Source organism: Argentina anserina, chromosome 6, assembly GCF_933775445.1.
Source record: "Argentina anserina chromosome 6, drPotAnse1.1, whole genome shotgun sequence".
NCBI lineage: Eukaryota > Viridiplantae > Streptophyta > Magnoliopsida > Rosales > Rosaceae > Argentina > Argentina anserina.
The window spans coordinates 35,941,817-36,070,311 of record NC_065877.1 but is presented as its reverse complement, the minus strand read 5'-3'; the positions used below and the strand labels follow the sequence as shown (position 1 = coordinate 36,070,311).

General features: G+C 39.1%; 18 protein-coding genes and 1 long non-coding RNA gene across 28 annotated transcripts; 6 read left to right on the top strand and 13 right to left on the bottom strand.

Annotated features, from left to right (window-relative positions):
- Positions 1–6,051: 6,051 nt before the first annotated feature.
- Positions 6,052–6,522, bottom strand: LOC126800400 (uncharacterized). The gene is made up of 2 exons (XR_007672710.1): positions 6,493–6,522; positions 6,052–6,405 (listed from the first exon to the last, which is right to left on the bottom strand). It is a non-coding gene; the product is annotated as an uncharacterized LOC126800400 (long non-coding RNA).
- Positions 6,523–7,956: 1,434 nt separating this feature from the next.
- LOC126797445 (NAC domain-containing protein 83-like) lies at positions 7,957–8,781 on the top strand. The gene has a single exon (XM_050524073.1). It carries the CDS (start codon positions 7,957–7,959, stop codon positions 8,779–8,781), a length of 825 nt encoding a protein of 274 aa, XP_050380030.1.
- Positions 8,782–12,377: 3,596 nt separating this feature from the next.
- On the bottom strand, positions 12,378–13,977 carry LOC126799365 (F-box/LRR-repeat protein 4). The gene has a single exon (XM_050526561.1). It carries the CDS (start codon positions 13,944–13,946, stop codon positions 12,543–12,545), a length of 1,404 nt encoding a protein of 467 aa, XP_050382518.1. The 5' UTR covers positions 13,947–13,977; the 3' UTR covers positions 12,378–12,542.
- A 1,511-nt stretch (positions 13,978–15,488) lies between these two features.
- On the bottom strand, positions 15,489–18,995 carry LOC126798085 (uncharacterized). Its single transcript, XM_050524917.1, has 6 exons — positions 18,843–18,995; positions 18,672–18,763; positions 18,477–18,576; positions 17,336–18,194; positions 17,051–17,184; positions 15,489–16,486 (listed from the first exon to the last, which is right to left on the bottom strand). Exons 1-6 carry the CDS (start codon positions 18,938–18,940, stop codon positions 15,541–15,543), a joined length of 2,229 nt encoding a protein of 742 aa, XP_050380874.1. The 5' UTR covers positions 18,941–18,995; the 3' UTR covers positions 15,489–15,540.
- Positions 18,996–20,561: 1,566 nt separating this feature from the next.
- Positions 20,562–21,185, bottom strand: LOC126799121 (60S ribosomal protein L27a-2-like). Its single transcript, XM_050526244.1, has one exon. It carries the CDS (start codon positions 21,144–21,146, stop codon positions 20,697–20,699), a length of 450 nt encoding a protein of 149 aa, XP_050382201.1. The 5' UTR covers positions 21,147–21,185; the 3' UTR covers positions 20,562–20,696.
- A 17,566-nt stretch (positions 21,186–38,751) lies between these two features.
- On the bottom strand, positions 38,752–41,038 carry LOC126799463 (high affinity nitrate transporter 2.7). Its single transcript, XM_050526667.1, has 2 exons — positions 39,700–41,038; positions 38,752–39,039 (listed from the first exon to the last, which is right to left on the bottom strand). The coding sequence occupies exons 1-2, from the start codon at positions 40,857–40,859 to the stop codon at positions 38,787–38,789; spliced, it is 1,413 nt and encodes a 470-aa protein (XP_050382624.1). The 5' UTR covers positions 40,860–41,038; the 3' UTR covers positions 38,752–38,786.
- Positions 41,039–43,722: 2,684 nt separating this feature from the next.
- Positions 43,723–46,013, top strand: LOC126800851 (pentatricopeptide repeat-containing protein At2g13600-like). Its single transcript, XM_050528270.1, has one exon. The coding sequence runs from the start codon at positions 43,747–43,749 to the stop codon at positions 45,946–45,948; it is 2,202 nt and encodes a 733-aa protein (XP_050384227.1). The 5' UTR covers positions 43,723–43,746; the 3' UTR covers positions 45,949–46,013.
- Positions 46,014–46,245: 232 nt separating this feature from the next.
- On the bottom strand, positions 46,246–52,231 carry LOC126800852 (protein MICRORCHIDIA 6-like). 2 transcript variants are annotated; one of them, XM_050528272.1, is made up of 20 exons: positions 52,118–52,231; positions 51,531–51,686; positions 51,105–51,179; positions 50,981–51,015; positions 50,661–50,739; positions 50,482–50,571; positions 50,332–50,398; positions 49,724–49,802; positions 49,471–49,605; positions 49,238–49,336; positions 49,065–49,154; positions 48,816–48,983; positions 48,498–48,590; positions 48,209–48,260; positions 47,989–48,100; positions 47,217–47,479; positions 47,016–47,098; positions 46,837–46,901; positions 46,579–46,621; positions 46,246–46,386 (listed from the first exon to the last, which is right to left on the bottom strand). In XM_050528272.1, the coding sequence occupies exons 2-20, from the start codon at positions 51,679–51,681 to the stop codon at positions 46,285–46,287; spliced, it is 1,881 nt and encodes a 626-aa protein (XP_050384229.1). In that variant the 5' UTR covers positions 51,682–51,686; positions 52,118–52,231; the 3' UTR covers positions 46,246–46,284. The 2 variants fall into 2 exon arrangements, with proteins under 2 accessions (XP_050384229.1, XP_050384228.1); XM_050528271.1 differs by having other exon boundaries at positions 48,843–48,983.
- Positions 52,232–54,704: 2,473 nt separating this feature from the next.
- Positions 54,705–64,011, top strand: LOC126800849 (DExH-box ATP-dependent RNA helicase DExH17). 4 transcript variants are annotated; one of them, XM_050528268.1, is made up of 28 exons: positions 54,705–54,854; positions 55,363–55,445; positions 55,783–55,966; positions 56,310–56,471; positions 56,886–57,123; positions 57,241–57,277; positions 57,378–57,424; positions 57,933–57,970; positions 58,104–58,125; positions 58,260–58,472; positions 58,571–58,727; positions 58,810–58,861; positions 59,091–59,162; positions 59,326–59,375; positions 59,458–59,575; positions 59,667–59,730; positions 59,804–59,887; positions 59,970–60,095; positions 60,188–60,384; positions 60,484–60,672; positions 60,789–61,040; positions 61,135–61,184; positions 61,358–61,375; positions 61,775–61,857; positions 61,968–62,196; positions 62,313–62,350; positions 62,464–62,847; positions 62,995–64,011. In XM_050528268.1, the coding sequence occupies exons 2-28, from the start codon at positions 55,378–55,380 to the stop codon at positions 63,525–63,527; spliced, it is 3,705 nt and encodes a 1,234-aa protein (XP_050384225.1). In that variant the 5' UTR covers positions 54,705–54,854; positions 55,363–55,377; the 3' UTR covers positions 63,528–64,011. The 4 variants fall into 4 exon arrangements, with proteins under 4 accessions (XP_050384225.1, XP_050384223.1, XP_050384222.1 ...); XM_050528266.1 differs by having other exon boundaries at positions 54,713–54,854; positions 62,473–62,847; XM_050528265.1 differs by having other exon boundaries at positions 54,713–54,854; positions 62,998–64,011.
- A 2,352-nt stretch (positions 64,012–66,363) lies between these two features.
- LOC126800853 (cysteine-rich receptor-like protein kinase 42) lies at positions 66,364–69,278 on the bottom strand. Its single transcript, XM_050528273.1, has 6 exons — positions 68,603–69,278; positions 68,168–68,284; positions 67,716–68,069; positions 67,368–67,602; positions 67,042–67,195; positions 66,364–66,956 (listed from the first exon to the last, which is right to left on the bottom strand). The coding sequence occupies exons 1-6, from the start codon at positions 69,177–69,179 to the stop codon at positions 66,561–66,563; spliced, it is 1,833 nt and encodes a 610-aa protein (XP_050384230.1). The 5' UTR covers positions 69,180–69,278; the 3' UTR covers positions 66,364–66,560.
- Positions 69,279–71,497: 2,219 nt separating this feature from the next.
- Positions 71,498–79,381, bottom strand: LOC126800850 (polyribonucleotide nucleotidyltransferase 2, mitochondrial). The gene is made up of 16 exons (XM_050528269.1): positions 79,009–79,381; positions 78,323–78,478; positions 78,058–78,228; positions 77,824–77,949; positions 77,576–77,737; positions 77,334–77,453; positions 77,074–77,211; positions 76,815–76,977; positions 76,047–76,172; positions 75,733–75,863; positions 75,253–75,472; positions 74,818–74,901; positions 74,309–74,388; positions 73,705–73,848; positions 72,644–73,567; positions 71,498–72,010 (listed from the first exon to the last, which is right to left on the bottom strand). Exons 1-16 carry the CDS (start codon positions 79,348–79,350, stop codon positions 71,867–71,869), a joined length of 3,231 nt encoding a protein of 1,076 aa, XP_050384226.1. The 5' UTR covers positions 79,351–79,381; the 3' UTR covers positions 71,498–71,866.
- Positions 79,382–84,872: 5,491 nt separating this feature from the next.
- Positions 84,873–88,982, bottom strand: LOC126796644 (isocitrate dehydrogenase [NADP]). Its single transcript, XM_050523371.1, has 15 exons — positions 88,717–88,982; positions 88,486–88,529; positions 88,274–88,383; positions 88,154–88,191; positions 87,889–87,966; positions 87,619–87,672; positions 87,440–87,541; positions 87,257–87,345; positions 87,052–87,155; positions 86,500–86,568; positions 86,296–86,411; positions 85,822–85,856; positions 85,608–85,750; positions 85,277–85,399; positions 84,873–85,066 (listed from the first exon to the last, which is right to left on the bottom strand). Exons 1-15 carry the CDS (start codon positions 88,952–88,954, stop codon positions 84,973–84,975), a joined length of 1,437 nt encoding a protein of 478 aa, XP_050379328.1. The 5' UTR covers positions 88,955–88,982; the 3' UTR covers positions 84,873–84,972.
- A 951-nt stretch (positions 88,983–89,933) lies between these two features.
- On the top strand, positions 89,934–91,689 carry LOC126798183 (glutaredoxin-C2-like). Its single transcript, XM_050525060.1, is given in 3 exon segments — positions 89,934–90,127; positions 90,218–90,306; positions 90,727–91,689. Coding segments are annotated over 3 exon segments (249 nt in total). The 5' UTR covers positions 89,934–90,071; the 3' UTR covers positions 90,831–91,689.
- LOC126798182 (uncharacterized) lies at positions 91,590–94,631 on the bottom strand. 3 transcript variants are annotated; one of them, XM_050525057.1, is made up of 9 exons: positions 94,522–94,631; positions 93,718–94,053; positions 93,357–93,390; positions 93,002–93,199; positions 92,730–92,819; positions 92,391–92,456; positions 92,206–92,297; positions 92,076–92,123; positions 91,590–91,727 (listed from the first exon to the last, which is right to left on the bottom strand). In XM_050525057.1, exons 2-9 carry the CDS (start codon positions 94,050–94,052, stop codon positions 91,616–91,618), a joined length of 975 nt encoding a protein of 324 aa, XP_050381014.1. In that variant the 5' UTR covers position 94,053; positions 94,522–94,631; the 3' UTR covers positions 91,590–91,615. The 3 variants fall into 3 exon arrangements, with proteins under 3 accessions (XP_050381014.1, XP_050381015.1, XP_050381016.1); XM_050525058.1 differs by having other exon boundaries at positions 93,718–94,056; positions 94,522–94,603; XM_050525059.1 differs by having other exon boundaries at positions 94,533–94,599.
- Positions 94,632–94,796: 165 nt separating this feature from the next.
- Positions 94,797–96,674, top strand: LOC126797876 (uncharacterized). Its single transcript, XM_050524619.1, has 5 exons — positions 94,797–94,844; positions 95,171–95,623; positions 95,844–96,088; positions 96,212–96,454; positions 96,539–96,674. The coding sequence occupies exons 2-4, from the start codon at positions 95,181–95,183 to the stop codon at positions 96,451–96,453; spliced, it is 930 nt and encodes a 309-aa protein (XP_050380576.1). The 5' UTR covers positions 94,797–94,844; positions 95,171–95,180; the 3' UTR covers position 96,454; positions 96,539–96,674.
- A 112-nt stretch (positions 96,675–96,786) lies between these two features.
- Positions 96,787–99,804, top strand: LOC126797874 (phosphoenolpyruvate/phosphate translocator 2, chloroplastic-like). Of its 2 annotated transcripts, none has more exons than XM_050524617.1 (9): positions 96,787–97,351; positions 97,754–97,876; positions 97,977–98,129; positions 98,342–98,427; positions 98,642–98,726; positions 98,914–99,033; positions 99,143–99,220; positions 99,307–99,436; positions 99,517–99,804. In XM_050524617.1, exons 1-9 carry the CDS (start codon positions 96,959–96,961, stop codon positions 99,591–99,593), a joined length of 1,245 nt encoding a protein of 414 aa, XP_050380574.1. In that variant the 5' UTR covers positions 96,787–96,958; the 3' UTR covers positions 99,594–99,804. The 2 variants fall into 2 exon arrangements, with proteins under 2 accessions (XP_050380574.1, XP_050380575.1); XM_050524618.1 differs by having other exon boundaries at positions 98,642–98,722; positions 98,913–99,033; positions 99,517–99,803.
- Positions 99,805–107,347: 7,543 nt separating this feature from the next.
- On the bottom strand, positions 107,348–113,360 carry LOC126797825 (DEAD-box ATP-dependent RNA helicase 46). Its single transcript, XM_050524554.1, has 9 exons — positions 113,211–113,360; positions 112,122–112,453; positions 111,844–111,996; positions 111,041–111,109; positions 110,229–110,498; positions 109,269–109,619; positions 108,754–109,031; positions 108,014–108,334; positions 107,348–107,879 (listed from the first exon to the last, which is right to left on the bottom strand). The coding sequence occupies exons 2-9, from the start codon at positions 112,434–112,436 to the stop codon at positions 107,672–107,674; spliced, it is 1,965 nt and encodes a 654-aa protein (XP_050380511.1). The 5' UTR covers positions 112,437–112,453; positions 113,211–113,360; the 3' UTR covers positions 107,348–107,671.
- Positions 113,361–117,694: 4,334 nt separating this feature from the next.
- LOC126797693 (DNA (cytosine-5)-methyltransferase DRM2) lies at positions 117,695–123,077 on the bottom strand. 3 transcript variants are annotated; one of them, XM_050524381.1, is made up of 10 exons: positions 122,787–123,077; positions 122,109–122,152; positions 121,540–121,653; positions 120,969–121,074; positions 120,829–120,875; positions 120,084–120,269; positions 119,734–119,827; positions 119,249–119,340; positions 118,408–119,139; positions 117,695–118,245 (listed from the first exon to the last, which is right to left on the bottom strand). In XM_050524381.1, exons 2-10 carry the CDS (start codon positions 122,109–122,111, stop codon positions 117,811–117,813), a joined length of 1,809 nt encoding a protein of 602 aa, XP_050380338.1. In that variant the 5' UTR covers positions 122,112–122,152; positions 122,787–123,077; the 3' UTR covers positions 117,695–117,810. The 3 variants fall into 3 exon arrangements, with proteins under 3 accessions (XP_050380338.1, XP_050380339.1, XP_050380337.1); XM_050524382.1 differs by having other exon boundaries at positions 120,969–121,068; XM_050524380.1 differs by having other exon boundaries at positions 120,829–121,068.
- Positions 123,078–124,393: 1,316 nt separating this feature from the next.
- On the bottom strand, positions 124,394–127,907 carry LOC126801065 (shaggy-related protein kinase epsilon). Its single transcript, XM_050528519.1, has 13 exons — positions 127,760–127,907; positions 127,477–127,659; positions 127,259–127,351; positions 126,661–126,720; positions 126,268–126,540; positions 126,077–126,151; positions 125,930–125,986; positions 125,612–125,752; positions 125,454–125,504; positions 125,261–125,356; positions 125,085–125,168; positions 124,819–124,921; positions 124,394–124,713 (listed from the first exon to the last, which is right to left on the bottom strand). Exons 2-13 carry the CDS (start codon positions 127,597–127,599, stop codon positions 124,631–124,633), a joined length of 1,239 nt encoding a protein of 412 aa, XP_050384476.1. The 5' UTR covers positions 127,600–127,659; positions 127,760–127,907; the 3' UTR covers positions 124,394–124,630.
- Positions 127,908–128,495: the final 588 nt, after the last annotated feature.

Below are 128,495 nucleotides of genomic sequence, written 5' to 3'. Positions count from 1 at the left end.
TTAAACAAAGGACTCTAGGGATTAGGATCCTTTTAGGGTCTTCGGTTTGCAAGAAGTGCAGGGCTAAACTCAGTAAAAATTTGAGGGCCGATGGTTCTGTCAGATTGAGGTTTTCTTTAGGATTTGGATAAGCAACACACAGTGTCTTAGTGGTGTAGTAGTTAAACTTTGGTGCCTCGTGATGTCATGAAGTGGATCATGTTTTGTGTTTTCTAAAGGGAGGACTTCTTTAGTATTTTACTTCCTGAGATTAACCACTCGTTTCTTTTCATTTATTTTAACTAGATTTCTCAAGGTACTTTGGATACTAATCTTGCGAAAGATTGGCATCCAGCAACTCCTTGTGTTCCAGTGTTTGTGCTTATATCCTTAGCTTGATGTGCTTTTTGTTAATGTAAGGATATATAATATGTTTGTTTAGGTACTTGAAATAGAGAACTCTACAAGGTAATGCGTTCGGATTGCTTCTAATAGGCAATGACAAAAATATAGATATCAAAACAAGTTATAGTATGAACATTGTATGAAGTTATGCTACTCAGCAACTCAATCCTAATAACACTAGTATTCTAGTAACGTCGAGTTTGCTAATCCCTAGCACTTCTTCGTAACATATTACATGAAAGAAGTGTGAGAGTTTCACATGAACCAATCGTCCGTTTTCTTACTCCATCAAACTAACACAGTAAGCCAACATTCATAGATTCATATCTTATGAATTACAGGATCTTGTTAAGATAGGATTAGTGTATGCTCCAACTCAATACAAAGGTGTCGGTTTCAAGATTCATTATCGATGTAACTACTGCATGCAATTGACATCGGTCTCAGTCTAAGTGTCTCATCACACATGAAACAATCCTTGTCGTTTCCTTTGGTATACCCTCTCAAACGACAATGGGTAGATCTGAGTATATATAACGTGTTCACAGACTGGAAGACATAAATTAGTAAATATACGCTAGCTGGTTTCATTTCAACCAAACATGCAAGAAAAAGAAAAACCCTAGCTTATATGAAAAGGGGCACTACCTGTTGTACTTCTCGTTCTCGTTGATGGAGTACTGTTTCTAAATCTCATTCAAATCCAGTGAATTAACATGTATAATAAGATTATTGATCCAGTTTAGGCAGAGAATTTCTTATAGTTATCATATAGTCAAAAACAAGTTCAGACACAGATAGGCTTTTGAGTTTTGAGATATGGGCGACATAATTAAGTGTTCCACTTGTATTGGTTTTGGTAATTAAGTGATTTGAGCCAATGCTTAGCTAAGTAGGATATCTGGGAAGATAGTCGACTAGCATAAAAAAGAGTGTTAATATATACCATGCAATAAATCATGTGATGACTACTGCTAATTACTAATTATGTAGTTAGGATATAGTAGGCGAAATGTTATACCAAAAAATTTCAGCATTAAGTCCTAAACTATAGTAGCAAGGTTAATGTACTAACTAGATTCATAAAACTACTAATACGGTACACAAACTCAGATTTCGCTATTAACGTGACGTCTGAGACCATTTTCCATCACGACGTCATCATGTTGGTCATGTGTCACCCGCGTGCCTTTAAAAAAAAGGTAAATACTAAAATTACTTTAATAAAATGTTTCAGCATCAGTCCTCAAACTTTCGTGGTAATGTCAAAGTAGTACCCAAACACACAATTCTCTATCAATGTGACGCTGGAGACCATTTTCTATTATAAATCCCTTTTTTTGGTCATGTGTCATTCTCATGCTCCTAAAAAAAATAATGACTGAAATGACCTTAATGTTAATGAAAGCGGAAGTTCCGTTGCAATTGAAATGAGGCATTTTCACATCTCAAAAATCTTTCTTCCTTTCTAATTTTGATATTCAAAGCCAAATTGTGGCTCCCAGTATTTGAGATAAAGATTTTATAAGCTTCGGTTTTGATTAGAAATCAGAACTAGAATCAATGGCAGTAGTGATTAATATCTCCGTTTGGAAAACGACCCCAACGCTTTACATTTTCATCTTCTTTGGTTGCCTCGATCCCTGTGTCATGGGACTTGTGGCTCGGTAGTCCACTGGGTGGGTTTGTTTATCCTTCCAATTTTCGAGTGTCTTTGTGGATAGTTATAGTGGCCCATAGGCGCAAGATGTACCTTGGGGAGGGGGGGGGGGAGGGGGAAGTGGCGGTCCCCTAGACATAGTCCTTTCAGGTAGTGGTCGTTTAGCCCATGGTACATTGGATGGTCGGTGCAAGGCAAGAAATTGGAACACATTGATTTCATCTTCATTCTCTTCTTCCGGTATGCCTCACTTATCGCCAACAACACCGCCTTTGCTACCAAACTCCGTTATTGTTTGATCTCATCGTTAGTGATGATCACGTACTACTTGAAGAGCAAGAGAGGTCGGTGTCAGACCGTCTCCCTTAGAAGAGCTCGAATTTAAGATTGACGCAGACTAGTTTTGACGGAAACTAGAAGATTTGAGGATGAGACAACACCCTGAGGAAAATGGTCTCCGATGACATATTGATAAAGAATTATGAGTTTTGGTACTACACTGGTAATTTTCGAAGTCTGGGTACTACTTTGATCGTGCCACAAAAGTTTGGAGACTGATGCTGAAACTTTTTATTAAATTAATTTCAGTATTTATCTTCTTTTTTTAAAGCTCGTGGGCGACATGTGACCAACATAACGGTGCCGTGACGGAAAATAGTCTCAGACGGCACGTTGATAGCGAAATCTGAGTTTGGGTACAACATTTAGTAGTTTTATGAGTTTGAATACTACATTGACCTTGTCACTATAGTTTAAGACATAATGCAAAAAAAAATTCTTTTGCTTTTATATTTTTCCAGACTTTAAAATTTGATTAGTGATTAGCAAGTTGGTAATCTTATTCAGGCTATGTCAGCTAGCCAATTATGTAGATCAAAACTGGGCGTGAAGGCCAGTGCAAAAATGCGACACATTCTAAAAATCATGCATTAGTAGTTAATTGTGAGATTAGAAACACTAAAATTTATATAAATTTAGGGACATTGTATAGTTTTTTTTATGCGAAAGGAAAAATTACAAGGAGCGAGCTCATCGAGTGCAACCAACACCGAAGAGGTCAAAATTCAGAGCAGAGGAAACTCTAGAAGGGAACACATCCTCCCAGTCTCTTGAACGAACTAGAGTGTAACCAACATCAGCAAGGGCATCGACAACACAATTGGCTTCTCTGAAAATATGAGTGAAGGAAATCTCTTCAAAGAAAGTCGCAATGGCTCTTATGTCATGGATAATGGATATAAGTCTCCAAGGAGTTCAAGCCTTTCTAAGAATGCAATTGATTATAATATGAGAGTCACCTTCAACTTGAACTCGATGGAGGCAGCGGTCTCAAGCTTTTAGAAGACCATCCCTTAGAGCAATGGCTTTGTCAATGAGAACACTGGTAACACCAATCCTGGCCGCTAAAGCAACAATGGGGCACCAATCGAATCATGAATGATGAAACTAGTTGTTGCCACTCCACAATTGGACAGAACCGACCCATCAAAGTTAAGCTTCACATAATTGTGTGTGTGTGTGGGGGGGGGGGGTTCACTTAATGACATCCGAAGTGTGGAGGCGAGTACCATGATGAGCACCTAAAACAAGAGAATTGGAAACATCAGTAGCAACTATGGCGTGAGAGAAGCTCTCGTTTTTTTAAAACAACATTGTTGACACCCTCCAAATTTGTCATAGAAGCATAAGAACCTTTGAAAAAAGATGGACATCATAAAGGGCATTAATAAAAGCATCATTCAACTTTGGAATTAGATAAGGAGCATTGGGAATAGTATTGTAGTTAGCGAGTCTCCAAATCTCAACAGGGAGAGGGCAAGAGCAAAACAGATGTGTCATACTTTCCTCATGAGCATTACAAAGAGAACCTAAATTTGTATCAATTATACCAAAGCGGTGTAATCAATCTCTCCTAGAGGTCAGAGGTGTTGTACATTTTGAAATGTTAAGAGAGGTGTCATTTAGAAATCCACCATACGCAATGGAATGTCGAAACAACTAAAAAAATCTTAAACTAATACCAAGATAATGTCATATACAGTATAGCATAAACATCAATACATATTAAAAACTTCAGACATAAGTCATCAAGTCTTCATACCATAAATATTAATAGGGTTTAGGGGATATAATTGGGGGACATCCATAGAGGCTTTAGGGCACGTTTGTTTCTCCGGACTGTCTAATTCCGGACTAAGTCTTTGCTTAGTCTCGGACTGTGCTGGCTCGGATTAGGGTATAGTAATTCCTAACCCATGTTTGGTGCAGTCTCGGACTAACGAACAAAATTAACATAATAGTCCAGTCTCACGTTTGACAAACCACCAGGCTAAATTAATTTTGTTACTTAATTATTTTTCAAATTATAACAAGTCTTATTTAATAATAACATAATATGTCATTAATAACACATATTCATATAAGCAATCTTACTTCTTGATTTGCATATTTCCTGTAACAATTGGCTTATAATGGAACAACCGTCTCACATTCTTAGGCTCAAAAGGGTAGTTGTTCTAGGGGTTCTCATCTCTTATCCTACTACTTACTACGAAACCAAGAACACCCCACCAGTGTGATCTAGAAGCAAGAATTTTCATCATTGTTTCTGAATTTTAGATGTTCAAGCTTTTCCCTTGCCTCCCCTGTTTACAGCACCAAAAGATTTACTTGCATTTTATAACATGCTAACAGCTTGTCACTAATAGTAACATATCATCATCACCAAACTTGTCGAAAGAAACAGTATACTTGAATTAAAACTTGCTTCAGTTTAATCACAAATTCATCAATTAGATTTTTCAAAGATCAAACTATAAACCCATCCACGGGCCATTCAAAATCGACAATTCTGTATGGAGGCTTATACGTAAGCCACAAATGTTAACATATATTTACATTATCAAGCTCTGAAACCTTAATACATCACTAACATAGCATATTTGTACTCCACATTCTAGATTTTACATAACCTCATATGAACTCATTACTTATTCACATGTATCACAAAATCCCCAGTAGTTTCAGTTCAGACCAGATCTGGATTGACAAAAACATTAAAGCTAAAGTATCAATTTTAAAAAAGTGCCTCATCTCAATTTTTACTAATCAAATCATCACATAATGTAGATACATGCTAAATGCAAATACAGAGCATGGAATGGATGGGGGAAAATAATAACCACATGGCACGTCAATGTCAATGACAGAAGAATACTAATATACAGCACCTACAAGAATATCATGAAAAGGCAAGAATTAAGAAGTCTCTGGTCTATCAATGTGAATGACAAAAACAGAATTGATAGATAACAAATTGGAGGGACTTTTTACAATCCAATGGTACTGTGAGAATCAGGTAATACTTTCAGAGCTATGCATTCAAATCGCAAGTTTTCCTTAACTAATATCATGGATTTCAATATACAGGTTAAAATTTAACTGATGTTTTGTAAAATATCTTATATATCTTATGCAATTGCAAACATGTCTCACATCAATCATCAAAGATGTTAGTTTCTAATACCATAATCATGGAATTTGCCTCCCATATATTCGTTCAATAAAAACAGACTGCCTAGACAAGACGAACCATTTAATAAGTCTTTGAACCTATTAAACTTTCATCCTACAACGAAGACATGACTACATGTTCCCATACAACAGAACCATGTTCTGCCTGCATCATTTGGTGTTAAAGAAGTGCAAATGGCCATCATCCTCACACAAACCTCCTTCTCCCTTTTGTCAGGGCTTAGAACAAACTGTCAAAGACAAGACAAAGGCACCTCAACCAAAACTATGATAGCCGCGGACTATCATCCTCTCTGATCTAGTTCTATACTAGAGAAACCTTAACTAGTACCGAGAATTGTAACAGCACGCTCAGTATTGTGAAACAAAAAAAATGCTCAGCCAGGGTTACCCCTCAAAATGACAAATGTGATTCTGGCAACCTTAAATTACATCAACACATTGTGGCTTTACTACTCTACTTAACTCCAGAATGATCATCAAAATAAGAACTCTTATTAAAGCATCAATAGTATAGTAACATACAATTAAATATGTATTCACCTAACACAGGTCACAAGTAATCAAAATCTAACCAGGATACTACATGATAGGCTTTAGCCTTACAAGTCAGAACCTTTATCAGAACCAAACCATGACAAATGAGCTAAGAATCAAATATTCTTGGTCCGCTTACAGTCATCAATGAAATGGGTGAGCTTTATGGTCTAAGAGAAAAGAGAACCCAAGATTATTGGCAGCTCAATTTCTTAAAGTTGTTCTTCAAAACCCTCATAAAACTCAGTTCTAAAGCATCCAACTTGCACCAAAATTTAACCAAGGGAACTCTACAGAGGACAAAATTCACAAATCCAAATGATGCAATATTAGAACAACGAAGAAAATGAGGACTATGATTTTACGTTTGAACATACCTCTGAGGATTGGAGCTAAAACCCAGAAGCGCAGAAGTTGAAGCAGATCCTAATAAGCATAGGAATATATCAAAAACAAGTACGTTCAACATTCAACTAAAGCTAGAATTGGCCCAATTTATGCAGAAAACCTAAGAACCATCAATAGGTATCAAGATTCCAGAAGATCAACAAAGTTCATAAACATTGAGAAAAGAAAACATTGCTGAGGGAGACAGAGAGAGAGGAAACACGAAACCTTTTGTTGCAAAACGTCAGGTGTGTCGAAATGTTCAGACATTCCGACGCTGCTGACATCTTCAATGTAGGAAGCTTCTCTGCATAACCCAAGGACATGGTTGAATTGGGTACTTTCTTCTCGGGAGAATCATCGTGCGTCTTTGGAGTAACAACTGATGAGTTTATGACTGCATCCTCTCCTCCTCCACCTCCGCCACAGTTATCAACTTCACCGTGCCGACATCCAGCGCCTTCTTATAAGAATCAAACACCGATTCCAGCAGGTGGTTTACCTTGCTGTTCTACCGCCGCACAACTCCAATCTCCTTCATCCAAGATCTGGAGGCGTCTTCTTCTTTGTGGCATCACCGCATCGGCGTCTAATCGGAAGAGTCAACTTCAGATTAATAGAGAGAGAGAGAACCTGGTGTAGAGGCGTTGATGAGAGGAGGCAAGAGTGAGTGAGGGAGCGAGAGGAGGCGAGGGATTCCGCAGTCCGCCCGAATTCGGCACCTCTCCACAGTCCTGAAAATCTTCAACGCGCGGATTAGCTAATCTCATTAAAGCTAATCCCGTGTTTTTCCAAACAAAGGTTTTAGACTAATTTCTTGGACTATAGAGTCCAATCCCAATTAATCCAGGCTAACAAACGTGCCCTTAGGGTTTAAGGTTACTCAAGGAATCCAATGGGACGAGTTAAAGGTTGTGGTAGACACGTACACATGGGCCACTCAAGGAATCCTAAGACCTAAAGATATTAAATTTAAATTAACATCAAAATCCAATTAAATCAATATTTAATAATTTCCGCCATCGGTTTCCGTTCCCCGTTGGCCTCTGTTTATTCGTACCCTTCAGAAGCTGACTTTTTTTTTGTTCCCTTAACGCGGTTTCAGCCTGCCCAAACTGCCCGTTATTTTTTGGCGGAAAACGCCCACCGCTTTCGTTTTTTGGCGCCAGAAATTTTGAAAAACACCCGCGAAAATTTTGGGTCGGTGGACACCTCTAACCTTATCCTACTTACCTGTTTACAGCTAATTACTTGCAGAGTTAGAGAGAGAGAGGCCTATAAATAAAAGGACAGCCCCTCTCGTATTAGGAATTTAGGATTGTATCTTCGAGTCTTCAACACAAGACGAAGCCTCTCAGAGTAATTAATCTGAGCGAAGCCAAAAACAAAGGCCTCGATCTGAGACTCTAAGGGTACGTAAAGGATCTTGTTCTCTGTTCTAGATTGAAACAACAATGTCGACTGTTACCAACATTGTGCCCAAGGGATTTAGGTTTCATCCCAAGGATCGTGAGTTGGTGAACGACTACCTCTGCAGCAAGGTGAATGGAGAAGAGTCGGTGGATTCAACGCTGATCTATAAGTTGCCGGAGGTCGACGTCAATGCGGAGGAGCCTTGGGAGATTTGGGAAAATTTTGGACCGGAAGACGACGATGAATCCTTGTATTTCTTTGCAGTCACCAAGAAGTTGAACCCTAATGGTAAAAGAATTGATCGCAGGACGAAATCTGGATTGGGGACATGGAGTGAGGGAGAAAGATCTAAACCGATAAATGATGTGAAGGGAAACCCAATTGGGACAAAGAGGAAATTCCGGTGGGAGAGTGATCGTTCTGTGCATCATGCTGCTTGGCAAATGGAGGAGTACAGCAGTAGTTTTTCTCCCCATTGGGTGATTTGTAATCTCAGAAAGAACAAGCGCTCATCTGAAGCAAACAAGAGAAATGAGACATCAAGATCGACAAGGGTGAAGTGCACTGAGCCGAAGAAAAGAAGAGTGGAGCATCAAGTAGTGGAAAACACTTCGGTGAATATGTCCGGTAATAACAATGATCATCTATCAGCAGAGATGGAGTACATTATGCCCAACAACAATTACGACTACTATGGGGAGGATTTGCAGCAATATTCAACTGATACTACGAGTTGTACCAATGTTGCCACAAACTTAGACTTCGTTGCGGGTCATGGTCATGATAATGTCATTCAGATCAATGATGCAGAAGGAGACGATACTAACTACTGGGACAATCTGTTGAGTTCCTTACTAGCAGACTAACACAGTGGTGGTTACTAGAATGGTTGTGCGGCGGCACAACACGACATGCATATGTTTTGCTACAACAACCTAGACTAAATTTTATCAAGAAATTAAGACTCGATTTTAATCAAGATCCGACAACTTCGACTAGATTTTACCTTGCTTCAAACAACTTTGGCTGTTATTTCCACGATGGATCCTAAATTGGGAGCTCAGATGTTGCTCGCTATCCTATTTTACAGCAACATAACCACTAGAAACTATATAAGTCGCTTTACCACGTTGGTGAGTTTACATTTGTAGTGGACTCTTTACTTCGTGATACCAAATTATTAATAAGCGATTCCGTTTAGTTACTCCTTTTCTTAATTAACTCTATTGAACTGTATCTGCTTCCAGCACTTGCCTCATAGTCTGTGTTGATTCCTCTTGTAGTTCAGATTATCTATTCTTAGCACAATGCTTCAGAAGGATGCAAAACCGTAAGTACTATGGACATAGTCTCTTTTTAGGTATTATTATGATCCGTTAGGGGTCTTGCTCTTGTATATCTGTTCTGGTCAGAAGGTGGCCTTATGTCAAATAGATGAAAGATGTATTGATATACTAATGGGTTTCTGTTACCAGAATGAGTATTACTAAAGTATACTGACTATACTCTTTCTAATACGTTTATATTTTCAAACAGTCCAAGGATAACTTGAACAATGGACCCTCAAGTCTTGTTCATTGGCGTTGATGAAGGTAGCATCCATGCTAAGCTCTTCAGCAATCTCGAAACAATTATTTGTGATCCACTTGTAAAGAGCCACACTCTTAAGATCTATATCTTTTTCTCCTGCATTTCTATCCATTGAACAGTAGCATATACATTTTTTTGTGTGCAAAATAGCAGTTTTCAATCACTAAGGTACTCTATTTTGGGCTCTTCTTAAAGTTGAGAGGAGTTTCATTATATGACTGGGTGGTTTTTTAGGAATTCTCGTACTTACACGTGACTGAAATTATGACAGCAACAAGTGATCACCATGGACACTAGCTCTCATCTTGCATTATATTGCTTTACTTGATCCATGAAACTAATAAACGTCAAATGAAATAGGTGATTATCAATTGTAAGTACTTCTCTGATAATTTTGATCCATAACGTGCATGCTTTGAATAATTCCATTTGTGTATGGAATCAATGTTTGATGTATCATATATATAATTAGAATCTATCTCCTGCGTTTGTTTTCAATCTTTATCTTTCTTTGCAGTACGATGAATTTTATCAGCCATTACCATTATGTATTATGTCGAACATTCTGATTTCTGAGAATGTGATCAAGTACCTTCCCATTGATGTTACCTTAATATGGTTCGGCAATGGTTATCAAAATTAAAATATCTAGTAAGGGAATGTCCTTCCCTAAACAAACAGATCCTCTATTGGTGGTATCAAAACAAGTTTGTTAAGATGTAACAACATAGTCGGATCTAGGATCCAAAAATTGTCTAGGCTAGTTGTTAAGAACACAATTTTTTTTTGAGGTTTGAAACCTAGTCGGAGACTCATCCTCACGCTTTTTTTTTATTTTCAATAAAAACATACAACGGGAGGGACATAAAACCAAACTCTGTGATTTGAAAGCAACAATCATAAATATATTGTAAGCAACACTAAATTATCTAAATTGTACCTTAGGAGACCCACTCAATTCAAACTCTTCAATTACAGAATCATTGTCAATGATATCGGCAAGATTCTTTTCAATGTTCAGTATCATCAGATAATGCAAGAAACTCATCTTCCATCTTGTTTCGAAGTATGTTATTTATGAAGTTCATAGATGAAAATGCTCTCTCTCTCTCTCTCTCTCTATTGTTGCTATAGAAACTGGCAAAGTAAGCACAAGACAAATCAATCTATAGATCATGGCTAGGAAAGAATTCTATTTTTCTTAATTCAACTAACTGCCGACACAAATCATGCACTGATGTTAGATTGGCAAATCTTGGATCCATCCGAATATTTGCTAGAAAATACCCACACTCCATATCTAGAGCTTGCAACTCATATGATGTAAAATCCTCAAGATAAAACTTTAAAGCAAGATTGCAAACATCTTCACATTTAAATGAAGCAAAGTTATCACGTGGATCTAATGTAGCACTAAGAACAAGAAGTTATCTGGAAATCTACTATCCAACTCCACCAACTGAAATTTTATCACAACATTAAGTATATTGACTCGGTAGTAATGCTCCTTTGTGATATTTTGTTCACAAGATCTTATCCTTTTTTGTAAGGAGCAGACATATCTGGCATAACAATATCATACTTGCAACAAAATGATGTAACCTTCATAATCAAAGCATCCCAACCATTTTCTCTCATATCTTGAAGTTTTGATTTTGTGAGTGAAAGAAAACGAAGAGCATTTAAGATGTCGATGGCCTTTTCTTGAAGTGCTTGGCAAAGAAAATAAGTAATCTTCATCATATCATGCATCAAATGCAAACAGAAAATAAAACGCTTCAATGCCATACCAACACTCTTTGCTTCTCATTGTACTTTACTTGGTCCACTTGTAATCAAATTTGCAAGAGTTTTCCGGGTAACTCCAAACAACTTGATCAAACTTGATATAAATTAAAGATGTGAACCCCAATGAGTAGCCTATGCTCGTTGCAAAGTGCAAGCTTGATTAGCCCTTGTACCTATCTCAAGTGATCTAATAGCAACTTTCAACAATTTCTTCTTCTCTAATAGTTCTTAACGTTGAATGCCTTTTTGCAGAAGATTCAACAAAGTTAACAATCAAACTTAGAGTACAAAAGAAAATATATACATCCAAGCCTTTAGCTGCAGCATTCAAACTCAATTGCAAAGATGATTTTTAAAGAACAAGTAAGAAACCAAGATTCTAGGGACGGAGCTGGTGATGAACTCTGGGAGAATCCAGCATGCTGTTTCTGTTTCGTGAGCGTTCGAGTGAGAGATATTGACCAGCTGTTTCTCAACGTCTTATATCGACGAGAGCAATACTCCATTTTCGACGATATTTTAGGGTTCTAGGGCTAAAAAAGACGGATTTGTAAAATGGAGAATGACCTTCCTGACCTTTTTACCCTTCCTGGTGCATGGTGACTTTCTCGTCTTTTTTTATTTTTATTTAATATTAACTGACGTCTGGTTTTAATTTCATATCCTAGAATATAGGCAATGCATGATTAGTAATGGCTTTATAAGAAACTATGGATAAGTGTTCCTGATTTAGGGTAATGATTTTAAGCGCGCTTCATGGAAATTTACTTGAGGTTCTCAGTGGTAGAAGTGGAATTGCAATAGTATAATGATGCTTTCCAGTTTTTGTTTATCAGTAGATGTTAAGCTACTGATGCCAGTTCATCAAGAAGAACTTGGAGTCAGTTTATAAGCTCGAGTAGTCTATCCATGTCCATCCTGCATTTCATGCCGAGGAGCACAAGTTATCTTAAAGATTTATTTGTTCACAATTAAAACTCTTGTAGTTTTAGAACAAACAGAACATTTTGTATGGAACAAACAAAAATGAAACAGAAAACTTTGAAGCATTGGAATAATTTATTAGCACGATCAACGTTTGATCATCCTGTACACATAAATACAATTACAGAATTCTCATTGCATAAGCTGAACTTATGATCCATAACTTATAACAAGAAAGCATTTACAATGGAAAACATACCAAGTGTTGAGACCTTTGATAAATACCTGTTTTATTAGGAACATTTACTAACATAAATCATGTGTCTCAAGCAACAGCTTCTATAAACTTATGGGACGCCCATGTCTTTGCAGCATCTGATATCTTGCTTTGCTCCACCTGTACCCATTTCAGCTGAGGAGAGTTCACAACAAAAGACTCAATCGCTTCAGCCTGAATCCCAGAACAGTGCATAATATCAACTCTCTCCAAACACTTACAACTCTTTATCATAGAAAAGATAGATGCATTAGTAAGCCCCTTACACCCTCTGACCCTCAAATCAACCAAATAGTTACACGAAACTAGCATTGACATGAATTCCTTGTCAAGCAACATTTCATTGTGCGACAAATCCAATTTCCTCAGTTTCCTCAAATTTTGTCCTAATGCGGACAACAACCCTGGTTCCCTTTCAACTACATCACAGTTTATTAGTGCCAATTCTTCAAGGCCACAATTCACAGCAGTCCCAAGGGCCTTTAGGCCTTCACCACTGACAAGACAACAACTCTGAAGCCTAAGAATCGAAAGGCTTCTGAAATTGGTAGAAACAGCCAAGAGATGATCATTCTTAAGGTCAAGAGGCAATCGAAAATCAAGTTTCTGCAAATTGCAGTGGCATTGGCTAAAGAACCTGAGAAGAGCCTCCCGGCTACCACCATCATAAACCAAAAGAGAAGTTAGAGAATCACAATTTTCGGCCAATTTCAACAGAACCCCATCGAGTATACTCCTACTAGTCCTGAGCTCCACTTCTTGAACACCCTGCAAGCAAGTAGTAAATGAGGAAAACGAACCTCCATCCCCAACTCCCTCACAGCTCTTCAGCTGCAATTTCTTCAGCTTTCTACAGCTCCTCCAAAGCCAACCCAATCCCCAATCACCAGCTCCAATCCCAGATAAACAAAGACTCTCTAAACCCAATTCAGCGCCAGAATCCTCATCTGCAAGAAACCCACAATCATCTTGTTGTTCAACCCCAATTTCCCCAGAGCAGACCCTGATTGACAAGTCTCTCAATTTTGGAAAATTGATGATCCACATGAGGAAGAAAGGCCTGGAGAGGTTGATACATAGAGAGGTGAGTTGGGTACATGCTGCAGAGAGAGAAGTGAGGGAGGACGCTGAAACTGGACCAGCCAAGAACCTCAGGCTGTGAAGCTTGGCACAGAAGGTACAGACCAACAGAAGGAACTGATCAGCTAAACTGGTCTTGCTTCTGGGATTAGATGACAAAATAGAGAGGCAAGAGAGGAAAGGGTAGTGAGAGAGGAGGGTGGATATAGAAGCGACTGTGGGATCGTCTCCGGTGAGACGGAGAGTGAGGGAGGTTCTGGAGGTGCGGTGGAGGTGAAGCCAGCGCTTGGAGACCAGAGAAACAGAGGAAGACGATGGTGGCAGTCGTTGGAAAACTTCTTGCACAAGCTCATCACAAAGCAACTTGTCCATCTTCTGGCCTAATATTTCATCATCTTCTTCAGATGAATTAGTCTTCTGCTTCTTTGTTTTCTTGTTTGGACATTTGGAGAGTCACCTAACAAAAGAGTGGCTTTCAAACTGACTACGGCTGTGGGTTTGTTTTGGTTTCTTGCTTTGCTTTGATTATAGTTTCAAGGTGTGCAAGTCGTACTCAAAGAGATTATGTGACTCACGCGCTACGACACTTGTCCGGCTTGGGCGTGGGACTACTAATTATTGGTGAATAAGCGTTAACCGTGGAGATAAAATCCAACCGCTACGGCCGCCTCAGTTTCTTTTTCTTAGCCGTCTCACATTTCTTGGCTTCAAGGACGATACCAAAGCTTAGGTTCACCAACCACCAACAATTTAACTATTTAACAGGATTTTTTACTTGCATCTACGTAATTAAGAAAATCTTACACTTACGAGGCAATAAGATGTCCTACATCCAAGTTCTGACTGGTAAATGTCTATCACAGTTATAGAGTACATGTCACATAAAAAGCATTATGAATTTCGTATGGGGCATCTCCATCACCATCATTTTCCTAATGAATGAGTATCTGAATACAGCTCGAGGAGAAAGACATTCTCCGTTTTGGTAGCACTAAATTCTATTCATCCTTTTCACTAGGGGACAATAAGGTTTCGGTAACTGTTTGGGATCAACAAGTTTTGTGAATGACATTTCTTTGGCTACCCAAGGATTCCAGTAACTAAAAACAAGGAGAGGATTTTAACCTTATATTACAATACAAACATAAAAATGGCAGTGCACAAGTTATATGTCACCCATCATGCAGATGCTGAGTGCTTTATCTTACAGAGCACCACAACCTTAGGTTTCTTGAAAGTGCATATATATCTAAAGCGATGCTATACCAACCAATACGAAAGGAAGAAACCACCATAATAATCATGTTCACTACGAATTTTAAATCAAAATCTTCTTTAGTTTCTGGCCCAAGATCCTTACCCTTTTAGGTGAGTGTCGAATATGAACCTTAATTATTCTTGTAGCATCTTCTTCCATAATCCAAGACAAAAGGAAATTATTCCGAGTCATGGGGTCATGTCCAAGTCGGCAAGCAATACATGGTATAATATGCTTATTCACATCCCAGCAAAATCATTCTATACTCAAATTTCATAGTAAACTATTGCTAAAATGTCACGAAAAGAGTTGAGAAAGATTCTGGGAGTGCAAATGACAGTGCCTTCAACAGAAGTCTCAAACGACTGGCCCTCACCTAACAAAATAACAGCATGCAAGTGTGTGCTACCTATAATACTGCAATGTTATGGTCTGCGTGCTAGACACTATTTCTTTTGCATCTGCCTGTATCTATTCTCTATCTGAATTTAGGTAAGGTTAAAGATGTACCTGATGAGCTGACCTGACACAAGCTTGTAAAGCCCAGTGATGTGATCTCTAAACACAGCCAAAAGTTATATTGCAGCCGCTATTCAGAATAGACATGAGATGGAGATAATGCAAGAATGCAACTCTTCATCGTGTGATTCTTCGCATGTCTAATCGTCTAACCGTTCTCTAATTCAAGGTAAAGTAGTTTACAACATGTTAACAGTGGTGAATCAATATATGAATACACAAAACCCAAGATGGCAGGTGCACCACTCCAATGTATAGGTAAGTGGCACTATTCCAAACCCAAAGAGATTCCACCCAAGACCAGAAGTCACCGACACTAATGCTGCTGAAACCCTCCAATGCTCCTTTCAGAAGTATGAAAGTAACTGGTGGAAATCCTACAATCCCCAGAATGAGATTACAAGCTGCTCTTGACATTGCTTTCATGCTCCTAGTTTCAATATCAAGCTTCAAAGGATGGGCCATCAAACACATAGGGACAATCAGTAACCCACCAATTTCTGCTGTAGCGAAGTTGATGATCGACATAAGACACAAACCAATAAATGCAGCTGACAAAGTCACTGATTTTAGGATAGCCCACTCTTTTCGAGATAGAGAGTCATTAACCTCAGAGAAGGAAGAAGCCAAAATCATGTACATGACTACGAGGCTGAGTACTGAAAGCAAAACCCAGATTATCAAGCTGGTTGATGGGGTGCAATTGGGTATCTGACAGATGAAATACGGGAGTACTGAAACAACAAAGCTCCACAAGTAGACAACAAAAGATTTCTTTGCCGCATTAATCCATTTCCATGAGTTGAGAGTGATGCAACCAGCAGGAGTGGTTGAAGAACCAGAATTAGCGTCACCGAGCAATGAAGAAGACTCACAAGCAGTGACCAAAGGAGCCGAATCAGCAGCAGACGCCAAAGAATCAGGTTTCTCAGTGTTCAGACTATCTTCAGACTCACTGGCATTTACGAAGAGAGAAGCAGCCACCATGGGGAGCGGCGCAACTAGTAGTGCAAACGCAATCATGTAGACTCCCACTGACACAAATTTACTGGGAGATGTTAACAGGTATAGAAAAAATGACTGATGAAACTTCTCTAGAAGATTGTTTACGGACTGCACAACTCCTTCAATTAATCTGCACAATAACCAAGAACAACCTCATCCATATTAACACAAAATAAGATATATTTTATTATGATTGCAATGGATATAGACCATATAATGATTATAACTGGTAAAATTGAAAACTATAAAGGGGTGAAAAAGAAAAAAGGAATCGTAACAGGTAGATTCTAGCAAGCAATGAAAATTACAGATTCAAAGAATACTAGAAATGTAGATGATTCTACCTCCTATTGACCATTAAAATATTATACGCTTCAGGAACAAAAAAAAATCTTAGAAGTCACAAAAAAAAAATAATTATAATGCAGATAATCAATGTACTTGATACAAGTTAGCACACAATATATTTACAACATGCCCTCTTTCAGAAAAAAGTGAAATATGTATGTCTTAGATTAAAAGAAAAGATAAACAGCTAGACACTTGAGATTCTAAATCAAAGATAATTTTCTATTTTGAGTACACATTCCTCATGCATAAGGTACCAATGACAAGGAATTACGGCTTGAATACATATTAAGAGATATGAGATGAATTGAGAAGGAAATTATGAAATGAATAATTGAGCACTAACCGGCCACTTCGCAGAAGGAAGTCATTTTGTCTCTTGTTACCCATATTATAATCTCTGGGAAAAAACTCCACAGTAATTGCATCAACTTGGTAATCACGAAAAGCACCATGGGGACCGGTGGGTACGCCCAAAGCCTAACACCATGAAGATAACATGATATAAGTAATGTACCTTTGCGGCAGAGAAGATTAACTGAACAAGTAATCATATATCTTTAATGAATAAGTTTGAGACGAAACACAGAAAGGCCATTATTTGAAATAACAAAGAGAAAAGTACACCAACCTGGTAGTACAATGAGCTGGCAAGTGTGGCACTACCCTCAATATACTCCGCAGCTGGGATACCAAATTTAAGCTGGGGATTTACGATTCTGGCATATTGTCCTAGTAACTCAAACATCTCCCCCAACCTCTGAAGCCATCTCATATTGAGTAAAGACAACAATTTCTCCACTTTTACCCGCAAACCTTGCCTATGTACTGCTAAATAATTCACAGTATTGATGAGGTCAAGATTTGGCATCTGCCCATTAGATGCCTCAGCATAGATACTTAGACTGTCCTCATATTGATAACCCCGATCTCCAACCTTCATAACAAGGGCCGCAGCCATGGTCCCAGCACGTTTAAATCCATCATAAGTCATCCCTTTTGTAAATTGGTCTTCGTCCAATCCATGCAGATTACTACTTTCAGGACACATTTCTGCATCTATTGTGCCCCGACCGCTGAATACAGGTGTATGATAGTCTCTTAGCCAAGCAGAAACTGCGGCATACTCTCCAAATTGGGAATCTGCAACGAGCCATATAACATCCTTGGCCAGCCAAGGGACTCTGGTAAGCAAGGAAAATACCGAGTACGCAATTCCCAAAGATACGGCCTCATTCTTGGTAACTTCCGCTGAATTGAAAGGAGTCACCAGCACAATAGCTTCCTTCCCATCACCACGCGGTGCTCTTATAATCCCAACAGTGTTGACACCGAGCAACGCACAACTGACATTCTGTTTGATTCTCCCCGAATCAGGGCTGGAAAAGAAGCGCAGTGGGTGAAACTGGTTTAACTGAGGGTGGAACTTGTGAAAACTAACTTCAGCACCCAAATTCAACATATACTGCGCTACCAGCCTTCGACTTCCTCTGCAACAGAACAAAACCGCAGTCACAAAACTCGTGACACAACCAAACAGTGCAGGGATCAAAATTTCCTCTCAGTTTGTTTCAAAAAGTATACTAGAAACAAATCAAAACGAGCCTGCGCTATTCAAACTCGATAATCTAAACAATAATCAGGTCACTCACCATTCTACTTATATCGGCGTAAACATCACAACACATTAATATACAGCACTTGAAACCTAAATTAGCATTCAAACTCTAATCTGTAAAAAGTAAAAACTACAATTACAGCGGAAAACTTACATGACCGAACCAACAGGATTGGAATTCAGAGCAGTCAAGTCGTCTATCAATCTATTCGCCTCCGCAATCTCCTGATTGGAAAGCATGGGCGCCACCGAGCCTAAATTTTCAGCCATTGAAAAAACCTCAGGTTAGTTCTAAACAGATCAAACAGCGAGAGAGAGAGAGAGAGAGAGAGAGAGAGAGAGAGATGACCTGGCATGAGCGAGTTCTCGGAGATGTAGGTGTTCTTGGCGAGAACCGGAAGCAGGAGAAGAGCCAAAACTCCGGCGGTGAAGAAAACGACACTGAGGAAGGAGCAAAACGACGGCGTTTAGTGCTTTGACATTTGAAATCTGAGGGGAGAGTGAGTGAGGGAGAGAGTACCTGAAGAAGAAGCTGTGAGAGATGAGGAAGATCCCGAGGCGTACGATGGGGCGTGGTTTGGACTTGGAGGCGTTGGTGTCGGTCTCAGCCTCGGCCATGGCTGCCGGAAAATGGATGGGAGGTTTTGGTTTAGCGGCGAATAATTGGGAGAGGTTTCGCTTTGGGAAGTGAGCAACGACTGAAGGGCAACTAGTACTAGTAGTAGAGCTCGGAGGCGAAACCCGAAGAGCACTGGGGCGGGTTTGGAGGCCCAAACCCGAAATTTCGTTGCTTAAGAACACTTAATTTTCTTTCTTTTATCATTTCTTTCATTTAATTTAATTTGTATTATAATTTGCTTGATCACGGCTGGAAATCATGTGCTATAGTCCCAGGGCTCTTTGGATCCAAAGAAATTTTTATTGTAGTTCGAAATGTTGAGATATGAACTCAATTTGCACTAGACTACTATAGTCATGCTGCTAATTAACGTTCTTGTAACCCCGATTTCTGCATCACACAAACATCCATAACAACAAAACGGAAATCATATATAAGTGCTTATTTCCCTTTCTCATTTGGCCAAGTGCAAATCACAATTCCTCACCAAAGGAAGAACCATTATAACTGCATTGTTTACTTTTGTTGGCAAGGAAGAACGCACATCAATTAAACCTGGCTCATGTTAACAAGCAACAACATACAAATCCAATCAAACACCACAGAAAAGACATTCATCTACCCACATCCAATCCAATCATCCATAATGCAGTAATCAAGCTGACAGGCACAAATGACTACTACACAGGTAAAGATGCCGCAAACTACCATCAGAAGGCAAACCACAAAAATGTAACCCACATATAAGGTAAAGGCCTATGATGAGGAAAGCAGAAATAAGCGGTTGAATCTGTATGATGAACCTTGAAAAGTAGTTTTCTGTTTGCACAAACCACTCTAATCAAAATTCATCTGATAAGGTCAAGGTGTACAATGACAGAATAAGTAACAGTCTAACACAGCAATCACAAAAGCCACATCCCAAGTGGCAAACCAAAATCCGTGAAGGAGGTAAAGGCATGCGTTGAGGAATGCAGAAATAAGTGGTCAAATCTGTATGATGAAGCTTAAAAAAAACTACTCCGTTGCATTGTAAGCCATTGCACCAACCACTGTTTTATCAGACTTCATACCCAGGTATCAGACTTTTAACTCAAGGTAAAACAAGAAGAGTGCTCCAAACTCCGCAAATTCAAGACGTGCATTATCAGGAATTAATGATGTGACAAGAGCTCCACACCTTGGAAAAACTATTACAAGCTCATTCATGATTCTAATCCTAAATCATGCTTCTTAAAAACTATACCAATCACTATTCTCAATTTCTATCTTCCTACAACGCATACAAGTATTCATCCTAAGATGTATAGCAGTGATCATGTTTCAACATCAAGCCCAAGACAAACACACTAGGAAAACAAAATGACCTTAACTACTTCTACATACAAAAACAATGCGACTTAAAACATCAATGCGACTCTAACTACTACGCAAGCATTCCATTCTGAATGCTTCCAAACCGGCTATACAACATCAAAATCTACCATGAAATCATAAGATCATATCATTTCCACTGTATTTTGACATAATTCAACAACAGAATCAAACGCACAATTGGGCACAAAACCACATTATAAAACTACACAAAAACAGATACCAAAACATCAAAATCGAACAACGAGTCGCAAATTTAAGCTCCAATTTTCATTCTAAAGCAGTCAGATGAAAATTTAAAAAATTCTCACTCAACTACGGTGTAGCAACAATATTATAATTCTGAAATTAAAAAACACAGAGAATTCAAAGAAAAAAACCCTAAGCGGTGAGCACGACGGCGCCACCAGCCTCCTTGATCTTCTTCTCAGCCACCTTAGAGATCAGCTTGGTCTTCACAACCAACGGCTGAGATCCGGGAAGCTTCCCCTTGCCCAAGACCTTGAAGTACCCAAACTGCGTCACATCGAGCAACGGAGCCTCGCCGCCGGTTCCCTTGGCCGCCTTGTCCTTGACCTCCTGGGGCACCATTGACCAGAGCTTCTCGAGGTTGACGACGGGGCAGTGGAACTTGTTGCGGAGCTTGTGGAAGTAGCGCATGCCGACTTTACCGAAATACCCCGGGTGGTACTTGTCGAAGAGGATGCGGTGGTGGTGCATGCCTCCGGCGTTTCCACGGCCTCCGGGATGCTTGCGGTGCTTGCCGATACGGCCGTGCCCGGCGCTGACGTGGCCTCTCTTCTTGCGGTTCTTCTTCAGACTGGTGGTCATGGCTGCTCTCTCTGTGAGAGGGTCTTAGGGTTTTGGAGGAGCGGCTTGTTTGATGCGAGCTAGGGTTGAAAAGGTTATATATAGAGAGGAAATGACCAAAACGGCGTCGTGGCGTTCAATGTTACTATTGGGCAAAATGTAATTCCCTTTCTTTCTATTGAAAATTTCACATATCTTATCATAAAAAAAATGTCACATATATTCAATGGAAAACCATGTGACACTATATATTACATAGAGTAAATGTAAGATTGGTCACTATATATTTCATGTTAAATGATTATAAATTTTATGTGTATTATTGAAGAACAAGTGAAGATTTTTGCATATTACTTGAAGGGGACTTCTAATTTGTATGGATAGATGATAGATGACTGTCACATGCCTGTGTTTGTTCAAATATTTTTTCATGTCTCATTAAGGGTTTTAATTAATTACAGTAACTCAGTCTACGATAATTCCCAACTAGATGGGTTTTTTTTTCTTCTCCTTGTTGATTTAGGATAACTAGTTAGTTAGACATTTGGATATCCTAATCCTGGTAGTTTTTCTCCTCGTTGATCAAGGCCTATAGCTAGATGTACATAACATATATATACCAAAGTTTCGTGACCATTATCCAACTTAAATAATATCGATCCCTATATCTTCAAGCATGTCCACCGACGAGCACTATTATTTCAGCAGAGTAGTGCGGGAAGAAACAATGTTCGGACCTGAACCAGGTGAAGAAGACGAACTTCCGATCAGTTTTCGTCTCGTCAAGCAAAGCCGATGTTGGTATGATGATCTAACCAATTTTTCATGTGAAAACTCCCCAGCTGCAAAAGCAAGTTGTTCTATCCGTTTCTCAAATAGACACCAAATACAAGATTGTACTGAATATATAGCTGGTCACCTCTCAAACATGGGTGTCCCAAGAGAGGAGCACCCAACTGTTGTTGAAAAACTACTTCCTGAGGTCCAGGCGGCCATCCCCAGCGACCACATTATAGTGTTGGTTGCCGACCTGACGGTACAGTTGTTGGGCAGTTTTGATGATCTTGGTAGCATTGGTAGTCTTATAAGGGAAGATCTAAACATCTACATTCAGGTAAATGAGTTGTTATACTTTCAAACATACGAGATTCGTTGCATTGAGGACTTTCATCCGACGACGACGGATAGGATTGCATTGGAATCCTTTGAAACTAACAAATTCGTCTTTATTCCTGCAGCTAGGTCATCAATCGAGGATTTACAGAAAGTGAGACTTGATAGTTTGGAAGATGATGCTATCAAACAGAACCTGTCATGCAGTATTTGTATGGATGCATTTGCACAAGGTGGTGTTGATCGACTGATTACTCATTTGCCTTGTACTCACCATTATCATGTAGATTGCATTACTCGATGGTTAGAGACGAGTCATGTTTGCCCTTTGTGTCGATACCCTCTGCCAAGTGTGAAAGATGGCGAGCCTTCAAATTCGTAACGAATGCCAGAATTAAGATACACACGTCTTCAGAAACAAGTATCAATTGATCAAAATCAGCTAAGTCGTTGTAAGTAGTCCCACAAATTTTGTAGCCTTTTGTATCATATATGTAATATGTTATGTTATTTGATAAATCTTTGTAGAACAACTCGAAGATCACACACTAGAAATCTAGCAGCAACAGCTCAGTAGCAATATACATGTATATATGTAGCAAGCATGAACAATCTTCATTCTTTGTGCCTTAAACTTTCTTATGCACCCTCACTAACTTCATTCTTTTCAATCTTCTGTGTTTTAACTTTTGACCACCCCTTTCAATATTTATCTGAATATTTACGCACTATTTCCGATCTTTCGATCTGGGCTTCGTAGGGTGAGCTCATGAGATCTCTCTGCAACGAGTGACAAGAGGTAGGGAAGTATGGGATTATCTTATTCTTCTTCTTCTGAGGGCCTTCTCATGTTTGTAATAAGGAGCACCACCCTACATTATGTCATTACTTCCGTATCCTACAAGTTGCAACTGTTAATCCTTGCTATCAAATCATCTGTGCTTGTGGTAATCAATTTGATGAATATAAGTGTGTCTGTACAATCTGTGGTCGAAATGAAGCAATGATTAAGTCCATGTATCCGAATTTCCCAAGGTAATTATGCGCACTGCTGCAAAGTATAAACTGGCTAGAGACAAGAGGCCGGCGTGAGCTAGCTAGATCAACCGTGAGGCAACCCAAGAAGCTCCACAATTGATGCAGCAGATCGAAGTCTTCTTTCTCTAACTAGGAGATGCGCTACCCTTTTCAATTCAAATAGGACGAAAATCCTCCTTATCTTTGACGGCCTTAGAGAGTAGCTTTGGACGTGAATTTTGAATTGAATACACTTTCGATATTACTCTTCAAAACAAAATCTCATAGAATTGGAGCTAAACTGTAAGATCCTCATTTGTTCCTCCCTCTCCCTTCACTCGCACCTTTAGAGGCGAAAATTTTCTTCTGACCAGACCCGACTTTTCCGGCCGACTCCGGCGGCTTCAAGCGACCTAGCCAGCCCAGATCGTTTCGCCTCCTCCTTGCGCGCCTCCCTGTGGTGGTGGATCGTGGAGTAGCACGCCGGTTTCCACGCATCGAAGCCCGGAAGTCGACCCGAAAACCCGACGGTGACCCGGTTGTGTTCTTCAATTTTCTGGCGAGCTCCGGCGAGTTTAGGCTTCACCACCGGTCTCAAACTCCTTGCCTCAACGTCATCAACAACCCCTGCAAAGTTTTTGAGCTAAATCGAAGGGTAAGAACTTGAACCAAGAAATTTCAATTCTAGGGTTCTTGATTTGAGATTTTTCGGAAATTCTGAAATTGAAGGTTTTAACCTTTGCTTTAGACTTTGTTGTGAACTAGAAAGTTGTTAGGAATGTCATTTAGATTGTGGTGGTGAAATTTGGTGGTCATTGGTGCTGGTCGGAAAATGGTGGCAACGCGTGAACAAGAACTATGAACAGTGTTATGTAAGCATAGAACATGAAGAGTGTTATGTGAACAGTGTTCTGTAAAACAGGGAAACTCGAACAATGTTTTGTGAATAGTGTTTTATGACCAACATTTAGCTGTAATAAAATCGTCACCTGATATTTTTCTTATCGTTTTTAAAGCATTTTATCATGCTATTAGGTGACCGACGAAACGAGTGAGAGAATCGCTTTCGGTGTCGTGGAAGTTACACGCAGGAAATAAGGTGAGTAAATCTCACAATGATCATCATGATCGAAGTAGTGTTGTAATTATTGAATTTAGTTTGAGTTGTTAACATAGTCGTTGCATCACTAATTTATAAAAATTATTTTAAAAATATGTTTTGGTTTAAATTACGTGAACTTGATCGTCTACGGTTCATGGGTAAGTGAAACTCTATTTTAATAAATGATTTTTAAAAAGGTTTTAGTGATTATGGACTATGGTGAAAGTGAGTAAATCTCACTATGACGAGTCTACCCTTAGCGGTGACTCATATTTACGTTTTATTAAAAAGATCAAACTATGACGTGTATATAATATAATGGGTTGTGTATGTGTATAAAATGGTAAATACGATACATATATATGGGTTGCTATATTATATACTGTCACGTTGTTCTTTCCAAATGAATTATACGGTGACAACTATATTTATTTTATTTGAGCAAGAGTCGCTTTGTTGTAGTACAATAACATGCGTGGATTGTTATTGTACATGGTTTTAACATTGAGTCTTGTTAAAACGTTTTCTGTTTTTGAACGTGTTTTATGTCTCGGACGTGTTTTTCTATCTCTGGACGTGTTGGCAGTATCGGAACCAAGCCTTGGTCGGGTGACAGTTACGATTCAGTTAGAGCTCTAGTATGTCTGCCGGTGTACTGTATTCAATAATTACAACACTACTTCGATCATGATGATCATTGTGAGATTTTACTCACCTTCTTTCCTGCGTGCAACTTCCACGACACTGAAAGTAATTTCCTCACTCGTTTCGTCAGTCACCTAATAGCATGATAAATGCTTAGAAAATGATACGTAAAATATCAGGTGACGATTTCAGTACAGCTAAATGTTGTTCATAAAACATTGTTTACAGAACATTGTTCATGTTTTACTAATCACTGTTCCAATGTACTGTCTTTACTAAAACAATGTTCACATTTACCGTTTTTACCAAAACATTGTTCATAGTTACTGTTTTACAGAATATTGTTCATACAACACTATTCGCAGTACTATTCATGCGTCATCACTGTTCACCGCCCGCCACCAATGATCACCAAATTTCACCAACACAATCTAAATGACATTCCTAACAACTTTCTAGTTCACCACAAAGTCTAATTCTGAGCATAAACACTTCAATTTAACAAGAACCGAAAAGCCTCAATTTAAAAAGTAAAAACCTAGAATTTCTTTTCTTCGATTCTCCTAGCACACAACGATTGAGGTTAAATCTTTTGGAGGGTTTGTAGTATGGAATGAGACCTTTTCTTTAACAAGAATCGTACCGATTGGTTGTCGGAGGAGGGAGATCCGACGAGTTGAAGTTCGGTGAAATATGCTTTTTCGGGAGAACTTCCAGGCTTCACCGCTGTAATAACCCTAGTGGAAACCCCTTTCCCTCACCCACCCCGCCGCACACCCTCACTCTCCCTCTAATCTCTCTCTTCTCTCTCTCTTTCTCCTTCCTTCCCGAGCTCCCTTCTCTCTTCTCTTCCCTTTCTCTCTTGGTTCTCTTCTCTCTCCCTCTCTCGAGGTCCCCTCTCTTCAGCTCAAACCCGAGTTCCTTCGTCGACGAGCTCGGGCGAGCTCGCCACCGCCCATCTCACCCTCGCACCCGCGCCAAAGGGATGAGCCACTAGCCTCCACTGCTGCTCGATCTCCTCCACCTTCATCGTCGATTCAAGAGCTCTACTGTGAGATTCAAGGTAAGGATTGATGATATTGATGTTGTGTGTGGATTTTGGATGATTTTGGGATGGATGTGTGGAGATCGGAGGGGGTTGGAGGAGGTTTGGAGGAGATTGGGTACCGCCGCCTAAAGGCGGCGCGTGGGAGGGTGTAGGGTAGCGTAGGAGGGATTTGAAGCCGTAGGAAGGTAGAGGAGGAGGAGGGGGAGAGTTTGGAGGCGACGGTGGCATCACACGCGCCTTGGTTGGCGTCGGCGCGTGGGCCCCACGCGCGGCCGGCCGGAGGTGGCGCGTGTGCCACACGCGCCGCCGGGTGAGGCGGTGTAGTTAGTTTTGACTGAAAGGGTATTTTGGTAATTTACTGTGTAACGGTAAATGTAAATGTAATTTTTATTTACTACGGTAAATGTAATTAAATTTTACCTTCGGTAAATGTAATTATAAATTACCTTCGGTGAATGTAAAAATGTAATTAGTAAATTTTATTTACTGAGGTTGTATTTACATTTAAAAATACGTATTTATATTTATACGTACAGAAATACGTATTTATATTTATACGTACAGAAATACGTATTAATATTTATACGTACAGAAATACGTATTAATATTTATACGTACAGCAATACGTATTAATATTTATACGTACAGCAATACGTATTAATATTTATACGTACAGAAATACGTATTAATATTTATACGTACAGAAATACGTATTAATACTTATACGTACAGAAATACGTACATAGTACTTATACGTACAGAAATACGTATTAATTGAGTATTGAACAGTAACCGTGAATAGTGAACAGTGAACAGTAACTTCGTATAAACCAAAATTGCTGAACAGTAACCGTTTATTACTGTTTTGGCATTTAAAGGTTTACGAAACGATTCTAAATTCCTTTCTGATCTTTTCAAGGTGATCTATAAAGCGAGGCAAGGAAATTATCTTCGGAATTGTGGGATTACGCTCAAGTTATTAAGGTGAGTAAAATCTCACTGAATTACGAATCTACCCTCGCGGTGATTCAACATTTTTGCAAGTGTGTTTATTTAATGAATTACAACATGTATATAACTTAGTGGATTACGTATATATATAGTATAATGGTAATAAATACATATATATATATAGTTCATTAAATTACATACTGTTATTAATTCATTAAAAATAGTCATTTCGGTGACAGAAAAATTGTGCATGTGTGATTTTAATGGTACGATATGATGTGAGATTATCGTACGTAATTTTTCAGGTGTTTATGAAATATGACATGTATATGATATAGTGGACTATGTATACATTGTATAAATGGTAAATAAATACAAATATATATAGTTTGCTATATAATATACTGTTATGATTTTTATATGATATATTGTGAAAGTTTTAAAACGTACAATATGATGAGTGATTATTGTACATGATTTTATCACGGAAAATGTGAAATATTGTGATTTGTCTTCGGACGTGATGTGTGGTACAATATGATGTGAGATTATTGTACATGTGAGGCAAGTCGGAACCTAGCCTTTGGCCGGGCGAAAGTTACGATACAGTTAGAGCTCTAGTCTGTCTGCCATAGTACTACATGTGAGGTAACGGGTGGTTATCTGCTCATGAGTACTCAGATTTTTTTGGATGTTGGGTAGCGGGTGGTTACCCAATATCAGCTTAGTACGGCATGTGAGATAACGGGTGGTTATCTGCTCATGAGTACTCAGATTGTTTTGGATGTTGGGTAGCGGGTGGTTACCCAATATCAGTTTAGTACTGCATGTGAGGTAACGGGTGGTTATCTGCTCATGGGTACTCAGATTGTTTTGGATGTTGGGTAGCGGGTGGCTATCCAACATCAGCGGTATACTAAGTGAGGGGTAACAGATGTGTACCAGCGCTCATTAGTTACCATTTTGTGAAAGTATTAAAGTAACCAGATGGGTTGCTCGTTTTCTCATGATTTTCATTATATTGTGTTGATGTGGAGTTGTGTCGTTTATGAGACGAGAGTTATTGTTATATTTTACTCATACGAGCTGTAAAGCTTACCGGGTTTGTGTTTACAATCCCGGTGCACCAATTCGATGGTGTAGTGGATAACTCCGCAGGTGTGGATTAGCGGGAATTGACGGACCGTTCAGAGGACTTGAAGATATTTATCTCCAGTTGTGTGAGGATTTTGTGTGACTATCTTGTGATGTTGTGGTGAGGATTATACATTCCATTTGTTATAATGTTGAATTATAATTTGGTTTGTAATAAACGGTTTCACTGAGTTGTATTTGAACTCAGAGATGATCCGCTGTGCACGTTAAATGATTTCATTTTCATTGAGATTGTTTCGGGTGTTCTAACGATTTTAAGATTTTGAGTTTTTAGGCTCGAAATTTTAGGGTCGTTACAGTTGGTATCAGAGCCTAAGTGCGTATTTGGCGATTATCAATATCATCCGGGAGCGATGATCCGACTGCAGGCGGGCCCCCATCACATGCTCCTCGGTATTGATATGTCGTCGGGTACGCGAGAGTGTTAGGAGCCATACCTCACGGTTTGGTCCTCTAGGGAGTATTGTGATGATACTTCGATGATCTTTAAGTTATAATCTTTGGATCTGTTTTGGCTGAGTTCGAGATTTCTTGAGTATTGACTAAGTGTATTGTTTTTGAAGGTGATGAACGGTGACAAGGGCCGAGGACGGGCGAGAGGCCGAGGTCGAGGTAGGACCACAGGCCGAGTCCGCAACGTGGAGAACCTTTATGAGGAGGCTGCTCCACAGGTAGAGCAGGTAGGCCGAGGTCGAGGTAGGGCCACAGGTCGAGTCCGCAACGTGGAGAACCTCTATGAGGAGGCAGCTCCGCAGGAGGAGCAGGATGAGCCAGCTCCTGCGGTTAGAGATGACGGTCGAGTGTTGAAGCTGATCAAGGATATTAGTGCACTGTCAGCTCCGACATTTCATGGGGGACTAGATCACATGGTAGCTGACCATTGGATCGAGGGTATGGAGGCTTATTTTGAGTTGATGGAGTGCACAGAGATTGAGAAGAGAAAGATAGCTACATTCTTTCTCAAGGGTGATGCTCTAGATTGGTGGAAGAGCATGAGACAGACTGTGGATGTGTCTACATTCACATGGGGAGATTTCACCACCATATTCCAAGAGAAGTATTTTCCAGCCTCAGTACAGGAGGACTTAGAGTTGGAGTTTCTGGCATTGGTGCAGGGAGACATGACCATTAGAGAGTATGATGCTCGATTCTCGCAACTGTATCGGTATGTCAGGCCTATGGGTGCGACTGCTTTAGCTCAGAAGTATCTACGTGGGCTGAAACAAGAGTACAAGACCATGATATCAGTCCTTTGCCTGACTTCACGGGAGCAGATATTTGAGAGTGCTATGAGTTTGGAGCAAGCAGAGAAGACTCGAGTGGGTGATGTGGGGAACAGAGATGCGAAGGGGAAAGGCAAGGCAGTCTATACAGGCAGCGAGCACTCAGGGCAGAGGGATAGGTCATGGAAGAGGCCAAGACCCCACTATCAGGCCCCGATAAGTGCACCACCCCTAGCTATCAGGGCAGCACCAGTCAGACCATTAGCAGCAGTGAGGTGTTATGGTTGCAATGAGATGGGACATTACGCCTCAGCATGTCCGAAACCGAGGAGAGGAGGGTGCCACCGGTGCGGGCAGGTGGGGCACATAGTTCGAGATTGTACCCGACCACTTCCGGGTAGACAGGAACGGCCGCAGAGACAGCTACCAGCAGGCCAAGCTAGAGTGTTCGCAGTGGGTCAGCGAGACACAGGAGTGGAAGGTACATTATCGCTCTTTGACTACCTTGCTAGAGTGCTGTTTGATACGGGAGCATCGCATTCATTCATTGCTAGTTCGGTAGTGGAGTTGCTAGGATTGATTCCTACACCTCTCGGGGACGCCTTATGTGTCACTTCACCCCTTGGAGTGTCACTTGAGTTAGAGACAATCTGCAAAGCTTGTCCTATATTGATTGGGAGTAGAGAGTTCTCTGCTTCGTTGATTGTGATTCCGGACCACACTTATGATGTGATCTTGGGAATTGATTGGTTGAGACCACAGCATGCTGTGATTGACTGTTTCGACATGGTAGTGTCCTTTCATAGACCTGGAGAGCCAGTGTTTCGTTATCGTTGCCTCAAGTCCGACAACGCCATGAGATCAGGAGTTTTGGCACATGTGGAGTCAGTGGATCAGGAAGTGACTATCACAGACATTGTGGTAGTATCGGAGTTTGGTGAAGTGTTCCAAGAGATACCGGGGCTACCTCCTCGAAGAGTGGTAGATTTCTGCATTGATGTAGTACCCGGTACAGCACCTGTGTCAAAGGCGCCATATAGAATGGGGCAGAATGAACTTAAGGAGCTGAAGGTGCAGATCGATGAGCTATTAGACCAAGGGTTCATTAGACCTAGTGTTTCACCTTGGGGAGCACCTGTTTTGTTCGTGAAGAAGAAAGATGGTTCTCTGCGGTTATGTGTGGACTACAGAGAACTGAACAAGGTGACCATCAAGAATAGGTATCCCTTACCTAGGATTGATGACTTGTTCGATCAGCTCAAAGGTGCTACAGTGTTCTCTAAGATTGATTTGAGATCCGGTTATCATCAACTCAGAGTGAAGGAAGAAGATATATCGAAGACAGCCTTCAGGACCCGGTATGGACATTATGAGTTTGTCGTCATGCCATTTGGTCTAACGAATGCACCAGCTGTCTTCATGAGTTTGATGAACCAAGTATTTAGTCCGTACTTGGATGAGTTCGTAGTGGTGTTTGTGGATGATATTCTGATATACTCCAAGACACGAGAGGAACATGTGGTGCACCTGAGAACAGTGTTGCAGACTTTGAAGGAGGCGAGACTGTATGCCAAGCTAGAGAAGTGTGAGTTCTGGAAAGAAGAGGTCAAATTCCTTGGTCATGTTGTTTCAAAAGATGGAGTACTAGTTGACCCGTCAAAGGTAGAGGCAGTAAAGAATTGGAGTCGTCCAAAGAACCCTACAGAGATACGTAGTTTCCTCGGTTTGGCAGGATACTACAGGAGGTTTATTGAGGGGTTTTCTAGTATTGCATCTTCATTGACCAAGTTGACCAAGAAAGATACTCCGTTCGTGTGGACGGATGCATGTGAGGAAGCATTCAGCAAACTAAAGACTAGACTGACCACAGCTCCAGTGTTGACGATTCCTTCTAGTGGTGGTGGTTATGTCATTTACAGTGATGCTTCGCTCCAAGGTTTGGGTTGTGTGTTGATGCAGCATGGAGGAGTTGTTGCTTATGGCTCGAGACAACTGAAGATTCATGAGAGGAATTATCCGACACACGACTTAGAGCTTGCGGCAGTTGTATTTGCCCTGAAGATTTGGAGACATTACTTGTATGGTGAGAAATTTCAACTCTTTTCAGATCATAAGAGTTTGAAGTACTTGTTCTCACAGAAGGAGCTGAATATGAGGCAGAGGAGATGGATGGAACTCCTCAAGGACTATGACTTCACATTAGAGTACCACCCGGGGAAGGCAAATGTGGTGGCTGATGCCTTGAGCAGAAAACCGAGAGGAGTAGTAGCTTCACTTATGGTCCAGGAATGGTTCATGCTAGAAGCTGCATCAGAGTTTGATTTGGTACCATCGGGAGGAGAACCAAGGGTCTTTCTTGGTAGTGTCACAGTGCAACCCACATTGATCACGAGGATCATACAGGGTCAGGCGCAGGATAGACTCTTGCGAGCTAAGTTAGCGGATCTTGTAGTTGATACGCTTGATGGGTGTCCTTCTGAGTGGAGAGTTGGACCCGATGGAGGGTTGAGGTTTGGGGCAAGATTGTGTGTCCCAGTTTGTGATGATCTTCGAGAGGAGGTTCTTCGTACGGCACATCGTTCACGCTATACCGTCCATCCAGGGAACACCAAGATGTACAAGGACCTATGCAGACAATTCTGGTGGAACGGTATGAAGAAAGATGTGGCAGAGTTTGTATCGAAGTGCCTTACATGTCAGCAAGTGAAAGCAGAACATCAACGACCAGCTGGCATGTTGAAACCACTGACTATTCCTCTTTGGAAGTGGGAGCAGATATCTATGGATTTTGTGACCGGGTTGCCTAGATCGAAGAAGGGTCACGATGCCATATGGGTGATTGTCGATCGATTGACGAAGTCGGCTCATTTTCTCCCAGTGTCGATGAAGTACTCAGTGGACGTGCTTGGGAAACTATATGTGGATGAGGTAGTGAGACTTCATGGTGCTCCAGTTTCTATTGTTTCCGATAGAGATGCACGTTTCACTTCGAAGTTCTGGGGTGGTTTGCAGAAGGCGATGGGCACTACCTTGGATATGAGTACAGCTTTTCACCCTCAGACGGATGGACAGACAGAGAGGGTGAATCAGGTGATGGAAGACATGTTGAGAGCATGTGTGTTGGACTTCAAGGGTAGCTGGGAAGATCATTTGAGATTGATTGAGTTTGCCTACAACAACAGCTACCATTCTAGCATTGGCATGGCACCGTATGAGGCACTTTATGGTAGGCCATGTCGACCTCCGATATGTTGGGCCGAAGTTGGTGATGAGGCACTGATGGGTCCAGAGGTGGTTCAGGAAACCACGGAGAAGATCTCGATCATTCGAGATAGAATCCGGACCGCTCAGAGTAGACAGAAGAGCTATGCAGACTTGAAGAGGAGACATGTGGAATTTGAGGTCGGTGATCATGTGTTCTTGAAAGTTTCACCTATGAGAGGTGTAGTGAGATTCGGCAAGAAAGGAAAGTTGGCACCGAGGTACGTTGGGCCCTTTGAGATACTTGAGAAGGTGGGCGAACTAGCTTACCGACTAGCCTTGCCTACTAGTATGTCGGGTGTTCACAATGTCTTCCACATTTCCATGTTGAGGAAGTATGTACCAGATGAGTCACATGTGATTGATCATAGCACCATTGAGGTGAAGGAAAATGCTACATTTGTGGTCGAACCGGTTCGTATCCTGGATAGATCCACAAAGAAGCTTCGGAGGAAGGATGTGGAGCTAGTCAAGGTATTGTGGAGTCACCATGACGAGGGTGATGCATCTTGGGAGCTAGAGTCAGACATGATGACTAGATATCCACAGTTGTTTGTTGAGTGAGTTTGAATTTCGGGACGAAATTCCTTTAAGGGGGGTAGATTGTAATAACCCTAGTGGAAACCCCTTTCCCTCACCCACCCCGCCGCACACCCTCACTCTCCCTCTAATCTCTCTCTTCTCTCTCTCTTTCTCCTTCCTTCCCGAGCTCCCTTCTCTCTTCTCTTCCCTTTCTCTCTTGGTTCTCTTCTCTCTCCCTCTCTCGAGGTCCCCTCTCTTCAGCTCAAACCCGAGTTCCTTCGTCGACGAGCTCGGGCGAGCTCGCCACCGCCCATCTCACCCTCGCACCCGCGCCAAAGGGATGAGCCACTAGCCTCCACTGCTGCTCGATCTCCTCCACCTTCATCGTCGATTCAAGAGCTCTACTGTGAGATTCAAGGTAAGGATTGATGATATTGATGTTGTGTGTGGATTTTGGATGATTTTGGGATGGATGTGTGGAGATCGGAGGGGGTTGGAGGAGGTTTGGAGGAGATTGGGTACCGCCGCCTAAAGGCGGCGCGTGGGAGGGTGTAGGGTAGCGTAGGAGGGATTTGAAGCCGTAGGAAGGTAGAGGAGGAGGAGGGGGAGAGTTTGGAGGCGACGGTGGCATCACACGCGCCTTGGTTGGCGTCGGCGCGTGGGCCCCACGCGCGGCCGGCCGGAGGTGGCGCGTGTGCCACACGCGCCGCCGGGTGAGGCGGTGTAGTTAGTTTTGACTGAAAGGGTATTTTGGTAATTTACTGTGTAACGGTAAATGTAAATGTAATTTTTATTTACTACGGTAAATGTAATTAAATTTTACCTTCGGTAAAATGTAATTATAAATTACCTTCGGTGAATGTAAAAATGTAATTAGTAAATTTTATTTACTGAGGTTGTATTTACATTTAAAAATACGTATTTATATTTATACGTACAGAAATACGTATTTATATTTATACGTACAGAAATACGTATTAATATTTATACGTACAGAAATACGTATTAATATTTATACGTACAGCAATACGTATTAATATTTATACGTACAGCAATACGTATTAATATTTATACGTACAGAAATACGTATTAATATTTATACGTACAGAAATACGTATTAATACTTATACGTACAGAAATACGTACATAGTACTTATACGTACAGAAATACGTATTAATTGAGTATTGAACAGTAACCGTGAATAGTGAACAGTGAACAGTAACTTCGTATAAACCAAAATTGCTGAACAGTAACCGTTTATTACTGTTTTGGCATTTAAAGGTTTACGAAACGATTCTAAATTCCTTTCTGATCTTTTCAAGGTGATCTATAAAGCGAGGCAAGGAAATTATCTTCGGAATTGTGGGATTACGCTCAAGTTATTAAGGTGAGTAAAATCTCACTGAATTACGAATCTACCCTCGCGGTGATTCAACATTTTTGCAAGTGTGTTTATTTAATGAATTACAACATGTATATAACTTAGTGGATTACGTATATATATAGTATAATGGTAATAAATACATATATATATATAGTTCATTAAATTACATACTGTTATTAATTCATTAAAAATAGTCATTTCGGTGACAGAAAAATTGTGCATGTGTGATTTTAATGGTACGATATGATGTGAGATTATCGTACGTAATTTTTCAGGTGTTTATGAAATATGACATGTATATGATATAGTGGACTATGTATACATTGTATAAATGGTAAATAAATACAAATATATATAGTTTGCTATATAATATACTGTTATGATTTTTATATGATATATTGTGAAAGTTTTAAAACGTACAATATGATGAGTGATTATTGTACATGATTTTATCACGGAAAATGTGAAATATTGTGATTTGTCTTCGGACGTGATGTGTGGTACAATATGATGTGAGATTATTGTACATGTGAGGCAAGTCGGAACCTAGCCTTTGGCCGGGCGAAAGTTACGATACAGTTAGAGCTCTAGTCTGTCTGCCATAGTACTACATGTGAGGTAACGGGTGGTTATCTGCTCATGAGTACTCAGATTTTTTTGGATGTTGGGTAGCGGGTGGTTACCCAATATCAGCTTAGTACGGCATGTGAGATAACGGGTGGTTATCTGCTCATGAGTACTCAGATTGTTTTGGATGTTGGGTAGCGGGTGGTTACCCAATATCAGTTTAGTACTGCATGTGAGGTAACGGGTGGTTATCTGCTCATGGGTACTCAGATTGTTTTGGATGTTGGGTAGCGGGTGGCTATCCAACATCAGCGGTATACTAAGTGAGGGGTAACAGATGTGTACCAGCGCTCATTAGTTACCATTTTGTGAAAGTATTAAAGTAACCAGATGGGTTGCTCGTTTTCTCATGATTTTCATTATATTGTGTTGATGTGGAGTTGTGTCGTTTATGAGACGAGAGTTATTGTTATATTTTACTCATACGAGCTGTAAAGCTTACCGGGTTTGTGTTTACAATCCCGGTGCACCAATTCGATGGTGTAGTGGATAACTCCGCAGGTGTGGATTAGCGGGAATTGACGGACCGTTCAGAGGACTTGAAGATATTTATCTCCAGTTGTGTGAGGATTTTGTGTGACTATCTTGTGATGTTGTGGTGAGGATTATACATTCCATTTGTTATAATGTTGAATTATAATTTGGTTTGTAATAAACGGTTTCACTGAGTTGTATTTGAACTCAGAGATGATCCGCTGTGCACGTTAAATGATTTCATTTTCATTGAGATTGTTTCGGGTGTTCTAACGATTTTAAGATTTTGAGTTTTTAGGCTCGAAATTTTAGGGTCGTTACAACCGCTCCTAAACGGCGGCGAGATGGTGGGTGATGCTACCACCAATCGACAGGGGATGCAGCAACCTTTCAAACGTGACTGGTGCGCTGCTCTATGGTGGCCGGACGGCGGAGATCCGGCGGGCCAAAGTCGGCTGCTCGGGAGAAAAATTTCTGGATATTTTTCGGGGGTGAACAGTACCCGTGAACAGTACCGATCCGAATTTCTGATTTTTCTCTCATTTTTCTCTTTAATTCCCCTATTTATACTATTTTCCAAAATTTTCCAAATATCTTTTGATTCGTAACTTCTTCATTTGGACTCCGATTTAGGTGTGCCACGTGTCCACTAATTCGTATCGACGAGCTCTACGACTTTCATGTAAGAAGTTTCCTAAGAATCCCAATGAGTCAAAAGTCAACTCTTAGACTCGTCAAATTGAACGTTTCTAAACAATTAATATTTCGAACCCTTTTGTTTTCATTATCGGCTAATAAAATTGGACAATGACCAACTTAATAATATCCGTAAACTCATTGGAAATTAGATATGAATTTTTCGAATTATTACACCCAAGCAAAGCCAAAACATTGATTTCTTAAGTCATATACTTAGAACTCCCAAACTTATCCTAGGGAATGATCATCAGGGACATGAATATCAGTCTAATAAACAAAAATTGCTTAGAGAGATTAGTGTTGGATGCAAGGATAGCAGTGAACTTATGAGTTATAACTACAAATCATACTAATTTCAATCACTTCCAAGAAAAACTATGAGAAGTTAACATCTCTATGACCTATGCCTCTTTCATCCTAAATATCTCTTCTAGATCCAATTTCCTAGCTATTCCCTAGTACATTCAAAAAGGCCAGTACCTTATAATGAAGATCTAAAATACGCCCAACATGTTCTATCAACTAATCCTAGAAAAGTAACTCAAACAGCCAGTGCCCATTGCCCATAATATTATTGAATACTAAGCCAGTAATGAAAATTCAAATATATGCAGTAACTACATGATTTCATATTCAACTTCCAAATGTTGTCTCTTTTTATAAGTAACTAATCTAAATGCTTTCTCTTTTTATAAGTAACTAATCACAACTTAGAACATCTTTATCCTTCAGACCTAACATATATCCAACAAACAATAATGTAACTACAATACCAAAGATGTCTCCAAATAGACAAAGCAATCGAATATGAGTCTATACCATGCTCATAAGCTGATTTAATTGCATTGATGTTTATGGTCCCATTGATCTTATACACGTAAGAATTGGAGCCAAAGCCACCAACACAGGAAATCTATGACAAGAAACTTTAATCAGAAGACACAAAAATCTGACATAGGAAAAGAAACGATTCTTCGTTTCTAAACAAGCAGAAAATCCTAAAATCACAAACCCTGTCAATGCGAGCCACTGCGGCTAAGATTTTGGAATCAGATTGGACGCCACGGTGCTTACTGGGAAGTGTCGGTGGTGGTCAGAATCGAAGGTCTAGACTACGAGGTGGAGGTGGAGGTGGAGGCGATGGTGCTCGATTGGATTGGCACAACGATGGTGGAAGTAGATGCCGCGGTCAGAGGAAAGGGAGATCGAGGTTGAGGAGAGGGAGGGAATGAGGGAGGCGGAGGCGGAGGGCTGAGAAACTTGGCGAAGAATTTGGGAATGAAGAGAGGGCTTAGAGGCTCAGAGAGTGAGAGTTTGCAATCCTGCGACTACTCGATTAGGGTAACTGAAGGGAAAGTGGGTCTAAGATTAAGATCTAACGGTTAGTATTTGTTATACTTAAAATCCAACGATTCCTATGCATTTTAGACTTTAGAACCGAACCGAACCGAATCGAATCGAACCGAACTGTTTTCAAACGGTTCGGTTCTACTATATAACATCATTTTCTCCCAACAAACCGAACTGAACTGTTGTTAATTGGTTCGGTTCCAACGGTTCCTTTAGGAACCGGAACTGATTAACAACCCTAGTTATTATAAGATGATTTCAATAAATTTGAGATTGTTTTAGAGTTTTCATGACTTCGAATTCGAATTTTTATCATTCGAATTTCGGGGTTGTGACATAAACAGCCTCGACGATGTACTTGGTCTAAATTTCCAGCTTTTCTTATTTTCCGTCCATCTTTGAGGCTTCATATCTCCTTCATCCCTCCACCTTTCTGGACGGTTCTTGATTCTAAATTGATCTTCAACATCTTCTCTAAAATTTTGCACAACGAAATTCCAGAAATCTTGTCAGAAAGATGCCGCAAAAAGTTCATGAAAATGTACGTGTGCTTGATTAGATTTAGCTTAGGAGTTAGGACTGTAGATTGCTGTGTATTGTTAGGGCAGTAGTGGTAGTGGTGGGGCGAAATGCTTACGGCTCTGCCATGAGAGAAATGCTTGTTTGCTTCGAGTATTTAGAGCCTGAAAACAATAAGAGCTGGGTTTTCACCGCCTCCATTTGTCATCTCTTCGAGAACGACCCATAAATTATGCCCCTACATGGAACTTAATTAAGGCAGTAGTTATTACAGGATTTAGTGATTTACAGCTTAGTAAGAGGTAAGGAAGCGTCTCATGGTACGAGTGTAAGCGATTCAAACGCCATTCGTTACTTTAAAGAAAGGCTACTACCTCCTCAGACCCTCTTTTAACTGTTGATCTGCATGTATATAAAACACTATCAAAATATTAATCTCTAGATTTACATAAGTGATTCAGCTTCCTAATTGCTCCATGGAACTGATCGTTCTGGGTGGTTCTTGTAATCTTGTTTGTAATAATTTGATCTATTCGATCAAGCGATACTGGTTGTTTGTTATAATTCGATCTATTCGATCAAGCGATACTGGTCGGCAGCTTCTTTATCAAGATCACAATTATGGGCAGGGCCGCAAAGCATTCCACCCCATTCAGGGAAATAGATGAGTGAAAGTGGGAGAGTACATACAATCATCATAATTCCCATGAGAGAAATGCTTGTTTGCTTCGAGTATTTAGAGCCTGAAAACAATAAGAGCTGGGTTATGACCGCCCCCATAGTTCCTCCTCCGCCTGTTATCCCTGAAATCACTCCTAGTGACCTGAAAACACATCACACATATGTTATTTCATATATATTATATATGTACGTCATGCTGCAGTGCTGCATGCACGCAGAAGATGTTTTATGTCTTCCATAATCTAGAAATTAGAGTATAAATCAGGCAATTAGTCAAGCTATATATGTGATGTAAGCTATTTGCCAAGAGATAAAACTTCTTTTAGTCGTGGACATATTTGAATCGTTAAACTCGATGAACCAATCCGACTATGAAATGTTGCTAATCTAATACGACATATCTCATGCAATACAATATGGTGATGTATATATGTTTGATTAGTAAGTATAAAGCAGAGAACACAAAATGCATTTGTACACTACTAGCTTAGCTTGCATGCAAAGTTTATCCTGATTAGGACTTGACGACAGTTGTAACAATTGAATTATTTGAATACAAACAAACTGAGTAATGTGCTTGTATTGAAAGCCAGAAACAAAAAGGAGAGGCTTTGGTGAGTCATGAACCTCATGACCAAACACCACAGCTCCTCGCTTAATTAGCACTAGCAGTTAATTAGCACCATCATCGTCATCATCATCGATCATGAAGAATCAAACAGAAAGTAAGACCCGCACAGCCAACGAAGACCAATGAGTCATCATCGGTCTCCTTGACATGAACGTAATAAAACTCGTTTACCTTTTGGAGACAAATGGAACCACACCAAACGTGAGACCCGCGGCAGCCTGAACAAAGAGAGAGAACACACACATGACAAGTATGGAGCCCCAGAGCGAGTCCACTCGGCCGAGTAACAAGCACAGCAAACCCGCCACCGTCTGCGTCACCCACAACCCCCACAGCCTTCCTCTCATCCCGAATCTCCTCCCCAACAAGTCGGAAATCAAGCCCCCGCTTGGCCTCGAAAAGAAGTTAGCCAGTCCGAAGCTGGAAGCTATAGTTCCGGCCACCTGAATGTTCACACCGAACCGGTCGTAGAAGTACTGAGCAATGATGTTGTCAGTGGTCAGCTCCACACCGAAGCAAAACCCGTAGATCAAGGCCAAAATCCAACCTCTGTAGTTTCTAATCCCGTGGAAGAACACCTCGAGAAAGCTGTCTTTCGAGACCTTCTGGGAACTACGGCATTTGTAGCTCCCATAAGGTAGGTCTTGGCCGTAGGTCAGGACTAGTATCGCCGTGCTGGCTTGGAGCACGGCTGGGACTATGAAAGCCAGCCGCCAGGCAGTGGAGGATGGCAAGTTGAATGCTGACATGATGAAGGAGTAGATGAGTGGCATGACGAGCTGGGTGGCGCCGGAGCCCATGTTGGCCCAGCCTGCGGAGACGCCGTTAGCGAGGCCGACGACGCAGCCAGAGAACATGCAGCTCATCCAGAACTGGTTGGCGACGAAGTTGGCAAGGGAGAAGCCGACGAGGAAGCGGACGGCGATGAAGGCGTTTGGGGAGGAGACAAAGCCGGTGGCCAGGATAATGGGGGCGGTGAGGAGAGAGAGGGAGGCAGAGGCGACGCGTGGGCCAAGGTGGTCGCAGACAGGACCCATGGCAATGCGGGAGAAGATGGAGCCGACGAAGGCGGCGATGGCGGCGCGTGAGGTGTCTGTTTCGGTGAGGTGGAGGTCGCTGCGGATGACGGCGATGAGTGGAGGGATGGAGAAGGTGGAGAAGAAGCAGGCGAATAAGGAGAACCATGCGAGGTGGAAGGCTCGCATGTGTGGTGATGCCATTGAGAATGGTCTGAATTCTGTGGCTTTTCCATCTTCATCAACTGGTAAAGCAAAGAGATGAGGTGCAGCTTGTTTCAGAGGGACTTGTTCATGGTGGTGATCATCTTCCATGGTTGTGGTGCTTAATTGTTCAATTTCGATGCAATTGTGGTACTATTATTGGAGAAGGAATTGAAGCAAAGAGAATAAGCGTAGAAGCAAAATTCAAAGCCGCGCTGGTGTTGATTTTTATAGGGCACATAAGTGGGTGGTTGCAGTGTCGACATTTGAGTTCTGTCGGTAAAAGGTTCAAAAATGCTCAGAGGATTTCTGGGAGGGAATATCTTCCACTCTTTCGTCTGACCCATATGCTATATCATTCTGCTACAGTGCTATGCATAGCGAAAGGTTTAGTTAGAGGCGTGTTTGATAGTGATCGAATATATATGTCACTGGTAAAACAGATTTTAATTTCTCTAATAAACTGGAAAAGAAACTATATATATTGGATATATAATAACGCAGCATTATGTGACACGCAAATGGTGTAGTGGGAAAAGTTTCTATTAGTGTGATATATTTCTTCCAAGCTAGTCGTGATTCTATTGGATGGCAAATCTGTCGGAAGATAATCCAAAAAACGCAATTCGTAGTACTCATAATTCAAAGAAGGCTAGGGAATGCATCAGTCGACAAAAATATGACGAATCCAATTATTTCAATTGACTTATTTACTATTTTACTTGGTATGCTTTCCCCTCCTACGGAGCTTCACATGTACTTGTAAGCTGATATGTTACGGACTTCCCAAGTTTCGTTGTTCTTTTCTAATTATTGGTTATTGCTGATTCTGAAGATCGATATTAGTTGCATGATGTGTATAAATTTATACTGTTGCCAAGAGGGTTATATATTTACATACGTTGCTTTGTTGTTATTGCTCAAGCTAGCCTTGTGTGAGTTGTTTCGAGGTTTCTATATCCAGGCAGCTGTGCACAATTACAGACCAACTTCGTTTAGCTGCAAAGGAAGATTTGGCATATATTGGGTGCTAGTTTTGGTTTTTGGCATCTCCTTTCGCTAAGAATGTTAAGATGGTATTTCTTTAAGCGATAGCAAGTACTACCAAATTAGTAAATGCTCCCTACACCAGTTCAGCCTCTTATATCAGATGTTAGTTATCTTTCAAGCCTTTCGTTGTCGATGGGCGGGTATTATGAGCAAAGGGACAAAAGGGATAGACGTTTGCAAATCTCAATTAATAAAAATTAGACGTTTGTGTTGGTGATGTCAAATTGTACGTTGCAATGGTTGCATGGCGACACTTCTTGCCTTGCAATGTCTTTTTACTTGCCAAAACGACGGTTACCCACCCAGCTAGGTAGGTAGCTCTTGCTGAGTTCTAGAATCTCAAAGCTTAGTTTAACTCTATCTAGGCTTAGCTCATCATCATCCTCATTCTTTTGTTCTCAAGTCTACTATTGTGAATTTGTGATCAACATGGATCGATGTCTATAGGTTTCAGCTGGGGATGGTTTCTTTAGCGCACTTGTGAACAAGTGCCTTTTACATGGATTTGTGATACTGATCAAGTTCGATACTACGACGAATCCAGGTTTCAGCTGGCAGCTGGGGCCTGGAAGGTTTTGAGGCACAAAAACAAACACTTCAAACTTTGTCGTGGTCAGTTCTCTATCACCAGTTTCTGAAACATGTCAGTTCATGGTTATCGCTATTGTGGATGCAGTACAAATACAATTAATTCGTTGGCTGATTGGTTTGGTTATGATGATAAAGGTTGATTAAAGTTTCAAATTATAAATTTTATCGATCATTGTTCTATACGTACTTCTATTCTTTTTGTCAAAGTGAAACTTCAATAAACCGGGGCAAAGCCCAAAAAAAGAAGAACAACACAGAGAACACAAACAAGAAGAAAGAAACACAAGACTACAACAAACAACACAACTACCAAACTAAAGCAATAAAGCAGACAACAAGACATTAGGGCGGTCCTCGTAAACCATTGTTCTATACGTACTTCTATTCGATCAGTTAAATTACATGACTTAAAGTTGCACACGCGCGTATTCATACGAGAGAAGCGTATAACTAGCTAGGAATCCTTTGATTGTAAGTATAGCACGCCATATACACATGGGAGAAGTTCTTCTTAAGCATAGAGCCGGAGTAACTTTCTGGGTTGGTAAAACTTGTCTACTTTCGAGTAATACAAACAAGGTACTCTGGAATAAGATGATGAGATCGATGATATTGACGTCGACGGGGGACGATAATGGTGATGAAGAGGGACATGATACATCACTCATATATGTGGATATAATCAACCAGTCTGAAAAACAACATGATTTTGGAGAAATTTGGTATGTTTTTATTCGATCATGTCAAGTTTGCATTAAATCAAAGTTTGCTTAGTGACAAGCGGTACGATAAACTTTGTCTAGAAGACAACATCGCCCTAAATTAAAATCATTGAGTTTGGAATCATGGTATTGGTTATGATATCTTTTCATCCCGTCATGTTCTTGGTGCCAAAATATTTGATTCAATAATATTGGACCACCAAAGTAAGAATTACATGTGTAGGAAAGAAGAAATTGTAGGTTGATGAGAATGTAAGATTCTCTATATGTACACTTAATTCGAGTCAAATAAACTAACAAAGAAAGAAAATGAAGAACAAAAATGATATATACCCTCAAAATAATGGAAAAATTATATGATGCGCTGCTGCTGTCATACAACAATAACATCCATCACACATTCACACCACCATCCGACGCGCATCAATATATTCCCCTCTATCCACCGTCCAATTATGTCGTATGATACAACATCCCACGTAGAAAATAAGGAACAAGGGTAAACTGCACTTTAGGGCTTCTTAACCAATCAAAACCCGTCAAGCCCTTAATAACCTAGGCCAAATTTCTCCCATAATGGTCGTCTTCTTCTCACGTACCCGTGTCTCCAACTAACTTAACTACCTAGCACCACCATGAAAGCCGCCATCAAAACCCTCCTCACCACTAACCCAACAACCAATCTCGGAACTTACGTACGAAAATGCGTCTCCTTCTTCAAAACTCATAACTCCATCAACGACGGAGTAGTCCTGCATGGCCATTTCGTCAAGACTGGTCTCTCATCCGAGAGACACATAGCCGTTAGGCTACTCATCATGTACCTGGATTCACGGAAACCAAAAGAAGCTACTCAGATAGTGGAGGAGTTCAAAGGTTTCGATCCTGTTGTTGTCCATAACTGTTTGATCAATGATCACATCAAGACCGGAAATGTCGACGAGGCACGTCGCTTGTTCGACGGAATGCCCGAGAGAAATGACGTCTCGTGGACCGCGTTAATCTCGGGGCTCATGAAGTGTGGCAAGGTGGAGGAGGCAATGTGGTACTTTGAGAGGAACCCATTTCGTAATGTGATCAGTTGGACGGCGGGGATTAGTGGGTTGGTGCAGAATGGAAGGAGCTTCGAAGCCTTGAAGCTTTTCCGGACGATGTTTGAGTCTGGAGTGAGGCCGAATGATGTCACGTTTAGTTCGGTTGTGAGGGGTTGTGTAGACTTTGTTGAGTTTGGTTTAGGGATGAGTGTTATGGGGCTGATCGTTAAGGTTGGATTTGAGCGAAATGTGTCAGTTTTGAACTCGTTGATTACTTTGTTTGTGAGGATGGGTGAAATGGGTTTGGCTAGGAGGGTGTTTGATCAGATGGGGAAGAGAGATGTTGTGTCGTGGACTGCGATTCTCGACATGTATGTTGGGACCGGAGAATTGAGAGAAGCGCGCCGCATCTTTGATGAGATGCCGGAAAGAAATGAGATTTCTTGGAGTGTAATGATCGCCAGGTACAGTCAGAGCGGCTATCCTAAAGAGGCAGTGGAGCTGTTTGGTCTGATGATTGAGAATCGTTTGGTTCCAAATGTGTCTTGCTTGGCTAGCATTCTGAGTGCATTGGCTAGCCTCAAGGGTTTGCTATTGGGAATGAGCATCCATGCACATGTTCTGAAATTTGGACTCGAGAAACATGTGTTTATCAGTAGCTCGCTTATAGACTTGTACTGCAAGTGTGGGAAAACTGAGGATGGGCGCTTAGCGTTTGACTTGCTTTCACAGAAGAATGTGGTTTCGTGGAATTCTATGGTTGGGGGGTATTGTCTGAATGGACAAATGGAAGAAGCTAAATTGTTATTTGATAGGATACCTGTTCCGAATACTGTATCTTGGAACACTATGGTTGGAGGTTACTTAGAAAACAAGGAATTCGATAATGTATTTAAAGTGTTTAATGAGATGCTTATGTGTGGAGAAACCCCTAATCGATCTACCTTCTCGAGTGTGCTGTGTGGCTGCGCGAGCATAGCGTCGTTAGATAAAGGAAAGAACCTCCATGGAATAGCAATTAAACATGGTATGCAATACGATGTTTTTGTTGGTACTGCCCTCACTGACATGTATGCAAAATCAGGGGATATTGAGAGCTCTAAGAAGGTGTTTGATAGAATGCCGGAGAAGAATGAAGTTAGTTGGACTGTGATGATTCAGGCGCTAGCAGAAAATGGTTTTGCTGAAGGATCTTTGTTGCTGTTTGAGGAAATGAGAAGAACTTCAATTGTTGCTCCTAATGAACTCATGCTCTCATCAGTTCTTTTTGCTTGTGCTCACACTGGCTTAATCGACGAAGGATTACAGTACTTCAATTCAATGGAATGTGTTTACGGTATAAAGCCAAGGGGAAGACACTACACCTCTGTGGTGGACATGCTATCTCGATCAGGACACCTTTCTGAAGCTGAAGACATCATAGAGTCCATGCCATTTGAGCCTGAAATCAATGCCTGGGCAGCTCTATTGAGTGGCTGTAACAGATATAGGAATGAGAAGATAGCAGAAAGGACAGCCCGGAAGCTCTTGGAGTTGGCAGAAAGAAATTATGCAGGATACGTAATGTTGTCAAACATCTATGCTTTGGCTGGGAGATGGATTGATGTTCGAAAGATTAGGAGATTAATGAGGGACAGGGGATTGAAGAAGACAGTCGGTTGTAGTTGGGTTGAGGTGAAAGATAAAGTCCACTATTTTTATGCAGAAGATGCATCTCACTGCCAGTTGGCTGAGACTTCTGATCTTTTGGAACTCTTACGTTTTGAAATGCAGGTTAAGGATCATGTTATCAGCGAAGTATAATGTATATTTAACAATTCATTGATTTTTCCAACTACTGAAGTGAACATTCTCATATTAATCTGAACTAATTTATTGGTTTTTGTAATTTCACATTCTTTTACTTCATTTAAAGTAGATATCAAATGCAAATAAGCTAAAACAGTGACTAGACTATTTGCGAAAGCATGATTTCGGTTTCTCCTATATAGAAAAGCACGTCCCCAGGAACAAAAACTGTCGCCAATATAGATTGGACATGCTATGTGATCTACCCGCCTTCTAAAAGGGTAAGGTTAATGTGATATCTGCTGACCTGATGAGTTTCCATACAAATGGTAAAAGTGACTTCTTCTTCGCCTAGAAAAAATCTACACTGTTCCCCTCCAACAGTTTTGCTTCGAGCAGCATCTGTGTAAATTCTATCATTAAGCTCTCTCGTTCCATTCCAAGCTGTTGAGCCTGCCGTAATTTTAATTTCATATTAATTTTGGTACTGATATATACAGAACTTAAGAACCCAATTAGCAATCTAGCATGTAGCTAAATGCTTAGCAATAAATCAACAACAAATGTCAAAGAAGACAAGACTTGCAAATGCAACACATCTTGTTCGACATAAAGTTATCATATGTAAGGTATAGCCTGAAATACCTTCAAATTGAGGTCATCCACCATTTTCTCCTTTTCTGACAGCCTGGAATAGACAAGAAACGTGAGAATTTCCAAATTTCACTACGGTTAAATCATAAAACTAAATATCATTCGAATGAGGCGACCTCTAAGTAATAACACCTAAATCAGCTCTAGTAGCCATAAGGTAGTTGTCTTCAAACCCCAGAACAAAATCACCTGAACGCTAGCTAGAACTAGTTATGTGCTAGATAACTACTATAGTTACTTCGTACTTACAGTGAACGGAGATTTTTATTTGCTTGCACGAGACACATCTTCTCTGAATCTACAGCGCTATCAGGCTGTCAAAAAACACCACAAGGAAATTAATAAGTATTTAACATTATAAAGTGAACTAATTGATGCACACTTTAAGAAGCATGACAAAGTTAGCTGTTTTTCAGCATCCAAAAAACCTGTTCAGTATAGGATCCCATGTGCCTGTTTGCATGGTGTAGGCTCGCTGGAGGATCAATATTCTTCCTCTTTAGCATGAGACCTAGTAGACAAGCACAATTCAAGTTAAGACTCGACTCGTTGCACTATCCTATAGGTGTCAAGAAAGAAACTCCACAAAATTCCCATTGATTGGTCACTATTGACTGCAAAGTGTTTACCTCCTTGGTTCCTAATTTTGTGTATGTCTGTTGACTTTCCCAGTAATCCAGATGAGACTTCTAATGTAGTGACTTCAGAATCTTCTAAGAAACCCACTGCATTCATAGAGGCTCCTGAACTTTCATTTTGAGAACCATGATTCAAAGGCTCAGGCTGGTACAAGCAATTTCGAGTTCTCGACGAAGGCGATTCCTGATGATCCAATTCTATGCGGGGATTTTTTGACGGTTTTGGATAACCAATCAATTCACAGTGTAGACGCCTGCCAAGCTACAGAGTTAGAAGTTATTGGATTGAAAATCAAGATGTGAGACTGAAAAATCATTAATACATAAAGAACATACCTTGTTTTCGACCAAAAAAAATATAATAAAGAGCATAATATCTATAGGATCGAATGATAGAAGCATTAGCAGAGTTAGAACATAACACTTCGTCCATTGTTCTATGAAATGTCATCACTGTCAATAAGTGGCACTCGGTAAGAATATCTCATTGCATTTTGCCTATTGTTTTAGCAAGGCAGTGGCCACTTTCAGAGTCTGATCTACTTTAAGTAATGGATTTTGAATTTATACTTGGTTAGTTCAGGGTTACTAGTTGCTAATCTGCACGCATTTCTGGACATTACTAATCCCTGATCCCTTGACATATTAGACATTTCAGAGCATATTTATATAGTTTTCAAATATCTTGCAACACATCTACATCATTATCAGAATAGCTTTTTAGATTCCTCTAAACCATGCAACTGTGCAAGATGAGGCTCACCAGTACTCTGATGCCATTTGCCTCAAACGGTCTTCAAGCTTTTGGAAGAGGGGAGTTCTTTCAAAATCTTGTTTATTGTGAGTAGGCTGCATGAAATTGGCTTCCAAAACACCTACAATACCACTACATAATCATGACCCTAACAAACAGTTTAAACTAGATACACCGTACCTTTGAAAAAAAATACTTGAGAATGGGAGATGCATTCGGGAGTTCTCACCCACAACACCTCGCCCAATATTTGATGAATTTTTAAGTGCACGCCAAAATGGCTGCCAAAAAGTAAAGGATACTGAATAAGAAAAAAAAGTTGAAAAAAAAGTTTTGGTTTTTTATTTTCCTTCTGAGATTTTATAGAGCATAGTATATAAATCAAGATCTATCAACCAAATATATCCAATTTCATAGTTTGATTAGTTTGATGATTAGAAATATCTTTTTACTAGTATGTAAACTGTCAAAAGGCCAGTAGATTATCAGATAATCACGATGTTAGAGAAGAGAACTACCAGTATTAGACGATTTCGATGGTAGATACAGAAACCATTAATATTCACATGGGGAGCTTCCTTCAAAAACCCTATATCGGCAGTTAACTCAGACTGAACAATGAACAATAAAATATTAGCAATAGGGAAGCCAGTGAGTACCAAAAATCACATGCAATTTTATAAACATAATATTCGCACATGCATTCATTTGTTCAATACCCAGAGTGAATAGAAATTGGGAAAGGGGTCTGGTAGGGGCAATTGTTTTGATATAGACCCAGTTTTCCATATATTCATTCATTTGTTACAAAGTATCATTGAGCTTTACATTCTTACAGAAAAAAATTTGTAGGACGCACGAACCTTCAGATTTCCCTGTGGTCTATACTTGATGATCTCATGAAACTTAAGATCCAAGGCAATATTGTAGTGTTGAACATCTCGTCCACGCAATATTATTTTGAAGTACGTTGGTAACCGCCAGTACAAAATCGATGCATACACCTGCGAGGTTGAAATAAAAGCAGAATTTACCAAAACAATATATCATAGTCGACATTAGAATTGAAGTATATATATACTTACACGAAGAGAGAACTGAAATTGGTTGGCCACATGATGGTAAAAAATTGGTTTACTTTCCTGACTTGTTTTTTCATCATTGATTCGAATATCCTGCAACAAAAATGTTACGGAAGGAGATTATTCTGATGTCCTTAAAAGATAGATCATAAAATGGAGCAAGGCAGAAACAACACCTCAGGATCAGAATTGAAATCTAGTTCCATATCTCCATCATCATTTAACCAAAGATTGTATATAACAATTTTTGTTCCGTGAGGCCCTATATCGTCAAACTGAGCATTGGGAAAAATCACTTATCAACAAAGAGAGGTATATAAAGTAACAGGTATAAAACTTCAGGAGTACTTGTCATGAGGCAGAGTTTAGTGCTAAGATTAAATCCCAAAATATAATTTAGCAGGCTTACTTGCTTCAGCAGCTCTTCTTCTGTTGAATAAGGTGACCACTGCAACATCATGGTCAAATTAGAAGAAAATTGTTGTTTACCATGCGGCATTAAGGGCTGATATGTTCTAGATGAGCTGTTCAACACATAATCCACCTGTAACATTGGAAGACGGATGAGTTAGTCTCATTGCAGTCCACCTTATATTGCCCAATTTAACATAGATTACTAGATTTATTCATGCATGAACTATACAGGATTATGAGAAACTCACCATTGGTACAAGTATCTGATCATAGCGCATTTGCGTCAAAAATGTATATGAAAGAAGTCCAACACTTTGAGTCAGTGACCTGGAATGGTTCACCATCAGTATGAACAGATATTACAGAAATAAGCGCCAACTGTATTTTCACATACATCAATATTAGCTTAATATTATTTGTATCCTAATTTTTACACTGTTGGTTTCTCCACTTTTTAATACTAGAGATAAAAACAAGCGTACAGGAATCTGTTTGACATAAAAGAGATATCCCTCTTTCATAATACAACCAAGATTAGTAAGTGGAACTGTCAATTGATTTCTTCTTATATAAAACAATAACAATAATAATAATAATAATAATAATAATAATAATATCTTAGAACAGTATTTGAAGAAGTTCATGAGACGACCTGAGTATTCTCTCTCTCTCTCTCTCTCACACACACACACATACATGTCTTTCTTAGGGAATTCTTGGGTAAGAGGAGCTCTTGTCTATTCAAAAATCAATAAATTTATCAGTAAATGGATGCTTCACATATGATGCTATACAGAAGCAACCATCAATCTTCAAGAAGCTGAAATAATACATAATTAAGTCAGTGTCATCAGACCTGTGACGACTGAAGACCAGAGCATCTGCTCCAAGTCTCATAGAGCTGGTCTTGAAACCATTTCCATCTGAAATGCTAAAAGGATGCTAATCAATAAACATACACAGTACATTATGCAAAAAGATCCAACGAACTAAATACAAGTCGTACACTGTCCAACGGTAAATTTTGATTTCTTATCTGTAAATCCAAAGCTCATACAGCGCCTTATAGCCCCTGGGTCCATTCCGCCGCCATCATCTTTTTATAAATCATTCCAGAAGCCAAAAGTTAATATGAGAATCTTGTCCATACTACTAGTAATAGGTTCAAACGATTTGTACTCTGACCATGAATTAGCAAAGCTGGCTTCCCATCTGATGGAGTATAACTCCTGTCTATGGAAACAAAAGTTGCTCCATTTTGTATCTAGCTCACACAAACAAAAGTAAAAAAAAACATGAGCGCTGATCATCATAACGCAGAGCTGCCATGGTTAAGCATGATCAGACACACATACAGGAAGAAAGAAGATGAATTTAGGTTGCTAACAGTCCACGAATCCTGATGATTCAGTTTTAGCATATTGTAAAAGAAGAGGAGATAGCATGCTTGCAGTTGATGCATCATGAGAAGGAACCTTTCAATGGGAACAAAAAAAATTAATTACCTCATCAACTGCATTGTCAAGCAACTCTGCTATGCCTGCAAATGAACATAAGGCCGCTGGAACTGAATACAAGCCAGCACATGATAAGCAGAAGCAGATGAAACACACAAGTGCAAATTAGTACCTCCAAAAGCCCACTTATGTGAAGTGGCATTTGAATGAAGAAACATAGGATGTATGCGCATATGATTTTGTTGATCTGCAACACAAAAGATGATGGAACAAAAATCAGATTTACATACTAGGAGTTCGTAACAAGAATTCTCATGCAGACACTCAAACTAATATAGCATTCATTCTTAGTTCTGTACTCCTATGTGTAATCGGTTGTTAGCCTATTTCACAAACCATGACATGTATCAGCTCTCACTTGTTATAGCTCCTCTAGGTACTCTTTCCATTAACAAATATTGACTGATCGCTGGTGGATAATAACCATACAAGAGATGCTACACCAATGTCTTAACCTTATATGATCTTCTTAATCCAGTAAAAACAAACTTCAAGTACTCAATGCATGGTATAATTACAAGCGGTTAGAAATATTTACTTTCAGTTCCGGCTCTGTGACCCTGTCTGTGTGCAACCTTGTAGTGTCCAGCTTTCCAGAATTGCCGAGATATCAGCGCCGGAGAAACAGAGTTCGAGACGCCAGTTTCCTCATCATCACTGGATAAATCCACATAGTCTGAATTTCTCATTGCTTCTGTAACACCAGAAAATCACAAGTACATAAGTCAAACAAAAAGAGCTGCTAAAAAATTACAGTTAACAACTGAAACTACAGAAGACAACAAGGTCCCAAGTCCCAACAACCTGGTCAAAAAGATTGATGAGCACATAACAAACCCAAAACCAAAACAAGAGAAAGAAGTTTAATTTATGCGGCATTCGAAAAACCCCAATACAAACCCAAAACCAAACCATAGAAAAGAAGCTTAATTTATGCTGCATTCGAAAAACCCCAATACAAACCCAAAACCAAACCATAGAAAAGAAGCTTAATTTATGCTGCATTCCGAAAACCCGCAAAGAAAAACACAAACCCAGCTCAATCAACAAAGAAACAACAAGCCATGCATGGAAGATTGATCAGAATTACAAACTCAAAACGCAAAAGGAGATAAAACCCGGCACCTAAAACGCTGAAAGTCTGAAATGGATGTAAAACCCAGAAGGAAACACAGACCCAAGTTTGCAGAAACCAAGCTGAAGATTAGAGAACTCTGAGTACTTAAAAGACAGACAAAAGGGGACCCAGAATCAGAACAGGAGAGGGTATTTTGGGGAGATGAAAAGAGGGTTGTGTGGAAAGGGTTTGATGTCAGAGATGAAACTAAAAGCTGTAATTTGATGGGGGTGTGACAATGGGAGCAATAATGGTCAGGAAGAAAGGAAATGGAAACCGAGTTTATACCATAAATGTGATTTACTTAGCTTGTGACGGAAGTAAGGATTCACGGAATCTTACCATTTATGGAAAATTCTTGATTTGCTTTAGTTAGATATATAGACGAAATGTAAATACGAGTGGGTCGAGGAAGGTTCCGCTACACGCATTTTTTTTATTAAGTTGTATCTACTCTTTGCAAGATGTCTTCTTGGGAAAATTCTAATATACATCAATGTATGTTATACATCCCACATCCGACGGTCGAATTTGTTTTATGAGTGAGGTCAGAAAAAAAATATCCGTTGTCAACCGTTATATATGAGATGTATAGCATACATTAATGTATATTAGATTAACCCGTCTTCTTGCTGGTAGATCATAAAACTTTGTAGTCTCAAGATCTTTTTTAGAGAACTTTACCATTTTAACAATGATTTTAACCCATTTTTGACAATGATTCTTTGGGTGTAGCTTTGAAATTGTTGATCGCCGCGGGTGGCGATTTCGAGGAGGGCAGTTGCGATCTCTTTTTCGACATATTTAGGGTTTTCTTCTTTGAGATGTGGATATATGTATAATGGGAAAATGTATGAGATATTTATATTATGGGTCTTATAGTAAAAAAATACAATTTTAAGGATGAATGGGTAGTAGGCTATGAGCGGGTCATTGTGGTAGATTCTTGTGAATTAAATGTATTTTTTAATGCTTACTAGCCTTCTTATCTGTACATATTTCTTCTCTACTCTCCCATATAATTTTCTGAGTGATTTTGCTTTCAGTTTAATGTCTAAATAACGATACTATATTTTATACATTATAATCAGTTTTGTGAAAATTAATAAACTCTAGATTTTTTTTGTAGTTAAAAAATTTAAACATTAAAATCTTGTTCATGCTTTATTAAATTTATGCTTATGAACTTAAGATGGAAGAGCGATAAAGGGTGAATGTATGGGGAAGTTGCCAAAAATTCTTTAGCATCCAAGATGATTACATAGTATGGGTGATTGTGCTGTGCTTGAACAGTTGAACTGATCACTACATGATGGAGGTTAGTCGTCTCTTGGAGGATTGTAAGGTTTTTATTATGAGTGAGTTTGATTTTATTTCTGACAAACATATTTATCGCAAAGCAAATAATGTGGCCCCCATAAATTGGCATATTTTGCTAGTTTTGGTAGGGTAGTGGAATTTCGAGTGTTTGAAGTTCCTAATTTTATTCAAGATGTCATGCTCAAGGATTTTTATAATGTTTTCTAGTGCGCACCAGCGTCTTGGCCTTATGTCCCCTCCGGTTGTACACAATCCTATTGATTTAAATAATGGGAGTGGAAGGGGGAGTGGAAGGTAACCTTTTCTGGGCTGGTTCCTATACCCTTAAAAAAAAAAATTACATAGGAACAACATTAGGTAATCATATTTTTTGTTTATTTTTGTCCCGTCCTATGGTACTTCAACCATGCTTTAGAGATTTTCCAAGAATATGATAGTGCTGCCAACAAAATTCGGGGGTCTTGTTCACGAAGCTTGTATCCCAATATTGGTCCGTACAACCTGCACAAAAACCGGGGTTAAAATCAAGGGTTAGCGGTGCATTGACTTATGACCCTCCGAAACTTGAGTTATATTACGGGGCGGAACTCAAGCTCGTAGGCTAAGAACTTAAGAATACATTACCCTTTTTATGAGGTTTTTCTAGTTGCTTTTATAAGTGCATTGGGAGAAGTGCTGCTTCCTTTTTTCTGATGTGGGAAAGCGTACCCGTACAATGTGATTTTACTGCTTTGGTGAGCTACTCTAGGCAGCGCTAATGACGTCGCCTGAGCCGGAGATAGAGTGACTTGACTTGTCGAGCCAACGCCCTACACTGCTGGATCAACTCATGCGGGCCTGACGATTGGAACAAGGGGGAATTTCGCTTAAAATTACCATGTCGAGGGAAAATGTTAACAAATAGCTTAAGATCGAGCTCCAGATACAATCAAATTAGAGTAAGTCCTTGTTGTTATGGATTAAAATCGTTAACATTACCGTGTTTTAGAGGTAAGGATCACATCAATCCATCATCACAGTCGTGTACATGAATTACCAAATGTTGCGTAGAACTTATTTTGAATAATACAAAATCAAAGTCGGGCTAGAATGATATAGAATTAAATTAGTGATGATTTCTGTATTGAATTAGAAAACAAATCACCTTACAGGGGCCCCGTTAAGCGCTATCCGGGTCAAATTCTACCCCGCCAAAAGGGACAAACCCGGATTATAAATACCCATCCATTTCATTTCAGTCCTCATCGTCTTCCTTTCACTTCGCACAGTCCAGACCTCTCTCTACTCCGATCCCCAACCTCTTCACCACAATCGGCCTCTGAATCGCTCTCTTTCGCTCTCCACGCGCCCACGCGCTTAGTCTATCCCGATCTGTTTTCCGATCGACGATCGACGACCGGTACCGGAATCTCATATCCAATCGAGGCAAGTCTAGGTCTAAATCAGTGTTTTCAGTGACATTTCGTCGATGCATCTCGGTATTGTTCGCTTCGGATCGATAATGTTTCTCTTTTCTGAGCTTTGAATTCTAAAAAACCCAAGCATTTTTGAATGGAATTGTCAAGTAGTTGCTTAGATTTTGAATTATGAGATGGAGAAACTCGTGGTTCAGGTTCTCAGATCTGCGATTCTCTTAGCATTTAGTTAGATTTTCGAGGATTTAAACACGGAGTGGTAATCAATTTAGCAGTTGTGTGCTTAGATGTTTAGATTTTGGCTCTGATAGCTTATCACTTTCGAATTCGGTGAGCTAAGAGAAAGTAGAGGATTCGCAGAAGAGAGATATCAATTGCGAAGAAGTGTTTGGTTCTTCACACGTGTGTATTGTTTGTGTTTGATCTCTGTGAATTATAGGATGAAATTTCAGAGAACTCCACTGATTTTGTTGATTATGAACTTTGATTATACTTTTTGTTGTTGTTGTTTTCAGCAGGAGAGGGATTCGAGCATGGACTCGTATACGCTTAAGTCTGTGGGAGACTTGCCGGCTCCTTTTCGAGCTTGTTTTAATTTTAGGTAATCATCGCGTGTTTCACTGAGAGGGGGATTTTGTGCATGGTGTGGCTGTTGTTAAAGCATGAATATTGACATCGCGTGTTTGTTCTTAATAAAAGTGTGCATATTGCTGTCACTTTGATTACATATTCCCTTACCACCTGTGCAATTGCTGCATGTAGTACTATTTGGTTGGAGCTGCATAATTCTAACAAAGAAGTTGAACTTTTGAGATGATAGAATCTACGTGATCTCACAAATTGTTATTTCGTTATCAGCATGGTGTTGTTAGTTTTGCGCTATACACAAGGTTGGTGTATGCCTGTAGCTTACATGTATTCCTTTCCTACGCATGCAGGTATTTCAACTCTTTGCAGAGTGAATGCTTTCCTGCTTGTTTCCACTCGGATGAGAACATGGTTGTGTCAGCACCAACTGGAAGTGGTAAAACAGTCATTTTTGAGCTTTGTATTTTGAGGCTACTTTCAAGGTTCATCTCTGAGGACGAAAGTTTTAAACCTACAAATGGAACTCTCAAGACAGTAAGTCTCTGGAACCATAACTTAAGTTCCTAACACTACGGTGCTACTAGGATAAACGTGTTGGAGCATTTGTTTTGATATATTTAAGATTTTAAAGGAACTACAGACACCTCTATTGAGGTTCTTTCAAATTTTTGTAATGATTTGTTTATTCTCCCAAAATTACCTCTCTGCATGAAATGTATCATTCCGATTAATCAATTTTTCTTTGTTATATTTCGCCTTTTTATATGAAATCCTTGTTCTTCACTGCTGCACATGTGCATTGTATTCAGCTACAAGTTTATGAAATCTAATTATGAAGCACTTTATTCAATCTACCTTCCTTTAATGTGGCATGAAGATCTATATTGCCCCATCAAAGGCTTTAGTTCAGGAGAAGGTTCGTGATTGGACCCAGAAGTTCAGATCTCGGGGCATAGTTTGCTTGGAGCTCACAGGAGATAATGAATCTTACAGCACCAGGAATTTACAGGAAGCAGACATTATTTTAACCACTCCTGAGGTTAGTGTAAAGGTGTAAGGTTACACAGATAAACACACTCTAAAGATCATGAAATATATTGAAATGCTTTACCCAATTATCTATAATGATTCAACTGTTTTATCAAACAGCATAATTATCATTAATAAACATATTTGACAAAGCTTCCTTATGTTGGACTGTCAAGTGTCAAGTGTCAAGTGCATTAGGTTTCTGCAGTTTTGTTATTCCCTCCTTTATAACCGGTTGAACTTAAGTCCAACTGCATTCATTAATTCTAAATGCTATCAGCTTTCATATGCGTATACATTATAGGCTTCTTCTTATTCCTCTAGAAAAATTGGTTTCATATTCAGTTTTCCCATTCTTTCACAACTGGATTTGTTCTAGTTGATATCATAGGAACATAACTAATCAATTATCTTCTTTATACAGAAATTTGATGCAGTAACGCGGTATCGTGTGAAAGACGGTGGATTGGGCTTTTTCAGCGATATAGCACTGTTACTTATTGATGAAGTTCATCTGTTGAATGATCCCCGGGGAGCAGTTTTGGAAGCAATAGTTAGTAGAATAAAAATGCTTGCTCACAACCCTGAGATGAAATCAAGTGCTCTGGCTCATGTTCGTTTTCTAGCTGTGTCTGCCACAATTCCAAATATTGAGGACCTTGGTGAGATAACTGCTTGTCAAAATACTCAGTAGAATCAAATTTTATATTTTCACATTCTCTAGAAGAGTGCAGATTGGTAAATTTTTAACAACTATGCAATGCATAAAACAACGGCAGCGGAGTGGCTCACGGTGCCTGTCCAAGGGATTAAAAGGTATTTGAACTTTAATTTGCTATTGGATTAAGATATACTGTTTAATACGACGATACAAGTATTCAGTTCTGATCTCTTAATCTTTCTTCTCTGCATGTAGGTTTGGAGAAGAAATGAGGCCAGTGAAGCTGACTACAAAAGTTTTCGGTATTCACACATCTTTCTTATCAGAATTGGATGAAATTCTGTTTTCCTTTTTTTAGCTAGGTATTGTGGTAGATTTTTTTACTGACTTTTGACCTGAATTTTCTTGAGAGGAGATATATGTGTCTATGTGACATGAATACAATAAAGCAACTATATATTCTTTTCTTACTTTTCATTTCAGTTATCACTTTTTGTAGACTCTTCTATTTTTTGTATATAATTGGAAAAATACAATAAAGCACTCCTATGATAGTATCCTTTTCTATCAGAACACTAAGACATATTTGCCTTTTTTCTAAATTTTTATATCCTATTTTGTAAGTTTCAATTTTTTGATATGAAAAAGACCTCTCCAGTTTCTCCTTTATGGGAGGATAACACCTGTTTGTAGTAATCAATTGGTTTGGTTCGATCACTGATGCAAGTTTGATCTTACAGATGTACTGAAGCATGGTTGTATATATAGTTCACCTTTATTGATGCATGTTTAAAACTGCTTGATTTGCAGGCTATGCTCCAGCAAAAAATGATTTCCTATTCGAAAAGGTATATTCCAAAGTAACTATCTTAAGCCATATGCTTATTTTATAAGAAATGTCATGCTAAGAAAGTATTGATAAAAACTACAGACCATACCATTATTCATTTTACTGATTGTTTTATATGATCCTTTTTCCAGCGCCTGCAAAACTACATTTTTGGTAAGCAATCACCACAATATTAACCTTTTCAAAGATGAACCCTCGACCCATCTTGAATAAAGATGCTTTGAGATTGTGAATTCATCACTAAATAAGGTCATGACGAACTTATACACATATAATTTGGTTCACAGATATCCTTATGCAATATTCAAGAGGGAAGTCTGCTCTAGTTTTTTGCTCAACTAGAAAAGGTGCACAAGAAGCAGCACAGGTACTTTCTCAGACAGTCATGGCCTTTGGCCATTCAAATCCATTCATTAAAAGCAGAGAACAGCAAGAGAGGCTAAGGGAAGCTTCAATGTCATGCATTGACAAACATATGCAATCATATATGATTTATGGTGGTATGGAACTACTTGTTTTCTTGCTCGCATTGCATTAACTATAACTCACTGCAGCTCCCCACATTGACATGGTATCAAATAAAATTTATTTTCTGCAGTTGGTTATCACAACGGTGGCCTTTGCCTCAAAGATCGTAATCTCGTTGAAAGTCTTTTCCTGAAGGGTGATCTTCAAATTTTGTGCACAACAAATACTCTTGCTCATGGAATCAACCTACCAGCACATACAGTAGTTATCAAATCAACACAGCACTTGTATGGTGAACTTTCATTTCTTCATGTTATCATGATGAAATGTTCTGATGTGTTTATTTATTTATACGTATATTTTGTGCAGCAACAAAGAAAAAGGAGTCTACATGGAAATTGATCGATCTACACTACTGCAGGTTTGCCAATCAGACCCTTTTAAATAGGATATTTCAAGTAGATAAAATGGGGACATAACTTACAGAGCCATTATATTTTTTGTAATAGTACACCATAGCTCTATTTGAAAGAAATGTGGCCAGGAAGGGTTGAATAGAAAAATTCTTCTTGTCTCTACATGCATTTCTGCACTTTTATGTAATTTAGCAAACTGCATTTTAATACCATATGAGATGTATCACTATGCAGATGTGCGGAAGGGCAGGTCGGCCACCATTTGATGATACAGGAATGGTTGTAATCATGACAAGAAGAGATACGGTAGTTTGGCACCTTCCTACCTTTGTCTTTACTCCTGCTGATTTTTGGTTTCCAACTTTTTTTTTTCATTCATTGACTTCATTTTTATTTGGATTTTGCTTGTTCTTTCTGTTACAGAAACTTAGTCTTCATATCCATTAATTATGTTCTTATTGGACATCAGGTTCACTTGTATGAGAATCTCTTGAATGGATGTGAAATGGTAGAATCACAGTAAGTTTTGGTCTTTGGAGCTTATACTGCCAATTGATAGCAAATGTCTTCTAATGGGGTTTCATTGACTGTTTTTCATTAGATTGCTTTCATGTTTGACGGAGCATTTAACTGCGGAGATAGTTCAACTGACGGTCTCTGATATTACAAGGGCAATTGAATGGATGAAGTGTTCGTTCTTGTATGTGAGAATGAAGAAGGCATGTATTCCTACTCTTTAAAATGATAGCTTTCATATATTCTTTTAACTTTCCAATCTAATTAATTTCTTAATGTTTAATGTACAATCAGAACCCTGCACACTATGCAATAAAAAAAGTGATTTCCAATGACCGTATAGAGAAGCATATGCTAGGTGCAACTCCTCTCTCTCACCTCACCCTCAATTTGTCCTGGCTTTTCTTCTTATCAGTATTATTTTATTTCAGAGGTCTGTGTACAGAAAATTAATGAGTTATCGCGGCATCAGATGATATGGACTGATGAAGATGGTTTTTTGTTGAAGCCACTAGGTATACATACCCTTAAACTCATATAGTGTTACCTTTCTGAGAAAATTAAAGTTTATTAAATTTTCCTTCATTTCCTTGTTAGAACCTGGGAGGCTGATGACAAAATACTATTTGAAATTCGACACGATGAAATACATTATTCAGACACCTGTAAACTGCAGTTTGGAGGATGCTCTTCATGTTATATGCCGTGCTGAGGAAATTTCATGTAATGCATATATAATTACTTGCTGCTCTTGACTTTTCTTTGACAGTAAATAATGAGTGAATGATGTATCATCTATTTACTGGAATATGTAGGGATACAGCTCAGACGCAATGAGAAGAAGCTTCTAAATGACATAAACACTGATAAAGATGGGCGACTCCGCTTTCACATTCTTGGTGACAGAGGGAAGCGAAAAAAGCGTATTCAAACCAGAGAAGAAAAGATATTTCTTTTGGCTAATGACTGCTTAACTGGTGATCCTTCGGTTCATGATCTATCCCTTACCCAGGTTTCATTCTTCTATCTCTATTCAGTCCACCAGTAATCTTCATAACTGTGGTATTTGGTATCATCCAGAGCTGAAATCAAATTGGTTTCTGTGCCTTAGGATATGAACTCCATATGCTCAAATGGCTGTAGAATTGCCAGGTGCATGAAAGAATTTTTTATTTACCAAAAGAATTACAAGGGAGCTCTGAACTCAATGCTTTTGGCAAAGTCTATGTATCAAAAACTCTGGGATGACAGTCCATACTTGCTGAAACAATTACCAGGGATTGGAATGGTGACTGCAAAGGTGTCTTCCACTTCTTTGTATACATAGGATGAAACATTGTTTTTGATATTCTTAGACCACTGAAATACTGACTCTTTGCTATCCTTATCTTCTATTTATCTTTATGCTCCTTTCAGGCACTACATTCGATGGGAGTGAAATCATTTGAGACGCTAGCTGAGGCTGATCCTAGAAGAATAGAGATTGTCACTGGTCGAAAGTACCCATTTGGGAACCATATAAAAGAGTCTCTACTCTCTCTACCTCCAAAAGTGGATTTAAAAATTGAGGAAACTGAATGTCGGGGGCAAGGCAAAATGAAGCTAATGATTACACTAACTAGGCTATCACCGACACTCCAATCAACAAAACGACATTATGCTGACATGGTAATATGAATGCTCTAGATGATTTTCTCAAATCTTTGTGAAACAATATAGGTTCATTGTTATAAATCTGGCTCTAATTTCTTATTTGTTATAGATTGTAGCTTCAGAAGAAGATAATCTGATTCTCTTTCATGAGAAAATAAGGTGGGCACAATTTTATGCTTACTTTTAGTTGCTGGTTATTCACAAGAATTCAAGTACAATACCAAGGGGTCTTATCGACTAGATGTTTCGTATATCTAATATTCAGCCTTTTCCTTTTGGCCTGAGGTGGTTCGGTAATGACCTTGTTTCCACTTCATAATTTGTGGCTGCAGAGTTGATGAATTCTCAAGGTGTGTAGGCTGACAACCTTAAATTTTTTTTCCTGTTTGAGAACACACAGCATGTTAGATGTACCTGTCTGTTTAGGATATCCAGACTTTCAGGCAGTATGACTAAGAAATGATGCCTTGGAAAAGACTTTGCTAAAAAAGGTCGCTATAAATTGTCGTCAGAATAGCTATTACTATGATTTTTAGATTTAAATAAAGCTAACAACAATAATATATATATAAGTAATATTCCCTAACACACACACACATATATATAGCCGAATCCGCACAGTGCAGACCATGCGGACGTCGTCCGCAGCAGAGATGGACTATATATATAATGTACTGAGATTTGAAGATTGTGCTCAGGTTGCATGATTATTATCCTTTTTAGTCTGACTTATATTGTTTGCATTGCAGCCCCTATAGCGCAACAGTTCTTCTCCAGAATCCTCAACAAGGAAAGCTGACTGTTAAGGCTGATCTTATATTTGAAGACTACAGTAAAGTTCCTCCCTGATATATTTAATTCTAGTTTTCTTGATATTACAACGTAAAATCGATTGTTATAGTCCTGAGTTATAATGTATAATTTGTCACTTCATCCATGCAGTTGGTATTGATCTAAACCAGGAGCTTTTATTTAATAAGGAAAGCAACTTAAGCTCAAAGAACAAACGAGGAAAAAGAGCATCCGCTCTTCCTCTACCAGAGGAAATATGTATCATAGAAGATGATACTTTTGAAAGCCTAAGTAAAGTTCATGAAGATGAGATTCCTGCTAAAGTTCAAAATGAGTGTCTCCCAAACTCGACAAAATCCAAAAGGGTAGATGATTCCATGTGAGTGTCTCTTTCACTGATATTCAATGATTCATTTCTGCTTTCTAAGGTTGTTCTTTCTTGGTCGGAATAATTGATATCTTTTACTTTATTATTTGGACTTTTTTTTATACCAGGCCCAGTTTCAAGCTTCTGGAGGATGACTCTGAAGAAGGTATACTTAATTCAATCTGTTCAATACTAATAATTTGTTGATTTTTTTTCCCAATTCAAACTCTTTTCCCAATTCAAACTCTAAAACCTTGTATTCAAATTTATTTTTTGCAGATGAGGACCATGAGGTTGCTAACCCTGTTCATGAAGATGAGCTTCCTGCCAAAGTTCAAAATGATGCCAAAGTTGTGACACAACAAACTGTATTTGACCACATACGTGAAAAGGCAAAGAACTTCCCTATCTTGGTGCCACCAAATAATGTGTTTCCTCCATCATCAGAGCCCTTGGTTTTGACAAGGAAACATGCTCGTGAGAAGAAGCTTGGACCGGAGAGTGGAGCAGATGTTCTGGAAGAATTAGAATGGAATAAAGTTCCAAGACAAACTGTGGTCAATCCATCTTCAGAACCTAAAAAGGCAGAACAACATCTTTCTCATGTCAATAATCATCAGACTCCCAGAAGCTCAGCTGCCCTTAACTTCATGGATGACAGAGGTAATATCTTTTACTGTCAGATACTCACACATACTACTTGCCTAAGTATCTCTTCTCTTTTTCTTTTTCTTTTTTGGTCTGAACCTAAGTAACTCTTCGGTTCTTATTAATATGGAGTAGATGATCATTATTTATTTCCTAATGTAGCAGGGCATCCTTCTGATCACCTCGAAGATGGCACATTGAAAACGTTAACAGGAGAAACAATATTTGAGCACATACGCACAAAAGCTAAGAATTTTCCGGTGATCAGTAAACCGAATGTGGTGGAGGCCGAGTCTTTAATCCAGAGAAAAGAATGCCCGTATTTGACTGACAGAGAGTTTAGCACTACTGCCGCGCTGAAAGGAACAAAACCAAATGAAGTTCTCAGAGATACTGAACGTGATAGGAGGTTGTTCTCCGTAAGCTCCCGCAACCCATCTGGAGTATTGGATGCTTCTTCTGGTGGGATACGCAATGGAGCCAATGTTGCATCAAGTAACATGCTGTCTTTCGATATCTCCATGTTCAAGAATCCAAAGCGACCTGCAGACCTTGGAAGCACGATGGAGAATGCTAGGAAGAAGCATCAGCGCTCACCAATTGTACCACCAAGGCACTGCTCATTGACAGCAGTTAATAAGTCCAGGGAAGTAGAAACATTTCTCGGGTTCGAGAGTGTCTTTTCCTTTCTCTGATGTCTCTTCAAAACCCGAAAATGCGAGGATATTTGCCACTACAGGATCAAGAATCACAGCCTTGGTTTCTAACAAGTTTATATTTCCCAAGATTGATATGTTGTTTCAGGTTATAAACTTCATGTAATTAAGATAAATAGATAGATGCTTGTTAGGTTATTACTTATTATCTACTCGTCTAGTTACCACTTTCCTATAGCTGAAAGGAATGGGGCAAATAGAGTAGATAAACATCGCACTTTAGTGTTGATCTAGATCATCGTTTGACACAAATATACGACACGACAATGAGGAGCCAGTTGCCGGAATAGAGCTGTCATCACTACCAAATGACGTTGGACACATCGGCACCAGGTGTCACCGTGAGCAGGTGTTAAACGTAGAAGTACCCAGCTAGGATTCCCGTCTGCATGTTTGCCTTATATCCTTCTTCTCCCCCTCAGCTTTCTTTCTCTGATTTTCCTGAACCTGTCACCTCTGGTCATCGTCCTCACTGACATCAGGTTCTTGTTCTCTCTGTTTGCAAGTTTTGTAGATATGTGTAATTTGTGGTTGGATTTACAAACTGATTGGTAAGACAGTTGATGAGTTTTGTCTGGATTATCTTATAGGAATAATGGTAATTGAGATACGACGTGCTGCATATAACGGTCCAAGTATAATCAGGGAGATCTTCTACGGGATGACTGTTGCACTCGCGGCCGGTTACCTGTGGAAAAGGCATCACTGGAACGAGCAGAGGAGGAAAAAGGAGTTCTATGATCGGCTTGATGCAGGTGAAATCACTGTCGTTGTCGAAGACGAGTAGATCTGGCATTAGCTACGAGTCTACTAGTTTTATGTGTGTTGAATCCTTTACTTCGCGAGTATGGTTTACCTCATTAGTTGGGTTTGTAGTGGATTGCTTAGAGCTAGCAGTCAGTAGCAAGTGTTTCTTCTTTTAATCTGGTTTCGCATGTCGAGATTAAATGTAAATTTCCCTCTATATGATGAGCGCTGTTGAGCAGGGACGGGATTAAGCACTGTGATAATATCCCTCCTATGTTCGTTAGCCTCTCTTATATCATGCGTGTGCTTCTGTACCTTCCACAGAGTTTGGTGAGGTTGAGATCAGTGAATCCTAAACAGTTTGATTTAAGGTCATATCTTGAATCAGCTCTCCTTTTTTACCATCCCAGTTATCTTAGTTGGCCAGTAATACCTCAATAGGTCAGTTGTTATTGTAGCTGACCCAAGAGGGATCTGATCACTGGAATTCATTTTATGGAATCATCATTATAATCTTCTAGTGTTGTCATGATATTTTTGGTTTTTTGGCCATTCGTCATTTAATTGGTCACACTAGTAGCTCATGGTGAAGTACCAATGGTAATGATATTCGAGCTTAGTGGTCGCAGCAATTCAGTGTTTCGCTCTTCCCTATGTCTACTAATTCTGTCTGGAGACTCCTTTATTTCATGTGGTTTAGTTCGTTAGTTGGGTTTGTATCGGCCGGATTACTTAGAGCTGGCTCTGTGAGTGTTTCTTACATTTTTTTTTAGTTTTGCATGTCGAGATTATGTTTAACATCACTCTACATGATGAGAGCTGAACAGCCTTTCTAAAAAAAAAAAAAAGAGAGCTGAACAGCATGGGTGGGATTAAGCACTTTAATCCAAGCTAATTTAAAGGAAGAGATGATAAATTGATGATCTCCGTTGTCCTTGTTAACCTCATATTCAATGTCATATTAAGTTTCTCACAAAAAAAAGTTTCGCACAAAACCTACATGCTACTTCATGCGCTACATATCTCAAAGCACATGTACTGCTCATGCTTCTCCGATCCCACACTAGCATATACATTTGACAATTGTTCTGGATCTGAAGATAGTAATTTTAATGAAAGCACTTAGTAGCTGCAGACCCTCCCCCGTATATCTCACATTTTGGAATAAGAGGTTTAGGAAGCAGGATAATGAACGACATATATCAACACCGTTGTAATAGTTGTCGTATGGCCAAACATCAAATCTATTTTTGAAGACTCACTATTTTTTAACTTCACTGGAATTGGTTTTGAGATAGATGTTCTTCCTATGTTAAGACTCATCTCAGGTGGTCTTTGAGATGGATCTACTTCCTATGTGAAGACTCATCTCAAGCTTAACCGAATCTATCTCGGATGAAAGTAGGGATGGTATGGATATGTAGCTCGAAACACAACTAAAAACAACAGGATCTGAACATGTAAAGGAAGACCAACAAGATCTAAGCAATTAAAGGAAGCAAATTTCACATAGGGGGAGAAAGACAACTTTATTTGATTACATGTGTGATTATTTATCCACTGAAGTTATAAGAGCTGGACATCTCTCTTCACATAAATAAGAACCGTGTTAATTTTGCATGCAAATGCATCACAAGACATGACATTATCGATTTTTTAATGCAAATGGAGATCTGATCAATGTCAATATATCTACAGCTTAGCTAGAAGTGTTGCTCGTCTTGAACCACGAAAATCAAAGCATGTATGGTCAAGTATGAAATGATTAAATTTCATTCAGTTATGTGCATACTGCATAGCCATTGTGGTATGTTGAAGCAAATGTAGTGATGAGTAATTGAGTATAGCAGGACTTGATTTACAGATAAATTTTACTGGTCTATTATCTATGCGAACCCATGTAGAAACAGCTCTGCAGGGAAAAAAAATCAATAAGAGTGATCAGACGCAGACAAGTTCTAAGTTTAACAAGTCAATGGTTCAATGAGTTCCTCTAAACAATGTCGTCTACGTCTACATCGATGGTGTAGAAAAAAGACATTCATGTTAGTTCATTATAAGATTTTCCTCCTAGTCCACAATGTCGCATTGGAACTTGTAACATCTGTTCCAACAGATCTATGTCACCTATCACCTATGTGATCTTGAAGCAATGTGTGCGCTAGCTTATAAATAGAGAAAACTACACCTATAGAGATTTTTCGGACAGCCATCGACTAACCTGACCTCCAAGCATGTTTTTCTGAACAAGTTTAAGATGTATTGTTACTTCTGCAAGAGTTGCTCATTTCGTTGATATATGCTCATATTAACCAAACTCCGCGTGCTGGAAGATTCCGACAAGGTGTAGGACGTCCCAACTTTTGTTAATGTATCTGAAACTGAGCTGTTTGCGCTATTATTAGACCTAATGGAGCTTGCTTGCTCTAGCGTTGAGGTATTTAGAAAGGGAGGTTGGTGTGGGATTGGAATGTCTGAGTCTTGGTTGGCTGTAAGCATTAGAACTACTTCAGCCATAGATGGTCTCAAAGAAACTGAAGCCTGCGTGCATAGAAGTCCGATTTGAAGAACGTTTGATACGTCATTTGCCGGAAGCTCCTGATTTTTCAAGCAAGGATCAACCATGTCGGCCAAGTTGTTTGATATGTAGTGTTTCCATACCTGAGAACAAAAGGTTTAATGGTCTAGTAACCTCTTTCAACAGTCTCATTTGCTATGTATAACTGTATAAGAGCTGCAAACTTACTTTGTGCAGGAGTGAATCCGTGTTAGAGTCCTCCTGTTTGAAGGTGCTATTCCTCATACCAGTCACAATCTCGAGAACTAGCACTCCGAAGCTATAAACGTCTGCTTTCTCTGTGAGTTGCCCTTGAACTAGATACTCCGGAGCCATATAACCTCTGCATAGCCATTTTTGATTAGAACATTGTTGGTTTCTAAGGTAGGTGAAGAAAGAACAGATGCTTCATTTCTTACAGGCAGTAATTAGACTAACAAAAAGTGCTGAAGCTGCTAAACTTAATCTAGTAAATGATGTAGCTGATGATTCAGAGACCATAAATTAGAACTTACAGTGTTCCAGCAATGCCGGTGCTAAGATGAGACTTGTCGAGAGCAAAACACCTAGCTAGGCCAAAGTCTGCAATTTTGGGGCTGAGATTCTCATCTAGAAGAACATTGCTGCTTTTTATGTCCCTATGGATTATTCTTACTTCAGAGCCTTCATGAAGATAAGCAATCCCTTCAGCTGTTCCAACAATGATATCAAACCGCTGCTTCCAGCTAAGACACTGATGACTGTTCTTATCTGCATAGTATAAAAGACCATCAATCTTTGTCAAACAATTTCTCTCAACATATCTTGATTGTTAAGTGATCAAATTGCTACAAGTTTGAGAGAGAGAGAGAGAGGACTACTACCGAAAAGGAACTGATCAAGGCTCCTATTAGGCACATATTCATACACCAGAAGGCTCTCAGGACCTTCAATGCTGCAACCCAAAAGCTTCACAAGGTGTTTGTGCTGAATTCCACTGATTAAGTTCACCTCATTGAAAAACTCATCTACCCATTGCCTGGTATTGTAGAACAATCTCTTAACAGCTACAATTTCTCCACTAGGGAGAGTCCCCTTGAACACAGAACCGCCTCCCCCTTCCCCAATTTTCCTCGAGGAGTTGAAATAATCCGTGGCCTTCTCTAGTGTTTCATACTTGAAAGTCAAGCTAGAATACTTGCTAATGCTTAATGACACCAAGCCTAGATTACTGCACTCTGAACAAACAATTCTCAATACTTAATTACTTATGCCTAAAATCTATACGCTAAATGCAAGAATGAAACAATGACAATCTTTTCTTGAAAGTTCATACCTTTTCTGATCTGCACCAGCTTTCTATAGCCTGCATAAGCAGCAAAGAGAGACAACATTGTGAACGCAACTGCTGCCAAAACAATTGCTGTAATGATTCCCCTTCTTTCTGTAAACCCTGCATATAGAAATTCAGATTAGCTAAATTCATTCCAATATATTCTGGTTGGTAACAAAGGAAACTGAGAATCGAACAGGAATACCAAGATTAAGCAAGTAAGACATAATACCAACTCCACAAATCAATTATCATACAACCAATTACATCCTAATCCATTTTCATAAACACATTAAACAGGGTTTTGTCATGCATCAAAGATCTTCACAATGCAATGTTTGGAGTTAGCAGTCAACTAAAGATCAACTCATCTAAGAACCCAGTTCGATAACAATGAAAAATCGATAAGAAATTACAACATATATAGTTAGTACTAACCATGTTCATGCTCTGTTTCACCCTGATCATTATAGAACTTGTGAGTCGAATACCTCAAGTAACACCCAGCATTCAAAGCCCTCCCTTCTGTCTTCACCCCACACCCTCTCAGGGCCTCACCTCCCTTCTCCAAACACTCTCTACACCCATCACCACCCACCGTCTTCCAGCACTGCCCCAAAGCATACACCTCCCCACCAACCTCCGCCACCCCAAACTCCCCATTCTCCGCCGCAGACCTCTTAACTCTCTCAACCACCTCCTTAACATTCTCCTTAAACACAGCCGCCTCCGCCGCCTCTTCCCCGGCGCACACGACGGAGTCCACGGCGGGGTCGGAACCTTCGGAGTAGAAGCTGTAGCTGTCGTAGCGGAGGAAGCAGCCATCGAGGAAAATGCGGGCGGAGAGGGATGGAAGGCAGCGAGGAATCTCCGTCCGACTGGCAGCGTAGCACAGGAGGCAGTCGGTGTGCGACAAGTCGTCGAAGCATTGCGCTAGGCCGTACATGGGCGGCGTGGAGTTAACGAAATGGGTACCCCAGTGGTGTTTGGTGATGAGTTCAGAGAGAGACTCCATTTCTGTAACGAAGGTTGGAATGAAGCTGGCGTTCGGCGGCGGCTTGAGAGCTCCGCAGCGGAGGCCAGCTTCAGAGGTTCTGGGATCACAGAGGGTGACGTAGAATATGGAGAAGAAGAAGAGCCATGTTAACGTTCTGGTATGCATCTCCGTAGATTTGTGGAGATTCAATGGGAGAGCAACAAAAATGTTTGTATATATACGTAAGAATGATATATATATATACACGATCAACGTTCAAAATGTGATCGATCAGAGTTTGCAGCACAATTTGTCTGTATGGAAGAAGTTTGGGTCAGAGCTTTAATGGCGAAAAGGTGAGTAGATGTGATTATGTGAACTTGTAGATGAGTCATTACTCATTAGTGTGAGACAGTGAGAGTGTGAAGTTGACGTGAGAAAGAGGAGAGAAACTCTCTCAGAAGATTGAAGAAGGTGAAGAATTTGAAGTCGGGTGTTATGGTTGGTTGGATTTTAGCTTTCACAACGGCACCGTCCTAGAGAGGGACCCCGTCGGTGGACCTGTACCTGCATTATTTACATGTCGGTCGTACACTTGCCCACGTATATAACTCCGTAATTGATGGAATGTGATGAATGGCTTCTCTAGGCTCTGTGGTCTCTCGTTTGTCATACTCTTACGATGTATGTTTGGTTCTCATTTTTACATCACGCAAAAATCCAAGCCAGTCTTGTCTACAATTTGAAGCAAAAATCAACTTATATCTATATGAACATGAGAATGAGATTATGAGAATTGTAAATTTATTAGCATATGCATGTGGATCACATAAAATTAATTAACTCTTTTAACTTCACATTATGATAAGTCCCAGCATGATGTCAAAGTAATGCTTTTCATACAAAATAAATTAAAAAAGAAATAATGATTTGCCCTCTCTAACCTACCCCTCACTGCGCCTCATATGGTGACGACACCAAACTTGGTCAGAAATTTTGTTTTTCGTTAGCATATGTATTACGAAATCATGAGGAATTTAATACCCAAATTTGTTTTCGTCAGCATAAACACCCAAGTTTTTATTGCACTTTGCAATCTAAGAGGAATTTAATATCTTTCAATATCTCATCAAAAGCACAATAATACATAGTTGCATTTGTTATGCTAGCTAATTCATGTTCACAGAACCGGATACAAAGTGTTATAATCATGAGTTGTTATGTTTATTATTTTGGTCAGCAACATGAGTTGTTATATAAACTCTCAAATCATATAATATACATGATAATGAAAAAATCAAATAATAACAATGAAAGATATAGGCACAACTTATTAATGACTAGAAAGCTAAAAAAGAGTGGGAAAAACATAACAATTATGTGATTGAGGTGTATGTGAACATAATTGGATTCAGGTTGAAGTGGATTATGGATATGCTTTCACAGTTCTTTTTAGAAAAAAATGAATGAATTGCATTATATGAAACTGAGATATATAATAGACCCTATATAATATGGGTGAGCCAAAAAATGACAATCCACGATCCGGGCGAAACTATATGTTCATGTTTGTAATTATATATTTGTAATTCTTTTAAGATACCAATACATACATTTGTACTTATATTTTTATTTTTAAGTATAGCAACAAAATTTATAAATTGCACCCCTAATTCTAAATCCAAGTTCCGCCGCCGCCACCACGATGTAAAATGGATACAGAACCAGAAATTCCAATATGCAATTCACAGCATGTCATAAATTCAGAGTCGCTGACTGAAAGATATGTCATGCATTGCACCAACAAAAAGCCGATCAAGAGTGGCACGACCCGGAAAATCCCAGCCGGACAGCCCCTTTATATGTGATTTGCACACGCATGGCTGCATGCGCTTGCAACCAGCTCCGTTTCAAGGCCCTGCAAGTACCAAGTGTATGAAAGAAGCAATTTTAGGACCGAAACCAAGACCTCGATGGCCGCCAAAAATCCCATGATAATGGCCAGAGGAAGAGAAGGGGGTGCATGCTAGCTAGTATCATCTTAGTGTGCTATATCATTCGTTATGTTTCGGTTGGCTTAGCCTGTCAATGAGGTTCCAATTTGTGGCAGGAGGTGGCAGTAACTAATGTCGATTCAACTCAAAGAGTGCTTACCAAGGGCAAGGGATGGTCTATGTTAGGCAACATAGAATCAGGTTGGCTGGGCTTCTGTTTTCTTTGCTACACATCCTCCTTCATATCATCGATTATCTTCTTCACCCTCCACGGGCACGGGGTATTGGAAACTCCTTTTCTGCATCAATGGTTAGCTTGGAGTCCCCTTTTACAACGACATCTCGGTAGCAAGAGAAGGGAGAGCATTGGTATCCTTATTTGTACCCCAAAATAGCCTTAAGAGTTTACGGTAAAGGCAGGCATCTAACCCCTATTTATACATCAATAAAAGTAGAGATCATAATTTACAAAATGGTAACATGTCAAAATGGCACCGAAGTAACCGAGAGATTGATGTCAACTTCGGAAAATTGTGGTGTGACTGTTAAAACACACAGCTACTCCTGATCTCAAGATCTCAGATTGGGAATTACCATGCCCAATATGTACTCAATCATGCCGAAAACTTCCAACTGGCTTATACGAAACATTCAAAAGCTCAACTTTCTGCACTCAGCGGAATTCACTCCGGCTACTGCCATCAGAGTTCTTCAAGGCAATTATCTTGGCAGTCATCTTCCACTTGGAAGGGTAACAGAATGGCTTATACAATGCCATTCATCATCCACCAAAGACATTACAGGAATCCCCTTGCTAGAGAAACTAACGCACTCAACTCGTAACTCATCATTGATATCAAAGTCCTTAGCATTAGCCTGCATTGAAAATAACAAGGTTGGTAAGTACATCTCTTTTAGAAGGTTAGCATTCTTTTGGTTCGGTTCGTGGTCCCATCCCACCAATCATTTTAAAGAAAAAGATTTCTTATCATAGGTAGTTGCATGTTGCTGCCTCCCAATCCTCCATTTGAGGCGAGAAAGCAAGATGATTGAGAAACTACAACTTTTTACTGCTTCAATATGATGCGCTAGTTTTTCTACAAGGGAAGGTGTGGAAGATTATCCATTGAAAAGGAAGAACAAGGAAGATGTTAATCCTGTATATGGACTGAGAATCTGAGAGATATACAAGTATATGACTTGAAACTCTAAAGGAAAGCTCAAAAATTCACTGAAAGAACAAAAAAGGTGGGGCTTAATAGTTAATTTTGTTTTAAAAGACATTGGCTGAGGTAACATAAGGAGATTTCAGAGATGGAGGTTGCCTCAGACAGTAGATCATACCAGAAGACAATACAATAGACAAAGACTGATGGTGCTGGAAGACAATATTCAAAAAGGCTAACAATACTACTATACAGGAAACGGGAATAAACAATGCAAAGGGTCTAATTATCATCAAATGAAGACAGTAAGATGTGACATAAAGAAAAAATGAATTACACATACCTTGAACCGATACATTCCTCGAAGTCCCCCACCCAGATCAAGCACCAGGCCACCTGTGCGCACCTGATAAACCTTGGCAGTAACCTTTGTTCCTAGCTTAAGACTTTTTGCAGTTACAAGTTCTTCCTTGTTACTCAAATCATTACTAGAGTGGGTTTGGGATGCAATATTTTGTTCCTTCTCATATTTATCTCCTTTCTTTCTTGAGATTGATTTTGATGTCTCCGGAGTAGTTTGAACTGTCTTGCGCTCTGGTTTCCAACCACCAATGGGTTTTGCAGTAGGTTTAGATTTTTGAATAAAACCAGTAGATCTTTCCTCCTCGTCACACTCTTCAACACTTCTGACTAGAACTCGTGAACTCGAGCAAGTAGATGATTTCATACCATTTGCTTCATATTTGCTCACTTGCAATTCTTCAGAAAAAGAGCTATGCTTTTCTTCCTCCTTAGACACATCATCTTTATCTCCTTTCTTTCTTGAGATAGATTTTGATGTCTTCGGAGTAGTTTGAACTGTCTTGTGCTCTGGTTTCCGACCACCAATGGGTTTTGCAGTAGTTTTAGATTTTTGAAGAAAACCAGTAGATCTTTCCTCCTCGTCACACTCTTCAACACTTCTGACTAGAACTGGTGAACTCGAGGAAGTAGATGATTTCACACCATTTACTTCATATTTGCTCACTGGCAATTCTTCAGACAAAGGGCTATGCTTTTCTTCACCCTTAGACACATCTCCACCAGCAGCCCAAACACTAGGAGCTTGTTTCAGAGATGGAACACTAACAGCTAGATCATTTGCCTGAGATTGTGGTTGAGGTAATGTAGCTTTTAGGGACAACTTAATGTTACCGCGTATATCCTGGCCTATGCACCTCAAAGAGAGCTGCTGACCAACTGATACTACATCTGAAATTCGTGACACCTGATAACATAAACGACATATAAGATTTAGAACAAAATAAATCACACTGGAAAGAAAATGCCTTGTCTATGTACATAGAGTTGATCTACTTTACAGAAATGATGAGGTACTGTAAGGCAAAGCAGTCTGCTACATACCGGTTCATGTGACAACTCAGAAATGTGTAAGAGGCCTGCTTGCCCACCATTAAACTCCACAAATGCACCATACTCTTTGATTGAAGCCACGGTCCCTTTATAAACCCCGCCAATTTCAATTTCACGTCCAAGTATAAAATCAACCTGAAGTACAGTACAATATTACAATATGCCCTCACAACTAGCCAAAAGAAAATAAAAGAAAACACTGAGGTTATTTCCTACTTGCTCTAATTATATAGTTCTACAGAATTGCGATTTTAATAAGTTGCACGAATAAGTTCAATGTTCTCTTTTCTTTTCTTTTTTCAGGTCGAATATATCATGGGAAGCTTATGATCTCAAAGTGTAATCTTGCCTCTTCCCTCTTTGTTGGGGGAGTCTTGGGCAAACAATACTGTAAGTTTTATACTACTCACGAAACCAATTAATCTTGCCTTAAGGCTGTAGTAAGGGTCTACAAAGAGGTCCACATCTATTTCTTAAAGAAGAGCTAGGGGGGTTTGGGGATCAATCAGACCTCTAGAGCATGCAATTGAATTCCAGCCACAAAAGAAAAATACTTCAACCAGTAAGCCTGTATTAGCTAATTGAGTGACCATACCTTTTCAACTACTTTGTCCATTGAAGATTGGTTCTTAGCAACTATGGTGAGTATTCCATCACTTACAGACATCCGTGTACCTGAGGGTGGCAATACAGTGTGAGCATGCATATCAATGTAATTGCACTGCACGATAGTTTCAGCACCAGAGTAGAGAGAGCAAAGGAGGACAGTCTACTGATAATAGGTACTCTTCTCAACCTCGCATGGATATATACACACACACACACACACACACACACACAATATGTGTATCTGACTATCCGTGTTATCACTTTTTTGAAGTGAAACATCACATAGATTAACCAAACCAACAATGTCCAAAAGATCACCTTGATATAGCAAATTAATGCTACAGATATCACAACCAAACTTGAATAGAGATTCAAATATCAAGGACATAACTACCAATTGAAAAGGTTCAATAGGTTGTGATTTCTGCAAATATTCACATGCTTGAACTAGACTCTATTAACTTATTAAGACATCAAATATAACAAAGATTCTACCTGTTTCGTCTTCTATTTTCCTTTTAAGAGCACCCATAGGCCCAAGCAAGCGGCGAAGTGAATCATTGCTATACTTTAAGGTGGCTGCAAAACAATTATAACCATTTAGAATTAACAAAACATATATTTTTAAGCCCTCGTTGGTTTCAACGGCTTAGAGGCAAGATTGGAAATTATTTCTGTTTCCACGTTCAGTAAGTGCAAGATTGGAGAAAAAAATCCTGCTAAATGAGGGGTGAACTGGACCCTCCAGCCCCCCTTGGGATTTGCTTCCCTTCACCTTTACTAGGACTGTAATGCTCCTTCAGATATAGATTATACAGGGACTCTTGGTAAGTCATCCCCTTGGGAAAACCACATTAATAGATTTCCTAAAAACTTCACCCCACAAATGAAACAAGAACAAAGCAAAATAACCAAAGTTTAGAACCCAACCTAATCGAGGAGAATTTCTATCATCTTGAGTACGCGGTGCACTGATCTCTCTCTCCATGTGATCAAGAATTTGAATACGACCTTTACGTGCAGCCTCCAAGCTTTCACAAACAATATCTAAAGGAATGCCAGCAGGTTTTATATCCAACTGAATTGCTGTGATTCCATCTTCTGTGCCAACAATTTTGAAGTCCATGTCCCCCAAATGATCTTCCAGACCCTGAAAATTCCATTCATATCTTTGTAAATCAACCAAAAAATAAAAAGTTTGAACATAATTATAGGTGTAATTCTTGAATTTCTGAAATAGAAACCACAAGCTGCAGTTGCATCTACAAAGATCATGACAAGTGAAGGTTCAAAATAGCAGTAACAGATTTTCAGCTTCTATTTATTTTAAGAAACAGAAACTACAGACCATTTTTCAAAAAGCCATCAAGTGAAACACACTCAACATTAAGCCCTGCAAAAAGCTCTCACCAGAATGTCAGTCAATATACGGTATTCCCGTATTGTGCCTGTTGATTGATCAACTTCACTAACAAGACCTACAGAGACACCAGCTACATGTTTGCGCAGCGGAATGCCAGCATCCATCAAAGCCATACTGCCTATAGATAAGATATCACTAGCATGTTATGTAGTATACAAAATTAATCATGCTGAATTCTGAAGATTAAATAAGAAGACATGGCATGGATGTACATAAAACGAATCAGAAGTCGTAGTAATTATGTATTCCACATAATACATCTAATGTTTGGAAATAGATACTGTAGCAGCAAAAAGAGTACCTCCACAGACAGAGGCCATAGATGTTGAGCCATCAGAAGACATTACTTCAGAATTGATACGGACAGTGTATGGAAACTCATCTTCAGGAGGTAACACAGCAAGCAGCGCTTTTTCCGCCAGAGTTCCTACAAATCATTACCACACCAAACTACCTTGTTTAGCAACTACATTTCTACTCCCTCTATGCAGTGCAAATTTCTCAGTATTATTGAGCATCTAAATGGAAATCTTGGAATCTAATCAGAAACAAAACGATATACACAAGCTCACTTCCTACGTAGTTTGAAGATGGGTTGTAAAAATGGAGTTATTTTAAATGCCTTTTCACTCAAGGTCTAAATGCTACTAGTTCATACAATACTTCAATAACTAAAGATAGTTCCAAATCAAGGATGAAATGCATATATAGTTTTGCAGCCATCTGATTCCAAATTATGATAAGTGACACTATACATTAACAAGATAGTACCTTGAAATATATCAATCAAACAAATTTAAGGACGCACACACACACGCACATCCGTGAAAAGCTTAAAATTTAAGGAACGTCATCCCAGACTCATGCCCCCAGGCAAACCGCGTTAAATTATGTAAATAATATATATGCAACACCAGTCCAACTATTACCTTTGAAAATAGGCTTTAGAAAAAACATATGTGAAGGCATTCATTCAGAGGAACTAGGTATCTATGCAGTTGGGGTATCCAATTGAGTACTTAAATGGTGGAAGTAAGTGCTCCTTTTAAAAAAGGTAAGTAAGAATTACCATGACCAACTTCACGCCTGTTCAAGCCACCATGTTTACCGACCTCATTTATACAGAATGGGGGGAAACTGTAATGAAGCATGAAGCGCTTTGATGGGGGGCCAACCACAGATTCCAAGCGTTGTGCATCACCAGGCGCCCCAAGTGTTACGGTACAGAGTACCTGTCAACAGACAAATATGTACTATTAGTTGTAACGCCAAATATGTACCAATTGTTGGAACAGGGTTTCAGACAAAGCAAAGTGCGGTATACTGACCTGTGTGTCTCCACGAGAAAAAAGTGACGATCCATGCAGCCTAGGCAAATTACCAGATTCACAGTACACAGGCCTAACTTCATCCAGTCTCCTCCCATCAAGCCTTGATCCTTCTGCTATTATTCTTTTACGGACAACCTAATATATCATTAAATAACTTACAATCAAAAGAATCAGAACCAGAAAAAACTTTATGATAAATCAGACATATCCAAGTCATTATTGTAAACTTCAGTTTAGGTTCATTTGGCACAGCTAACCTTTTTCCTCACTGTGTCTACTGCTTTTGGTAAGAGTCTCAAGCTTTCTTCATCACACTCTTCTTCAAGTGCTTTTCTCACATCTTGCGTAATATTCTCCAACGCTTCTCCCCGTTCAAACTGGATGTCAGATTATTTCACACACATACGAAACTCCTGATTAGATTCAATAGGGAACTGCCATGCTTGCAGAAGGAGAGAAATTTCTGAAATAAATGTGTCCAAAAAATTATGTTATGCACCTTTCCATACTTAGGATCAGTAAAAACTTCTTCTATGGGAGCTTCTGCCAATTGAGCAACTTTCTCCAAAGTTCTCTCTGGCATCAGTGACAATTTATATTCCTTTTTATGCTTGCCAGCTTTAGCGGCCAGTCTGATTTGAGGTTCAAGATATTTAACTGCCTGGATAATCAATTTACAATTCCTTAATAAAACTCCAGTAGAAAACAGACATCATATACAACTAGTTGCAGGTCTCAAACACTTACTTCAGGATGAGCCAATCTCAACCCAGCTTCTAGATCTCTTTCTGAAATCTCCCTAGCTTGCACATCAATCATTAATGTTTTGTCCCTTGTACAGGCATACACTAAGTTGAGATCACTTAAGCTGAGCTGAATTGTTACCAAATAAGAAATCGAATTAGACGCTGAAAAAAATGTAAGTAAGAAATAATATCTGCAACAGATGATTGCAAGGGAAGAAATAACATTAAGCATCACCTCGTCCATAGTTGGGTTAACAATAAATTTCCCCTCAATCCTCCCGATGCGAATCATTCCAATGGGGCCTGCCCATGGAATGTCTGATAACATAAGCGCAGCAGACGCAGCATTAGCTGCCAGTACATCTGGATCTTGCTTCCCATCAGAAGAAAGAATACTCGCTGTAACCTACAAATTAATCCCACATTCAGTAACAACAATTCAACATCAAATTTCAACAAAACATCCCCCATCAAACAAGCCTAAAACAGTAACACCATACCTGAACCTCATGGAAAAATCCTGCAGGAAACAAAGGACGAATCGGCCGATCAATCAAACGACCACACAAGAGCTCACGCTCTTTCGGCGCACCCTCCCTCCTCATGAATGTGTTTGGTATAACACCTTGTGCAAACTGCTTCTCTTGATAATCAACCTTTAACAAGTATAAAAAACACCAACTGCCAATAAGAACCAAAACATTGAGTACCTAAAAACTCAAACTTTAAACCAAAATCCAATTCTTTTCACCTAACTTTTACTCTAAACTACCCAAGAGTAATACAGAAATATACAGTTAAATTCAGAGACCTACAGTAAGGGTAAAAGCCCCAATTAAACCACAGCATTGTACCATTAAGCTACTAAAAACTCAAACTTTAAGCCCCAAATATCAAATAAATTAGAGTAATACAAAGATATAAGGTAAATAGAGACCCACAGTAAGAGTACAAACCCCGCAAAATTCAGTAAGAATAACAGCATTGTAGCATTGAGCTACTAAAAATTCAAACTTTAAACCCAAATTCAACAATTTTTATAGTAATATAAACATGCAAGGTGAATTAATACATACAGTGATGAGTAAAATCGCCAAACTTAAACAACCCTCTCCTAAAAACTCAAACTTTACTGAAGAATTAGAGTAATTGCATAGAAGTGAAGGTTGAAAATTAGAGGACATACGGTGAGGGGTAGAAAGTCTTTAACGGCGCCACCGTTAGCGGAGCAGACGGTGGAGAGGACTCGGGTCTCGTCGACGCCCAAGACGACGGCGCCGTTAGCGAAGCGGGCGATCTTTCCGGTTTCCAGAGTGATCAAGCGTGATCCGATCTCGAATTGCTCGGTGAAGGTCTCGAGGAGCTTGGTTCCGGGGAGAGTAGGGGTTTCGGGTTCGGGTTCGGGTCGGGCGCGGGAGGAGAAGCCCATGCGGCCGCTGCAGATGGTGCGGAAGCCGAGGGATCGCCATGTGAGGAAATGAGGGAGGCGGCTGAAGAGTGGGTTGGCGCGGTGGGCCACGGCGGCCATGGGCGGTGGTGACAATGAGACTCAGAGAGAGAGAGAGAGAGAGAGAGAGAGAGAGAGAGAGAGAGGTTTAGGGTTTAAGAGAAGAAGAGAGGGGCACTGAGAAATAAGAGGGAGAACACCTCTGGGGTTTAAGGGGTTTTAATTTGGTGTGACGCGGTTCAAGTTAAACTACTTCTGGCCTAGGAAGCACGGAAACGTGCATACACCCACGTTTCCCGCTTTTGAAGCGGAACCACTCTGGAAACGTTAGGAAATGCTCGGAAACGTCTGAAAACGTGTTTTCAGAAAAATGTATTTTGGAAATGTGGTGGAAACGCGAGTTTCCGAATTAGAAACGCAAGTTTCTAAAAAATAAAGGTTTTCTTATGTTTTTTTTTAATAAAGGGTTAGACCTACTCTCGTCGAGTCAAATGACTTATTTCGACATATTTTTGACCTCCCGCCGAGTTGCCGATTCTCATTCTCTCTTGTTGATACCTAGATCTCTCATTATATTTGTATTATTTCGAATGTTGAACACCAAGTTATTTGAGATTTTGAGTTACTTAAACTAAAAATTTGTTATTATATTTATTTATTTTATAATTTATATATATTTTTTTCAACGTTTCCAAAACGAACCCGCTTCCTAACAATTTTGAAAAACATGTTTCTGCGTTTCCAAACGTTTCGCTTCCACGTACCTGTACCCATACCCGATTCCGTGCAGCCTAGCTTCTGGCCCCAATGGATGACTAGTTATTTAGTGATCATTGAAATCGGGTTTATCGTAAACTTGGACCGCGAGAGTAATGTTTACCACCTGATTTCAATCACTAAATAAGTGAAGGGAAGCCTCTAAATTGAAATTAACGAGAGTAAATATTCCTTAAACTCCAGTAGGCACACCCGATCGAGTAATTAACACGACTAGCTAGACAACTAGGGAAGCCTCTAATTTGTTGACAACATGTTAAGGCTTTACACAGCAATTTTCGAGAGCATTTGAAATGAGGATTTTCGGCAATTGTTAAAGATTATGCACATGTATATATAAAGAAGCAACTATAGTTATCGAGAGTTAGGCACCCTTTTTACAATACTCCAAATACGTTTTGCTTCAATGTACTAGCGAGATGGTTTTACGTAAAAACTTAGGACAAGCGATATGGGAGTGTTCACTTAATTGTTTACAAGTACTTCAGTATCCTCTATCGTAGCTCTAAGGACTATGAAGGAATGAGCTTGTACCAAAAACTTACTGAACTTGGTGTGACTAAAACAGTAAAACCCAATGAACTAATGAGAATAAAACACCAATTCACCTTAAGTGCCTATTGACGAAACAAATAAAATTGATTGGAGCCAATCACAATAAAACATGAAAAGGTGACAACATGAATTCATTGAAATTATCAATACGTACAAAAAAAACGTGAGGAATTCTGGTCGAAATAAACATCTACAAACTTTGACAGATTGAAGATCAATTAAGGGAATACTAATTTTAGGACGGGCTTACAATTACTAAGGCATTGGCAAGACACATTCGGCAGGACCTATCAATACCTCTAGAGTATTAATATATTGGTACGTAGTCGAGCAAATGCATGCAGACACGCAAGAGCGTCGATCGCCAGTAAATTATCACAGTATATATGCTCTAGGCCTCGTGTCCATGCATGCAAATATTGAAGCAATACTGTTTGTTTTCCTTCTTGTACCTTCTGCTCCAACCGATCTGCAAGTTACGTACTGTCCCATGAACAAGCTGCTTCAGCTTCTATTGTTTTCCCATCTGAGGATAGCTGATGAATTAATTGTGGTTAGAGTCGATCGTGTTAACGTTTGACACGTACCAGCACAGATGTCAGGAGGCCCAAAGAGCCAGATCCTGCAAATTAAGGGGGAAAAAAGAAAAGAAAACAGACATGAGATTCGATCGAGAGAGAGAGAGAGAGAGAGAGAGAGAGAGAGAGAGAGAGAGAACTATTCTAGTAATTCTACTAACTATCGTTGGAAACACAGTTTAACTCATTAAACCAGCATTCATGTTCGAGTGTTCGACCATCCAATTTTCACCGCATGCACATATGGAGACAATACTGATATACAAGTAGCAGTAATTCGAAACAAAACACTTCCAGGCAAAGTTTCCAACAGCACCATGAGCAAGCAAATCACTCTGGACGTCTCCATCATAGTTTTTGCAATCCCAAACATATTCACCCTCACGATTGAGTGCATAATTAAGTCACCATGACATATTGACATATCTAGCTATTAGCCGATGCTCAGACCTATTTGCACAAAGAATCTTGAATTAATTGTATCAAACTATGCCAGCGGAAACATTTAGATGAATAATTATACAATAACTCACAATATGAATCTTCAAATAAAACCAAATCGAGTTTAATTCCTTCAAACTTATCATTCCACTTCTCCACATAAACCTCCTAAAATCTGTCCTTAACCCTGTCTCAGCTTTAGAAATCAATATTCTTTGAACAAATCCTTACGAGAGATCGAGAATAGTAAATAACAGCGCGCTAATTCTATATTTTTTGTCCTTTTATGCATAGCTGCATGACAACACCAAATCTTAGGTCATATAATAATCTTTAAGGTTTATTCTTAGTTATTGTAGGATCATATACCTGAAACCTTTTAGGGCAAAATATTGGCTGATTGGCACCGGTGTTAGAACATTGGCTGATTGGTACCCTCAAAGTTTGTGGTCTTAGAACATGACTGTCGATAGGAAATGTAGAGCACACGTTCAATATCTCTATTAGCACACCCGGCCTATTTCAATATATATTGACAATTATGCAAATCGAAAGATATGTTATCCACTCAAGTCATCTTTTTCGTTTTTTCCTTTCATTGCAAGTGCAGAAGAGAATAGTCGCTAGCTTGTGGCATTGTACGTATTTTACATGCTTTGCGTGCACGTACTCTTGCACGTTGGTATTCTTTGCAAGTGCAGAAGAGAATAGTCGCTACATTGTAGGACCATGCAAAATATAGTGAAAAAGAACACACATGCTAGCGATTCTGATATTTGTGCTCGAGCCGAGAGACTGACAAAGGCGACGGTCTCTATCCATGCATGAAGTTAAGACCATGGTCCATCCATACATGCACAACCACAGGGGCCTCTGCCCTAAAGCCCATTTTGTAGCTGAGTCCTCTTGTCCCTATTCCCTTACACTGACTCTTCAAAACCCGCCATTGATAACTGGGATCTGATTTTCTGGGTTTCTTCAATTTCTTGGAAGCTTGGAACTTAACCTTTCTCTAACTCACGAGCCCAAGGGAATGTCTGACGTCTCTGAAAACCCTAATGATCTGTGTATTATTGCAATCTCTGTAGGGTTAGTTGTAGGGTCACTGTTCTTTATATATCCGGCCACAGTTGGGGATAAAGCAGATGAAGATCTTCTCCAGCTGTGAAACAAAAGAGAGTTTTGACCGAGTTTGTTTAAATTCATCTGCTTTTTTCGTATTCGCATTTTGTTACTTAACGTCTATTTCTTCGGTTTCATTAATCGAATTGCCCTCTCGAAGCAAGGTGACAAGTCACTCGAAACCTGAATGAGCTAGCTATAACTTTTCTTTTTGCCTGCAGGCATTAGCAATTTTCCCAACTTTTTCAGATTTGCACAGTGCCACTGCCACCAGTAGTAGTGTGGGGATTTTTTTTATGCAATATAACATTATTTTTACTCCAGCGAAAAGTTACTGCCATGGATTAAAGTTAGTATCAATATATATATTCGTTTTTCTCCTTTGGTCCTTTTTCAATAGTAGTAGTGAAAGATGGCTCGATCGGAGAACAATTGGGTGGTCTCTTATGTTTATATGGCTAAAATCCTACAAATACGATCAAAATATTACGTGTGTTGGTGTTTGATCATTTAAATGTCGTAGATCTTGGTCATCATTTTTGACAACTTTTCAGTTTTCAGGTTCTGTATCATTCTGTATTTTTTTTCTACTTCTTTCGGACAATATCATTCTTTGTTTTGATGTAAAATATATGACTTGCTTACTTGTTGGATCAATTTTTCGTTTTAAGTCAGAACATCTATTTCACTTCAGACTGAAAATAAGTAATTAGTAGCACTTGACAGTAGGAATCAAGTTCTTGTTTCCAGTTTCCGTATTAATATGAAGAGAAGAACTACGATTACAAAGGTTATCAAACAGACAAAAACACCATGTCCTTGTACATAAAGTGTAGCGTGAAGAAGATGAACCAGGATTGATTACTTCAAAATATATATAAAAAGAGATACAGCTAGCTTGAATGAAACAATTTCAAGGGAGTTGTTCTGGCAAATTCATCCATATATAGCTTGACATTTGCACAAAGCTTGAACGTAGTACTTGAATGCCCAGCTATAAAGTTTCAGGAAGTATGGGCATGAGGACATCAATGAAATGCTCGATTAGTCTCGACTAATCATGCTCACCGGTTGTGAAGTGGATTTGCGCCGTTTGGTGTGTTTCTCTTCTGTTCTTCATTTGTCAGATGATAATGGTTCCTTGCTCTGAAGCCATGGTTGCCAAATCTTCTGTGCTTCAAGCTTCTACCATTCCTCTCCCTGTAGTTGTAGTTGAAGTTCCACACCTTGAAGAAAACAGATTTTGACGAGCTTGGTTTTGAAGAATGTATCTTCAAATCAAGATGGACATGTAGCAACATCCCTTCCAGCAGCATATAGACTACAAGAATTGCAACTAGAACTGATTTGTAACTATACCTCATATTTTGCTTAAGGGAGCTTGTAGTCTTGCTTGAGTTGCTTCCCAGGCTCGATAAATGGAAAATGTGGAATATTACAGCTAGCCCAGTTCATAGTCTTTCTATTTCTCCCTCAGCTCTCTTACATCCACAGGTTTTACCAGTATTTATATATGGAGGACAATAGGGTTATCAAAGCAACCAAGAATCCAATTGGTACGACTGTAAAACTGTAAACAGACTCGTCACCATTGTCTTGTCTTTTACAGAAAAAAAGGAAGAAAAAGAAATTGCAATATTACGGGTACCGAAAGATTTGTATGATTACTGATTAGTGTAGAGAGAACTGTGCTCGAAGTTTGAACTGAGAGATCATTTTGCACTTGTAATTTGTACCACTGATGAGCCATTTAGGAATTTACATTAGCATCTAATCTGAAATGTGACCCTATATCCAGCTTAATTAACTTCCAAAACCGAATCAATAGGTCAAAGGAGGTGTTCTAGTGACTAACCCCCAGTGATGTATGAACATACCATTTTACCATTTTTCAAAACCGATCATTAACTTTCAAGTTGAAGCTTTGGTACGGTAATGGTGCAAGTAATGAAATCAACCTTCATCGGCCTAAACTCAAGCTTGCACCAAGAGATACTACGAAGCGATTGAATAAGTTAATACGACTAAAATAAGTGAGGTTTCCCTCTTTCCAACATAACCAGAAAGAAGAGAAGGGGTTAAGATCACATAGCTAATACTCCCTAATGGCCTAATTGGCACAAAGAAAGCTGTAATTAACCTCGGCAATGGCTTCATTTATCAAAGGATTCAAAAATTTATTTGATACTTAAAGGTTCTTACGTTTATACTCATATAAAGAGGCATCTAATTAGACCAGAGTAGGTTCCCGAAGCTTTTGCTCAACATTCTTAGCCACTGTGTCAATAAACTCTCCTGTGTTCAAATAGAACTCCCTTGATACCCTGCATGGAAAGAAAGTTGTCAGTTCAGACAACCAAAAACCATTCCTCTAGGCTAATCTAGTCACTACTGATAGTCGAACACAGAGAAGGAAAACTAATTGACAGATGTGTACGAAACAGTTTAGAGGAAAGTCAAGGAACAAAAGACAGTACGGACAAGCCCCAACTAAGCATAAGTGTAAATGACCCATTCAAACAGATTTTACTTACTTGGGGCCATGGATCAATAGGGCAAGATCCTTGGTCATGTTTCCTGCCTCCACAGTCTCAATGCATGCAGCCTCCAACTTTCGAACAAAATCTAGCAACCTGTCATTTTTATCTAATTTGGCCCTGAAACCAATAAAATCCATCAGCTTATCTGGTACCCAGAGAAAAGATGCATGCCATAGTTTTTTAGATGATAGGTAAACCATGATAAAAAAGTTCTAGCGAGAGGCAGACTGCCACTGTACGTGAAGCATGTTGTAGCAGTTCATCAACAAAAATGAAACATAGTATATAAAGATGCACCCCCCAAATTTTGGTTTGCAGACAATACCTATGCTCTAGGCCTCTTGTCCATGCAAATATTGAAGCAATACTGTTTGTACTGGTTTCTTGTCCCTTCTCCTGCAACCGAAAATGACGAGTTACTGTCCCATGAGCTGCTTCAGCTTCTATTGTTTTCCCATCTGACGATAACTGCACTAAATCTCGTTAGAATGGAAGACATAGAAATGGATAATCTGATCATGTTAACATTTGATACGTACCAGCACAGATGTCATGAGGCCCAAAGATCCAAATCCTGCGAAAAGAAAAAGGGGCAAAAAGAAAAAAGAATAAAGAAAAACAGACATGAGAGTTGAAACAAAAAGAGGTATTCCACTCGTAGATAGAAGTTGGAAGCACAGGTTAACTCATCAAAACGGGATTCAAGTTCAACCACCTCCCAACTCACAGAATACCTGAGATGAGTTATACTTCTTTTTTTCTTGTTGTTTTAAGACAGTTATACATCTTTTTTTTACAAGAAAGTTAGCAATGAATCTGATACTAGTCATCTGCTGTACTGATGATAGTAGGAAAATCATCTAATATAAAACACGAAAATCTGCTTGATTATGCCATCACATGCGCACGCACACACAACCCACACACCACATGCACATATCAGATGGAGACAGTAATATACAAGTAGCAGTAATCAGAAACAAAACAATCTCAGGCAATATTTCCAACAGCACCTTGAGCAAGCAAATCACTCTGGACGTCTCCATCATAGTTTTTGCAAGCCCAAACATATCCACCCTCAGTTTTGAGTGCATAAGCCACCATGTCATCTATTAGCCGATGCTCATACCTAAGCCCAAAGAATCTTAGCTTAATTATTTCAAAGTATACCGGGAACCATTCATATGAATACCTAAATCACAACTGAAGATACAAACCAAATAGAGTTTTCTTCAAACTTCTGCTTCCACTTCTCCACATAAACCTCCTCAAATATGTCCTTAAACCTGTGTCAGCTTTAGAAATCAATATTTGAACAAATTCTTACGAAATAGAAGAGAAAAAAAGAGAACAACAGCTAATTCTATACTTTTGGTCCTGTGGTCCAGCCCCAAAAAATTTAATATCCAATTAATTCCTTATTGTTTGTTAACAATTGGGCCAAACATACAATTCAGTCACATGTCTTGAAACTTGAAAGAGGAAACCAAACCTTTTTGCTACTTTCATTAAGACAGAAAACCCAATGTGATAGAAACGTGAAATTAGAACTTGATAAAAAAAATGCATTTTTTCACGCCTTTAATCATTTTCACTAGCTATAAGACAAAATTGTAGTATGTCCATGACTCCATGTTAAAGAAAACTCTAAATGTAAGTTTGTTGATATGCACATTGTATGAAGAATAAACAGGTTTAGCCTATACCACCGAAGATGTTTACCAAAAATAAATTAAGTTATGTACTGGAAACAAAGATTATATTTTTACCTGCCATCATATTTCTTAAGAATTGTGTTTTTGGTGCTCAAGTATAGCGGCCACTTCTTGGAAAATGCCATGGACATAGAAGAGTCAGCAAAAGCTCGAATAGACTGATGAGAACACAAAAGATTGTTAGAAAAATTTGATCAACATATTAGGCCCAATTTACCGAAAATTTCTGGCAAGTATGCCAAACAGAGACAAGATATACCTCATCAACGTTATACATAGCGAGGGCCACACCGGGACCTTTGAAATCATAAACATCCAGCTCCGTAGGAGCGTCTCCTCCTTCTGGGACTGACAAAAAGAAGAGAGAGACGTGAAGCAAAAGTTATAGTAAATTCCATGAGTCTCAACCACACGAGCAATTTTGTTTTTTTAATCTACTTACCAAATACCATTTTCAGCTTTCCTGGCCCCTTAATAACTGTATCAGTGGCTCGATACTGATCACCAAAAGCATGCCTACCAATACATATGGGTTTCTTCCAACCTGTGAATTCAACAAGCATTCAGCAGCTTCCACAGTACTTACCTATGTTCAATATATGAAAGAAGTCCAAACCTTACCATGAACTATTCTAGGAATGTTTCTGCATAGAATCGGTTCACGAAAGACGGTACCTACAAAAACAAGTCATACCCTTTAACAATAAACATATATAGCCACAATCAGCAAGCACTACAAAGTTAACATCAGGGCATCTGACAAAAAGTTTGCAACTTTCTAACCATGAGGGGAATATCATAGTAGCTAAAAAATCAGCATGGTTAAAGATAAAATGAACAATTTCCAAAGCATTCTAATTGTTTACTATATCAGATGAGACAGATACATACCATTTAGAATGTTTCTGATTGTGCCATTGGGACTCCTCCACATCGATTTCAATCCAAACTCCTTCACTCTGGTCTCATCTACAATGTATCATGAACATGAAAAGTTAGACACAAAAATTCTTATCTTCCATAAGACAAAAATAAGAACAGTCTCCATTTGCTTTATTAGTACATAAACACGTTAAAGACAGCCACACTGTCCCTATGGCATGGTCTAAGTTCCTCATGGTAAGTGAAACCAAAAACAACACAGACAACAACTCACCAGGAGTTATTGTTGCACATTTCACAGCAACATTGTACCTGCAGCCAATAAAAGAAATCAATAAAACAACCAAAAAAAAAAAGAATTACAGACAATTCAAATATGATTCAAACCACTTACTTAAGAGTGGCTTCGGCACTCTCTACGGTAACTTTGTCATCAGTAGCATCACGGTTCAAAATCCCTAAATCATAATACTTTATGTCCAAATCCACATAGGGGAAAATAAGCTGCAATAACAACACACAAATTCCTCATCAAACCAAACCAAAATTCCACAACAAGCCATAGCGAAAATGAAATTCGCAACGAAAAAGAATCAATCCTCTTACTTTTTCCTTGATTGCAGTCCATATGATCCTAGTCATTTCATCACCTGAACAAAAGATCACACAATAACAACAGCTCCAATTAGCTCTCGAAAACCGAAAACTGCGAAAAGTCATAGTCATACACTACTTCCATCATCTAAAGCCTTCAAATTCCTCATTTCAAGTTAGAGCACTAAATAGAAACCTACACAAATAAAGTTGAACTGTTGAAGTGTGATTTTGATCACTGACCGTCCATTTCGACGATCGGATTCTGAACCTTGACTCTCTCGAAGCCGGCGGGAGCAGCGGCGTAGCACCGGAGCGAAGTGCGGTTAGCGGTTGCGGCGAAGGAGACGCGATTGGCGACTCCATAATTGAAGAGGCTGGGAGTGGAAGTGAAGGAGAAGCTAAGGTTTCTAGGGGCTATAGAAGAAGATATCACGGCGGCGCGCGACATGGCGCTGAGTTGGAGTCTCGCTTTGAGCATTCAACTTTTTCCGAGATCCGGTGGCGGGTTTTCGGTGGAGCTCTGGAAATTTTGACGTCAAAAAAAATGAGGTTTAGGGGTTTATCGGCTGGAGGGGTACTTTGGTATTTTCAAACACAGATGCGCCACTTGGCATATGGTCTGAGATGTAACGGGGATGGCGTGGCATGCGTAAAACTTGAGAGGGAAGCAAGTTACGTCGGAATATTTGAGACGGTGATCGGAATTCACTTTAAGCAACAGTATTTCATACCGTGTGATTCTTAAGAATATTAGTGCGCTATTAGTGTTCTACAAATTCTTCAAGGTGCAGCAAGATGATTAGTTGTATATTAATTAGTGAATAACCGATTCTTATTAAAAATCTGATTATTAATAAAGTAAAGATGAGATGTTTTGGTGTGATTAAAATTAGTTGAAAATTGTGATTCTCTTTTTGTTACCGTCTGCATATGGATCTTAATACAACTAGTAATATATTTTTTTATTCACAGCAAAGACATGTCCATTTCGAGACCCTCATGCACATGCGCACTCACGTGTGCGAACGGAAGGTAGTCCACAATCAGAGCTGTATGATTTCCCCACAGCCGAAAGTAATATCTTCGGCATGAGATTAATCTTTACAGGGACTCATGTGAAATGTTTCTAACCCGGTATTGCACCGGGACGCCCTGATCACAGTAACAATATCATATTATGGTTGACGATAACAACGAGTTCTACTTTCTTTCTTTTTATCTCATTTATAAATTTATGTAGGATGGTGTGGCTCATGCCATATGTGAGTCGTAATGTATGTATTATTGCATATTAGTACACTCACGTCATGGCACACGACGCCCCCTCAAAAAAATAAAAACGTCATGGCACACGACGGCACGGCTGCATAGCCACCGGAGAGTGTTAGACGACGTTCCTATTACTCCTCATCCACGTCAAGCGAATACCTCATTTGTGGTAAACGAAACCCATTACGTCGAACCCGCCACGTGGCGCGTATTCACCACCCGCACCTATATAACCCTCCAGAAGCCTTCTTCTTCGACACCACGATTTTCATTTGAAGAGCCAATTTGGAATTTAGGGTTGAGCGAAACGCCAAAACGTCGTCGTTATGGCATTGCCCAAGGCCAAGGACCTCGTCTCGTCCAACACGGTCGTCGTCTTCAGGTAGTTTTTTTTAACCGCTGTTATTTCTGCTCCTAATCAATTTTGATTTGATGTGAAAGATGGTGATGGATGTGTGGAATTTGGTTGCAGCAAGTCGTATTGTCCTTACTGCGTGACTGTGAAGAAGCTCTTCTCTCAATTGGGTGCCAATTTCAAGGCCGTTGAATTGGACCAAGAGAGTCAGTACCTCTATCTGTCTCTATGTTTCAAATTTTGATGAGAGCCTAAATAATCTAATCTGATTGATTGCTTGCTTTAAATCTCTAATGGGGTTTTGATTGGCTAAGTTTGGTTGTGGTTTCAAAGTTATTATGTTTTTTAATTATTGAGTTTAGTTACAGTGTTTGAATATTTGGAATTCAATTTTAGTCTAAATATAATATCTCTGTGAGTAGCATTTGAGGTTTTTAGTAAAAGGCAATTGGAGTTGTTTGACCTTTTAGGTTTATTAAGAAATTTTACTAAATGTGGTGATTAAAAATCTGTTTGGACAGTTATGGAGTACCTGATATGATGAATGAGGTTTTGATTGTTACCTTTGTTTGAGGGTAGAGGGGTTAAAAGTGACTGATGTTTGCTGGGGGATTTTTGATTTGAAGGTGATGGAAGTCAGCTACAATGAGCACTGGCTGAGCTGACAGGACAGCGGACCGTGCCGAATGTGTTCATTGGCGGAAACCAAATTGGTGGATGTGTTCATTGACAGCTACTTAAAAGGAGTCTGAACTTTGGAGTAAAGTAGAATAGTTTCGTTTATGTGCTTCTGCTTGATCTGTGCACCGTTCCGTTTTCCAGAACTTAGATGCATATAAAACTTGAATTGTATATTTTAATCTTGGATTTGATAATTTCGATTCAGTTTGTGAACAAAGAATTTCTGCAGTAGTTTTTTTTTTTGCGACGTACAGATATTTTTTGTATTTTGCCGTTTGGAATGGATGAATCCTATTGAGAGGGGAATTCGTTAGCCATTCCATACCTCAGTTTCGACAATCTGGTTCACTGTCTCTGAGTCTCGTCTAAATTACTGTAATCATATTCGTTAGAAACTTGAAATAGAAACGAATATTAATGAAACTGATGGCCAGTTCACTGTACAGGATCATAGATTGAATCATGAGCTTGATGCTTGAGAACATTCATGTTATTATCAGGATATACCAATCATGAGTTTGATGCTTGATATACATGAACAATTTCATGTTATAAAGATCAGAATATTGGTTACAAACAGAGAAATGAGTATAATCTGTTTAGGCTCGTTTTCTTCTTTTCCTTCTCTTATGATCGATCACTTCAATTTCCATTCAATCAGAAATGTTGGTTAGCACAGGAACGATACATCTGAGCTTTGCCTTCGCTGTATCATATAGGAGAGGAGAAGCTTGAATGGCTGATTAGATAATACCTCTCCGCTTGTAACAGGAAACACCTGATGCCTTTTGGAATACTACCGATGGTAGTAGCACCAAGCATTCCATAGCTTCCTTAACATTGACATGAGTGAGGAAACCATTTTGACAATAGGTGACGTTTTAACCCGACAATTAGTGTGAAGAAAGCGTAGCATGGGATATGCATCAATCCCACCATTAAGTACCTGCAATTCAGTACCACAAAATGAAACGTATCAGATATACAAAATGCTGCTAAACATGTATGTCCTAAAGACCTGATGGGAATAAAAGGCATTTCATTCACAATTACAGGGATAAACTAATATCTTCAGGTGATTACCAACTTATAACTCCTTATAAAATCCATCATTCCTCAAGCTTGCAGGAATTTATCTTCAGGTCATTTTGACCCTTAATAAGTTTTCTCCCACCAGACCAATTTCAAATAGAAGGATCATGCGGCAGATTCTTCAGTAAAAGAATGGCATTTTACTATAAATCTGATATACCAACAATGAGGGGAGGTCTCAAAGTGAGTTGAGAAAACATACCAAACTGGGGCATATGGTGATGACAAGTCGAGAAATGGGTACGGCCACCTACAACAAAGAGAACTTTCAACTTCTCTTGTTTGATAGAATAAGTATGTTCTGAGATATAAAAAAATATAACCAACATCACCATATTGATATGCAAGCATGAATGATCCACTGGAAAGTGACGAAAGCACCAGTCCATAAAACAACCAAAGACATCCGAACGAAGGGGACTTGCTGAAAGTGTAAGTTGGAAAAGTTAACCATGTGACAAGCCTATATAAACCACTCTTATTTCAAGGTTAGAGAAGTATGTCTCAGAGAAATTACCAAGCAATTTAACATTGCGTCCCCAAGGAGTAAAACAGCATTGACTGAGTGCATACTCACCGTCAACTGACACAAAAAGGAACCTCAACAGAAAATATAAAGCATAAGCTAGATAGAAAACGAAGACATTGCTGAAAAGTGAAAACTATCCAAATTTTTAAATCATTACGTGTTCTCTGGTATAATATGTAGTAAGGTTTGACATAATCAAGTTACACTTGGCCATCAAATGACTGATCTTACAATACCCAATTGAGGCACACATCTGTTTGTGCCTAAGGCAAGAAGAACAATCAAGCGTAGGGGGATAGAGGATGCATTGAGTATCGTAGTACATACCGCACTCATTTTGTAGTCTTTGATGTTGAGAAATGGAAAGATTACGAGCCAGTAAATGCAATCAGTAAGCATCACTGCTCCAGCATTCGTCTGAATATAATACATCAAAATCGAATGGAAAGATGGAGTTAGAATTGACGGATGCAACAACATGACCAATGAGAGTATAGTAACATGCACAATAGCTTCTCTGGCTCATACCCAAGAGAATTCTTGCAAGAGCCAAGAAGAGAACTAGAATGAACTTACTAGCATCAGAGTTAATGCAAAACCTGGAATATAGCTTGAAAGACATAACTGCATTTGACTGCTACTGGGAGAATATAGTTTTCCTCTTGGTTGTTCTCCTCATGTTGAAGGAGCACGTATGTTCCATTCTCTGCATCTGACCTTACATGTTGAACACCTAAACCCATTGCTCTTGTTTTGTAACACCAGAAACTACCATAAATGGATAGAAGAGATCCAAACTACAAAGAGCACACCGAAATTTGAGAACAAAGTTCAACTGGGAAAGTCAAATACTGGGCTTTACAAAGGCTTTTGTATAGTCTGCTGGTGGTAGCATCTAAATAATCAAATACTAGATCACAAAGATCTAAAGTAGACGAAGATAAGAACGCGTACCCCAAAATAAATGGTAAGTAAGGTAAACGTCCACCTGTCCAGAATCCAGAAAACGTTAGGACCTGAAGTTGGAAGTATGATCAGATATATAATATGCGAAGAGTAAACTTAATCACTAGCTAGTTTTGATGAAATACAAGAAATGCCTAACAAGAAAATCCATCTATAAACCCTTCACTATAGTCATAGATTAGATATTCTGACTGAACAGATGAACCTCGTAACAAATTGAAAATAGTGTCCGCTGCTCAAAGTTAGACAAGAATTAAAATGGAATCCAGGTTCAGTTTTCATGTTTAACCCAATGTGTAAAAAAAACTCTAGATTTGAATGGTGCCAGATGAGCTAAGACAGGTCTTACTGAGTATAGTAGTAATATATGGCACCACCACTGACAAAAACCTTGGCAATCAGTATTGCCAAAAGCAAAAAGAATGCAGTCACTCGGTAAGCCATCAACCATAAGGGGTGAATTACTTTCAGGCATGGTCTCCATCCTTCATCACCACAGAATTCCTTCTTTATGTCCTCCTGAGTTCCTCCTCGGCGGAATTTCCAATAATCCAAATCTTCATACTTAAATAGCAGCAGCACCGCTACCACCATAGGCGTGAAAACCCAAATTGCACACAACAAGAATCTCCAGTTCAACCAATAGCTCAGGGCAGTGGTATCAGCGGTAGTCGCCAGCTCCATCCTGCTATACAAATCAATATTTCCAGTTACTCTATCATCTACCTATATCAATTACAAACAATTATACGAAAAAAAAGATTCAATTCCTAACATCCAATTTCTTGAGAATGCCTGAGCTGCATACTTCGCACAGTTATTCCACTCAAAATGCCCAAATCTAATGTATTGACATCACCTAGCTCCCTAATTCTAGCTTTCTTTCTTAAATTCTTCAGTAGCGGCTTGTCAAATTTGCAATGATACTCATTAGTCATTACACACCTCTAACCACAAATTATAAGATCACTGCATTACCAGAAAACACAAAAACAACAATACCCTGAGAATGATTTTGCATTAAAAAAAAAGATTCTGTATTGGCATGGAACAAAGATAGAATCAAAACCAAACCGTAGTTCAAGTTCAACTATGAACATTAAGCTTCAGATAATGAAACAGTAACACTATTGAGGTGGGTAGCAGTGTGTACCTGAAAATTACCCCAGTTAAAATTCCTATGTCAGTTAATTCCTGAGCTCCTCCACCCTATCTTCTTCTAAGCTTCATCGGAATTCCGGAACCTCATACCGAGCTTTCTACAAATCACTTTACACCAAAAGTTTTGACTATAAAAGTCAGCAGATTAGAACATTGGGCTTTTGGGCCTTCCTCGTCGACCCGACTAAACGGCCCAAAAACCTTGTCCCGCTCTATAAAAAGGTTTCTGCTTCTTCCTTCCTTTTCTTCAGTGCTCAAATTTTCCTTTCTTTTTTCTTCTTCTTCTTCGTTTTTAGGGTTTAAGCATCTGAAAAGGTGAGTCCAATTTGCAGTTTCAATTCAAAGATTATATCTTTATACTTACAATTGGTTTATTTATTTGTTTGATTTGTTTCTATTCTGAAAGGTCTGTCCTTTTTAGCTCTGTGATTGTAGTTCTTAGGGTTTAAGCGTTTAACTAGTAATGCCAGCTTTTCTTTGTTGAATGTGAACTTGGGTTATTGATAAACAAGCAGAATCAGTATAAAGCTGTTGACTTTTTTTTATGTATAATGCTGAATTTGAGGGGTCTAATAGTTATGACTTATGAGCAGCTGTTTATGCTTAGAATTTAATTGAATAATTTTTTCTGCTTGTTTCAGATTTTTGAGGATGTTGCCTATTGAAAAGAAGTTATCTTTCACTAGGTGTATTCAAGATGGGGATTTGGTTATTGTGTATGAGAGACATGACAACATGAAGGCTGTTAAAGTGTGTGATGGTTCAGCACTGGAGAATCGATTCGGCGTGTTTAAGCATTCGGATTGGATAGGGAAGCAATTTGGGTCCAAGGTTTTCAGCAGCAAAGGTGGCTTTGTTTACTTGTTGGCTCCGACCCCCGAGCTTTGGACTTTGGTTCTGAGCCACAGGACTCAGATTCTTTATATTGCTGATATTAGTTTTGTGATCATGTTCTTGGAGATTGTTCCGGGTTGTGTTGTTCTTGAGTCGGGGACTGGGAGTGGGTCTTTGACGACGTCGCTTGCTAGGGCTGTGGCTCCTAAGGGTCATGTGTATACATTCGATTTTCATGAGCAAAGGGCGGCCTCAGCTAGGTAAAGATTTTATGATCTCTTCTTTTGTTCACTATCTGTTTGTTGCTTGCTGGCATTCATTATTTTGAGATTGAGTAAATTGAGTAGCTTGTGTATAAATCTCTTGCAGATTTTGTTTTAGATGAAACCATAACATAGAAGAATTTGTTTAGCTGTTTGAAGAAGGTTTGCATTACCTGTTAGATGTCTTGATATGCTGAAATTATCTTTGATTATATAGGGAGGACTTTGAGAAGACAGGGATAAGCAACATGGTGACAGTAGGAGTTAGAGATATTCAGGGTGAAGGTTTTCCAGATGAGTTTTCTGGAAGGGCAGATTCGGTCTTCCTAGACCTTCCCCAACCCTGGCTAGCCATCCCTTCAGTTGAGAAGATGTTAAAACAAGATGGAGTTGTATGCTCCTTTTCCCCATGCATTGAGCAGGTCCAACGAGCATCGGAGACTTTGAGATCAAAATTTACAGGTTAGCTTGATGTAGTAATGTTATTTATGTTGTACATCCTGTGTTTCTTTTAAGTGGACTTCACTTCCTGTTACTCTGAAATAAATCTAAGTAATTGGAATCGGCATCTCTGCTTGTGTGTAGATATAAGGACATTTGAGATACTCCTTCGCACATATGAAGTTCGAGAAGGGAAAATGGATGGCTTCCAGGTTCAGGAAAGTGGTTCTGTTGGATCTCGACCATGTAAGAGGCGGCAGCGACCAAGTGAAGGAAGTAATGAGCCCAAAACTACAGGTGCTCCCATGGTCATGGCTAGGCCTTGTAGTGAGGCCAAAGGCCACACTGGCTATTTGACGTTTGCAAGACTCAAATGCCTCTCATAAAGTATGCATTTTGATTTAGCCTATTTAGTTATGAGATCTTGATTCTTGACTCTGAGTATTATATTTAATTACTTCTGTTTGCCAGGGAAATTCCCCAAAGAAGTTGGGATAACCTTTTGTTGTTGTAAGTGGAATTCTTTTGATCATTGATCAGAAAGTTTTGAATGAACAGTGCTTCTAGTTTAATATCTTAGTCACCCAATGTAATATTCTAATTCTAATAGATGAAAAAAATAAATAAAATGAGAATCTAATTTGTGGATTCTGGAAGATTTATCTGCAGAAGCTAAGAAATCAGCCTCAAAATTTAAGCACTAAATGCCACATATTTGTCCAAGCTAATTTAGAACACAGAATGCCAAGTCCATGTCATCCATTCATTTAGCTGCTGCGTTTTGAGACTCCAAACGTAACAAGTGGTCCTTTTCAGTTTTGTACTTATGCAACGTTAGAACTTGAAACTTCAGCTTCTTTCCGCTCCTTGCTTGCTTTACATTCTCAAAAGATGCAGAGCAGTGCGATTGCTCTGTCTCCTTCCACCCCATTTCTAAAACCTCCACATAAAATCGCGATCTGTAAACTCTCTCAACTTTCAGCCTCGACTTCTTTTCCACAAAGTCATCATAACAGCTATGTTCAAGGACTTTACAGCCAAACAGCTTTTGGCACATTTTCATCTTATTCTTCCTCTTACAATGCTGAAAACCATGCCTCCTTCCTTGCCTCAAATCGGAGATGTGATAGTTTGAAGGTCAAGGCTGCTCAGCCTGCTGCTCCAGGGCCGGAGAGTGCTGGGGAGGCTTCAGAACCAAGTGGATTGGCTCGAACTTTGCAGCTCGGTGCCATGTTTTGTATTTGGTACCTTTTGAACATATACTTCAACATCTACAACAAACAGGTTCATTACCTCTTTCTTTATACATCTGATCTCCCATTTTGGATTGTCAATTCTTGTTCTAATCTGCATTTTTACTGTACTTAGTTTATGATACACAGATGAATTTATTGCATCACTTTTTTTCCACCTTCAATTTCATAGAACTTTTTGGTACCCCATAGTCATTGACACAGGGCCTGTGTTCGAAACACGCATAAGAAACCCATTAGCATCTAAGTACTTTGGGTTTTATTTTCACCACAGTTTCCTCATAAAAACTTCCACTCAAATTAGTTTGTCACTTGAAACTAGTAAGGCAAATCCATTTCCTAACACAAACACAGCAGTAGCTATAAAAGATGATTAACTTTCGGCGAGTGAAAAAAAGCTAATATTTAAAGATGAGAGGTTGTTGATATATAGGTTCTGAAAGTCTATCCATTTCCAGCCACGGTTACAGCCTTCCAGTTTGGCTGTGGGACTGTCATGATCATCCTGATGTGGGTTCTAAACCTCCACCCCAGACCAAAGCTCACTCGCTCACAGGTACTGTTGCTCTCTATATACTAAAACAGTATGATCCATACTGTGTGACCACTTTTGCTTAATCAGTATGAGAGTTACTAAACATATTTTGACTTGGCAGCTTGCAGCAATTCTACCACTGGCTGTGGCGCATACGATGGGAAACCTACTGACCAACATCAGTCTCGGTAGAGTTGCTGTTTCATTCACTCACACGATTAAATCTATGGAGCCCTTCTTCACCGTACTGTTCTCAGCCCTCTTGCTTGCAGAGGTAACCATTTTAATTGATCCCTCCATGTTATTGGTTTGAAAAGATACATATAAACTCGATTCCTCCCTACTTGAGTGATTTATAAAGCGTAAGCACTTCACAATATAAGGAGGTAGTTGCATACTACGGTCATTATACAGTTGAAAATCTATGTATGTTATTGATGATGGAGTGATTTGACTTTCAGTTTTTTTATCATGCTGTGCACACAGATGCCAACTATCTGGGTGATTTCTTCTCTTGTACCAATCGTAGGTGGAGTTGCATTGGCATCCTTCACGGAGGCCTCTTTTAATTGGTAACAGACGATTCCACTTGTCTCTCATCAAAACTTAATACCTTTTCACTGGAACCCATATTATGCACAATCGACTGGAATGTTAGCTCTTGCTAACTATAAAGAAACTAGTTCTATATGTACTGGTTTTCTAATCTAATGACAAGAGACTCGTGTATGCAAATGCCACTTCTTCTTACAACTTACCAGTGATTATGCATTCCTTTCGAAACAGGATTGGCTTTGGTAGTGCAATGGCTTCTAATATCACTAACCAGTCACGCAATGTACTCAGCAAAAAGTTCATGGTGAAGAAAGAGGTAAAAGCTTGTTATTCTTCATTTACAGAATTCTTTGAAACCATAAAAGCTCAACCCATGAGCTATTAGCCAGTATGGAAGATGATAATCTTTCAATTTTCATAAAACTTCTACTGAATTTTCATAAATTACATACCAGGAAATGACATTTTTTATGACAAGCCTTTACTTTGTTTGTTTGTACCAGGAATCTTTGGACAATATCAATCTCTTCTCAGTGATAACCATCATTTCCTTCTTACTGTTGCTTCCTTCTGCTATTCTCTTGGAAGGCGTTAAATTTAGTCCTTCATACCTGCAATCTGCTGTGAGTAACACCATAAAGTACTAATCCTATGTATTTCTAACAGAAAAGGATTACTTTTGGCTCAATACTATTGATCCTTTTTGTTTTGTTGTTTTGTTATACTTTTCAGGCAAACCAAGGCTTGAACATAAAAGAGTTGTGTGTGAGATCACTTCTGGCGGGTTTCTGCTTTCACACTTACCAGCAGGTGACACGACTCGTATTCTTTTTACGTGAAGTTGCATTTTCTCTGTTCTACGAATCGTTATTTATTTTTCATTTTTGTGTATGCAGGTCTCATATATGATACTGCAGATGGTATCACCAGTCACGCACGCAGTTGGAAACTGTGTAAAGCGAGTGGTGGTCATAATCTCCTCAGTCATCTTCTTCCAAACACCGGTCTCACCTATAAACTCCCTCGGTGAGCTCCTTTAACTCGTAAGCTTAACCACAGGCATATATAGTGTGCAGAGTTCTTAATTGGTACTGATTTTATTTCAGGAACTGCTATGGCTCTTGCTGGAGTCTTCTTTTATTCAAGAGCCAAAAGAATTAAGCCAAAGCCCAAGGATGCTTGAGTTGAGTGACAGAAAATCATGAAATGATACAGATGCATTATTTCTGTGCTCATCATTCATCATCTTGTATGAAAGATATGAGGGAAGTTGGTGCCACTAGCTGCATCAGTACGTAGCAACTTAGTTGCATGGATAACATAATGTGTCACGAGTTCAGGGAGATGTAGCTGCACTACATACGTAATCTGAAAAGTAGAATTTTCCTTTTTAATTGAGATCTATGTTTAATCATAGCCTCGTATATAGAGAAGATGAACAAAAACTGTTAAGAAAAACCTCGATCGGTTGTGTGCATCAGCATTACCCGAAAGGCTGTTCTTAACTGTTGACAGCCAGCAGCTCTTTGCCTCTGATCTCAACCTCGCCCTTGGTGTGGTAGTATCTCATAAGAGATTTTTCTCAAGTTCGATATACCGTCGATCTCCGTCGATCAGACTATACATACTTGTACGTACACGAAGTTATATATCTTTGCCAACCCCGTCAAGTCTTGTGCTTCATGAGCTATAATCGCTTCCTTACCACAGTGGATCTTCTTGATGGCTCCGAACTCTAGCTCCTTCAATGATTTCAGCACTGAATATTGCCAACTTGTGGAGCAATCTTGGGATGAAGTCGTAAGGTGGAAAAGAACATATTAAGGCCTTGAACAATATTAGACTATTAGTAGTGGCCTAGTGGGGTGACGGAAGTGACTCCGATCAGTTCACACCCCAGATAATGATTGAGAGCTCAGAAATTTGAAAGAAATCGATAAAAGGATAGGTTAGGTCAGGAAGCTAATAATTTTAAGGATCGATCTTGCATGGTCTGAGAATTTCTAACCAACTGCATAAAGTATTTATTAAAAATGAAACTATAAATGCTCGAGCCATTTAAATTGAATTGTCCAATGATTTACAGTATACATCCAAGCAATGAGATTTGTTTAATTAGATGTTACACATTAAAGACGAGAGTTATCGTGTCGTTAAATGATCGATCTCAAATGTCAGAAGTTTATAGTATTTGACTATTTGATGTGTATTTGTGCTTCACGTCATGTAACAGTATTATAGTTCATAATAATTAAGTTTCTGTGGGAAGAAAATACAAAATAACTATAAACTACCAACTGTACGTAGTTCATGCTCGGCCGCGAGGAAACTAAACGTCATGACTTTTAGTCCCCCAGGAAGAGAAAATTAGTTCTACATCAAATTGATGGATACTTGTCGGTTATTTGTCATTCAATTTCATAGCAATATGACTGGTTCCGTCAATTGCAACAAGTTCTAAATGGCATGCGCATACTTGCTCTAGAAAATTTATGTTAACAAAGTAAACATTAAACGTACATATCTCAATATATAAACTATTCCGAGTCTCATTCTATGACTTCTATCAATGCATGCATGTTCTCATGTTTGTGTAAGCTTGTCTAGCTATTGCTTAAATCCTTTTATCTGACGTACGATTTAATTGGTAGTGATATAATTGTTCTTTTGGTCACTAGTATTACAATCATGTATAATTAATTTCATTTATGTATTTAGATTTTACACCGGACATACGTTACTTTTCAGTGAATTAGTGATAAAAGCCAAAGAAAGAACCTTTCCATGCATGTTCTTCTATTGGGATTTGGGAATGCAACTCTCTAGTGGAAAGTCGGAGTCATATGATCATCGTGAACTTGTTCGAGTTTTCTCGTATTTTTGTATACGCTCAAGTTTGTTTCCTCTTTTTTACGTTGCCCGTCTGCATATATAACAGCGCAGTAACATATATTAGTTCATGCATGTAATAAAGTAGCAAACGGAGCAACGGTAACCCAATGAGATCGACACAAGCTGATAGCTTATACATGCGAGAAGAGTCCTGAAGCGCTTCTAATTAGATATAACACTCTTTTACCAAACACAAACACACAGAAACAGAAGCCAGTTCTTGCAGGCTCACATACTACAACTCTTTTATTCTAGTCCCAGATCTCTAGCTACCTCTTGGACGCTGTGTACTACTAAATATTGCACCATAAAACAACACTAGCTAGCTAGCTAGGCAAACACACCAGACCACCCAGCAGGAATCCTCAATCGCTCCCCCGATAAAGCTTAAGGGCGCTTTGCATTCATCATCTCCATCAAATCTACATCTGGTTTCTTCGAGCGAGCATGCTCCTGCATAAGACCGTTCAAAGAGAGACTAGTACGGCTGCCATTGCCAAACCCGTTATACTCAGGATACGAGGTTCTTTCTGAAGAGATATAAGAGCTGCTGCTCTCCATAGTCGCCGCCATGCTGGAGTTATCCTGCTGGCTCTTCGCATTCCAAACAGCATCTGCCACCGTAGCCAACCATCCGTAGGGGCTGGACTCGAACTGGGGACGGTAAACCTCAGAGTCAGGTAAATCATGGAGACGTCTTGATTGACCGTGCATCACTGCAGTAGCCTTGCCCTTCTTCCTTTCAGCCGAAGGAGAGGTTGAATCCCTATTGCACTTTTTGATGTACTTGGACTCGAACTGAGGACGATAGACCTCGGAGTCAGGTAAGTCGTGCAGGCATGATTGCTCACCAAGAACCACTGCAGTAGCCTTGCCCCTCTTCTTTTCGTACCGGGGACGATAGACGTCATCAGACTCAGGTTGAAATTGCAATATTGATTGCTCACCGTACACCCCAGCAGCAGCCGTGGCCTTCTTCCTTTCAGCCGAAGCAGCGGCCGAGGATTTATCCACACTCTTGATGTACTTGGACAGGAGGATGCTCTCATTCACAACGGGGCTTGTTGAGGATGAGCCTCTGGTGTTCAGGTTGATACTGGAACTCGGTCTTCTCTTGATGTATTGCTTTCTCTTGGTGGCGTTCCAGTGGTTCTTGATAGTGTTCTCGGTCCGTCCAGGAAGCCTCTTGGCGATCTCGGCCCACCGGTTTCCGATCTCCATATGCGCCTCTATAAGTATCTTGTCCTCTTCTTCGCTCCACATTTCTTTCTGTAAAGATCGGTTAACAATTAATGCCCGCACGAAATAGTAACACACTTAGTAAATATGTAAATTTTAGCTAGATAGCTACGTTACTCGGACAATCAAGATCTGCATGGGCACGTTACTACAAAAAACAATGCACGTACTTTACGTACCTACTTACTGCATGCATATAATTCTCAACATCCTAGCTAGGGTTTTATAATTATTCTTAACGTCCTAAAACTCTAGCTAGGGTTTTATACTTTATGCAAATTAAGTAGTCAACTTTGTTCGAAAATATGAAAATCAAACTATTAAACAAGGACATTTCATAACCATGTAGTGTTTGATTGTACAGACTAGGGCTGTGTGTGTGTGTAAAATGTAGTTTATGTTAGATAATTAGAGCATAATGATTCCAATAGAAAGAACTAAATTATTTTACTTACTTATACAATTCAAGGTTAAGCAAATTAATAGGGCAAAGGAAAGAAAAATAATGATATACACTACATCCAAATTAGGTGTTCTTGTATTATTATGAAAATGATAACCGGATGATCCAAATCCGAGAGGAATCCGATTTCTCGGACGGGGACACAGCAATTCACCAACTCAATCTCGTTCACACGTTCAGTAGCTGACTGTATAATTCATGTTCAACCACCATTGAATGTAAATTCAAGGGTGAGGAGAATCTTTTTAAAATTAAGTTATTTTGTTTTCAACCCTTGGATTTATATCCAATAGTGGTTGAACATGAATTACACGGTCAGCTACTGACCATGTGAACGAGACTGTTCACCAACTAAGAAAATCTAGTTTGGTAAACTCGTGACATGTCACGCTTAATTGTATACCATTTTAAATTATATAAATCTAATCTAGCAAACTTTGTAACGCTTGTACATTTTTCTGAGTAGCCAGATAATTGACAAATGAATGACATGCCAAATGTTTGAATAAACGGAAAAAAAGAATGGTATGGTAAGATTTTATGTATTTTATGACGCGTCTAAAACTAATAAACTATTAATAATTTCACATAAATATATAACTAAATAGGTGCAAAGGCACAGCAGATTTAATATATCTTTATTATATGATTTGATGGCCAATTTGCAAGATCAAATTAACCAGATTAATCTAATTGTATGTAAAAAAAAGTGTATATCATATTATCTATGTATGGAAGTGGCCGGTGTGAGAGAACAAAACCTTAATGTCAGGGCGCAGGTGATTGTGCCATCTTTCTCTGCACTGCTTTCCCACGCGGCCATTCAGCGCCTTAGCAATTTGAGACCACTTCTTAATCCCATACATCTTCACCAGCTTCATCAACAGACTGCAAATTGAAGAAAAACTACATCAGTACTAATCAAATTATAAATACAGATTAATGAATTCTTTATCGATCATTCACAGAAAATTACAGACATCAGAGTAACTTCTTCAAAGAAATAAAATTCAAGTTGATATTAGTGATCAAAATTCAATTCTAAACCAAACAATCACACAGTGGATCGACCTGTCCTCTGCTTCACTCCACTGGCCTTTTACAAGCTTCTCGTCGTCCTGATTACTGTCTTTGTTCATGTAATGTCGCTTCTTCCTGCGAAGCTGATCAATTTCCATAGAGGTGATGTTACAAGAGTATTCATCAGCTGCTGGCAACATAACCCCAGATGCAGCTGATGATTCGGTTTGATCCTGGTAATTGATGAGGGGCGGAAGCTGGACTACACAGCTAGACTCTTGTGCAGTCTCAGGCAACGGCTGCTCTGAGGGCATCTGATAGTGGTGGTTGTGGCGGTCTTGGTGACGCTGGAGTGGAGCGTCATCGTAGTCACCCCACCCGCCATGCATGACGCCCTTCTGGCTGTCAGCAAATGAAACAGATGCCGTTGATGCATAAGGGAAAACATTGACATCGTTTGATTGCTGGTTGTGATGACCAGCCTGGTTGTAACATGCATCAAAAGAATTGAATCCTTCGATGGTCGGGAGATCAACCTGGGAGAAGGGGTTCGATGAAGAGCCCTCGACGGAGGCACCACCGAAATGGTTACCACCGAGGAAAGGAGAGGTATGGCGGTATCGATTGGAGTAATTTAGATCAGTTCTCCTGTCATGGTTCTGAAAGTGACAGGGGTTGTTAAAGAGAGTACTGTTTGGCCTGTAGTGATCACCACGAGGTGAGGGCGGTTTGAAAAAACCGGAATTCAGGGAGAGATTCTCCGGGGGAGGCTCCGGATTCATCCCGGAGAAGAGGATGGAAAGGAAAGGAAGACCCTCTGCTTCTTGCAAATCCATGCAAGTAGAGGAAGAATTGAAAGAGATAGCAGAGGAGGGAGAAAGAAAATTAGGAGCTCTCAAGGCAGGGAAGAAAAGGAAGGGTGGGTTAATGTGCTTGAGGTGTGTAAATGAGGGGGTTTTTATCAAGGGAGAGAGCAACAAAGCAAGGCTCTATCTTAGTGCATCTTGGGACCCACCACCAGCCCATGAGAAATCCGACGGCTGATATTTGCTCCTCACAATGACTGTTGAGCTTCTCTCTTGGTAAATTTTCTTCTCATTTTGATCTTTGTCATTTTTTAAGGTAAAAATGAGAGTAAAAGAGAAATGTATATAGAATTATAGATAGGATCTTGCATCTTTAGGAAAACTCAGCTAGGGTTCAGTGACACATGGTGGACATTTTTGTGACCTTATTATAGCTAAGGTAGCAATGCTTGTCACGGTAATTTTGATTTTACTGCGTTATGAAGTGATTAGCTTGCAAAGAGAATGTCATATGCATTACTTGCAAGTAGATGACTAAGGTTTGATTGATAGTAATAGCAAAATTTACTTGACATATTTCTACCCTATTAGATATTTACCTAATTTCACGCTTAAGGTTTAATGAGTGAAAGATGGTAATAAACAATTATTTACATTCCACATCTGTTAAAATTTGAGTGAGAGGATGTGATTGTATATAAGATGTGCAAAACTTCACTCCCTTAATTAATTACTAAGGACACATCAATGGAGTATCTCTCTGAAATTTCAACCAAGAGGAAACACATTTCCACCTCATTTAGATTACTTTCAAGTTGTATCTTAGCAATAATAAACTTCAACAGTTCCACCTCAATATTAACAAAAAAAATGGTGAACTTCAATAAGGAATTACCTACTCCTCAACTATATTTCTTTTTAGTTTTGATTCTTTTTTATTATAACTTAATTTTCTCAGTCAAAGTTATCCCCCAAGTTTTAATTACTACTTAGGAAAGTGCCAGATAATTTTTCTCAGGGGTTGGTGCATGAATAAAAAGCTTTCCAATGTAATTTGCTATATAGAAAGTGGAATCTTTCCTCAGGAAGGACCAAAAATTTGGCATATATTTGACCATATATGGATGCTTCTCTTGATTGGCTCCAACTGAATTGTAATTATTGCAAACAACCAAATATTACAATTTATCAATTCAACCAAATATGTGTGTTGAAAATAAATTTACAGAAAAGCCAGTGCTCAAGAATCAAGGATTAGGCCGGGTTAGGGCAAACAAGTAATTCCATGGGCGAGTTTTGTTGTAACTTGTAACCAAATATTTTGTCCTCTCGGCAGAAAGAGTTGAAATATAACCTGTAAAATGAGATTGTTGAATTGTCTCCTACAAGTTGTGTGCAATTCAGGTTAATGAAGCTGATTTTGAAGCTAAATTAATTCCTTCCCTAAATTGCTATCTAATTGAATTACTGTCTATATTAGTTATATTTATTTCCTAATAATTAAGGTATTTCCAAATTTAACTTCGGATTTTTCAAATTTACAGTTACAGTGTGATTAAAAAACCAAGCCATTACTTTTGCATCAATATTCTATTTCACTTATCTATCTGAACATAGTTAGAGATTCAAAGTAGTCATTTACTCAAGTAAAAGTCTATCTGGAATTGGAAAGCAATTATAGAAAAGAATATATGGGACTTTGAAATGCATATAAGGGTAATAAATTTGATAATTATTCCCCAGCTAATATTTGCTGTGTTGTCATTAACTAGTATGATTAGTGTTAATGTGGTTACTTGATGTAAGTACATGTGCGGCTAAAAGCTAGGGTAGTAAGTTCTGATTTTAGTTACTTAAATCGTCTGTTTAACGCCTTAGATAAAGACTTGTTGCACCTTCTACCTGGTACTTACAAACACCTTTAGTTACAGATTTATTGGTGTTTATAATTATATGTTCTTACCCTTTTTTCTTAATGGGAGTATGAACTACAACAGAGATTTGTTCTTGCCATAAACAAAAAAAAATCACTTTTAATGCCATGCACCTATATATGATCAATTTGCACCTCAGTGTTCATTTTGCTTTGGACCTAAAAGAGAGGGTTCGCCCTCAAACTTCTATTACTTGGCAAATTGCCTCACCAGGTCATTCTCACATAAAAATGAATGATCGAGGCAACTGATCAACACATTCTATAATTTCTTTCTCCTTATCAGCTTATCAAGCAATCATACAGAAACAATAAACGTAGACAAGCAGTTACCTCTAGTGTCTAGTGTCTAGGAGGAGAAAAATCTGCTTCCATGGCTAATATGTACGGTTGAGCTATCATATCTTGCTCAACAAAGAAATGCGACTATAGTTGCATACCCTAATTTACTTTGGAGAATATCTTGCTCAACAAAGATATGCTGAGTATAGTTGCACACCTCTACTACTTTTGGACAAGTTACAACACTTTTTTGAAACCAACACATCAACCAAACTAGAATCAGATGACAAATGTGCTCATGAACTATAAAACTGTTTTTCATAGAACTATAAGGCCATTACATTTAAACACAAGCTACCGGTACCTACAGCTTTTTGCCCTTTCTTATCTACCCACAAAAATAGAGGCCAGGAGAGGAAAAACAGAGGGAAGGAGGAAGAAGAGTTCCAGCAAGTTAGGATAACTTAAAAGGAGTTTAATCAAGCTTTTCAGCCCACCTCAATAATCAAAGATAGTAACTGCCACATCCTGGTTGCTCTTGTAAAGCTTGCCCTACTTCCACAGTTACAACACTGTCGAAACAAAAATGAAGGCACTACAGGGACATGAAACAACAATCCAAATCCTCAGTTTTGTGGCATCATGCCTTTCTCCGGTGATGACCGTCCACGTTGTTCCATCATCGCTTTGTGAAAACTCCAACCTCCAGACCCAACAGCTGTTGGCGGAGCCTTGTTAAACCTTTCAGGACTACGACTGCGCTCCCGAGTAAAACCTTTGTTGCTCCAAGCAGACCCCTTGTCATCATAACTGTTATTTGGAGCACGGTCATATCTGTAGCATACAACAATGCATAAGGTATCACATGAAATGTTCCAAATGGGAAACGACATCACATGATGTGACATGACAAGATCATCTTCAATCAGATCCCACAAAAAAAAAATCAATACGATATAGCACATTACCTGCCCGAAGAGAAAGAAGACCCAAACCCACCGCCCCTTCCACCGTAGCTTGAATCACTTCGTCCACCATCACGACCACCAGACCCAGAGCCCCAACGTCTGAACCTGTTCATCCCACCACCACGTGAAGCCAAATCACGAACTTCTTGGGGAACACGCTGGTTGGCTCCTTCCAAAACCTTGATGAGTTCCGCAGCATATTTTGCATCCTGATCACCAAAGAATGTATAAGCCAACCCAGTGGCACCTGCCCTTCCAGTTCTTCCAATCCTGTGAACATAATCCTCCACTCCAGTAGGAAAGTCATAATTGATAACCACCCTGTAGCATATATTGCAATTTTAACCATCAATTTCTTGAAGAAACACAAGGTAATAAAAAAAATCAGCCAGGAGCATCAAATGGATATGCACAGTAAGCAGAAGAGTGGGATAATACTCTTTGAAACAGAAGCAGTTTGGTAAACTATTCTCAACACAATACCAGTTAGACATGCAATGCAAATGAATTTGATTCCCTAATTAGATAATGCGCCAAAGGCTCAAACCCATGTGTTTTGAACTTCTAATTAAGCTTGACAATTTTATCCTTCAATAAGGGAATCTTTTTTCTTTTTGACTGGGATCCAGAGTACTAGACATCGCCGGCCACAACCAAAAACCTAATATGCAATTAAATGAATCACAAACCAAACCACAGGTTCACCATTTCTTTAGATTTCTACATGGGAGAGTGCGAACCTTATGTCCTTAACATCCAATCCTCGAGCTGCAACATCAGTTGCTACAAGAATTGGTGTCCTTCCAGTGCGAAATTGACTCAGGACATGATCTCTCTCAGTCTGAGATTTGTCACCATGAATTGCAGCAGCTCCAAACTGACGGGTCAGGTTGCGAGAAAGTTGATCACACATCTTTTTGGTTGAGCAAAATATAATTATCTTGGACCCCGGCTCTTGAGATCGCAATATCTGTTCCAATCGTCTGTGCTTCTCCATGGACGCCAGTACTTCAACATGCTGTAGGACATAATAATAACGGACTACATTAAAAGAATATGTGCACACACACACACATGCCCATATAATGCTAAACCAAAATTTTAAATTACTCCTTAATTTTGGAGGAAAATCAAACAAGTTCAGAATTGTTTTCGTACTTAAAAGTAAAACCCTACACCTTCACTAAGATCCTTGTAAGGAAACATAGCAAACATGAGACTACCTAGGGATTTGGATAATGTCTAGTTCAAGTACCTGTGTGATTGACTTATTCGCGACGAGTTCATCAACATTGCCAATGTTCACCTGAACGGGGTTGACCAGCAGGTCTGATGCAATCTTCCTAACCTCCTTGGGCCATGTTGCGGTATACATTAAGGTCTGGCGGCAAGAAGGTATCTCATTCACAATCTTCCTAATTTGAGGTTCAAAACCCATGTCTAGCATACGATCAGCCTCATCCAACACTAGGTAAGAAACTTGATGGAGACTGATTCTTTTCATTTCTAGAATGTCATTTAGGCGACCAGGAGTGGCAACCACAACATCTGTCCCTCTGTCAACTTCTCTCAACTGTGGTCCCTTTGGCGCTCCTCCATACAAACACTGTAAAACAAACAAAAAATCATTGTTAACATACATGAAGTCTAAACAATATATCTAACTAACAACCAAGGACTGGTGCTGCAAATACATAGAAAAAGAAAAATGATTTTAGTAACAAATAATTTGGGGGGGGGGGTGCAAATATCAACCAATAACCGCTAACAATTTGAGTGTATAGATAATATACAAGTACTTTTTGGGACTTCAGCTGTAATGAGTTGGCAGGTAGTACAAACTCACATATTTACTATGAATTCAATTAAACCAACGGACCACGGCCACGTGTTACACTGAACAAAATGGCTACATGACCAATCAAAGTTTATTCAACTTGTACAAAATAATAAATAAAACACCCATTAAAGGAGTTGGGTTGACAAATGTTGGATAAATACAATAGTTTCACGGTAGTACCAACCCAGTGAACCCACAGTTCTCCAGCTATGACAGATCATTAATATTAATACCCAAAAAAAAAAATTAGTGGCCGCAATAGGTTCGAATACACTATAATTACAAAAACTATATAACTATATTTTATACAAGCAATGATATGCTATCAGTATATTAATAGCAAGACATCTGCCTAAAGGGACAACATGTACATACCACGACAGCGATTCTTGAAGACTTCCCAAACTTCATTGCTTCATCTTGAATCTGAGTTGCCAGCTCCCTTGTTGGTGACAGCACCAACACAGTCGGACCCATCCGAGGGTCATTATGGGTGCGCTTGAGATGCATGAATCCAGGAAGCAAGTACCCCAAGGTCTTCCCTGACCCTGTTTTGGCAATGGCCACAATGTCCCTACTTTGAAGAGCAACCGGCCATGACTGAGCTTGAATTGGAGTTGGGGCAGAGAACCCAGCACTTTGTACCTGAAAAGGCAAAATTTCAGTATCCTTAAAGCAGAGAAGTACAGGAGTAGACATTTCTGAATTTTTTCATTTTTCATTTTTTTGGGCTTATAGAGGAGTTGAATGGCAGAAGAAGCAACCCCCATATCTGATGGCCAAAGCTTGCATCAGCAAGCTGGAGCAGGAGGAGGCCTCTTCTTTCATTCATACAGTGGCAGACTGAATCATCACCAACAGCAGTTGCAGCCACAAACTTGGGTGATTCGGTAAGCCCTTCACAAAAATTGGTCCACCATAAAAGGGCGCTCCAAATAAAATGCAAGCCCCCACAAGAGGGCAGCGCAGCGTACGACATTGGCTCCTCCTGGGAGCAAATATCGCACCTGCGACAAAAAGTACAGATGGCAATAGAATTAACATGAGTCTGAAACCCATTATTGGACCTTCAGCAATCACATAATTTTGCACAAAGCACGACTCAACTTGGGTTACTTACAACAGTTACTGGCTACGAGTGTTGGCTAAAAATGGAAGACAACAAGAACAAAAGCATAAGCCCATACCTCTCTAAGAATCTCAGATGGGAAGCCAGTAGCTTCAAAGGTAATGAGTGGTGGGGGCACATTATTACCCTAAGAGGCAACAAAAGACTTTGTCAGTTAATTTAGATAGAAACTTTGAACCACATAATGGCAGGTAACAAGGGCAAAAGTGAACATTACAAGCTAGAGAATATTGAATAAATGACACCTCCATATAAAACAAAACAAAAACAAGATTGACTTGTGCTTGTCTGTTACTGTAGACTCCAATGACAATAAATCTAATAAAAAAAGAAAACATTGGCCGTACAGAAAATAAATTATTAAAAGAGAGAACAAAATACTTTGTCAGTTACTTCAAACAGAAACTTTGAACCATATGATGGCAGGTAACAAGGAAAAAAGTGAACATCACAAGCTAGAGAATATTGAAAAAATGGCACCTCCGTATAAAACTAAACAAACCAGATTAACTTGTGCATGTCTGTTACTGTAGACTCCAATGACAATAAATCTAATGTAAAGAAACATTGGCCATACAGTAAATAATATATTGAAAGAAAGTTCATAAAGCTTCATGTTTAATACTACTAAGGCCACCAACTCCAGATACGAGTAATAAGGCATGTGCATGATGACTACCATCTTTTATAGAAGGGAGACCACTCAATTCAGCTTTCAGAAAGAAAAAAAAACCCAATAGAAAATTTTTGTCTACAAAAAACTGAAAGACACCTTGGGGTGGGGGGAAGCAAAAGATAATGCACCAATATCTACCATGAAAATTTCATAGCACACCTATTGAAAAAACTCTTGATACTCACAATGACAGATATTTCATGCCGGCGACAATAAGCCTCAGCAGACAAACCACTTCCAGTGTCTGATGGTCCGTTTTCCCTAGTAAGAGATCCTCCATGTGCACTAAATGACCCACTTGGACCATTGTTGGAAGAAACCGGAGCACTTCTTGCAGTCTAATGCATGAATAAGGAAAATATTAGTTCCCATATGAGCAAAATATACATTTGAAGGTTTCAGAAAAACGCAACTGCATGTGAGGGCATATACATTTGAAACTGCATCAAGTGACTGCAATTACCTGCACATTCCTGGGCCCTGGCTCAAATTTTGATCCCACATTGCTGCCCCTGCCATATCGATCATCTCCCTCATCCCGACGTTGTCCTTGTGATGATGGTTGAACTTGAACTGAAGAACTTATATACTGTGCAGGAGAAGCCTTTGGTGGAGGAGCTGAGCTTGCAGGCCTATCATATTGGGTCACATTTGTCTCCGGGTTCCAAAAGTAAAGATACCCAGTTTTACCATCAACCAATCCCTTCCATGGTTTCGGGAGAGTTGGGTCCTCTGGAGCGTAACGAGGACCAGCAGAGGCAGTTGCAGTGGCAGCCATTGCAAGTAAACGCTATCCTACAACATGCAAAGGAAAACATAATTAAAAACCCGTTCACCCATGCATCAACTACTGATACCAAAGAACCAGACTACGAAGAACACATCTCCACCTTCCAACCAATGTAGCAAACATCATACAAAGTGATACAAATGCTTAGAACATACAAAGCTAAACCTAGTTAGTTTCATCAAAACCACCGAACTATAAGCAACCTCGAGACTACCAAACAGCTGATATACAAAAAAAACTAAAGCAACAACAAGGCTCACACCGATCAATGTCCAAGAAAGCGATAACGAAACCTCTCCACAGTTTTGGGAGACTCCAAAGCAAACAGATGCAACACACAACAGCCTATAAAAGCAATACAGCCAAACAATTAGACACATTAAAACACAAACAGAGCTTTTCGAAAACAAGCAAAGCCTCCCAAGTTTTGTCCTTTCCATAAAAAAAAAAGCTCCTTTCCTCACAAAAGCACAAAGTAATAAGCACCCTCATAGCTTCTTCTAATTTCCCTAAGCTACCAAGCTCGGTGCGAACCCTAAAAACACAAAAGCAAGCAGCTTTTGCCAACAACACAATCAAGCATGCAATCAGATACTAAAAACCTCGGCTTTCCGAGCTAAACAGGCTTAACAAATCATCGGAGAAGCAGAAACCCTAAAACGAACTCAATCGAAGCCATCAAGAGACCTAAGAGAAACGAAATGGACACGATTTCAGATCTGGGAGATCTAGGGAAGACGGCGAGGGAAGGAAAAAACGAACCTGACGGCGACTTTTTGGGTAGAAAAGGCGGTAAATAGATCTGAGTGGTTCAGGTGTGGCGTGGTGGTGTGTCTCTCTCTCTCTCTGCCCTAGAAAAAAGTAGAGCTTACGCTTCCGGTGGGTGAGAAGCGTAGAGAGAGAAGAGAGAAGAGAGAAGAGAGAGAGAGACTCCTCTGAGGAGCCAGTGGTGTATTTATAGTAAATGTTTTTAACCAATTTACTTTCACCAAAGTACTCTGGTAAATGGTTTTTTTTTTAAGGGGTAATTGTTTTGCTAAAATTTTGTTTGTGTCGCTTTCGTAGACCTTTGGAAGAAAATATCAGCTTCGGAACCAAATTATAATCTATACTCTAATAACTCATACTTTGCTTGCTAACTAAAATAAAATTATTTTATTAAAAAGTCTTTGATAGGTTAAAAAAAATTGTGAACAAATAAAATCATGAAGACAAATCAGATAATTATAAAAAAATTATTAATTATGAAAATAAAAAACTCATCCTAAATCACTATTTTCTCTTCTATTATACTCTTTATAACCAACAATTTTTCTGTAAAATCAACCGAATTCTTTTTTCTCTAATTTTCTAAAAATAAATAATTTACACATGCAGAATATGTGTGAGTGACTAGTGTAATTGACTAAATGATTAAATTCAGTTTCATCAAACTACACCTTGAGCTCTCTAATATCCTTCAGTTCATTTTTCCGTCCATTTTTTACGTTAACTTTGACAATAAGACCCATTTTAATGGCTAAAATGATAATTTTATGATATAATGCATACAATTGACTAAGTTAACGTCCAATTTAGGAGAAATTTTTATATGTTATCATAGTACCACATGACAATGCATAATGGTAATCCATACTTGTTATTTCGACACGTGTATTTATTACACCAAAAATTCGAGTTTAGAGTTTAGAGTTTAGAATTTAGGGTATTAGAGTGTAAAGTGTAGGGTTTAGGGTATTAGAGTATATGGTGTATAGTTTTAGAAAGAAATTCAAAATATAAAAATTCTTATTAAAATCTTGTGTGTCAAATTGTGATTTGAAATGGTAGACCACTAGGCATTGCCACGTAGTACTACGATATCACTAAAAAATCTATCCCAATTTAGCTTAAAATGAGTCACATTATCTAAGTTAACTTCCTATTTGGACGGAGAATGAGCAATTCAAAACTAGAGAGTCTATGGAATATTCTATTGAAATTAAAATTTTGAATAAAAACAACATCCCCCAAACCTCAAGAGTACTAAACTAAATTTAATCATAAAAATTAAACACGAAAAATTAAAGGCATGAGAGTCCATTATTTCTTACATCATGTTTTTTTTATAGAAAAGTTAACTCAATCTTCAACCTCCAAGAACACAATCAAACAACTAATAATTACTAAGAGACTATTGATTGAGATGAGCCGCCTTTTTTCTCTCATTTTTACCCTAACACTTCTTCTATCTGATGGCGGCAGTGGTGGATCTTGGAAAGGCAATGGAATTAGCAACAACTTCTCTTGGTGGCATTGGGCATCGAGGCAGTTGCGGCCGTTTCTTTTTTCTTCTCTTGCTTCGGCTATGGAGGAGATATTAATAGATCTCCCATGGTTTGGGTCGGATCAATTTTGGGGGATCTTGATGGCCTTACACCGTGGTGGTGGCTCGAGTCGAAGGCTTTTGTGCCGCAATGTCAGCTTCAAGATTTCTTTAATGAAGGCTATGATGGTTCAGTGGTATGATTGGAAGTGGGCTTTGGGTTTTGCTAAGATGGCGACTCCCCAAGCTGAGCGAGACATCGTGGGCAACGACGACGTGAGGGTGGTGTTCGACTCTAGCCTATTTTGGGTCTTGTTTGATGTTGTGGTTATTGACGAGGCATCGAAGGAGGTTGGGTCTTGCCCCGACAAGGAGTTTGGCAAAGATGACCCCGGCGAGGTTTTGCATGTGGTCCCGGTTGGGAGTCCCCCTTGACGTAGGGTGGACTTTGTAGATCTTGGTAAGTGATCTCCTCTGAGCAGGATTACCCTGGTTGGATAATAAGCAGTGGCGGACCAAAGATTCTAAGTTAGGGTGGACTTGAAATTTTTCTCCTAATTGAAGTGATAAGAAATTTTTTTGTATATTAGACTCATTATGTCAAATATTAGACTAAAAATATTTGTAAGCCTATAAAAACATCCAAACCATACAATCTTTGAGTTTTTGAGTCCAATTTTAATTTTGAGCCCATTTCCATTGAGAGAATGTAATGAAAAAAAATATTTAGAAGAATAAATCCACATAAAAAGAAGTAGAAGAAAAAAAAATGAATTGCAGTGGATGAGAATCGAACTCGGGTGGACAATTTATAAATCAAAAATACTAAACCAAGCATGTTGCGCATTCATTATGGTCTATATTGACATGTTACAATAATTATACAAAAACTTTCAGGTGGACTTGAGTCCACTCACAACTCAACGTAGGTCCGCCCATGATAATAAATGAGGAGACTCACAATTGTTTCTAGCTCTAGATTATTTGTTACTTTGTGTGTTCTCATTGATGGTTTAGTAGCATAGAGTTAGATGTGTATTACTTATTTGGCTCGCATGGTTCTATTGTTTTGAAGGTCTAAATGTGTTTCATGTTCATTTTACGTTCATACATTAATATATAACTCAATTATCGATTCTTAAAAAAAAAAACTTGGGGAAAAGATAACTCAATCTTCGCCTTGACAAACCTCAGTGTGTTCATCCCAATCGATTTCATCCATGCTCCGTTCACAGTTCTCACAATAAAACTTCTTCTCCTTCTTAGATGACACAAATACGCCATGCTTAAACAAATGCTTGATACCTTTTTTTTCTTGGAACAGCAGCAGCTGGAGCTGGGAAGGCCGATGCAGGAACAACAGCCGGGACGATGGGACGTGGAGGAATGACCGGTGGTGGAGGCGGGACATCATGTGCTTTACCAAATTATTGTATGATTCTTATAAGCTTTCTTATCTTATTTGGTACCGATATATAGAGTGAACCTATAATGACCCTATCAATCAACCCAAAAGCTCTTGGTTCCTGTTTTTTTTTTAATCATTGGCGATAACAAATGAAAGATCAAATCTAAGAGCTCGTTCCCACAATATAAGTCTTTGAGCCGTTACTGAGATCGATTATCAATTTTCAAGTAAAAATAGATAAACATGTTCTCTTACCTAATTTATCAAATGTAATTATTAACACTAAGGTGCAAGTGAACCAATAATCTATATAAAATTTCAGTAAATATTCACATGGTTTACCTGTAGTGTTTTTCATGTGAATCATGTCGATGCTGCTGGATTATTATGCTACTTTTAAACTAAACCACTCTTGTGATTTGCTAATTTCCGCAGTATCCTTATTTGAGTGTTGATTACTGCTGATTAGTGATTGAATCCTGAATTAAACAAAACAAAGTCATGTTACAGGCCAGAAGGTAGCTTTGAAATCAAAGCTTTTATCAAGGATTGGTGGATGGTAAAACCATTAGTGAATTTTACAAGTTACTTTGGCGACAGTGGACTCTGGTTATGCTTGAAAGCTAGAATTATGGAATCACAAAGCAAGCCTTTATCATCCAAATAATAATAAATTTCCTGAATATAAGAAAAGATTTTCCCTGCACTTGAGATTCTTCTTACCAGACCCTTTTGGTCGACCCAAAGGTTTCTATAAATTTTGGAACCCCCTTGTTCATTAGAAGCGGAGTGACAATTTCAGAATTAGGTGTTTCCCTAGAGCAGCACCCACCTATCCTTGGAAAACTATTTCAGGTGGTATAAGCTGCCGTCCCAGGGCGCCGGATTGTTGTGTTTGTTGGCGATGTGACGGTGTCTAACGATCTTGACCATACTGACATCAGTTTAGTTACCAGGGAATGTTTCCCCATTAGAATTCACGTAGATTATTCTCGCGTGGATAGTGAAGACTACCGAAACATATGCATTGAGTGAGGTAGACTATCACAATAACAGTAACCCTGAGAGGGTTACCTGGGAATCCTTTGAAACTCGCAGGTTCAGGTTTCTTCGTGCAACGACATCATCAATTAACAGCTTGCAGAAAGTGAGGCTTGATAACTTAGAAGAAGCTACTATCAAACGGAATCCCTCGTGTGTTATTTGCATGGACTACTTTACTGAAGCCGGTGTTGATCAACTGATTGCTCATTTGCCTTGCACACACATTTATCATCTGGATTGCATTGTCCCGTGGCTGAAGACGAGTCACCTGTGTCCCATTTGTCGATACTCAATGCCGACTGTGGAAGAGGGCGAGCCCTCAAATCATTACGGAGGCCAAAGTATTCACTTGCCTTCAACTCTGAGTGGCAAAATATGTTGGCTGCTAACTTTTGGCTTCTTCAGGGCCGTGTGAAGCTTACAGCCACGATGATGATCATCAATTGTTGATACAGTACTTTATGCCATTCATAGGAAAACAGAGAGATGAAAAGAATGTTATGATCCGAGTACTTAAATATCAAAGAAATCCAATATTTATTCATCTAAATTAAGAGCATAAGTAACTAGAGGTTCAAGTATCTAGATCTCGAATAATACATTGATCAGCTGTTTCTTGGCATAAGATCCTTCACTACGTCTAATATACGGAAATAATCAAAGAACAGAGACGATTCTTTTCCCTCAAGCCCATCTCTATGATGTCTGTTGCTACCAGCAAGATTGTTACACGGGCTCCCACCAACCACAAGATCAAACCCTCCAAAGGTATTGATGTAATGCTTAAGCCGGTCCTTATTCAACTCTTGCACATCAGCAAGGTGGTACAAGTTTCCTTTTTGTTTGGTTTGCTCCCACCAAGTCCTCACCACAGTTCTGCTCACCTCTGAAATCTCAACAGACACAACGTTCTTCATCCGTATGCCAAGCCGATGGAGGGCTATCTCTGCGCCCCCAATCCCAGAGAAAAGAGAGAGGACATTGATGCCATTGGGAAACCGATCTTTCAACACAGATAGATGATAGGCAACTGTATCAATCTGGAATGAATTGATCTCATAAGTGATATGTAATAGCAGATAGACAAAAGTGACAATAGTTTGAAGTCTACAACATGAACATAGAATATTTGAAGATATCGGGAATTATCACTAGATAGTATCACTGATTATGAAGGCAAATGAAAGCAAACAGAACTTTACCTGGAATGAATTTCCCAGTGACTTGTATCTATCAGTCCTACTAATTCCCCTTGTATGGTTCCTCGGGAACCCCAACAGCATTTCCACCTCATCGGGCTCCAATGGGGCAACCTTGTTCTTCCCTACCCATACAAGATTCCACTTCCGGCATTCATATAGAACAGAACGTCGAACTTTTTCTGGTGGAACCGAATCTTCATCAAAGTCTTTGAGAGCCAGCCTGATCCTCTCAGTCAACTTTGCACTAGCATAGCAAGTCTGTAGGCAATTCAGCTGTCTGCGCTCGTCCCAACTAGGCCACCACCTCCTTGTTATGGGAAATGCATCAAAAATAGTCTGCGGTGGGAGGGGAATGAGAGGAAACCTGTTCTCTATTGGAAGATTATGAACATAACCTCTTTTCCTAGCAGCTGCAGAAAAGTACTTGGAATCAACAAATTCAGGCTGGATCTCATACAGAAATCGGGATATTGTGCTCCAGACCCCTTTAGGAGTCAATGCCACATTTTCATAGTAGAAGAAAGGAGGTCCTTTGGCTGCCTCTGGAATACTCCTGTGGATTTGACAAAGATGTGTTGGAGTCCCGAATCCAATCATTGGATTTGGGAGATGAAGTGCCTCATCATCTTCATCAATGATCCCATTTCCAAGCCCCACCTTCTTTTTTCTTTTTGACATGGCAATTTCACAGAGTTTCCTTTTCTTCTTGTCATCAATGTGAAGACGTCTAGGCTGTAAAAGTAAAACCAGCCATCACAATCCACCAAACACAGCTGAATAGATAAAACTGAATCTTTAGTTAAGTGAAGAGGTCTATAACAACCAAAAATAATAATAATACCTTCTCTTCAAGGGGAAAATGGACATCTTCTGCCTTTGAAAACTGAGCAGCTGATATGAAATCAGTCAATTCATCTATGGTAGAGTCAACACCTGCAAGGTCACCATAATATATGGATGTATCAGTAAGTGACTGAAATAGCAGTAAACTGAGTTCATATGCCCACTAAATAGAGAATATTGAAAGGATTAGTTGCCTCAAAATTACTGGCCTTTATATGGTATGGTTACATCCTAGTCAATTTTCCGTGCGTGTGTGTGTGTGTGTTTCAGTTGCCCTGTAGATGAAATCTTAGACCCTGGATATGTAAGTTCTATATATAAAATGCAGATGTGTTTCAGTTCAAGGTATCCACCTATACTGAACACTTAGCACTTCACAGATTATCTACAGAATCCTTGGAAAAAAAAAACACCAAAAAGATAAAGCTGTACTGAAATACGCTGAAAGAGAATAAAGCTAAGCAAACTTGACACTAGTTTTACCGCATCTCTCAATTGCAATTGAAGCCTCCCATACTGTGTACCCCATATTAACCAAGGACACAAGTTTCTTCTCCTCCTCAGATGTTGGAATGCACTGAAAAGAAGAGTTTAATTAAACTTTGTATGAAGTATCTAAGTACACAAATGTGGATTACATGTGCAGAATGGTGAGGAAACACTAGGTTTTAACAAGATTTCAGAAGTATATAATGTCATGTGGCTTGTAGGATACAGAAGAAAAAGGTTTGCAAAAAGGGTGGCATATATAAGTATTTTTAAAAACATATTAAATTCATACAAGACAGAAAGGCATTCATCCTTTGGAGAAAAACTGGTCAGACAATAACTACCTCATTATCAGAGCTATCTAGATCTGAAAATCCATCCAGAAAGCTCCCCTCATAATCTGAAGAAAAGGGATCAGAATCGATCTGTTGCTGTTGTGGAGGAGAGCACTGTTCCGGATGAGAACTCTGCTCTGGTGGAGAATCCTGCTCTGGAGGAGAATCCTGCTCTGGAGTTGAATTTTCAAGAGCCTGCAAAATAATTGTATGAAGACAGCTGAATGTAAAATCTTATTTGCTAGATGAATCTAATAACTTGATTAACAATATAGAAGGAGGGCAATTGAGATGCCACTCGACAGAGATCGTAACAATGAAGTGTGATGCCTATTAAAGATATACTGTTTATCTCTTCTTCATCAATATCAGAGATAGGAAAAAAGATGGAGATAATGCCAATGTCGGGCACCAACGAAAAATGTATTAGTGATGCGATATTGAGGTCAGATGTAGATAGTATAGATGAAAAAAAAGAAGACTAACTGAAAGTGGTGAGAACCAAGAGGCCAGCTCAACGAGAATACACTAGTATAATTATTCACTAAAATAAATAACATGCTATATAGCTGGGAAATGAAAGACAATAATTGAATATTCAATTTGTGGTCAATTAACATCCTAGTCTACTACATGCAAGTTCAGTCTGAAAACTAGAACATTAGTTTTGAACCAAAACATCAGGCATAACCAATCAAAACTCATATTCTTTATCCAAGAAGGCAACAGTAGATACAAACATGTTTAAACTCACAGTGTATAAGAGGAGGCTTTCCAGAATTGAATCTGCGTCTTTCTCACCTGTATGTTTCATCATAGTACTGTGTAAATTATGGTGAAACTGAATCATTACAATTATAAAGCACAGAGAACAATATGGTACAGTGTTCTTACCATGTTCCTTAATAGCTCTGGCTACCAATTTGTGAGAAAATCCCATGCTGACAAAATTATCAAAAACTTTGGTCTTGCAAGGTTCTGTTGATGAGCACCCCTGTAGCTTGGGAAAAAAAATATAAGCAATTGCATGTTCAGGGTCTAATATATACTATATTTCCATGACTCCATCTAAACACCGAGCATGCTTCTACATGTATACTTTTGTGCATATGCATCTAGTATCAGTATATGTTTACAAGAACATCAAAGCCATAAAATTATAAAGACAAAAGAGGACTTAAGTGTGCACATGGGAAACCGAATTGGCAACACATTCAACCAGACAGCAAGGTACGGTACATGTAAAGAAGGAAAGGACTAGTGATTACGAATTTCTTAAAATAGAGTTCTTCAGTTTAGTTGGAAAGTATTTGATAAGGCTGAAATGAAACTTATCACACTAAAGATTCATTTTTCTTGGTCTCAAAACATTTTCAAGTCTTAAAGCGGCATAAATTCGTCTTACTACTTTAATAGTAATAAGCTGACCTAAATGTTTTACAAACATCATAAAAGAAACATTTACCTCCCCATAGCCCAGATTAGCTGAAGAAGACAAAGTGAAATTTTCAATCTCGTCCAGCTCGTCTTCAGTATCCCAGTCAACATTATTTCCGTTTACCCCAGATGAATTTCCATCCTGAAAAGGTTATGTACAAATTTGAGAGATAGAAATCAATGAATAGTCCTGCAAATATCATTTACTTTTTTTATAAAAGAATCCCATGAGGGTGGAGCTATACAGCCCAGAGCCCCAGACCACAAACCAAAAATCGTAACAGAATGAAAAATAGCTGCCACAATTCTGCAAGGAAATCTTTAGATTTGGAAGACAATGGGTAGAAGGTTTCCAACAATATGCACTCCCACTATTTGCATAAACCATCGTAAAAACACTACACTTTTGAAGAAGATCAACTAGTTTCTTTTTATTTCCTTTCATAACCTCTTTGCTTTTCTTTTGTTTTGGTTGGTTAAATTTTTAAGGTATTTTAAGGTCTGTCAACCGCACCAATTTAGTAAATTCAATGATGAATGTAAATTCCGGACTACATGAATTTTAGGGATATAAAGAATAGAACAGAAAAGAAATACCATGTCTTTATAATGTAATGGTCACCCGCACAAAGGTTCGCAAGCTGTCCAAGAAAAACAGGGAATGATTAAGTACCACACAAAGGGAAACTTGGATCATAAAGGCAATAAAGAAATGTCATTCCCTAACTTGCATAGAAAGTTTTATGGAAGAAGCAACTAGGAATATATATAGTTCAAGGCATGTATGCAAAGATACTATTTGAAGAGTGAAGATGTATAGAAGCACAGAGCTGAGAAAAGAAAGACAAAATGATGCCATTACAGGCTCAGGTACACAAGTCTTCTCATATGAATATTGATGACATTGTAACTCACTAGGATCAATGGGAAGTTAGGGTTGAACAGTACTCCACTGACCTCAAAAAAGGCTACACAACCACCTCTACTTTACAAGGTCTCTTCTAAACCTAAATTCAACATTCCCAAACAACTCACTGCCTACATTTCTACTACCATAACATGCATGACATCAGAAACTGTATCAATCCACACATCAATAACCTCATAAATTTGCTCCTACATAATTTTCACCCACTTTCTTACATCTTTCAGCAACAAAATCCCAAATTTAACACAATCATCAATCACAAATTGCAATTTCACCAATCTGCTTTTACTTGCACATAAATTTTACCGCGATTACAAATTTATCCAAATCTCACAAAACAAACTCACCTCCCCGGAGTCCGATTCCGACGCCGTCGTCGTAATGCACTTCGTCTCCGTACAAAGCGGCCTTCTTGTACGGAGAGGCAAACGCCGTTGGAGAACCGAAACCGGAGGCGGCGGAGTTGATCAGAAGCTACTACATAAGAGCACCGAAATATAGAGAGAGAGAGCAAGAAGATGAGAGCGTTTTAGAGGTAAAGAGAGAGAAAATTTCCGGTCAAGTCCGTGATGGAGAGAATCCGTGGACCTTCATTCAGAGAACTCAGAACTCTGAGCTTTTGGGTTTCTCGGGTTTTAAGCCCCAGACGCACTACGACACGCTCGGATTTCAAATACTCGCTCTTGCACTCATTGTATTACTTTAATAATAATTTGATTTTTTTTCTTTCACTAAAAATTTTAGAAATTAATTATATAACAAGAAAAATATTAACATTTAGTCATTTACGTATGGTCTGAGAGTATAAAAACTGAGAGTGAAAAAAACATTGTTTTTCTTGTTTTTTTTTGGAAAAGTTCTTGTTATAATATGGGCTGGGAAAATCAATTACAGGCTCACCTAACTAGAACACACTTATGATGTGATTTGGTGAGGTGGGATGAGTGGTGGAGATGAGCGAGTATGAGATGTTTCATACTCTCAAGCGAGTGAGGAGAAAGATTATATATCTTTCTCTCTCAACTCAAGTGGCATTGGGAAAAGAGATATTTTTATTAGAAAAAATCAAAACATAGTGCTCCAGGGCATCAAATACTAGTGTCATCATCTCCACACCCCCAATCATCTCCACACCCCCAATAAATGAGTTATGTTGAAGGTTGAGAATCATTGATGCAGTGAATTGTCCTTCATCTCCTTTTTATGCACAACTCACATCTCTTGTGTATTTATATGAAGTTTTCAGTTTTAACAATTATTGAGGATTGATTTTGATACTCTAGTTTAATTTTGATTTTAGTAATATCGAAAAATGTAATATTAAGAAATGAAGGTTATGATGGTAAAATTTGAAAAATGTGTAATATGGATAAGATAGTCTTTCAAACTTGTGAAAAGATTCTCACCCTCATGTGGAAACCATTGGAGTTGGAGCATAAATTTCTTATAAATGTAATTTGTTGCGTCCGTATTATAGAGAAATTATACAAAAGTTGTTAAACATGCTCTCATAATTCCTTCCTCATTCATTCGCTAAATGACTAGTGTTCGCCGTAAATGTTTTTTTGTGATGAAGAAAATATCCATATTATAGGAATACATTTTATAAATGATCTTATTTCCCTTGGGTTGTTGCTCAGTAACTGCATGTCTGTATGTACTTATGTGACTATTTGGAGAAAGTTTCTCTGATGATCAATGGAAATGAAATAGTTGTTGACGATAGTTCTTCTACGCAAACCAAACACCACGATAAAAAAAAAAAAAACTAAACCCGAACCTAGATGTCAAGAAACTCGTTCATACCTATAGTAAGCTCAACTCGAAACTCGTAACGGTAATTACAGCTGCTGTCGATCAGCTTTGCTATTCAAACAGATCACAAAAGAATCAATTATTCCACATTAATAATCGAGCATTTTGCTGATCAAATCACTACAAATAGAAAAGGAGAGGAGAGGGTGAAGAGGTTCTAATAAGTCAATAATACTTGGTACATACATGATTCAATCACCTGTCAGCGTAGTCATGAGTTTCAGTAGTAATGTATCACAGGAAAAAGCTTAAGCGATAAGTACAGGGAGCTATATCAACAGATATAAACTAGATGTCCCTAACTTGTTCACTAATACGAGAAGAAACATTACAGTGGTACAGTCGCCTCACATGAATCTGTGTAGCTGCGGTTTGTCTAGGTACCTAGAAACGCACATTGCTTTCTGGCATGCTCAGGTATCAGTCTGGTTAGAAGCTCAGAAGTAGCTCCTTTCAGCTCTGCACATGCATCAACCATCATTATTATTCCGATCAAACATTACCACACCATATAAGACAGACAAACACATGAATTAGCATGCAGTTAAGTAAACCGGAACAAACCTTGGGGCTTGAAGTTGAGGAGAGGAGGCAAAGGTCGTCCATTAGGGAGACGAGTAGTAGGATCACGGAGTTGATCAAAGAATGGGTGGACACAAGCCTCAAGCTGGAAACACAGAATTAAAATTCGATTACCCCCAGTTGATAATTTGGCACAATGCAGACCTATATTATTAATGTGTACAGTTTTATAAAGTCCCTGAAGAGTCCGATATCTTTCGACTCCCTAGAACTCAGTTCCAACATAATGGAACTGGTGAGATACTTACAGCAGTACACCTTAGGCTGGGAGAATATTGAAGGAGTCTTGACACAAGATCTACTGCTTCTGGGGGTGTGCGCTTGTGGAATATCTGCACACAAAGATGATGCAATAGAATGAAAATTGAACCCCACATCTTTAGTGAATAAAGAACAATGGTCAGCAAGGAACCGAGAAACTCACTTTGTGCCACGGATGAGCCTTGATTTGAGGAAACTTGAATTCTGTATAATTTGGGTTCATGCATTTGATTTCTTCACGAGTTGGGGTGCCAAGTACCTACATACAGAGAAAGACGTAAACTCAATTGAAATGGCATATGCTGAGTGATCAACCTTGAGTTGATAAAATGACCAATACAAGAAAATACTTTTACCTTAATAATCTCAACAAGCTGATCAACTCCACTCTCACCAGGGAAGAGAGGCTACAAAAGACAACACAGAGGGTAAAGTTAAGGAACAACATATTGGAAACACCCCTCTGATTATAACCTAAACAAACTGAGTGATATTTTTTTATACTGCATAGAACCTGTCCAAGAAGCAGTTCAGCAAGCACGCAACCGACAGACCAGATGTCAATGGCAGTAGTGTATTCAGTTGCCCCAAATATCAATTCAGGTGCTCGATAATAGCGTGAACAAATATATGATATATTTGGTTCGCCTTTCACCTATCATTATTGATGAAAGAAGTTCAGAGAAGAACAAGGAACCATACATATCTCAATGCCTTCCATGAATGTATTGGCAAGTATGTACGATGAATGAATCATCCAGGCTTTATATATTATTCTATCACCAGCAAAATGTTTTACTCTAAGATATGAAACACTGGGAGAAGGGTATACCAGGACTTTTGCACTTCCAAAGTCACACAGCTTGACTTGATGAGTATGGGGATTAACCTGATACAACACATTGTATAGTAAATATAGTCTATCATATGATGCAACTGTAATATAGAGGGGGAAACAGAAAGATGATGTAGTGCATACCAAGAGATTCTGTGGCTTAATGTCCCTGTGGCATACTCCTATGCCTCCGTGAATATATGCCAAAGCTCTACAAATCTGACAAGACAGATGAAACAAACAAAAAGAGCAGAACAGAGTTAGCAAAAGAACTTTCAAAAAAAGAAAAAGTAAGTGAACTATCACAAGAAGACACGAACAACAATATACTGTACCTGATATGTATAGAGTTTGACATATATCATAGGCATCCGTTGATTTGCCTTGCTGTAGTGTTTTACCACACGATAAACAGTCTCAGGTACATATTCAAGCACCAGATTTAGATAGAGCTCATCCTTATCCGTGGTTGAAAAGAAGCAATGTTTGAGTGCAACAACATTAGGATGATCAAGAAGGCGCATTGTTTGCAACTCACGATTCTTGTATCTCTTGTCTTGCAAAACCTTCTTGATAGCAACAGTTTCTCCAGTTTCAAGGCACTTAGCCTGCAAAACAGAACAATTGAGGCTTCAATAGTGCGATCGTGACGAAGGTCAGTTTTCCTATCTTGAAAGCTTCTATTTCTTCCACAAAAAGCCATAACTGTACTCAAGGACATATATTACCTGAAAGACAATACCAAATGAACCCTGCCCAACAACACGCTCTGCCATGTAACTGACAGTCTGCATTAACAATCAAAGAGGACTTTAACACTAACCATTCCAGTGTTTTATATAAGAACAAAAGCCACTGTACTATTTAGATAATAGCACTAAAACTTGCAAGATGCAATTAACCTACCATGTACTGACACAAAAATGCAGATACTCGCGGCAGGTGGTAATTATACAAAATTCTTAATACTGTCATCTCTCTTCCTTCTACGTCATATTACTACATTCTCTTCCCATTACTTACACATTGAGATTATATTCGTAGCACTTGAGCCAGGACCATTAACTAATATGCAATTCGGAGTTGATAAGATCACATGTTTTGTATCTATCACATCAGCATGTGCTTTATAGGTTCAACAACTAACAGCCACATCAGACCAGCTCAGTTTCTTCTGTAATTTACTCAATTACTCATCAATTCCAAATGCCTTAGTACGGTTCATTTAAGGAACAATTTAACTCACCTAATGCTTACTTCATCATTTTAACAACTAGCAAACTAGCAACACGAGTACGATTACCAAAACACTTGGTAGAAATGTACCTGCTTAGGCTGACCATTCCGGCCACCGATTGTAGTCACAATAATGTGGCCAGTTTCAGTCCCATTCCCATTCACCACAGCTGCTTCTATTTCCTATAATCAAAATTTTCACCAAATTAAAATTAAAATAAAAACTATGAACAAATAAATAAATTCTAAACAGAGAAATTCAAAAACAACTTTACTGAACCAAAAGACTTAACAAAAGTAAACTTCACCTTCTCATCTTTAATCTTCATCTCGTTAATTTCCTCGGGCAGCTTATCAGCAAACCTAGCGTTGTTACCGTCCCGATTCTCAACACCCGACGCCGGCGGTAGCGCCGCACCAGCTGAAGCCATTGATCCTAAGCCCTTCAAAACGTCGTCGTCTCGCAGCCTCTTAAATCTGAGCTTCACAATCTAAATCCAAACAAAAAAAATTGCAGAAATCAGAAAGGCAAAAACTGAAAAGGTAAAAAAACAAAACAAAGCAGAGCTGAAACGAAAGATCCCCGCTCACATTTGACGAGCCTCGGCGATCGGAGCAAAAAGCTATGGAGAGAAACCCTAGCTGAGTTTTCTTGACGCGATTAAATTATAAATGTGAAGAAATGAAAGAGGGAAAAGAGAGAGAAGGAGAGAGAGGGGGGGGTTTTTGTAATTTCAAGGAGGTTTGACCGAGTGAAGACCCGCCCCGTTGGATACTCTGCGCCTTTTCTGATTCCGAGCGCGGGACCCAACGGGTTTTATCAAATCCGGTTATGAGAGTTGGTTGGATCCGTTTCGGGGGGGCGACCGGGTCTCCTTTTTCCTACGTGGCGCTGAGTCGGCTTGTGGGGACGGTGACGTCAGCGGGGCTCGGAATGATTTAGATTAGACCATTGGAGGAGGAAGTTCAAAGCAAGTGTGCGACACGTACTGGGCGGGTTTGACGTTTGTGTTTCTTCTTTGGTGAAAGGCTTTCTTGTCAAATGGGGCGAAGTGATGGATGGCGAATCTGACCCTGGAATTTGAAGAAGAAGACAATGTTGAAAAGAGCACAAGAAGATGAAATGGAACAATGGGGTTTGCTTGTGAATATATAGGGTGAGAGTGTGGGTGAATAGGGTGATTGATGGCTTGGATAAGTAGGAAAGAAGGACGAGAGGTTAAGTTTGAGTGATGATCCAAGTGTGTTTCATGGTTTGCTCTATATATATGTTGTTGGATGGAATAATGTGTGATGCATCACGCATACGTGAAATAATATCTAGTGT

What these genes read in the sequence shown, in the direction of transcription:
- LOC126798182 (XM_050525057.1), bottom strand. Translation starts at nt 94,052, where the DNA reads ATGGAGCTGGCGACTACCGCTGATACCACTGCCCTGAGCTATTGGTTG. An exon ending in TACTTACCATTTATTTTGGG is followed by an intron (nt 93,200 to 93,356) that starts GTACGCGTTCTT and finishes TGCTCTTTGTAG; the next exon opens with TTTGGATCTCTTCTATCCAT. An exon ending in CATGCTTGCATATCAATATG is followed by an intron (nt 92,124 to 92,205) that starts GTGATGTTGGTT and finishes TCTTTGTTGTAG; the next exon opens with GTGGCCGTACCCATTTCTCG.
- LOC126800850 (XM_050528269.1), bottom strand. Translation starts at nt 79,350, where the DNA reads ATGGCCGCCGTGGCCCACCGCGCCAACCCACTCTTCAGCCGCCTCCCT. An exon ending in TGAGATTGGCTCATCCTGAA is followed by an intron (nt 77,738 to 77,823) that starts GTAAGTGTTTGA and finishes TTGATTATCCAG; the next exon opens with GCAGTTAAATATCTTGAACC. An exon ending in TATGGCCTCTGTCTGTGGAG is followed by an intron (nt 75,864 to 76,046) that starts GTACTCTTTTTG and finishes TCTTATCTATAG; the next exon opens with GCAGTATGGCTTTGATGGAT.
- LOC126797445 (XM_050524073.1), top strand. Translation starts at nt 7,957, where the DNA reads ATGTCGACTGTTACCAACATTGTGCCCAAGGGATTTAGGTTTCATCCC.
- LOC126801065 (XM_050528519.1), bottom strand. Translation starts at nt 127,599, where the DNA reads ATGGCTTCAGCTGGTGCGGCGCTACCGCCGGCGTCGGGTGTTGAGAAT. An exon ending in TTAAGCCACAGAATCTCTTG is followed by an intron (nt 125,987 to 126,076) that starts GTATGCACTACA and finishes GTGTTGTATCAG; the next exon opens with GTTAATCCCCATACTCATCA. An exon ending in CTGAACTGCTTCTTGGACAG is followed by an intron (nt 125,505 to 125,611) that starts GTTCTATGCAGT and finishes TGTCTTTTGTAG; the next exon opens with CCTCTCTTCCCTGGTGAGAG.
- LOC126796644 (XM_050523371.1), bottom strand. Translation starts at nt 88,954, where the DNA reads ATGCTCAAAGCGAGACTCCAACTCAGCGCCATGTCGCGCGCCGCCGTG. An exon ending in AGTGCCGAAGCCACTCTTAA is followed by an intron (nt 88,192 to 88,273) that starts GTAAGTGGTTTG and finishes TATTGGCTGCAG; the next exon opens with GTACAATGTTGCTGTGAAAT. An exon ending in CTATGTATAACGTTGATGAG is followed by an intron (nt 87,156 to 87,256) that starts GTATATCTTGTC and finishes TGTTCTCATCAG; the next exon opens with TCTATTCGAGCTTTTGCTGA.
- LOC126797874 (XM_050524617.1), top strand. Translation starts at nt 96,959, where the DNA reads ATGCAGAGCAGTGCGATTGCTCTGTCTCCTTCCACCCCATTTCTAAAA. An exon ending in ACGGAGGCCTCTTTTAATTG is followed by an intron (nt 98,428 to 98,641) that starts GTAACAGACGAT and finishes CTTTCGAAACAG; the next exon opens with GATTGGCTTTGGTAGTGCAA. An exon ending in CTCACCTATAAACTCCCTCG is followed by an intron (nt 99,437 to 99,516) that starts GTGAGCTCCTTT and finishes ATTTTATTTCAG; the next exon opens with GAACTGCTATGGCTCTTGCT.
- LOC126797825 (XM_050524554.1), bottom strand. Translation starts at nt 112,436, where the DNA reads ATGGCTGCCACTGCAACTGCCTCTGCTGGTCCTCGTTACGCTCCAGAG. An exon ending in CATCTGAGATTCTTAGAGAG is followed by an intron (nt 110,499 to 111,040) that starts GTATGGGCTTAT and finishes TTGCCTTTTCAG; the next exon opens with GTACAAAGTGCTGGGTTCTC. An exon ending in CGAATAAGTCAATCACACAG is followed by an intron (nt 109,032 to 109,268) that starts GTACTTGAACTA and finishes TATGTCCTACAG; the next exon opens with CATGTTGAAGTACTGGCGTC.
- LOC126797693 (XM_050524380.1), bottom strand. An exon ending in AAAGCCTCCTCTTATACACT is followed by an intron (nt 120,270 to 120,828) that starts GTGAGTTTAAAC and finishes ATTATTTTGCAG; the next exon opens with GCTCTTGAAAATTCAACTCC. An exon ending in ATTTTCCCCTTGAAGAGAAG is followed by an intron (nt 119,140 to 119,248) that starts GTATTATTATTA and finishes TTACTTTTACAG; the next exon opens with CCTAGACGTCTTCACATTGA.
- LOC126797876 (XM_050524619.1), top strand. Translation starts at nt 95,181, where the DNA reads ATGTTGCCTATTGAAAAGAAGTTATCTTTCACTAGGTGTATTCAAGAT. An exon ending in CAAAGGGCGGCCTCAGCTAG is followed by an intron (nt 95,624 to 95,843) that starts GTAAAGATTTTA and finishes TTGATTATATAG; the next exon opens with GGAGGACTTTGAGAAGACAG. An exon ending in TTTGAGATCAAAATTTACAG is followed by an intron (nt 96,089 to 96,211) that starts GTTAGCTTGATG and finishes GCTTGTGTGTAG; the next exon opens with ATATAAGGACATTTGAGATA.
- LOC126800851 (XM_050528270.1), top strand. Translation starts at nt 43,747, where the DNA reads ATGAAAGCCGCCATCAAAACCCTCCTCACCACTAACCCAACAACCAAT.
- LOC126799463 (XM_050526667.1), bottom strand. Translation starts at nt 40,859, where the DNA reads ATGGAAGATGATCACCACCATGAACAAGTCCCTCTGAAACAAGCTGCA. An exon ending in GTTCCATTTGTCTCCAAAAG is followed by an intron (nt 39,040 to 39,699) that starts GTAAACGAGTTT and finishes ATGTGTTTTCAG; the next exon opens with GTCACTAGGAGTGATTTCAG.
- LOC126800849 (XM_050528268.1), top strand. Translation starts at nt 55,378, where the DNA reads ATGGACTCGTATACGCTTAAGTCTGTGGGAGACTTGCCGGCTCCTTTT. An exon ending in ATCGATCTACACTACTGCAG is followed by an intron (nt 58,862 to 59,090) that starts GTTTGCCAATCA and finishes ATCACTATGCAG; the next exon opens with ATGTGCGGAAGGGCAGGTCG. An exon ending in TATAGAGAAGCATATGCTAG is followed by an intron (nt 59,731 to 59,803) that starts GTGCAACTCCTC and finishes ATTTTATTTCAG; the next exon opens with AGGTCTGTGTACAGAAAATT.
- LOC126799121 (XM_050526244.1), bottom strand. Translation starts at nt 21,146, where the DNA reads ATGACCACCAGTCTGAAGAAGAACCGCAAGAAGAGAGGCCACGTCAGC.
- LOC126800853 (XM_050528273.1), bottom strand. Translation starts at nt 69,179, where the DNA reads ATGGAGTCTCTCTCTGAACTCATCACCAAACACCACTGGGGTACCCAT. An exon ending in TGAAACAGAGCATGAACATG is followed by an intron (nt 68,285 to 68,602) that starts GTTAGTACTAAC and finishes TTCTATATGCAG; the next exon opens with GGTTTACAGAAAGAAGGGGA. An exon ending in CCTTGATCAGTTCCTTTTCG is followed by an intron (nt 67,603 to 67,715) that starts GTAGTAGTCCTC and finishes TATACTATGCAG; the next exon opens with ATAAGAACAGTCATCAGTGT.
- LOC126798085 (XM_050524917.1), bottom strand. Translation starts at nt 18,940, where the DNA reads ATGGCCGAGGCTGAGACCGACACCAACGCCTCCAAGTCCAAACCACGC. An exon ending in CGAGAACTCGCTCATGCCAG is followed by an intron (nt 18,577 to 18,671) that starts GTCATCTCTCTC and finishes CTGAAAATTTAG; the next exon opens with GCTCGGTGGCGCCCATGCTT. An exon ending in CCAGCTCATTGTACTACCAG is followed by an intron (nt 17,185 to 17,335) that starts GTTGGTGTACTT and finishes TCATGGTGTTAG; the next exon opens with GCTTTGGGCGTACCCACCGG.
- LOC126800852 (XM_050528272.1), bottom strand. Translation starts at nt 51,681, where the DNA reads ATGAGAAATTCAGACTATGTGGATTTATCCAGTGATGATGAGGAAACT. An exon ending in CTGGTCTTCAGTCGTCACAG is followed by an intron (nt 49,803 to 50,331) that starts GTCTGATGACAC and finishes GAACCATTCCAG; the next exon opens with GTCACTGACTCAAAGTGTTG. An exon ending in AATAAAAATCTCCGTTCACT is followed by an intron (nt 46,622 to 46,836) that starts GTAAGTACGAAG and finishes TGTCTATTCCAG; the next exon opens with GCTGTCAGAAAAGGAGAAAA.
- LOC126799365 (XM_050526561.1), bottom strand. Translation starts at nt 13,946, where the DNA reads ATGGACAAGTTGCTTTGTGATGAGCTTGTGCAAGAAGTTTTCCAACGA.